Source organism: Gopherus flavomarginatus, chromosome 3 (genome assembly GCF_025201925.1).
Source record: "Gopherus flavomarginatus isolate rGopFla2 chromosome 3, rGopFla2.mat.asm, whole genome shotgun sequence".
Taxonomy (NCBI): Eukaryota; Metazoa; Chordata; order Testudines; family Testudinidae; genus Gopherus; species Gopherus flavomarginatus.
Genome location: NC_066619.1, coordinates 215,210,386 through 215,354,564, shown reverse-complemented (window position 1 = coordinate 215,354,564; position 144,179 = coordinate 215,210,386). Strand labels below are relative to the sequence as shown.

Below are 144,179 nucleotides of genomic sequence, written 5' to 3'. Positions count from 1 at the left end.
ATATGCTTTCTTACCTTTCATCATACATGTTATTTTAGGGTTGGTCTACATTAGTTAGGTCGTTGTAAAGCAGCTTACATGGACCTAATTATCAGTGTACACACTACATCTTTGTTCCAGCTCTTATAAGGGCTTATCTACACTACCGCATAGGGTCGATCTAAGATACGCAACTTCAGCTATGTGAATAACGTACCTGAAATCAATATACTTAGATCTACTTACTGCGCTGTCTTCACTGCAGTAAGTTGACAGCGGACACTTTCCCGTCGAGTCCACTTACACTCCTCGTTCTGGTGGAGTACCAAAGTTGAAGCAAGAGCATTCAGCAGTCAATTTATTGCATCTATACTAGATGCGATAAATGGATCCCCGGTGGATCGATCGCTGCCCGCCAATCCAGCGGGTATAGAATCAGAAGGTTAGAAGGGACCACAAGGGTCCTCTAATCTAACCCTTGTATGGGCAACAAAGGCCCATTCCAGCAATTCTTTGCAACTGATGACAACCTCTGCCAGATCTAAATGGTTTAAGGACTTTTACACCACTAAGGAACAGGTCAGTACTGAGCCCAACATCTCCAAGAGAATTACATGCTTTAACAGGGAACAGCATGGGAAGCTCACCAAACCAGCTCAGCTATTTTGGCTGGAGTGAAAGTAGATGGTTCTCTCCCTTTTTCTGGTTACTAGCAGTTAACATTGCCAATTCACACAGTGTTCCTTTTCTTAAAGTCCCAGCTCTTGGAGTCATGTCATTATTCAAGAATCTCAGTTTTCATTTAAAAAAAAAAAAGGCAGTTTCTAGCCCTCCCCATTTTAAAGAAAGGCTTGAAAACATGAACCCTTTAAGGCTTTAAATCAGAAGGCAATCCTTCCCCTCGCCCCTTTTTAACATTTCATCACTTGTAAGCCAATCATGATTTGGGGTGGTCGTGAGGTATGATTTTTTGAACACTTGGGTTTGGTAAAACTGTGCACCGGTACTAGTCTGTCCAGGTGCTCAAGCTACAGAAGGGCTGGGATTGTGACGAGAGTCTCCTTGCCTCCCTCTCAGTATTAGAACAATAATAAAGAGCCCTAGTAGAATAAATGAGAATCAGGCCCTACAGAGAAAAATCAGAAGAAAAATTGTAAACATAGTGTAAATAGCAAAACTACTATTTTCTTGTTGAATGGAATTTGAAAAAAGTTCAGTTAAATATAGATAGAACAATCATTGTGACCAAGAACAGCTGGTGTTCCTAATATTATCTGTGTTAGCACGAATATAGATTTGTTGTATTCATTTCCCATCATATGACCACTTCAGTTTCACTCTGCTCTGCAGCTGTCCTTAAGAGTGTCTACTGTAGGTTGTCTTTATTTCAGGTATTTGGTACACAGCAAAGTCAAAACAACTCACTAAACTTTATAACTCCCAGTGTGACAACTATACCTCTGTTTTAAGATAGAGCCACAGTAAGAGCTGCTTAACTAGTTATGCAGGCTTTACGTAGCATGTGCAGTAAGCATGTGATTTTGTGAAGGAGAACACTGTTTATTCAGAATAATACATTAAAAATAGAGAGATATTCCTGTTTTACAGAGTGGGTCAAAAATGGAATAGTTTTCACAATTTTTTTTTTATGTCTTTCCTTCAAAAGTTTGACAATTTTTTCCCCCCAAATTAGGAGTTTTTAAAATTTGAGCAGCTGTACTATATTACCTAATTTTATCAAACTCAAATACAGAGAAAGTATATACTTACAATTTCAAGGGTACAGTAAATTATTTAGTTTTTTAAATTCATTGCATCAACTGTTAAGATAGCTCTGCTTTTTAAAAATGATGATGTCCCAAACATAGTTAATACCACAGATCTGGTATGGAATAGGTCAAAATTATATATGGTTTCTTCCTTCTGTTGTAGAATTTTTAAGTCATAGTCTAATAAGGAGGTATCATGGGATGCACAGCTGGCCCCCCTTCTTCAAGGTCCGGTTGCCCTCCCAAATAAGTCCAGGGAGACTTCAGCTCTGTGCAACACCTTTGTCCGTTATTCTTTAAGCGTTTTCCCACCACCAGTATCCAACTATATACAATCCTTACAAGTTTCTCGCCTACCGCGGGCTAGGTCAATAACCAGCCAGAGAGTTTCTACCTCCCTCCCAGACTGACCTCTCTCTCTCTCTGGCTGTCTCCCTCCTTCTCAGCCTTTGTAGCTCCTGCCTATCAGGCTGGTAGGTGTTGCCAATTGCCAGGCAGACATAAGAGTTTTCAGCCAGCCCCAATCTATCTACCTTGATTGGGGCTGGCATGGTAAGGGTTGATTAGGTGTGTTTACAGCAGCACCCTGCCACAGCGCAAGTAGAGTAGGAGTGTTAGGGGATGAAAGCTGAGGAAGCACTACGCTGATGACATCTTCATCATCTGGACCCATGGAAAAGAAGCCCTGGGGAGGCAGGCCAGTCCTCGCTTACAGACAACCTGAAGCAAATACTCACCAGCAACCACACAACAAAAACAGGAACCCAGGAAACTATCCTTGCAACAAAGCCCATTGCCAACTCTGTCCACATATCTATTCAAGGGACACCATCATAGGACCTAATCACATCAGCCACACCATCAGAGGCTTGTTCACCTGCACATCTACCAATGTGATATATACCATCATGTTCCAGCAATGCCCCTCTGCCATGTACATTGGCCAACCCGAACAGTCTCTACGCAAAAAAAATAAATGGACACAAATCAGACGTCAAGAATTATAACATTCAAAAACCAGTCGGAGAACACTTCAACCACCCTGGTCACTCAGTTACAGACCTAAAAGTTGCAATTACTCAACAAAACTTCAAAAACAGACTAACAAGAAACTGAAGAAAAGACGGTTACTCACCTTTGTAACTGTTGTTCTTCGAGATGTGTTGCTCACATCCATTCCAGTTAGGTGTGCGCGCCGCGCGTGCACGTTCGTCGGAAACTTTTTACCCTAGCAACTCCAGTGGGCCGGCAGGTCGCCCCCTGGAGTGGCGCCGCCATGGCGCCCAATATATATCCCTGCCGGCCCACCCGCTCCTCGGTTCCTTCTTGCCGGCTACTCCGACAGTGGGAAAGGAGGGCGGGTGTGGAATGGATGTGAGCAACACATCTCGAAGAACAACAGTTACAAAGGTGAGTAACCGTCTTTTCTTCTTCGAGTGATTGCTCACATCCATTCCAGTTAGGTGAATCCCAAGCCATACCTAGGCGGTGGGGTCGGAGTGAGAAGTAGCGGCATGGAGCACTGCAGATCCGAAGGCCGCATCCTCTCTTAACTGCTGGACCAGGGCGTAGTGGGAAGCAAAGGTGTGGACCGATGACCAGGTCGCTGCCCGACAGATTTCCTGGATGGGCACACGGGCGAGGAAAGCCAGCGACGACGCCTGCGCCCTGGTAGAATGCGCAGTCACACGGCCCGTAGGGACATGGGCCAAGTCATAGCAGGTCCTGATGCAGGACGTTACCCAAGAGGACAACCTCTGGGAGGAGATAGGAAGCCCTTTCATGCGGTCCGCTACTGCCACGAAAAGCTGGGGGGATTTGCGGAAGGGCTTGGTCCTCTCCACGTAGAACGCGAGAGCCCTACGGACATCAAGCGAGTGGAGCTGCTGCTCTCTGCCTGAGGAGTGAGGTTTCGGGAAAAAAACCGGGAGGAATATATCTTGGTTGACGTGGAAGGCTGAGACCACCTTGGGGAGAAAAGCAGGGTGTGGTCTCAGCTGCACCTTGTCCTTGTGGAAGACCGTATATGGGGGGTCTACCACAAGAGCCCGGAGTTCCGACACCCGTCTAGCTGAGGTGATAGCTACTAGAAAGGCCGTCTTCCAAGAGAGGTAAAGCAGGGAGCAAGTAGCTAACGGCTCAAAGGGGGGCCCCATGAGCCGGGACAACACCAGGTTAAGATCCCAGGTTGGAGCAGGGGGACGGACGTTAGGGTATAAACGTTCCAGCCCCTTAAGGAATCTAGACACCGTCGGGTGAGAAAAAACAGAGCGACCATCCGCACCCGGGTGAAAGGTGGAGATAGCTGCTAGGTGGACTCGCAACGACGATATGGCCAGACCTTGCCCTTTGAGGGACCAAATGTAGTCTAAGATGTCGGCTACCGAAACTCCAATAGGGCGGAGATTTCTCTCCACGCACCAACAGAAGAAGCGCTTCCATTTGGCCAAATATGTCGCTCTTGTGGACGGCTTCCTGCTGCCCAAGAGCACCTCCCTCACCGGCGTGGAACAGCGCAGCTCAGAGCCAGTCAGCCACGCAGGAGCCACGCCACTAGGTGCAGCGACTGCAGGTCCGGGTGACAGAGGGTCCCGTGCTCCTGGGTAATCAGGTCCGGATGAAGGGGCAGGGGAACTGGGTCGGCTATGGTCAGGTCCAGCAGCATGGAGTACCAGTGCTGTCTGGGCCATGCCGGGGCTACCATGATCACGTGAGCCCTGTCCCTGCGCACCTTCAGAAGGACCCTGTGGACCAAAGGGAACGGGGGAAACGCATAGTACAGGTGGGTCGACCACTGGATGAGGAAGGCATCCGCTATCGACCCGGGCTCCCTGCCCTGAAAGGAGCAGAACGCTTGGCACTTCCTGTTTCCCTTGGACGCGAAGAGGTCCACACGGGGATAACCCCACCTCCGGAAGATGGAGAGGGCGACGTCTGGGCGAAGGGACCACTCGTGGGACAGGAAGGATCTGCTCAATCGATCCGCCAGCGTGTTCCGTACTCCGGGGAGGAAGGAAGCCATGAGGTGAATGGAGTGGGCTACACAAAAGTCCCAGAGTCGTATCGCCTCGTGGCACAGGGAGGAGGATCTGGTGCCGCCCTGCTTGTTGATATAATACATGGTCGTCGTGTTGTCGGTGAACACCGCGACACAGCGACCCTGAAGCTGATGACAGAACGTTTGACAAGCAAGACGGACCGCTCTCAACTCCCGCATGTTGATGTGTAGCCCCACCTCCTCCTGGGACCACAGGCCCTGCGTCCTCAGGGTCCCTAGGTGGGCCCCCCAGCCGAGATCTGAGGCATCCGTTGTTAGGGACACCGAGGGCTGAGATGGGTGGAAGGGGAGACCCGCACATAACACTGCCTGGTCTAGCCACCAGCCGAGAGAATCTAAGACCCTCTGGGGGATTGTGATTAACATATCTAGCGGCTGTCTTGTCGGCCTGTAATGACTGATGAGCCACAACTGGAGAGGCCTCATGCGGAGCCGAGCGTAATCGGTCACAAAAGTACAAGCCGCCATGTGGCCTAACAGGGTTAGACATGTCCTCACTGACGTTAAGGGGGCTGTCCGCAGCCGTTGCACGATCGCCGACAAGGCCTGGAACCGCTGCAATGGCAGCAAGGCCCTGCCTACAGTGGCGTCCAGGACGGCCCCGATGAATTCCACCCTTTGTGTGGGAACCAGGGTGGACTTGTCTGTGTTTACCAAGAGGCCCAGAGTGGCGAACATGTCGGTGATCACGCGGACATGGCTGCAGACTTGTTGTTCCGACGTGCCCCGAATCAACCAATCGTCCAGATACGGAAACACGTGGATACGACTGCGCCGAAGCTGCGCCACCACAACTGCCATGCATTTCGTAAACACCCTCGGGGCCGTGGACAAGCCAAATGGGAGGACTGCAAATTGATAATGAAGAGACCCCACAACGAAGCGAAGGAAACGTCTGTGACGTGGCCAGATGGCAATGTGAAAATACGCGTCCTGCATGTCGAGGGCGGCGTACCAGTCTCCCGGATCCAGGGATGGGATAATGGTCCCCAAGGATACCATGCGGAACTTCAACTTCACCAGGTACTTGTTGAGCTCTCGCAGGTCGAGGATAGGCCTGAGGCCCCCCTTGGCCTTGGGGATCAGGAAGTAGCGGGAATAAAACCCCTTGCCTTTCTCGTTCTCCGGCACCGCCTCTATAGCTCCTTTGCCGAGGAGCGTCTGCACCTCCTGCCGAAGGAATTGCTCGTGAGAGGGGTCCCTGAAGAGGGACGAGGAAGGGGGGCGGGGAGGAGGAAATGAAACAAACTGCAGGCGGTATCCCGACTGCACCGTGCGTAAGACCCAGCGGTCTGATGTTATTAGGGACCACGCTGGGAGGAAAAACGAAAGGCGGTTGGAAAACGGGGGGGAAGGATCCATTGGGGAAACTGTTACTGCGCCCTCGGGCGCACCTTCAAAATGAAGGCTTAGGTCCAGGCGGGGGCTTAGAGGAGCCTTGGTTCTGCCCCCCTTGGTTCCCCGAGTGCCTGCGCCTTCCGTTCCTGCCGCGGCGCCTGTTAAGGTCCTGCCGCTGGCGGAACTGGGAATACGGCCTGCGCTGTTGTTGTTGTTGCTGCGGCCGGAAGGGTCTGCGTTGCGTCACTGGTGTGTGCATCCCGAGTGACCGCATGATAACTCGGTTGTCTTTCAGACTCTTGAGTCTGGGGTCTGTCTTGTCCGAGAATAAGCCTTGGCCTTCGAAAGGAAGGTCCTGTATAGTGTGCTGGAGCTCTGGCGGAAGGCCAGAAACCTGCAGCCAGGAGAGGCGACGCATTGTTACTCCCGACGCGAGGGTACGGGCAGCCGAGTCCGCAGCGTCCAAAGAGGCTTGCAAGGACGTGCGTGCGACCTTCTTGCCTTCCTCCAAGATGGCCGTAAACTCTTGGCGAGCATCTTGTGGCAGCAGCTCCTTGAATTTATCTGCTGCCACCCAGGAGTTGAAGGCGTATCTGCTCAGCAGGGCCTGCTGGTTGGAGACCCTGAGCTGCAGCGCCCCAGCCGAGTACACCTTACGGCCGAGGAGGTCCATCCGCCTGGCCTCCCTGGATTTGGGGGCTGGAGCCTCCTGGCCGTGACGCTCTTTATCGTTTACCGATTGGACCACCAGGGAACACGGAGTCGGGTGCACGTGGAGGTACTCGTAGCCCTTAGAAGGGGCCATGTACTTCCTCTCGACGCCCTTCGCAGTGGGAAGAATGGAGGCCGGAGACTGCCAGATGGTGTTGGCGTTGGCCTGGATGGTTCGTACGAACGGCAGGGCGACTCTGGTGGGAGCGTCTGCTGAGAGGATGGTCACAATTGGATCCTCTATCTCCGAGACCTCCTCGGCTTGCAGACTCAGATTTTGAGCTACTCGCCTGAGGAGGTCCTGGTGCGCCCTGAGGTCCAGCGGGGGGGGGCTGTTGGAGGAGGTCCCAGCCACCGCTTCATCCGGGGAGGAGGATGAGGAGACCCCCGGCAAGAGAGTGTCTAACGGCGGGTCTCCTTCGGCCCTCGCCTCTACCTCAGGAGCCAAAGCGGAGTCTTGATGCTTGGACCCTTCCTCCCCATCCGGGGAGGGAGGGGGGCGAGACAACGAGGCTTCAGGTGCCCTGCGCTCCGCAGTCGCCGGCCTAGCAGGGAGCTGTTGGGGGCCCTGGGCCTGATGATATGCCCAGGGTGTCCAGAATCCCCATTGTTGCGGGCCTTGGTCCTGCTGTGGCGGATCGCTGAACAGCGCCGCCTGCCGGTCGGTGCCCAGCGCATACCCACTGTCCGTTAGCGAAGATACGGACGGCTGTCTAGAGGGCCATGGCGGGGCGGACCCTGGATGGTAAGGGTCTGCGCGGGCCGGCACGGACGATCTTCTCGGTGCCGGGGACCGGTGCCGGGAGTCATATCGGTGCCGGGACCGGGACCGGGTTCTGTCACGGTGCCGGGATCTGGACCGGTACCGGGCGCCGCTTCGGTGCCGGGAGGTCGACCGGTGCGGCGAATGATGTCTGGATCGGCTCCTGGAATCGCGGTGCCGGTATCGGCGGCTGGAGACCGACCGCGATCGTCTTGATGTTGACCGGCGCCGCGAGTGCGACCGGTACCGCTGAGGGGAGCGGTGCCGGGACTGCGAGTGGCGTCGGGATCTGGAGCGACCGTGGCGTCGGGACCTGGATCGAGAACGTGAGTCCCGAGACGGTGCCGACATCATAGGCTTGCCTCTGGACACGACCCGCACCGGAGGTACCGGGGGTGGCAGCTGAGTGGGCTCAGTCATGGCTATGAGGTCCCGTGCCGAGGCGAAGGTCTCTGGTGTGGATGGCACCACTATCTCAACCCCAGATGTCATGGGGGAGCTTGGCGGCACCGGACTCGACGGACCCACCGGGCCCGGAGTCGACGGTGCCGCGGCCGATGTTGTGGCCAGGCGCTCCAGTCGGGTCTGCCTGGCCGGAGTAATAGACTTCGACGGCCTAGGCTCTGTCCCCGGTGCCGGAGAAGGTCGGTGCCGGGGAGTCTTCTCGGTGCCGGTGCGATCCGGTGCCGGCGCCGAGATCACGGCCTGCGAAGCCGCCGGGTCAAGTGCCGCCTCCATAAGGAGAGTCCGGAGCCTTTGATCCCTCTCCTTCTTTGTCCTTGGCTTAAAAGCCTTGCAGATGCGGCACTTGTCGGATCTGTGCGATTCCCCCAGGCACTTCAGGCACGCGTCGTGGGGATCGCTGGTAGGCATGGGCTTCTTGCAGGCCGCACACTGCTTGAAGCCCGGCGAACCAGGCATGAGCCTGGTGCCGGGTGCCGGGAAGGGCTAAGCCCCCGGCGAAGAACTATTTACAAACTACTTAACTACTACTATCTACACTTAACAATCTAATTAACAACTACAATAGTGCTAGAGATAACGATAGAGAACAAGGAGAGCTAGGGACGTGGAGGACAGCTATGCCGCGCTCCACAGTTCCAACGACCGACACGGCGGTAAGAAGGAACTGAGGAGCGGGTGGGCCGGCAGGGATATATATTGGGCTCCATGGCGGCGCCACTCCAGGGGGCGACCTGCCGGCCCACTGGAGTTGCTAGGGTAAAAAGTTTCCGACGAACGTGCACGCGCGGCGCGCACACCTAACTGGAATGGATGTGAGCAATCACTCGAAGAAGAACTGGAATTAATTTGCAAACTGGACACCATTAAATTAGGTTTGAATAAAGACTGGGAGTGGATGGGTCATTACACAAAGTAAAAACTATTTCCCCAGGCTAATTTTTCCCCTACTGTTACTCACACCTTCTTGTCAACTGTTTGAAATGGGCCATCCTGATTATCACTACAAACGTTTTTTTTATTCCTGCTGATAATAGCCCACTTTAATTGATTAGTCTCCTTAGAGTTGGTATGGCAACACCCATTTTATCATGTTCTCTGTGTGTATAGATCTTCCTACTGTATTTTCCACTGCATGCATCCGATGAAGTGGGTTTTAGCCCACGAAAGCTTATGCCCAAATAAATGTGTTAGTCTCTAAGGCTCCACAAGTAGTATTCGTTCTTTTTACAAAAATTGTTGTTAAGAGTTAAGTTTGCTCAAGTGCATTTCCTTTCAATGCAATCAACAAAAATCAAGTTAAGGCAACATTTTTCAACTGTAACATATAACAAACCGATGAACTGCAATACACATTGAATCAATCACAATCACTCTGAAATGCATAACCTTAACTCCAACTACAGCTACATTAAGATATATTCCCTAGCGGTAAACACATAATGGTAAAGTCTATGGGGAATATGTTGGCCCCATTGAAGTATATACCAAAACTCCCATTGACTTTAACATGGCCAGCATTTCACCCTATACTGTGATATTTGAATAATTTTGAGGTCAGAGTTAAGGTCAGGCATGAGTATTTAGGATGTTTGTATGATTATTGATGTGAGCTGAGGTTGGTCTGGATTTTATTGTGGCCTTAACTGGGGATTTTGTCATTTTTTCATGATTATGCTTATAAGGAAATTCACTAGAGCAATCTTAAATCTAAGATAAACAGGGTTTTTTTGTGTGAATTTCCCTGTTTTTCCCCCACTTTTAAAACATCATCAGTACTGATCAAGAGCAGTGTTTAGATGTGGAATGAGGGAGCGGGATTGGGAAATTGATTAGCTGAGCTGGTATGGACAGTAGGGCTTGAAAAGTAGGCTTGGAAAACAGATTACTCAATCTAGAACCATTTTTTTCTGGCCCACTGTGCACCTTTCTTTAGACCAGTTCTCCAGCTCAGGCTGGCTCCTTTGTTCTACGCCCTCCCCTCTCCTCAATATTCCCTGTATTCTACTGTTTTTTCTTTTCTTCTTAATTTATATTTTACTGAAGAGTTTAGTCAACATTAGCAAAAAAAAAACGTTTAATTGTGGTGTGGATTAGGGACTAAGGGAGGGGCATGGAACTAGGGAGCCATACAATTTAAACAATAACTTCATGACCTAAATTGTACTTGATCCTCTCATGCTGTACAGTAAAAAGTATGAAGTCCTGGAATCTACACACCCTCAACTGATGTAGTCCATGTGTTGCTTGCAAGCTGAGCATGGACTGATAGACACTGATGCTAGACGTATTGCATAGGAGAAGAGTGCTATGGAGCTTCTAAGTTCTATAATTCAGCTTTAGGAAAAGCACGGACTAGATCCCTGGGACGGAATATGGATCAGAACACAAAGCTTCTTTTTTATAGTTTCCTCTGGAGAGAGGAGTAGCTGCATCGAGGAAAGGGAGGACAGTGACAGTTTAGTGGAATGTTTGGTAAAGTCCAATTTTGTAGGAGTCAAACTCACTCAGAAAATGTTTCCTTTACCTTAGCATGCTGGCAGGGAAAGATTTACACACTAGAGTTTTGAAGCAGAACATTTTCCACGCACGAATGCTCATATTGAAAATGTTTAGCATCAACACTGCCATGGAAAGTTTTCAGCATCAATATTCAGGCATAGAAAATTTTCAGTACTGGTTTCCTATGTTATGTTGGAGGATATAGTGGATGTTAGTGACTACAAATGTTTGAGTTTGAATGCTGTCTGATGCACAAGTATATAATATAGCCATCCACAAACAAATTTAAGTGTGTAAACCTATTTTGAAGTTAGAAGGGGCTGAAAAAATATTGTTCAGACTTGCAGAGGCAAATTTGTAACCAACTGTAATTTCTAAACTACCTAATGAAACTACTTGATGCTTACGCAAAACACAATTCTACTCTAATAAATAATAATAATAATAAGATGATTAAAGTTTCATTTGTTTATTATTAGAGCAGGGGTAAAAAAAAAATAAAAAATAAATAAAAGCATGTAATGGATCCTGGTTGAAATTGTAACTATGATAGAGTGCAGTGTCTCTTAACCTTTCCAGGTTCACAACCCCTTATTCAAAGTCAAATTTTTTCATGCCTTGCCTTACATTTAATATAAAATTAAAAGTAAAACAAAAGTATCAGTGCTAACGATAAGCCTATATAAAGTGTGTGTGTGTGTTTCTTGAGAAGTCAGCAAAGAATATTTGACTTTGAAGGGTAAGGGTCAGCAGGAAGTGGGGGAGGGACTTTTTCTTTGCTTTAGATTGTAATAAATTTTTCAACACCTCATGACCACCTTGGTTTCCTTTTGTAACCTCCCTTGGGGTCAACAATCCACTAGTTGAGAAACACTCATATAGCAAGCTGCCTTTATAAGCCAAATTCTGCTTTCAGTTACATCAAAGTAAAACTTGATTTCAGCGGTGTTACTCCACATTTACATTGGTGTAAACTGAGCAGAATGGGCCCCTCCAAAGTCATAATTTGAATGGCCTAGATGTGAGGCCTGCAATGCTTGTGATACCTCTAGTGACCCAGGTAACAGTCTTACAGGAGACGTACTGCTGGTTATATTATTATTGATGATCTGCAACCGGACAGCTAAAGGCTCCATCTCTAGCAAGCGTGGTAGAGAAGGAACTGAGGATAGTTAGCTTGTGTGTGCTGGATAACCTAGTGGCATAGCATGAGGAGAAACAGCACATGTGCAGGCCCAACGGATACTGCTACCGAAGTTCTCTGATCAGCAGCCCAGGGATGCAGACACACCTACAGTGGAGCACCCATGGGGACACTACTCAAAGAAGAAAACATCCTTAGGGAAACTATCACATAGGAATGTCTCATCTCATCAGTCAATCAGATTCCCAAAACAAGATAATTGTGCTTTACAAATAAATATGTATAAATAATAACAGCAAAGCAAGGTAAAATCAACTTCTAAAAATGCGTAAGGATTAAGAAAACACTCCTAACAAAATAAATTAATAGCTCCTCACAGCACTATTAAAAGTCAGAATCCTGATTTGCTAGTCAGAAGGAAATGGTTTATAATAATAAGCCTACCTTAGGGCACTATAAAATATCCACAATTTAGACTTAAAAACCGTAAACTGAGTAAGTGTGCCAACATTTTGAATAGGCACAGCCATGGAGGTTAGGTAACACAGAGGATTTTGACTACTGAGGTTTCTTTTAGGACTTGTCTGTGCAGGGCTTTCTGGAAGAACTACTGAGATTGTAAGTAGGGCAGGGACTGTCTTTTTGTCTTGTGTTTGTACAGCACCTCGCATAATGGGGAACAGATCCATGACTAGTGCTCCTAGGTGCTATGGTAATCCAAATAATAAGCCAGTATAACTCTTTGTGGACACTGTTGGGATCTAGGGTCCCTTTTTTCAGTTCAACTTACATCTGTTTGGAAGTAGCTCAAACTAAACTTAAAAAAAAGCAGTCTGAATCCTGAAAAAGTGTCCACAAGGGGATTTCACCATACAGATCTGCCAGTAAATTTCCCTGTGTAGACAAGCCCTTGGTACAGGGTCAAAGTGAAGTTGAGAGACTAGGCAGCATACTCCTTGATGGATATGTCTTTTGGGTGCTTGGAAATGTCTGGGCAGGAATGAATAGGAGGATCTCTTGTGAAAAAATTGTAGAACACCTGACCAATTATACATGTACTATCTGCCACTGACTGCAGGCCTTGTCTAAACTAGGAAAAAACATCAAGGTAGCTTAACTCAATTGAAAACTGCAATGTAGACACAGTTTAAGATCTTGTCCCTGTTGAGTTATCACTTACGTCTTGCCTATGTTATAACATAACCTGCTAAAATCCCATGAACCTAAGCAACCATCTTTGCTGTCCACCATCTCCAACAGAAGCAAGAAACCTGCCCAGCTCTGCACTATTGCCATGAGTGTTGCAGAGCTGCAAAAAGAACCAAATCAGTAGGGAACATGACAGTTTAATGTAGGACAGATTGCAGAAGGACATAAAAAACAATTGAAGGCTGTTGGGGGCATTCACAGAGCAACTGCAGCTGGTGGAATGCCACTTCTGGGCCCTAGAAATGAACGCTGACTAGTGGGATTGCATTATAATGCAGATTGGGACTACGAGCAGTGGCTACAGATCTTCTGGACGTGAAAGGCCACATTCCTTGGTCTGTGGCTCGAGTTCAACCAAGCCAGCACAGGGACACCAGAATGCTGCACTGAAAGTGGAGAAACAGAGGCCACTGCACTATGGAAACTTGCAAAACTGGATTGCTACTGGACAGTGGGAAATCATTTTAGAACTGGCAAATCCACAGTAGGAGCTATTGTCATTCAAGCATGTAGGGCTAATAATTGTCTTTTGCTGTGCAAGGCAGTGATACTCAGCAATGTGCAGAACATAGTGATTGGATTTCCAGCAATGGGGTTCCCGAACTGTGGTGGAGTGATAGATGGTAATGCATATCTGTATTTTGGCACCTTGTCCCAGAGTACTTCAACACTGGGAATGCTTCACCAACATTAATGGTGGCTGGTCAGGAAAGGAACATGATGCATACATCTTTGAGAACACAGAACTGTTCAGAAAGCTTAAAGCAGGGACTTTCCCAGCCCCCACTTACCGTTGACAATAATGCCAATAATGACCTAAGGGAACCCAGCCTGCCCTTTGCTACCCTGGCTCATGAAGCCATATCCTGGTCACCTTGACAGCAGCAAGTCAACTTCTGGTTTGGCAGGTGCAGAATGAGGACTAACTGTGATTTTGGTAAATTGAAAGTTGTTTACTCACATGACCGGATGCTGAAAGAAAAATATGACAACTGCTGTAACTGCCTCCCACGTTCTGCATAATCTGTGAGGCAAAAGTTACCATGGTGGTGGAAGCAGAGTGGCTCTCTGCTGAGCGTGAGTAGCCAGAAACAAGAGCCATTAGAAGAGTTCAATGCAGTTATGCTGCTGAGGGAGGCCTTGAGAAAGCACTGTACCTGGCCTTGCAGTTTTGGGACCGGTTTGGAATTGTGTGATGCTTGGTATACATCTATGAATATACTACTATCAATGCACCTATTGATTTTGTGGTGTTTGCTTTACATTATTGTTACACTGCATTTGTCACTGATCCTATGATTTGTCACACTGTACAGTAACAAGTAAGTGAATGCTTTCAGTACTGCTAGGCATTCTGCAGGACATAGTGGGAATTAATAAAGATGAATTATTTTCCCCAAATTATAGTTTAATTTAACAAGACTAGTGCAAAAAAAAAAAAATCAGTTAAATTTAAGAATACATTAAAAACTTAATAAATTCATGGAACAGAAATTAACAAGCGGGGGGGGGGGGACGCCTATCTGTCTATTTTGGCTACACATACAGCAACAGTGACTCTCAAGGTAAGGGTATGTGAAACTGTGATTGTCCTTACTGTCCCCTGGTGTGGAGTGGGGATAGGGCCCCAATGCCACATGGAATGTTATGGGAAGATGGTGTAGTGAAGTGCTAAAACTAAGTTCTCCAGGAACTACAAAGAGAGGTGATGTTTATCCCTATGTGCATAAACAAACTACTCTGCATAAGCCCCACCTAACTACAGGGGAATGAAAAACAGATAACTCTTCAAGATAGTTAGTGCGATGCTGTGACTAGGAAATGGGAATCTTGGATGCATAAATGGGAATATCAAGCAAGAGTAGAGAAGTTATATTACCCCTGTATTTGACACTGATGAGACCATTTCTGGTATATCATGTTGAGCTTTGGTGTACTGCTACCTCTTCTTGTACAAGTAAATTAATGAAAAGAGGATAGCCGTATCCTGCTAAGTTGTGAGTGCCATCAGTACATCCCTGTAACGGGGGACACATGTATATGTTTGAGCCAAGGTTTCTTCCCCTGCATCAGGCTTGTCCTTTCTAAACTGCCAGGACTGACTAGACTGCAGTGAAGTCTCAGACAGGTCATGGATTGCAACACAGCTGGCCCCCTAGAGGCATGTTTCCTCATCTTCCTCTTTCTCCTCACAGCAGGCCTCTGTCAACACTGCAGAGGTTTTCATGGAGATCTGTAGGGTGGCAGTGGGTCTCCACCAAGTATGGCATGCAGCTCTTTTTAAAAATAGCAGGTCAGCACTGGATCGACTGTTGGCTTCCCTGGCCTTTTGGTATACCTGCTGTAGTTCCTTTGCTTTCATGCGGTACTGCAGCTGATACCCCTTCTACAAGCAGGTTATACAGGAAAAGCAGGAAATGTCCACATTTCTATGGCTGGTCCACAGCTGTGCCTTCACAGCCTCTTCTCCCCATAGTCCCAGGAGATCCAATATCTCCTGTTTACTCCACACCGGAGTGTCTGGAGCATATAGCCAGCATGGTCAGCTGGGTATTTGCATACAACAATAGCGAGCACAAACAGCAGTTCTCTAAGCTGGACAATGAAGAAAATTAATTTCAAAAATTCAGTTTTATAAAGGTGGGGTGCAGTCTTCTAGTCTCCTTGATCCCATAGCGGTCAGCGTTGGGCATTGTGGGAAAGCTGCTTGAGAACTGTTAGGGTCAATATAGGTAACTGTCTACACATGCACTGTGTTGACCTCAGTACATCAACAATGGCTCAACACCACTGGGCAAGATGGTGTTACCGCATCGCCATAACAAGGCACTTACACTGGTGGGAGACAAATCTATGAGCATGTCTACGCCACAAAATTAAGTCAACTTAAGTCATCATACTGCCACCACAGTAACTAAGTTGATTGTCCACGTCCGCACTATGCTTCTTGCGTCAGCAGAGTGTGTCCATATTAGCAGCTTATATCAACACAGAGAGCAGCGCACCATAGGTAGCTATCCCACTGTGCGTGTCTTGGGAAGGGGTTGCAAAATGCAAAGCACAGAGGAAAAGGGAGAGGATATCATTCTGAGATCATAGCAAGAGATACATTTGCAGAGGATAGCATGCAACTCCTTGTAAAAGTAGCATATCTGCAGCTCCACACTAGAATAACTGCTTTGGGCAGCAGAGTTGAAAATGGTGACCAGCGCGGTCATAATGGGCATTATTGGACAGCTCCTGGAGGCCAGTTCAATTAACATAAGCAATGCAGCGTCTGCAATGCCACTATGTTGACCTAGCTACATCAGCAGGAGAAGTATTGTATTGCAGTATAGACATTGACATTATGTCGCTGTAAGATGCCTTACATCAACTTAACTCTTTAGAGTGTACCAGGTCTAAGTGCTGCTTTTACAGGTGTAAGTCTAGACCAGGGATAGGCAACCTATGGCACGTGCGCCAAAGGCGGCACGCGAGCTGATTTTCAGCAGCACTCACACCGGCCGGGTCCTGGCCAACGGTCTGGGGAGACTCTGCATTTTAATTTAATTTTAAAACAAGCGTCTTAAACATTTAAAAAACGTTATTTACTTTACATACAATAGTTTAGTTTAGTTATATATTATAGATTTATAGAAAGAGACCTTCTAAAAACGTTAAAATGTGTTACTGGCACGTGAAACCTTAAACTAGAGTGAATAAATAAAGACTCGGCACATCACTTCTGAAAGGCTGCCGACCCCTGGTGTAGACACACACACAACTAGGTTGATACAAGGCTGCTTATGTCAACTGTACTTTGTAGTGTAAACCAGGCCTTAGTGACAACAAAACAGACTAAGCTAATTTCAAAATAAAAATGGATCTAGAGTAGGAAGAGGAGAACAGAAATAAATAAAAGAAAGTACAAGTTTTAGCACCTAAACTCTGAGGGCAAAATTTACCCCCTGGTATAACATGATGCTCTGATAAGTACTAACTATAAAAGTTAACAGTTTGTAGAAAGAGCAGATTTACTGTTACTGAATATGGTCTCTAGGCTTTTAACTACAGCTTTCTCTACAGGGAAGAAAACCACAACATAACCAGATGACCACTCTTTTTGTTGAAACTGGCTTCTTTTATCTTTGTGCAAGAGAAAGGGGAAGCCTACCAGCCTCTTCAATCACAGACTGCTGTCTTAAACTGGGATAGTTTATATGAGGATGATGATTAAAAAAAGAGAAAAAAAAAAACACACACAAAAGTGAGAGATTGCAAATTCGTCATTGAAATATGTATTGTAAAAAGCATCCTACATTCCCAAAGGAAGGGGTTGTAAAAACTGTCTCACTTACCAAGGAAGGAGGCTCGCTCCAAATGAGAAGGAACTAGGCAGGTCAAAACTTCTAGCTACACAAGTTCCAGGCTCTGATTCCACGATGAAGAAGTTCAGCTATCACAGGAGAAGAGTTGGGAAAGCACAATAAGAAGGAAACACATCATAAAGCAAAGCTTGAAAAGTAGCATGCACAAACATCACCCATGTTACCTTTAAGGACTAGCTGATGAGGGAGACTCGCTGTATGGAACCAGACCTATACAATTCAGAAAGCCTGAGAAGCCAGAATTACTGATACAGAGCAGCTCCTGGGCATTATAACCCCAATCAATTACCTTGGGGGGCGGGAAGAAGGGGCGACTATCAGACATCACCACCCAGGAATAGCCGTTAATCCTTCCTCCTGTTCCAAAGCAGGAACTGCACCTTCCTTCTGATCTGTAAACTCTAACCCGTGCCACAGAGCAAAGCTAAGCGCATCCCGCTTTCAGCTTCATTTAACAATGAAGACAGTGAGAGGGGACTTGTGAGGGTTTGAGGAGATGTAGAAGTGAAAGTTAAAACATGGTTTTGCTATTTACCACACGTTGTTAGCTGGATCAGCAAAACATAATCGACCTCTGGCCCTGCTGCTGCCAGCCCCCACACACATACTCTGGGGAGGAGAGCAGGCTGGCTCTCGGAGCTGCTGTTTAAGGCAGTGTTTACAGTCACTCTCGCTCAGGGTGCATGCCGCGTGCATTTCAATGAGAGGTTTCCACAGTTCTCTGAAGTTTACCCGAGTCGAACTGCCCAAGCTTGACAAACAGCCCTGCAGCTCCTCGCTCCTCACCAAGCCATTGAGCCTGCTCTTCCTGCATCCCCAATCCTTCCCTGCAGCTATACCCTGACTCACACCAACCCTCAGCCAGCCCCTTCGCCACTCTTCACATCTCCCATCCCTCAAGGCAGGGCCAAACACACCCGCCATTGAAATCCGTCCCCACTGATACCATGCGCAGCGTGAAACGCTGGGGGAGAAGGGAGCCGGGTAAGCAGCCGCAGCCAGTCACTGGGAAAAGCCCTTTTCCTTTAACACTGGGAGGGAGGGAAAGGGAAGGCGAATCAGAGAGAAATATCCCAAGGGGGGAAGGAGGAGGGACAGGGGTCTCAGATTTTCCAGGTTACAAAAGCTGAGCCTGTTCCCCGCGCCACTCACTCCCAGCAACGCCTGGGTGTGAAAGAAATCCCCGGCCCTCCTAGGGGACGCTTCAAGACAGGTGCTAACTGCTGAGCACATTCTCTCAATAGAGACCTACAACTCCCAGCGCGCTCTACCCTATCTTGCACCGAGTTGCCGCCTTAGAGACGGAGCAAGGCATGCTGGGAGCAGTAGTCCCCAGGAGCCACCCCGGGCTCCACACATCCCCGACAGACTGCAGCCCCTAATGCCAGCCCGCGTTACCCATACGAGCGTGATGTGCGTTCATAAACCCCGCTGGCTTTTAACGGCCTGTAGGCTGTAAATAAGAAGTTTCGCAACAAACCCGCCCGCCCTAGTTCCTTTCCTCAAGCCACAGCCGTCTCTACTTTCAGACTGCCAATCCTGTCCGCCTCCCGCACCTTTTTCAGACTCTTCTTGTTTTCCTCACTTAACATCCCTCCCCCTCCCTTTGTATTTTTAAACCACGCTACTCCGCCCCACTCTATCCAATCGCAGCTCGAGTATTCCATTACACCCAATGGCAAACATCCCCGCGGTTTTTTAAACTATTACTCACCTCCAATCGGCGCCGTAGCTCTTAGTCCCGCCCCCGTCCTCTCCCTAACCGGTTCCAACGAGTACAGCAGCCAACGAACCCCTGAGACTCGACCTAACTTAAGCACTGCTCTTTGGATGACGTAAAGAGAGCTAGGAACCAATCAATTGTACTTGCAAGCCTAGGGGCGTGACCGTATCGGTTCAAAAGGGTGTGATAGCCAATCGGATGACGCGGTAGGCGGGACCGTAGGTGCTGTGGGTCAAGTTGCTGTGCCGGGCAGGACTGTGGAAAACAAGAGACTGTAAGTGCGTCGGAGAGAAACCATTTGGCTGTGGCAGACGGAGCAGATCCCAGCACCAGAGCCCGACACCCCGCAGCCGCCGTCTCTCACCGCACCAGGCAAGGCCCCAACAACTGTAGCCTGCCCTGAGGAGTGTCCGCGCCGCTCCGTGCTGGTGACGGTGCCAGTGGGAGTTGGGACGGGACCAGCCATAGGTTGGGGCGCGGCGGCGGCGCTTGGGCGCAGTGGGTGGACGGCCCCGCGGCGGGGGCGGTGGTTTTGTGGGGACTTCTTGGCTCTCCAGGCCGGCTGGGCAGGACCGCGTCCGCGGGTTGGGGCGCGGTGCCATCGGGAGAGCGCGAGCGCGGTGGCATTTCGGGAGGGGGGTTGGTGGCTTCGCTGGGGCCGCTGGTGTGGTGGAGGCGCCTGTTGGGCCCGGGGAGGCCGCGCCGCCCCGCCCCGTGGAAGTTTACTCGGAGTCGGAGGCCGCTTGGTTCCTCGGGAGAGGGAGGGGTCGGGCCCGGGGGATGGTTAGGCGGGAAGCCGCCGCTAGGGGATAGGCGGGAGTGGCTTCAGCCGCAGCCCCGCCCGGCAGGCGCCGCCGTCCCTTTCTCACTCCGCCTCCTCCCCAAGGGCCCCGTGACCGCTCCCGCCATGGGCAAAGGCGACCCCAACAAGCCGCGGGGCAAGATGTCCTCGTACGCGTACTTCGTGCAGACCTGCCGCGAGGAGCACAAGAAGAAGCACCCGGACTCCTCAGTCAACTTCGCTGAGTTTTCCCGGAAGTGCTCGGAGAGATGGAAGGTGAGAGAGGGCCCGGGCCCGCCCACTGGCCAGGCCGCACCTCGGGGCGGGCGGGGCTTCCCTGCTAGCTCAGTGGAGAACGGTGCGGGGTCTCGTGTCTAGGAATCGTGACTCCCCTCCCCCACCGCCTCGTCAGCCTGTTTCATGGGTTTATGGGAAAGAAAAGGATCCTCGGGTGCAGCTGCTGTTAGCTGTTAATGAGTCACCAGGCCTTTTAGCTGATCTAACGCCTCTTTTTACAATGTGTCTGCAGACAATGTCTGCAAAAGAAAAATCAAAGTTTGAAGATCTGGCGAAAGGAGATAAAGCTCGTTATGACAGAGAGATGAAAAATTATATTCCTCCTAAAGGCGAGAAGAAGGGAAAGAAAAAGGATCCCAATGCTCCTAAAAGGCCACCGTAAGTGTCTTCATCCTGGAATGAAAAGTATATTTTCAGTTTTGGTCAGTGTGACACCTTTTATTGTTCTTTTTTTCTCCCTGATCAGATCTGCGTTCTTTCTCTTTTGTTCTGAACATCGTCCAAAGATCAAAAGTGACCATCCTGGCTTGTCTATTGGGGATACTGCAAAAAAACTAGGTGAAATGTGGTCTGAGCAGTCAGCCAAAGATAAACAGCCATTTGAACAGAAGGCAGCAAAACTAAAGGAGAAATATGAAAAGGTACAGTGAAAACATCCAAGAATGTATATGTGGTCCAAAGTTTGAGCAGTTACAAATGAAATAGTGGTGGCATGCTCTATGCTTTACACAAGGGGAAAAAACCCATCGCTGCCTCACAATCCTGAATAGACTACACAATGTGACGGAAAACTGAAGAACATTCAATTTCTATAGAGATAGGATAGACAAGGCCTTACTGTGTAGGAAAACACACCAATGTAAAAATATTCAGGCCGGATATTGCAGTGATTCTCAATCTGCTCCATACCAAAGTTGCATCTTAAAATAGGACAGAAAAAGCAGGAAGGCTATAAGCCCCTGAAATCTGATCTGGGGATTCCTATGGGGTGGGTCATAAGTACCAGGTTGAGACCCTTTCTCTTAAAGCATCTAATCTGTATGTTCAGCTCAGTATAACGCAAACAATTGTTAATTTAACATTAGTCTCAGGATTTACAGGGATGTAATTCATTACTTGAAACTTAATGACATCACTCTTTCAGGATGTTGCAGCATACCGTGCCAAGGGCAAGAGTGATGCAGGAAAGAAAGGTCCTGGTAGGCCCACAGGATCTAAGAAGAAGGCAGAACCTGAAGAGGATGAAGATGAGGAAGATGAAGAGGAGGAGGAAGATGAAGAGGAGGAGGATGAAGATGAAGAGTAAATGGATATCCTGCTGTAAAGATTTGTGCTCGAAGTCCAATATTTTGCTAAGAATGTGAACTCAAGTGCAGCTCATTGTTAGCTTCAGTATAAAAAAAAAAAACTGTACAGAATTGTGTATAGGTAATGTGATTCTTTGTAGGGAGACCTATATTTTTTAATGTAAGTAGTAGCTGAGGGCCGCTACAGTTAGGTTCTTAAAAACAAAAAACGGATGTTGTGGAATGTTTTTGCATATTTAATGGTTTCTTTAAAATTCAGTGACTGATAGTCTGATGTTTTTAGCAGAGTAAAACATAGGAAGTAGCAAAATAGCTGATCTTATATTTTGTAGAATATTGCATTGTATTACTTTTTTAACAATTTTGTAATAAAATGATGTACATTACTGTGTTCTGTTACTGTCTTGGAGCATCTTCTAAAATACTCTTTATGATCATAAAGCAATAAATGGATACACTTAGGTATTTATAATTTGACACTTTAAACTTTCTTTACTTGTAAGCTCTTTTTGGGGTAGAACTGCCTAATCTAAATATATTATAATAATGGGGCCCTGATTCTAAATAGTGATTGTGGATACTTCTGAAATGCTAGTAAGTGGCATGACTAGAATTCAGATTTTTCTCACGAGTTGATTACATCTTACATCATTGCTTGCTTGAAACTGGCTTCCTATTCTGTTTCTATTTATAAGTTAACAACTTTGGCAAAGTAAAATCCCTGAATGGAGATTGGTAAATATTTTGTTTCCAAAGGATGTCTTTGCTGCCAAAATATATATTTTTTTTAAGATAAAATAAAAACCTTTTTCTGGTGAAGACATAGCTTTAACGTTAACATGCATCCTTGTAATGAGGATTTATGATTTTTTTAAATCACTTTGAAATAGGCCCTCCTTAACCAATACCATTAAATTACATTTAACAGTGAATTCTGCTAGCATAGGAGAGGTGGTGTGTTGGTTTTAAAGGAAGGATTGAGGTCAGGGCCTAAAGCTTTGTCTCAAGATGTTCTGTAGCTGCCAATAGGTACAATGATAACAGCTTTGCATTACAATTTTGCTTCTGTACACAATCTTAAATCCTCTCTCTATGCTTTCACTTATATAGGTTTGACTATACTAGTGCTTAACTGGTGATCTGATCCCTTCCCCTTAACAAAAGGGAATTTTGCAAAGTAATTCTGATGGTACTGGGAGCTGTTAGGACACTGATTCAAACAAATGGGACTCTGCTTTAAATAATCAGGTCCTTGATCCTCCTGTCTGTCTACATAGGCTTAGAAACCTTTTTAAAGCATATACCTTAATATCTGTTTTTAGGGTTCTAGTTCTCCAGTTCAGTATTCAAGAGGGCTTGTAGGTGACCCTATGCACTAGGTCAGCAGTTCTCAAACTTTGTTGCCTTGTGGCCCTCTTCTGACAACAAAAATTACACAACCCCATGAGAGAGACTGAAGACAGCCACCGGCAAGGGCCATGTAACCTTAGTCCTTGATGGTAGGGCTTGGGCTTCCAACTTGCTGGGGCACAGGGCAAACACCACCCTTGGTGACCCCATTAAAATGGGGATCATGACCCACTTTGGGGTCCCAAGCTACAGTTGGAGAACCCCACTGAAATTTGGTGCTGGCACCCCTTTATTAGACAGTGGGACAGATAGGCTAAATTTCAGTGAGTGGCAGTGTGACCAGGCACTTGTGGTTCCACTGCCACAGAAACCTAGCCTGGCTGGGAGCAGCTGGGGCAAATCTCAGTAAGTGGTAATGCAACCTGTTGCATGGGATTGCCCACTAGTGTTCAATGCTGAAATTGTGGTATATGGCCCTGAAAACTTATTTAAAACACTGATTCCAATAAATGGGATTCTGTATTAATAGACCCAGTTCCATCAAGATTACATTGGAAAGTCTCATTTTGTTAAAGGGGAGGGGTAGGAGCCACTTTTTTTTTTTTAAATGAAAATGGATGTGTGAAGGTTGAGAGCCCATGGTCTAAAGCAGGGGTGGGCAAACTATGGCCCATGGACTGCTTCTGGCCTGTCAGATGCTTTTATCTGGCCCTCAAGTTCCTGCTGGGGAGTGAAATTGGGCTCTTGCCCTACTCCAGCCACCTAGTGATCCCCAGTCCCCACCCCATCTCTCAATTTCATTGATGAGCACCATCTTTTGGCATGCAGAGCCACACTTCACTGTGCTGTTTCTGGGATTGGAACCCCATCCCTATGCAACAGGCTTGGCCTCCCTATGCAGCAGAGCACCTAATGCCCACCCAGTCTACAGCCTGACCCTCAAGAGCCTCAAAACCACCCTGAGGCTGCACCAGTCTCAGCTAGGGTATTGCTGCCCATGCCAGTGCCTGGTATGCCCCCCCCTTTGAGTCACTGCTGGCAGGGACCCTCGGAGTATCCAGTACTGCCCCTGTAGAGCTCCACAGAGTCCCTCTCCCCCACCAGGCATTCATGCCCGCCCTACAGTTTTCATACCCAGATGCTGCCATCAGGCCAAAAATGTTTGCCCACCCCTGCTCTAAAACCTTTAATTCCCCAGGCAACTAACCCACTTAAGCCCTAATCAACATAGGGGCCTAGTCACTTTATAGCATAGCTGCAGTACAGTTAACTATGGACATTCTTTTACAGTGCACTCCCATTTAGAAGAATCATTGCTGTAAGAATCAAGGGCATATAGTGATCAAAACAGACAAAAATCATTCTTATAGGCTAAATATACTCTGCTTATAAGAATCAAATCATCTAGGAGGGATGTTAGGCTTATAAAAGACATTTACTGTAGCTACAGTCCGAAATTGGTAGTGTTGGGGGGGGGGTAAAAATCACCCTTTTCCCCTAAATTGGGGCAAATTCTTTTTACTCTGTGCCCCCCCCCTCTCCATTTGACAACTTGTAAAATGCCAAGTTTGTACATGCACATCAACCTTGGTGACATTACTGTCCAAAAATGGAAATGATGGGTATTATGTTAAAAGTGGAGTAATAGCCCAGTGAGGGAACTAGTTGTCATAACCATTTTACATGGAGGCATACCGTTAGCTACTGGAAAAGATGTGTAGGTAACACCACAACTGAGCACTATAGCAGCAGTCTCATCAAGTACATACAGTAACTCCTCACTTAAAGTTGTCGTGGTTAACATTGTTTCGTTACATTTCTGATCAATTTGGGAACATGCTCATTTAAAGTTCTGCAATGCTCCCTTATAATGTCATTTGGCAGCTGCCTGCTTTATCCACTGCTTGCAGGAAGAGCAGCCAGCTGGTGGGGGCTTTGGACTGGCAGCCCCCCCATCAGCTCTTCACTCTCCTAATTTCCCTGTGCAGCAGCTGCCCACCAGGCTACCAATTGCCAGCAGTTCAGCTGTCCCTCCCCCCACTGCCATGTGTTGCTCCTGCCCTCTGCCTTGGAGCTGCTCCCCTGAGCCTCCTGCTTAATCTGTGGGGGAGGAGAGGGGCTAATGTCAGGATGTGCCCCTGTACCCCACTTACCCCATCTTCCACAGAGCATGGGGGACATATGACAGGGCTCACGATGGAGGGAGCTTCCTGGCAGCAGCTGCCACTTCAGCTTGCGGATCTACTTAACAAGGCAGTGTACGTAGAGTGGGGTCAGCGTACTTAAAGGGGCAATGTGCATCTCTCTCTCTCTCACACACAGTGCATGCCTCTTTCTGCCATGCTCTCCCCTCCCCTCCATTCGTGCTGCCTTGTAGAGTGTGAGGCTACATTAACAACGAGTTAATCCTTGAGGGCTCATCCAACTGCTAGTTCATCATTCAGCACTAAGGCAGTCCCTGGGAAATATCCTACCCTCTGACTTAATCATCTCAACCAAGCCTCACAATCAACATCGCTGTGTACCAGTATGAAATTGTTTGTTTAAAACCTATACTGTGTGTATATTAAATATGTCTTTTGTCTGATGAAAACAATTTCCTTGGAACCTAACCCCCCCTCCTATTTACATTAATTTTTATGGGGCAATTGGATTCACTTAACATGGTTTCGCTTAAAGTCATGTTTTTCAGGAACATAACTACAACATTAAGCAAGGAGTTACTGTACTTTGCTGAGGAAAAAATACTGAAGCTTTAGTATTGTGATGTGGTAAGTTTAGGACTAAATGCTGCATCCTCCTCCCCTTAAAGTCCAGTAGCTATATTCCTGCACAAACAGAAGAAGGTGAGCTTATTAAAAAAAGAACTAGCTTGGCAATGTAATGTTGTTAACACCAGGTACATTTTCATGGCTGCTGTAGATGAATACATACTACTGTTTAATTCTAGGGAACAACGTTTTACATTGTAGTTCAGAGATTCAAGTGACAGCATAGCCAACTGGGCTAAGGCAGTGGATAGAAGGGGCCAGTGATTAGGGTGCAAGTCTGGGATTTGGCCTGGCTCAGGTTGAATGCCTTGCTTATCATAGCCATTCTGTTCAATATCTTCATCAATGATTTACAGAATACACTTATAAAGTTTGTGGACGATGTCAAGCTGGGAGGGGTTGCAAGTGCTTTGGACAATAAAAGTGTAGCAAACCCACAAGTTAAAATATTTGTTTTAATTTTCCTCACCTAGAAAACACGCAATCCAGCATTAAGATGCACATCGGCTCCCCAAATATTATCCCTAATAAAACTTTTGAAGATTTATACAATTTCTACAGAAACATACAGTGTATCAAAATCTGCATAAATCAAATTTATAAAATGTGTAGAAATGCATAGTGATATCAGTTTACAAAGCAAGATATGGGACATTTCCCCCCCCCCCCCCCCCCCCCCAAGCAGGCTACAATAGGAAAAGTCATTACAGCAACAGCTTCTGATGTTCTCATGTTTTGCAGTTCGCAGTTTCAGATACAGATTCATATGCACATACAGTATCTTTTAATGAATTGCACAAAATACCCATTTAAAATACACATCTGCACAATTTATATGCCACCTTTCTTTCACTAATGCATAGTAACATGATTAATCTACCCAACACAAAAAATGGAGTCAGTTTTCATACACACAAATAATAAAGTTACCTATACTCTTATTCTCCTTTTTCCAGTTTCTCCCTCTTTATTTTCTAATTCTATTTTTCACACCTTTTAAAGGACAGCTGAGAAGTTTAAAGAAGCCAGAGGAGATCCCAAATCATTGCCAAAATATGCATAGATAGATAGCTTTATAAAGGTCAAATTCTGCCTTTAGATATGACACACAACCCTTTCTAACTTCAGTGGACGTTACATGGAACACTAATCTGCATTTGAGGGCAAAATTTGGTTCTAAAACAAATACTTTCAGGGTCTGATCCTGTGAGGTGCAAGGGCTCAACTTTTGTTGGTGAAACTTATGTAAGCCGGGGTGGGATTTTTTTTCACTCATTGGACCAACTAAAGTGCTAGTGTAGACAAAGCCTAATATAGCAGGTGCATCCAAGTGCTACTCAGCATACCTGGTTCAGCTTACTTAAAGTTCCAATGAAATTACAGCACCTAGCTGCAAAAGGGACATTTTACAATATTTTTGGAACCCCCTACAGCATTTCTGGTGTGGTCTGTACCTTTATTTGCCTTACCAGTATGTAGTAAATACAGAAGTCAGATTGGCAAAACAGACTTGTCTTCAGTAATTATGTGGGTGGTACAACTAATCCTTGTCAATATGACTTATCAACATATCCATACTGTACATTCCATCAAATGTTTTTCTTGTAAAATATATAGAGAAATGAAGGAGGCACTAATGTTGAAATCTACCTTTCCAAAAAAGCAGCATGACTGTGAAAGAAGGCCACTCTGGCTAATAACCCGTGGCAGTGCTTGGTAGGATGTAAAATAAAAAGATACAACAGGTTGATAATCACCACATTATATGAAAGTCTGGGTACTCCAACCTTTTCAAGTGTGTGTAAAAAATCTGCCTTCAGACCCCTGAGTGAAATCCCAAAGAAGACCACAGTGCCTTTAACTTTGTTCCTATAAAACATAGCTAAGAGCACATTAAACCTCCAACATCTTAAAACAAAAAGATGTAAACATCTACAAAGTTTAAGGTAAAAGCAGTTTTGTAAACATTAACTGCAGATGATAATGTTATTGTAAAATCACAGTTCATCTATGTCCTTCATCCAAGTCAGGAGATTTCAGGCTTGCAGCTGTACAAAGTTAATAGTTGCAGCAGTTTTCAGGTTATTTTCAGTCCTGTACAAATTAATGTTTCAGTAGGCCAGGTTTTTGTTTGTTTTGTCTATACACTAAGAATGTTGTTCATTTCCCATTTTTGTGTTGCTTTACTGGAGTCACATTCAGTGATGAAGACTTGGTGTAAGACCTCTGAGCGATCTAAGCACTTCCCTGAAGGAATATGGGTAAATCTATGTAGATTCTGGAAAACAAAAATAATCAGAAATAGATTTAAGATCTTCCCCATCTAATATGTGTAGCTGTCTAAAAACAAATTACCCAGGGTCCCTGTGAAAGTCTCATTTCTACATTAATAATTTTATCACTTATTAGGCCTATATTTTCACATCTTGAAATGTTACATTATAAAAATGTAAATAGAGGCACTTGGTCCGTTTGAAAAACCTACACTTATTTCTCATAGGAAACAGGCTACTTCTGCATAACTGATCCTAAACTATGTTTAATAAAAAAAAATTGTCTAGCCTAGTTATTTTTTTTTTAAAGACAAATAAATGCTTGAAAACAAGACCTTTCCTTTTTAGGATTGCCATCTAATCTGGCTGTTTATGCTTCACCTAAAGTTATAACCATAATGCTGACATTACAGCAATGCAAATATTTGGGGTGAAAGTGATGATTTGCCTCAGCTCTTCTCCCACATCTTCTTTTTCCAGTGGTAGCAGGGAGAAGTGGGGTTATGACATAGCCATTTTCCCCCAAATCAACAAGTCAGCAAAAGACAAAGGGAATATTCTGACCAGATCTGGCTATACTCTCTCTCTGGGATACCTGAGTGGCCTATAGGAGCACTGCTACTGAATCCCTATAGTCACATAACTGATTCACTAGAGTAGGCCAAATCTTGTGACTGTTTGACTGACACTGAAACACTCCTCAAAAAATGTTGCTGTTCACGACTGCACTGGGCATCACATTTCTTGTACTGGTTATAACTGTTATCTTCCCCCAGTCCACCCCCATCAGTAAGAATAATTTTTAAAATGGGTTGCACAGTAATTAAACACTGAAAATCTGTCTCACAAGTGCACCAAGTTTCCAGTGTTTGTTTGCTTACCCACCTTCAATAGTCTTTTATCATATTTATTTGGAAATAAACCAAATGTTTTGGTCCACATTCTGTGCTGTGCCTACTGGGCCATGCTCTTCTAACTTCTAGTAACAGAAACATTGAAGCAAACAATTGCGCAATTGGCACAGCTACTGTGGAAAGGGATTTAACTTGTGTAAAAACAAAACCTAATGAAATGGCAAGTAACATGCTGAGCCACATTAGAATTGGTGGAGACCAAACAAGTTGTACATATACACTACAGAACAAAGTAGACACCAAAACAGTGTGTATTGATTTTTATCTACATTGCTGAGATTTAATGGTCTTGTCTGTCTCTTCCCAGCTTTTTAGCTCCATACAAACAGCTTTTTGTTATTCAGGACTTCACAGCTGTATGCAAATATTACAAAAACTTGCGTGTCAGTGGAAGGTAAATAGACTTTCACCACATAATGCTTAACAAAGAATCTAGCTGCTTCAGGCAAATAGAATCCAGATACCAACAGACTAATGAGTGAATTGATAAATGCACAACAAGCTAGATGGTAATGATTCAGAAAACAAGTGGGTAATAGCAATCTGGCATTCAACCCTGTTAGACCACATTATGCCCTCAAATACATAATTGAGGTGTGTGTGCGCGCATATGTATTTAAAGCCAAATTTCCTTATTGGTGTATTCTATCTTTATCTCTTTTTACTGGAACAAAAGTGTAAGCTGACTCATTAAATATAATAGAGAAGTAGGATAAAAATGTTTTCAAAGTTAGTACTTATTGCAAAATACATATTTACTTAATAGCTGTTACAAGCTATGAAATCAATACTTCATTTAAAGATTCAGATCTTTCACAATAGCATCACACAGTGGCCACATGCATCATTTAGAAAACACAAGACAACATTTACCAAGAGAATAGGTAGCTAACTCAAAAAAGAACAAAACCAAATGCTGAACAAGACATAGGACAACACATATAAATTACTAAATTTAGCAGAAATAGAACTAGCATTGCTGTACTTCCCCTCCCCTCTCTCAGTACTGCTGGAAAATGTAATTTAAATGGAGCACTATTTCAGTATAGATATGCAATGTAATCAAGTTACATTATTTGAGCTGCTAAATTCACCCTAGCATCTATGCCAGCTTCTGGCAGTACAGACATTGTGGAAGACTCTTGGTGGGAAGGGCATTAGCAGGAAGGTTGCTGTGAGCAAAAGCTGTTGCAACCTTCACTGGGGTGTGCATGCCACCACAGTGCGAAAAAGGGGGCAGCGGGAATGTGCTGATTCAGCACATACCCATAGAATCATAGGACTTGAAGGGACCTTGAGGGGTCGTTTAATCCAGTCCCTTGTACTCATGGCAGGACTAAGTACTATCTAAATCATCCCTGAGAGGTGTTCGTCTAACTTGCTCTTAAAATCTGCAATGATGGAGATTCCACAACCTCCCTAGGCAATTTATTCCAGTATTTAACCAAATTAACAGTTGGGAATTTTTTCCTAATGTCTAACTGAAACCACCCTTGCTGCAATTTAAGCCCATTGCTTTTTGTCCTAGCCTCAGAGGTTAAGGAGAACAATTTTTCTCCTTCTTCCTTGGCAGCAGCTCTCCTGGTGGAATTTAAAGCTGCTTTTCTGCAGTGGAAATCCTGGGAGAGGGTGAGTAGTGCCAACAAAATCCATCTTCCCTCAGAGTGAATTCCTCCCATAAAGCAAGAGGAGAGCCTGGTACAGGAAAGTGAAATTTACATTTTGCCACACCAAGTTCACTGAATCTGGTCCTACAGCTTTACTTCCAGATGTATGCACAATAAAAAAAGTCTTAACAAAATGGGGTGTAAAAAAAAGTCTTAACAAATCATCTATCCTTGCACCATATGCTGTCACATACCTTGAAGTATTGCCATTCCTTGTATTCATTTAGATTACAGTGCGTAATCATAACTTTTGATCCATCAGGTCCTTTAGTCAAACACTGGTCATACTGCATTAGTTGATTAGCTTCATTTATTCGAAAAAGCTAAAAGAAAAATATTGAGGCACCTTTTTGTTACTGTAGACACAAAGGGTGAACTTTATAAGTTAACTGAAATTTCAGAAGCAATACTATAACAATTAATTTACATCATATGGAATATTCTTTTGAAATTATCATTACACCTACCTTTGCTTAAATAGGACTGATTTATTTTAGGTGATGCAATATATTAGCTTTTCACTATCAGACTTAGCATACGAAGTACCTTCTTTCTGAGCTCAGAAAACTAAATATATACAACTACTAAATTAAGTTAAGACACAGGGGATAAATGCAAACGATTTTAATTGGAGAGGCTCCTGAGAACAGCTGGATAAATCAATCGGTGGGTTGATGGCTATATAATCACTGTCTTTCAAAGAGCTGGAAACCAGTGAATTTTTGTCCTCACCAGTATTTTCAAATGAAGACAATAATAAATTTAAGAACTACAGAGCACTGGGTCAGAGGGAAAACTACCAAATTGAAATACAAACAGATAATTTCTGCTACTTCTTAGATCGGCATTTAATTAAGGTAAGATTTTACGACGGAAAAAGAATGATTTTTTCAGAGGCTTTCTAGAGTACTGTATGCTAAAAATGTATTTTCACAGGGTACTGCATTATATTTTAAAACTACAGTTACAACAATGACATTTTTACTTAAAAAATCGTATTCAGTTGGCTCTTAAACAGGGACACCATCCTGTATGACTGCATAAGATTAAGTCCTATATCTATCGAGAGAGAAAAGATAATTTTTTGTTAATCTCTTCATTCTGCTTTGAGCCATTTTTCAGTTTACAGATTTTCAAAACTTTAAGTATCAAATTCAAGAAGATAAAGCTACCTGACTGCCTGAAGTAGGTCTGTCTTTGTGGTGGTGAGATGGCAAAATTGTGAAGACTTGGGCCAAATTGTGCAATAGTTTTATTACAATTATCTGTTAGGAACTAAGCTTTTTCCAATTTAACTCAGCTTCACTTATGAATTAATTTGTATTTTATTCTTTGTTTCTGGTAGTGGAAAGCCATTTACTGCATCAGTGCATTGCACACCTATATCACAATTCTGAAAAGTAGTAACTAAGGCATCACAGTGAGTAAAAGGAATATTTCCTGAGTGGAAACAAATCCCAAATTCCCACCTATAAAAGCTGGCACAGTCCACAACTTTTTCCCCACATTTAATCTACTTTTTGGTAACCACAGTAGTTTTAGGGACTTTATCAGAGAACAGCTTTATGATTACTCATTGCATCAACTATCTCTTTCAAATGTCTTGCCTCAAGGTTACTTACCTGATTACCTCCCATTCTGTGGCATGGTCCAAGTTCTACAAAGCCGCCATTGGTGTGCCCCATGCTATCTATGCAGTAAGCAGTTTCAAAGCCTCTGATCTGTGGGGATAGAAGGAGAAAAGGGCTTTTTCCACTTCAGTTTAGACTTTGGGAAAATATGATCTCTAGTGCAAAGAAGTTAAGGAATATCCTACTTATCGTCTTCCAACGAATAATATACACGGATATTTGAAGCAAGACTGCAAGAAATTTGAATCAAATGAGATAAGGTTGTTAAATTCTCAGGAGAAAGTTTTATGAATCCAACTGTCCATACTAATTTGAGAGCTATTGTGAGATAACAGACATAAATATGCTAGTGAATATACTGTATGGAAGTTTGATTTCAAATTTACCATATTCATACAGAACAGGGGCTCTTTCAGATGTAGGCCTGGTTTCTTATGCAGTTAATCCCCCATGAAAGGATTCTTCACATGTTCCTGAATGGTGTGCAGCAGGGGCTTGCAATTAGGGTTGATCGGGCTTCCCACCTAGGAGAGGATCTGAGGGATGAGATAGGTGGTTGTTTTGTTCAGACTTAAAATGAAATGGAGCTTGACCTGAATGTCAGAAAATTACTATGATAAAGCTTCAACATTGTAGAATTCTGGTGTCCACATTTTAAAAAGGATTGTGAAAAGAACCACAAAAATGATTTGAGGTATGGAGAAAAAGCCTTACACACTGAGAGACTTAAAGAGCTCAATCAAAAAGAAAACTGAGAGCTTATTTGATACAGTATATAAGTACCATGGGTGGGGGTGGGGGGCGGGAAATACCGAGTACTAAATGATTACTGATTGGCAGCTAAAGTCAGACATATACAAATGGGAAATAAGGGGCGGGGGGGGGGAAAAACAAACAAACAATGAAGGTGATTAACCATTGGAAAAAAATGTCTCTCTTGATATCTTCAAATCAAGACTGGATGCCTGTCTGGAAAGTATGGTTTAGTCAAACAAGTTATTGAGCTAAATGCAAGGGTAACTGGGTGAACTGTAAGAGCCTGTCATATACATATCGTTCAGCTAGTTAATTGTCACAGGATGAATGGCCAAAAAATCCCTTTTATAGGAGTTGGGCCTAGTTTCACATATGAGCTCTGGGAGGTAGCTGAGCTGAAACATATCAGCAAAGGATCAGGTGATTATTAAAAGCCAGAAAGTGACTCAGCTGGAACAGAGCTGCCAAGAGCCTGAAGGCAGTAACAGGAAGGAGAGCCAGAGCTAACAGTAAGTAGTTGGACTCCTGTAGGAGGAAGCAGGGTATGGCTGTCAGGCAAGTGGCCTGTAGAATGGAAACCTGTAGTGAATAGATAAGCCCCTACAGAACACTCCAGGTTAGGGCAGGGAAGGAGTGCTCAATGTGCTGCACTAATTTTATGTGGAAGAAATAAAACTGAAGCCCTGAGAAGAGGGTCTGAACCAGATTCTGAATATGGTGTCACTCCTTCTGGGTTGAGGGGACTGGCCAGTAGCCTATAGTGATCTGGCCCTAAATTCTATGAATCTATGGGTATTTATCACAGCTGTCTTCCCAAATAGATACAGTTTATCACCAATCTTTACACATCATGAACAGCAGTGATTAATGAAGTTTCCAGTTAAATATTAACCCAGTTGTAGTAGAAAGAGAGAGCCTGAGTCACGAGCCCTTGTATAAAAGGCCTGAACTAAAGCAGTGGTCAAGCCTTGCTAATATAAAGCAAAGTTAGCAAAAGTCAGGCTGTGAGCAGAAGTCAGGTCCTGTTATAAAACATGCCTGCTTGTAGGTTCGCAGAGCCTGGCAAGAATAGGCCTGGTACTGCAAAAATATACACATTCTTGAGAAGTACTAGGCACAGGACACTCATGTAAACACCTTCCAGAAGGGTGATACCAGTACACCCTGATACCAAGTATGACACAAACACGCTTCCCAAAGATGATACAAGGACACACTGACCTCCCCTTAAAGATAAGGTCAGGATGACAGGGTGATGAATAGAGATGTTTTGATTGATAAGCCCAACATGTACAAGGTGAAAGGGTGGTAACTAAACATGTCACAGGGGCAATATGTAACTTTTTTGTATAAAGAGGAGTCTCAACGGGTGTGTCTTTGACTGGCCTGGGGGCAGGAAATCGAGAATCCCGCCATACACTGAGCTGGTCCATTGTTACAGGCATACATGTGCTAGCGTAACTAGACACTCCGGAGAGCTAGAACTGTGCTTCATCAACAATAAACCTGGCCGGGTGTTTTTGCTACTAAACCAAGTCTTGTGGTCTTATTGAGCAGTTCAATCGGAGCCTAATGTACAGGCTATCTAGCCAGAGCCAATGCAGCACGTAGAGAAAAAACACACACGCAGAGCCAATGACTAACTGCATCAGTGACATGGTTGTTCACCAGCATTCTATTCTAGTAATTCCACTAAGAAGCAAACAAGGAGGGAGAACCTACCAGCAAGTTAGGGTGTTTTAAACAGCTGGAAATTAGTGGAGGGTTGACATGAACACTAATCCAAGAAGCTACAATAAAAAGCAGCCATCCACTTAGTGACGGAATCCTTTAAATATGAGAAAAATAGGACTGGAAAGAACTTGGTATCCAAATAGTAGAGACAAAAAGGTTTTGGCCATCCAGAAATACAACTGAGGCAATGTTATTAAAAGTGCAACAAAGGAGCATTAAAATCCTGTAAACATTGTGTAATGACTGCTGGCCATTGTTTAAGAGAGATCAAAAACATTTCAGAGAAGCTTGAGGACATAGCACTCTGATTCATGCCACACTACTTCAAGCTTCCCTGTCACTTCATCCAAGGGGCTGCTGGCTTCAATTCCTTTTTTCAAGGATGCTCCCTGCCTTTTTTCCAGACACTATCATAGTGATTCTAACAGATCAGTCAGGAGCTAGATGTTGACATATTTTCCCCACCTTAGGTGGACTTCGGAACAGTTCTAAAGCTGATCAACTAACTTACTGCTTTGTATTAACTCTTGGGCAAGAAATCTGCCTTGATGGAGATAGTCTTGTTTCCCTAGGCTCCCAGATGCAGGACTGTTTGTCCATCTTCACATGCACTTTGTACAACCAGGTCCAAAGGCCTCATAATAGAGCCTGACAGATTCCCAACATGCCTGTTGTGCACTGGACAACTCTGTACTCCACCACTGCTCTCTGGAGGTCACATAAGTAGATCCTTCATACCTATAGAAGAGTAAGTTCTTAAAACTACTCCCTTGCACATCTAATGGATTAGCCAATTGACTAAGAAGTAGAATGGAATACAGGGCTTATTATTCTGCCAGTTAGAACACTCACTACCTCTGCCTCCAGGTTCTGCAGAAGTAGGTTCAGTACACTCATAGCGGAGATCAGGCAGAGCTTCTGGGGGACTAAAACAATCTTCATAAGCCAAGGCATTTCCCTGACTTAGCAGGGAATCCTACAAAGGAGTATGTAAAAAACCCAGCGAGGATGGTCTATGAAAGAGAATTCAGATCCTGTAAATCATGCACTGAATTTAAACCCTGCCAAGTTGTTTTTCCTGCAGTTAAATGAGAATGCTGAATCTGTGATGTCCCAGTAATTTTAACAGTCTTCAAAGTCACATTCAAATGCAAATATCTTGATTATTCTGCATAATTGTCTCCTGATATGCCTTTTCTACATACACCAGTGTTCTTCACTGCAAGGCCCGCAAGCCAATGGCAGCTCCCATCGACCCTAAGTGTGGCTCCCTAAGTTCCCTCTAAGCTGTGCAGCTGCACAGCAGGCCATTAATAGCCCTGCAGCAGCTCTAAAGGGCCACGCAGAGGAGAGGAGAGAGGTAGTGGGTGGGTGGGAACCAGGGAGGGAAGCAAGTTGGGACTTTCAGGGCTGCTCTGGGCCTCGGCCCCAGAGCTCCCTGCTGCTGGCAGGGCGGATAGAGGACCCCTTCCCTCATTGCTCCTGTACTGCTTGCCAGCACCCAGCCCTGGGGCAGCCTGCCTGTATCCCAAACTCCTCATCCCTGCACCCCCAGCCAGAGCCCTCACTCCTGCCCTGCATCCCACCCCTCCACTCCCAGCCCTGAACCCCCTCCTGAACCCCTCACCCCCGCATCCCCTCTGCCCAGGCCCCCTCCTGCACCCCTCACCCCTGCATCCCAACCCTCTGCCCAGGCCCCCTCCTGCACCTTGAACTCCTCACCCCCACATCTCAACCCTCATCCACAGCTCCGCCCTAGAGCCCTCAACCCCAGCCAGAGCCCTCACCCCCACACCCCACCCTGGATCATCTCTCGCACTCCAAACCCCTCGGCCCCACCCCATGTGGCTCTCACATTGAAGTTTTTTTTTTTTTGCCAAAGTGCCCCTCACTTCAAAAATAGTGAAGAGCACTGAACACCATATCGTGATTCCAAGTTTCTTCTCAAAATACATTTTCACTCTGAAAGGCGGACTCGGGATTATAATCATCAATGAAGAAGAGTACACACAGACAAAAGAATTCTCAACAAAAATGTGGAAGTAATAAAAAACATGTTAAAACATCATGAGTTAGTTACTTACTGTTGCATTTGATCTCCTGTCGTTACTCTATAAATACAGTATTTTCATACCTATCTGTCAAGTGTTACCCAGACCCGCTATTTAGTGTCATGGTTACTGGGTAAATTGTGCCTTACAACACTAACTCCCTCTCACATTCACCCCATGAGACAGGCTTTGCTACCTTCCTCCCCTCTTGGTGGAACCACATGGTTCTGCCACTTTTTAGACTGGATCTCTGGCCTGCAGCCTCCCTATTTACCAAATGGGTCAACCTGACAGACTCAAGTGGGTTTAGCACTTGAAAGCACATTATCTCTGGAAACCTGTGACCAGCAGCTAGTTAAAGTGACACAGAAAGTAGCTTATTCAAAACAAAGTAGTATGATTTGCCAAAAGAAACACAGCATCTAAGAAAATGGGTTAGAACAGGGGTAGGCAACCTGCGGCACGTGAGCTGATTTTTAGTGGCACTCACACTGCCTGGGTCCTGGCCACCAGTCCAGGGAGCTCTGTATTTTAATTTAATTTTAAATGAAGCTTCTTAAACATTTTAAAAACAGTTTTTACTTTACATACAACAATAGTTTAGTTATATATTACAGACTTATAGAAAGAGACCTTCTAAAAACGTTAAAATGTATTACTGGCACATGAAACCTTAAATTAGAGTGAATAAATGAAGACTTGGCACACCACATCCGAAAGGTTGCCGACCCCTGGGTTAAAACAACTACATGTTGCATACACATATTAGTCTGCCTAAGATTACTCTCTCTATTCATAGCTTGGGTAGGTTCAGTTTATTACCATCTCTGGAGAGCCAGCCTGCCTGCCGCATGTCTGTCTGCCAGAGCCTCACTATGGTTGCTGACAGCCCACTCATCCCCCTTCTTCTCTAGGACAGCATCTTGAAGGTTTAGGATCCTCTATGATTTTAGCCTTGAGAAGAGTAAAACATGCCAACTAGGCTGGAGCCCGGCAGAGACATTCCCCCAATTAATAGCTGCACCCATTGTTCACTTAAGGAGCCTTATCTTTGTCATTGTTTTGTTTGCATGCCACTTAATAGCCTCCTTGGATTTAACTCTCACACTCAGGCAGGATAATATTAACCATAAATTGAGGTGCTTGCTATACATGTAAAAAAATAATATACATATTCCCTCATTTTCCACATTTAAAAACAACAGTAACCAAAATAAATTCTTTGTTTTCTGTTTAAATATTAAAATATTTATCAGGTACAAGAAGTTACAGTGGCTTCATTGTGGACTCCCAACTTTAAAAACCTATCGCATGTGCTGATTTTAGATGCATTCACTGTACATACCTCTCCCCAGTCCACATTTTTAGATGGTAAGGGATAGTGTGAAGTTATATCATAGGCTATTTCTTCCATAAACCATTTAAAACTTTTGCAGTTGTGATCTTCACGGAACTTTTTCAGCTCAGATATATCCCCATACGGTAGTGCTTTCGTCTCTGGACGACTGGCATAGAAGTAATCTTTGTACTCATCCCACCAAACTTCCACCACTCTGACATAGTTCTGTAGGGAGGGAAAAACATCACTACTGCAAAATAAAACCAATATCTTGTATGTATGAGGAATTTAATCTCACAGATTTAAGAATTCTTAGAAACATGTTAATACGTGTTATACAGCCCTCAACTTGCCACCTTTACAGAAGATACAGCACAAAAATAGCCTTTTTATATATTTTGGGAGTAAGACTAGCATAATTAAGTGAGCTTAGTGAAGGTTGTAATTATAACTAAATCTAGGGAATTCTCTTTTTTGAAAAAAAAGTTGCCTTAGTTAGAAGTACAATGAAAACAGTGCTGTTCATTTGACTGCAATACTCTAGAAAATGTGATGTTTCATCTGGAGTTTATTTTTACCTTCTACACTTCGTAGCATTAAAATAGAGTGACACCTTTTAACCCCCAACTGGATTTCACAAGTGTAACTGATCTGGATCTTAGGGCTTTGTGTACACTACAGATGCCACTGCAGCACAGCTATGTCACTACACTGCTGTAGTGCAGACACTTGCTACAGCCAGGGCCGCCCGGAGCGGGGGGTGGGAGGCAAGTGGGGCAATTTGCCCCAGAGCCTCCATGAGAATAATATTGCAACTTTTTTTTAACGGAAGGGGCCCCCAAAATTGCTTTGCCCCAGGCCCCCTGAATCCTCTGGGCGGCCCTGGCTACAGCAACACAAGGAATTTTTCTGTCACTGTAGTTAATCCCCCCACCTAACCTCTTGGTAGCAGATAGGGTCACAGAAGAATTCTTCCATTGAATTAGTGGTTTTGATACTGGAACATAGGTTGGCTTAATGACATCTCTCAGGGGCATACATTTTTCAAACTGAGTTTTAAGTGTGGATCAGGCCTTAAACAGTTCAACGGATACAAAAGAGAGATTCTATCTCCTCTCCATGCCTGCATTGGCTCAGCAGTACTACCAGGAATTATGATTATAAACACACATATATGAAAATAAAAAGTGTAAAACGATCTTTAATTTCACACAATCTTATCACACACGGTCTTATTCCCCTCTTCCCCAGTCTTCATCTTCCTTGTAGTAAGCTGTCCAGCTCACATTTTTATCTAGATCTTTATATGGATCTCATCACTGTAGTATTTGAATGCATCTGCCACAGATGGTTCGTTCTTTCTTTCAGCATGGTACAGACAGTGTTAACAGTATGCAATTAAAATATGCTTGTCATTGAAGCAAGCAGATATGACTGAATACACAAGGGAGTAGACCTGTTTAGTAAGAAGGTACCAATTTAACTTTGTCACTTTCAGAACAAAACTGTACTTTAAACTAGAACAGAGTATTAGTATAGCACAGGAGTGCATTTACAAGTATAGTAGTGATGTATATTTTATTCAATAGGGAGAAAATGATTCCAGATGAGGAATTTTCATATAAACAAGTGCTTCAATCAGATTTATCAGACTAAGGCAGTTGGAATAAAGTACTTACTGACTATTCTTAAAGAAAAATGATGTTTCTTTAAATAAGGAGAGTACGGTTAATGTACAGTAACTTGATTTCTTCAAGATACTTTGTTTCTGCGGGTGCTCCACAGTGCCAGTGCCCTCTTGACCAGAGAATGCAAAGTGGTGTCTCCGGGCTCATGCCTATTCACAGCAGTGCCTGTGGCTTCCAAACAAGGGCATATAAGGAGCCATGGACCTACTGTCATTCAGTTCCTTCTTGACTGTGAAGCAGAGCCTCCAGAGCAGAGAGAAAGGAGGACAAGAGGTGGAGCACCCATAGGAACAAAATATCTCCAAGGATTCCAGTTACTGTAAAGTAAGTAACGTCTCCTCCTGTAAGTATATATATTCCACTTTAGGAGACTCCCAAGCAGTAACTCAACCAGGAAGTTAGTGCTGAAGAGGCAAGTCCAAAATGTTTCAGAGGACTGTCACCAAAGGCAGTATAATCCCTGGAAGCAGATAAAATGGTGTAATACTTGGTTAAGGTATGAATGGAAGGCCAAGTTGCTGTACTAAAAAAATCTGTTATAGGAATATCCTTCAACAGAGTACAGGTGTGGACTGAGCTCCAGTGGAACCAGCAGATTCATAGCAGGTTAAGATGCAACCCAAAACCCACTCTGACAGTCTGAGCGGAAACAGGCTGACCCTTCATCCCCTCTGCAAATGATACACATAGTTTAGGATTATCTTCATCCTGTCAACAGGGCTGGCTCTACAGTTTTCGCCGCACCAAATTGCCGCTGCGGACGGCGGGGGCAGTCCATGTACCCTTAGGGCGGTAGGCGTGTTTCCGCAGCGGCGGCAATTCGGCAGCAGCTTCTATGTTCAGAATTGCCGCCACTGCGGAAACACGCCTGCCACCCTAAGGGTACACGGACTGCCCCCGCCGTCCGTGCCGGCAATTCGGCGCACTGCTTGGAGGCAAAACAACAGGGACTGCCACCTCTTGCAGAATGCTGCCCCAAGCACCAGCTTGGAATGCTGGTGCCTGGAGCCATCCCTGCCTGTCAAGGTAGAAGGCGAGGATCCTTCTGACATTTAGTCTATGTTGGCTGATCTGCTTCTCTAAAGGTATGAGGTTTTTGGGTAGAACACAGGCAGGTGTATCTCTTGCTTAATGTGGTATTCCACAAAGACCTTCGAGAGGAAGCGAGGAGGGGGATGTAGTGTTACCTTATCTTTATAAAAGGTGGCAAATAGTGGGTCAGCCATAAGAGCACTGAGCTCTCCCATTCACTGCCTAAAGTGATGTCTATGAGGAATGAAGTCTTGGAGATGTGGAGAGGAAATAGGCCACCATTGGTTCAAAATGGAGGTTTCCTCAGTGCACTGAGAACCAATCTGAAGTCCTACTGGGGAGCTGGGTTCCGTAGGGGGGAAACAAATTGCATATGCCCTTGAGGGATCTAGCTGTAGTAAGGTGGGCAAAGACTGAGAAGCCTTCAACAGATGAGTGGATGGCTATTACAGCAGCCAAATGTACCCCAATTAAACTCAATGACAGACTGTGTGTCTTTAAATCCAACAGGCAGTCCGGGATTTGGAAAGCAGAAGCTCTGAGGCTCAGGAAGAACCAAGGGGAACATCAGAAGAATTTTCACTTCTGAAAGAAAGTTTTGAGAGTACTAGATTTCCTGCTTGATAAGAGAACTGACTGGAACTCATCTGAAACAGGTTAGCTCCATGCTCAAGAACCATCCAGGAACCATGCTCTCAGATTCGAGGAGGGGTTGAGATGGATCATGGTCCCTGAGTTCTACATCAGGAGATCCTTCTTGATTGGAAGACAGAGAGGTGTTGTCACAGAGATGGCACAAGATTCTGCTCTATGCAGGCAAGTGCCTGCAGATACTGTTTTGCATTCTCTGGTTTTAAGAGCGTGGGTGCATGCGCATCCTATGGTGGAGCACTCCCTAGAGACATATACTCAAAGACCTGTAATAAAGAAGAAATGCTGTATGTGTACAAGCATTGTTATTTAAGTTAAACTACTCTGCAGTTTTAAGTAAAGCCTCACCTTCAGCGTAGGAGAGGACCCAACGTACACTGGGGGCGGATTTCCTTGCCAACCCTGGAGACGATAGATGTGTCCAACACGAGAACAAGGAACAAATAAGAGCTTCCCTCCACACTGCCAGATCTATAAGTTAAAGAAAAGAGTGGTGGAAAAGTTGATAATACACATGTAAATTAAACTTAAAAAAACAAACAAAAAAAACAATTACGAACTAATTTACAATAGATTAATTGGATAACATGCTGAGATCATAAAATAAATTTATGCTTAAGCCTGAAGTAAAATTAACAATGAGAGCTTGAAATAAAAGTCCTGGGCTGTATCCAATACATTCTTCAGTTCTACAATGGACATGTTTACAAACACCATTTTATAAATCATGTTTGAGAGATCCTATTCCATGACTATTTGCAAAGACAGGAATAAATGGGTATACAGAAACTGGAGCTGGTCAGGATTTATTTTATTAAACATCAGCTCATATCTCATCATAATAGGCAGTGTTCTTGCATTTATACTCACCCCAAATATTTTTCCCAATGGAAGTTATGAGGACACAGAACCCTTGGGTAACTTACAGGACTACTCTATTCTGGATAGATTTGTTCATCCCAAAGTACAGTAGCAGTCATTGAGAGAGAATCTTAAGAAAATTGCACCAAAACTAGGAGATAATCCTAATCACACATTCATAGAATCATAAGACTGGAAGGGACCTCAAGAGGTCATCTAGTCCAGTCCTCTGCACTCATTATCTAGACGAGGGGGTGGGCAAATTTTTGGGCTTGAGGGCCGCATCTGGGTATGGAAATTGTATGGTGGGCATGAATGCCTAGTAGGGGAGGAGGGCTGTATAAGAGATGGTAGCGAGGTGGGGGGAGGGTGGCATGAGGGGATAGGGCTCCACAGGGGCAGTACCAGGGACTTCTAGGGGCCCTGCCAACAGTGACTCCAAGAGGGCTGTACCTGGCACCATCATGGGCGGAGAAACTCTTGCTGGGATGGGTGTGGCCCCTGGGTGGTTTCAAGGCTCTCAAGTGTAGGGCTGTAGGAGACTGGAAGAAGATTGGGGGCCTGCCACATAGGCGTGGGGTTCCGATCCCGGAAACAGCACAGTGAAGTCGCATCTGCGCAGTGTGGCTCTGCATGCTGGAAGATGGTGCTCATCAAGGGAACTGTGAGTCAGGGGCTGGGGAGCCCCCGACCTCCCGCCCCGGCTGCAGTGACAGAGTGGGACAAGCCCCCAACCCTCCTCCCTGGCTGGAGTGGCAGAGCAGGGCAAGCTCCCAACCCCACTCCCTGGCAGGAGCTTGAAGACTGGATAAAAATATCTGATGGTCCAGAAGCAGCCTGTGGGCCACAGTTTGCCCACCCTTGATCTAGACCATTCCTGACGGTGTCTTTTAATGGGGTTTGTTGACATCCTGAAGAGATCAAGCCTCCAGTTAATGGAAACCCATTTACCCATCAACATTACTGCTGTAACACTAAAACCAAAAAAAGAGGTGAAGAACACCAAAAGTGAAAAAGTAACGCTGAAACAACACCACACACCACTTTAGGGTCATCCATTAAATTTAAGAAAAAAGGAAGTTTAAATGTAGTCTAAATAATGCTGCTTTTAAATGTTTATAATTAAAGATGGGCCTGAACTATCACATGTGATCTGAACCCATTAAAACACTGGGGATGTTCCAAATCACATCTAATTCCAGATTAGGACTGCATGATTTGGGACCATCTATTCATAACAGATAGTAAAATATTACGAATAATACTTTCTTCACTATGGGGATCTTATTATCCTATTGGTTTTCTTTCAGCATTTTGTTTAAATGTTTACTAAAGAGGTTTTCTTCACAAATGTTGATATTACATAATACTTTTATATTTGTAAGCTTGAACACAACATCGGTTAAAGCGGTTTTCAGTTCTTCTGAAGAGTTGTGTTCAAGTTCTGGTTTTGTCCAGAAGTTAAACTAGTTTAAATGTTCATTACAGGACTATGGAATGACCTCCATCGTCATTTCAAAAATCACTACACAGAACATTGGTTACTTTCTAGACCCAAAACTAGTCCTTGCTCAAGCAAGACCCAGGATTGGAAAAAGAAAGATAGATGTTGCAAATGAGGACTGAGGCTCATTAGGAGAGATCTGATTGCAACACCTGATTACAAATGTGCTCAGTTACTTTACTAAAACTTAGCCCAAAATTTAAGGGTCATTGTTCAAGGATGTTCGATAGAAATTCTGTCTAAAACATTTGTTCCTGTTTTTGGGGACACAGCTCTTTGTTCTGCTCGTATCTGTGTCCTTTAGAGTCTAAAGGGGCATAAGAAACTAATTCTTATGATCTTAATGTCTTGCTAGATGGAAGAGCATGCATGTGTCTAGCAATCAAAACAAAATTCTGTGCCCTGGTTTTGCTGGTGATGAGTCACGTCACTGGGATTTTTCCATTTTTATAGTCCTTGTTTTGGGAAGCCTATTTTATTGTCCATAATTCTGAAGAACCATAGGGTCATTTTTCACCCAGAAGTGTGATAGGGAAGGGGGAAAAGTATCATCAGGTTAGTTTTCTTGACAGCATTCTTTAAAGTCACGTCCATCTATGTTAGTATTTCTAGAACTAAGTTAATTTTTCATTTTAAAAGGCAGATCAATTTTGCTGTTACCTTGTAAGAAATTTCAAAGTTTTCACCACCCCAGATTTGAAGACCTGGGTCATAGAGACCCAGTTCAAAGAAGAAATCACGTTCAATGGCAAATAATCCACCAGCCATTGCAGGGGACCTAAGAGAAAGAACAAACAAAGTAATTCCTTTCACCAACAGAACTTGACTCTCCTCTGGGGAAAAAAAAAAGTTACTCTTAATATAAGAAGCAATTTCTTGTTAATGCGTGAAAAAGATTAGACTGATGGCAATACATTTAGAAATTATTTGGCTTTATTATTGGTTCATTACAAGCTTTCAATGATTCTCTGAATTTGATACTTGTGTTAGTTTTAAAGAAGTCACTTATTACAATTCTGAATTACATAGAGCATTGGCCCACACTTTTCAGCCAATCTGCATCTGAAGTTACATGCCACTTATTGCCATGACAAGAACCATTGTGGAGACAAACAGAAAAGGTCTATTCATTTCGTGATGCATATGAGAGCATGTAAAGTGGACTAGACTCTACAGTACACAAATTGTGTTCTGAGAAGCTGCCACCTTGAAATCTCACTGTGCAACATTCTACTTATACAGGTTTAATCCATACTTAAAAAAAATATTTTTATTAATGTGAAACCAGTGGGAGGGCCAGGCACGGAGGATACATAATTTAGAATTCTTCTCAATAAAATTTTTTTAGAGGGGCACTGTACAGGCTTCAAAGCTAGGTTCTGTTTAATAGAACAGTTTTGTAAAACCTATATGCCAAAATTTTGATAACATTAAAAACGATTAAATGAAAAGAAGTTCTAGTTTTGATTTAAGAATTTAACTACAAAGATTGCAAACAAAATTCTTTACCAATGTGCTAGGCACATGAAAGGTGAAACTAGCTAGTCTATTTTCATTGGACTTGTACTGTATTGTCCACCTTGGGATCAAAAAGCACTACAGAAAAATTAATGAATTAAGCCTTATCCAACTCCTGTGAGGTAGGCAATTATTAAAAACAAACAAAACCCAACCCCACCAGATAAGGAAACCGGGCTATAGAGTGTCCTGGTCACCAAGATGATCTGTGGCAGAGAACATTAACAGAACCAAAGTCTCCAGCCCAACCTTGCTGAGCTAAGTAAAATACAAACAAGTAAACTAGTAACATAAAATGTGAATAGATTTTAAAAATCTGCTTTGTTTCATGGTGGTGTCATTAGTAACATTAAGGACTCCTTTCATATATTGAATTTTGAACTTGATGATTTCCCTTTTAAATATTAATGGCTATATATTCCTGTCCTGCACAGAAATGCATGGAAGGGAACCATTTAAACTAAGTTGTAGAGTTAGCACATATTCTCTGAGCAACCCAGAAGAGTGGCAGGTGTGCAGAGAGGAAGGCCAACAAAATCAATCAACACTGTGGATCTATCACTGTAAAAATCTCTGATCAGATGTATGGTGGGCTCTTTCTGCATGTTCCCCTTGACTACACTACTTACTGAAGTTGTTCTTGACATTCCCTTATTCCACATAGTTGTATTACATGGATCCTTTTCAGAGTCCAAAAAGCTGCATAATTCAGGGATGTGGAACATCATATGGAAAAAGCAAATATGCAGAAAGAACAAGCACCCCGAAACTAAAGGAGAGCACAAGCCTGAAACGTTCAATTTTCAATCTTGGCCTCTGACAAGAACACTGTAAAATCCACACAAGCTCAGCAGTTTATTTTACAAGGTCTGAGTTGGTGAGCACTAAGATTTCTGAGGATCTTTCCACATTACAAAATGTTTAAGAACTATTTTATTCTGCCTAGACTACTATTTTCAGCAAAATGATTAGCTAAATTTTAATTGTTTTAATATTACTGCAGTAAAACGTGTGTATAGCTTGGGCATAACGGGATATGGTCCTTTTTCAGAAAAAGAGCTAACGGTCAATAATTCAACTATTATAGCTGTCACCTAAACCATTTTTTAAAAATTTTGATTCTCAGAACTGTTCTGAAACAGTTTATAACGTTGTGGACAAAGAATGCGATAGCAACCTTTGAAACAGCTTAACACTAAGTAGTTTAGTGCTGATAAAATTCCAATGTGGACAGCCTTCTTCTCTACGACAGGATATTGTCTATATTACATAAACTACTGAATAGACCAAAGCTTCATAATTTCATTGAACATGTTTTGCCATTTTTGCAAAGAAGAATCACAGGGTGAGGGCTAAGTGAAGCATAACATCAGCTCCTGCAATTTGTTTAAACCACAAATAAAAAGTGATATGAAACACTATTTTCTAAATATGTGAAAGTGCTTTCAAGTAAAAGTAATTGGTTACAAGATTATAGTAGTATAAGGGAAAATACAGAGCAGAACCACAGCCTCCCAAGTCCCAAAAAAATTCCAGTAGCACTAATGTTTAAGCAAATATTTGCATGTATTTTTGATAGAAAAGAAAACGTTCCACTCACAAAGCAAAAGAAATAGGATGGAATACATGAAATTCATTAAAGCCCTCCACCAAGACAGACTGGAATTCTTTTTAGTTAAGTACATTACAGAGAGCACACTTAGAGCTAGTGGATTATCTTCCTAAGATTTCAAAGTAGTGCACTTGTATTGGTCAGATGGGACTTTCCATAAAGCAAGTGAGAATGATCTGACACGAAAAAGAGGGCTAATATTGCTCTTGATGCACTTGCATTGATCTATTAACAAGGAATTGTACACATGCATCCATGAGAGAAAACAGCCTGAACATTTTATGTATTATGAATTCTTTTGAACATCTGTAGCATGCTTATTATGGAACAGTTAAGAAAGCAATTTTTATTGTTTCCAAAACCATACCTGAAAAGAGCCCCCATTAATAGTTCCATGAATTTTGCTTGAAAACCAAATAAGAACATCTGTTTTTCCAAATGAAAATTATTATTCTGAAATACATCCTATATTTTGCTTGAAGCGTTAAGTACATAACAACAGAAATAGAGAGGCACAAGAAGTTAGTGAAGCTACATTAGCAGTGTTTGACCAAAATAATTAGTAATAGTAAGATACTTTTTCTTTTGGACAAAGTATCTTCAGTTGTTAGAGTATTAAAAATATGTGCAAGTATTTAGTAGATCAGTATCTCCTTCAGAAGAGAAATGGGTAAGTGATTTAGTGATTACCGATACGGCTCAGTTTGTGTCTTTCTCATTTCCTTCTCTCGCTTGGTCAAAGGCACCCTCTTCCATAGCATACTCCAATCCCATGCTCCTCTAGCAAACCCATCTTCGTCACCACCCCCTTGGGGTATAATAGTGTAAGTGTTGCCATCTACGACATCTATGAGCGGCACAGTGCATGTGGTTCTGCAGGGTCGTGGATGGCGGCAGTGAGGATGAGGTTAGGTACAAGGAGCCACATGTCACATTTACACGAATCGTAGTTCATGGGAAAAGAGGGGGAAAAATGAGATGATTTAGATATGCATTCAAAACAATTCACAGAATAAAAACAGCACTCTTTACCGATAAGGCTCAGTTTTATGCTTTCTTTTGGCCTTTTCCTTGTGGCTTAACGGAATTCGTTTCCACAGCAAACTCCAGTCCCAGGCCCCTCTGGCAAAACCATCTTCATCCCCACCTTGCTGCGGCTCAATGGAATAATCATTCCCATCTATGTAATCTATTAGAGGCACAGTACATGTAGTTCTGAAACATTTTGGAAGGGGAAGAAGAGAGCAAAATATAATTTAAGAAAGATATGCTGTCTAATCTAATACATCTACCATTTTATTTTTTATTGAAATGTAACTTAAAATGAAAGGTCAAATGTAAATATGTATCATCTCAAAAATTTAAAGCTCCATTCTAATGGAAGAAAAAAATACTATACTTTAACAGTCCACATGTCGATGCTAGAGCATCAAATTACACAATCCAATGGTCAGAAGTTAAAGCTAGCCAAATTCAGACAGGAAAGAAGGCATTAATTACTCTCACTGTTAAAAATTTACCACTGGAACAATTTACCAAGGGTCATGGTGGATTCTCCATTGCTGGCGATTTTTAAATAAATTGTTGTTTTTTCTAAAATATATGGTCTAAGAATTATTTTGGGGAAGTTTTCTGGCCTGTGCTATACAGGAGTTCATACTAGATGATCACAATGGTCTCTTCTGGGCTTGGAATCTATGAAATGCATAGTGAAAGCAGACAAGTCAACATTTCTGTCATAACACACCAATCTTAACACTGGCCTTCTGATAAAATATTGCCTGGAGCAATGAGGGGGAAAAATGGGAGACCTGAGAGGGTTAAAGGAAAGGGAAAGTGCAGATCTCACGATTTTATAATCTTTCCATAATTGCTGCTATTTATGTGGGATCTCAGTGGGTAAAAAAACAAAGTTTTAGCTCTTCCTGTTGCAAATGGAGCCTTTCACTATTCAAGTCTGTACAGTATACTGTTGTCCTATAAAGCCATTCTTTTGGGGTAAAAACAAACCAAACTTTACTGCTGTTGGATCAGGCATTTCTTAGCACTGGTTTTAAACACAATGGCCAAACAGTCCATCAGAAGATTCTACATTTGCTTTTTACAAATACACTGTTTGCTGCGATCCATCAGACACAATATGCAATAAAGATAAACATTCTCTTGTTTTTCTCCCAGTGTTTTCATAATAGGCTCTGCTGATGCACTGACTGAATTGAAAGTGCAAGTTTTTCCTTAACACTTTCATTTTAGAGGCAAATGCTATATACAATGAGAAAATCAAAACAAGGGGAAATGACATCATAATCTTTACCTCCAAACAGGAGGCCAGAAAAGTAGCTCTTTCATCTAACTCTTTGCAAATTTCCATTTCAGGGCTTTGTACAAGCGAGTAGCAACTATCAGCACCCCTCAATACTGTGGCCTTCAGCACCACTCTCTCTCCCTAAGTTTTGTCTTTGAAAATGTTTCTTCAATGTTCTCCACAACCTGCCTCCCCCAGGTAAAGGGATTGAACAGGAGCAAGAGAAGTGCCCCTATCCCAAACAACTGAAGCACCTGGAGACCTGGCCTATCACCAATGCAGTGGCCTTGCAGGACTTGTTTCCTGGCACTTTTTAAGCCTCTGACATACTTGTAGTTAAGACTCTTGTGGTACAATAGGCTGAGGGATTCAACAGCTTTAAAATAAAGATATGCCACACTTCCATACTCCTCCTTCAACTACTGAATAAGCCAGGGGTCAGCAACCTTTCAGAAGTGGTGTGCCGAGTCTTCATTTATTCACTTTAATTTAAGGTTTCATGTGCCAATAATACTTTTTAACCTTTTTAGAAGGTCTCTTTCTATAAGTCTAAAATATATAACTCGACTATGGTTGTATGTAAAGTAAATAAGGTTTCAGAATGTTTAAGCAGCTTCATTTAAAATTAAATTAAAATGCAGAGCCCCCTGGACTGGTGGCCAGGACCAGGCAGTGTGAGTGCCACTGAAAATCAGCTCGCGTGCCGCCTACCCCTGGAATAAGCCAACTAAAGCTAAAACAACAGCAAAGAGCAACTGCAGCAGCCAGGTGGTTCAAAGGATCGGAGGCAGGTTGGGTCCATGCCCTCTTTATAGGCTCAAATGGAGTTTCGTGGACATAGTTGCTTGTGGTTCCAACATTAACTACTAGCACAGTGTCTGGGCATGCAGATAAGGCACACACATCCCAAAGGCAAGGATTTGTTTGAAACAATTCTCTAACTTTAAAATTAATAGAAACAAATACTTTTTTGTAGTAACTACCATAATTATTGCAATCCTAAGATCACAGAGGCTTTAGTAGTCTGAAAATTTCCACTAAATCAAAGTTGAGGTCCTTCTCTCTCCCCAGTTCCTACCTCCATTTAAAATATAATATTTCTGATTAATAATAATCTTGTTTAAGCAGGCTGCTCATTCACCTAGTAAGACATTTTCACAACAGGGGGCCTAGATAAAGTCATTGAAACAGACTGGATTGTCCTTAAATGTAATCCACATTTGAGTACCTTCATTAAAATAAACTAATTAGAGATTTATTTGCATGACTGTCACTTGTTACATGACCATATCTTCCACTCTGGAGACGATACAATAGTTGTAATGTGAACAACACACTGAGTATGGTTTAAAACATGAAGATTGTTACTGTAACTATTTTTCTTCTTAGGAGGCTTTCTGAGTTATAGAAAAACAGGATAGCGTTACCTGTCCTTAGATATAGGAGCTACAAGTGGTGCATACCAGTTAACTGCCACCTCACAATGGGCATCAAGGTAAATCAAAACCTTTAAAAACAAAAACAAAAAAAGGCAGGGAGATATAATATCATTTGAGATTTCTGTATACAAATCACACATTGATTGAATTATCATGTCTTAAATTTTGACACAAATTTATACAAGTTTTTTTATTACACTATGGTGTAATACCTCACTATAGCGAGGTTTTAAGAATTTAAACCATTCTTATTTCAACAATGTTCATAATAAAATAACCATATTAAGATTTGTTAAAAATATTTTAATGTAAAGAAAATACAAATGATTTTATTTATCAAACATTTTCTACCTGTCCAAGTTTAGCCTTCTGAGCTCCAATGCTTCTAGCTTGAATTAAACCTTCTCTCCTCTCATTTCGAAATACCTTTACAAGGCCATTCCACTGCTTAATGTACTCGTCTAGTCTCTCTTTTAAATGCGCTATCAAATAATAATAAAAAAGAATTTTTTCCATGTTATAACAATTAGCGTTACACTTTTAATGCAAACTAAATATAACTGACCAGATTTACTAAAGAAACAGAGATGTTCAGAACTAAAAATTTCTCAAATACAACACTGACTGATCTTTTATTGATAAAGTGCTCATAAGTGTGATGAAAACTTGATCTGAAGTTCTCTGATTTCATAGCAAGAATTCTAGCTTTAATACAGAAAAAGTTAATAGCTGCACCATACTAAGGGATTGCAAAAGTAGATTCTGAACTACCTTTCAGCAAAGACCATAGTCAATGACACTTCACTAACATGCCTCATGATTTTGACTTGATATCAAATTATTTCGGGAAATTTGCATGATGTCTTCGTTAAGTTATCTGTTTTTGTCACCTAAAACTGCTGGGAACTTGAGGCAAAGTTCTGCCAGACCTGGATCCCTCTATCCCTTTCAACCCCCGCATCTCTGGGGTCAGTCAATGCTTCCCATCCATCTCCTCAATGAGTATGTCCTTATAGTGGCAGCTGTATTCACTAGAAGGAGAGACAAGGTAGGTGAGGTAATTTCCTTTATTGGATCAATTACTACATCTACAATTTTGCAGCGCTGGTTGTTACAGCTGTATTAGTACAGCTGTATAGGGCCAGCGCAGCAGAGTGGCCACACTTACAGCAACCAGCGCTGCAAGTGGTGTTAGATGTGGCCACACTGCAGCGCTGTTGGGCGGCTTCAAGGGGGGTTCGGGGAATGCGAGAGCAAACCGGGGAAGGAGACCAGCTTGCCCACGGTTTGCTCTCGCGTTCCCCGAACCCCCGAGCAAGCAGGTCTCCTTCCCTGCGGTTTGCAGGGGGGTTTGGGGAACGCGAGAGCAAACCGGGGAAGGAGACCAGCTTCGCCGCGGTTTGCTCTCGCGTTCCCCGAACCCCCCAGCAAACCGCAGGGAAGGAGACCTGCTTGCTCGGGGGTTCGGGGAACGCGAGAGCAAACCGGGGAAGGAGACCAGCTTCGCCGCGGTTTGCTCTCGCGTTCCCCGAACCCCCCTGCAAACCGCAGGGAAGGAGACCTGCTTGCTCGGGGTTCGGGGAACGCGAGAGCAAACCGGGGAAGGAGACCAGCTTGATTACCAGAGGCTTCCTCAGGTATGCTGGGATACCTGCTTATTCCACGAAGGTCAAGAAAAGCGCTGGTAAGTGTCTACACTTGATTACCAGCGCTGGATCACCAGCGCTGGATCCTCTACACCCGAGACAAAACGGGAGTACGGCCAGCGCTGCAAACAGGGAGTTGCAGCGCTGGTGATGCCCTGCAGATGTGTACACCTCCTAAGTTGCAGCGCTGTAACCCCCTCACCAGCGCTGCAACTTTGTGATGTAGACAAGCCCTTAGTGGAAGGTACAAGCTCTTGAGCTCTTCTTCAGGTCTGGGGAAGAAAGCAGAGCTAAATACAAGTTGGGACAGATTGTTAAGTAGAAGGGAGAACATGTTGGAGGCGCTCACTTGAAATGAAGTGGTGTTAAGATTGTTATGCATAAAGGGTTTGAAATGGGCAATTAAGGGTAGCAGATAGCATGTGTATTACAAATTGTTGTGATGAGCCATAAAACCAGCATGCCTGTAAAGTCTATGGACTTTGGTGTCTAGCAGAGTTAAGATTTTAAGTTCTCAGGCTCGTCTTTTGAAGGTGTTGGCAGGTTTCCCTTTAGGGCAAGTACTGAAATATCAAAAATGGAGTGATCACTTTGTGAAAAGTGTTCATCCGCAGGTGATATGGTGTGGCAACATTTGGTACCACTTTGAGTTGGTGTGTCCTGGTCTGTGAGGAACTTGCTTCTGATGATGAGCTTGGTGAGGCTGGGAGTTGTTTGGACGCCAGAAGAAGAGGTTTGGGAAAAATTTCTTTCAGGATGAGGTCTCAATCAAATATGGGTTGTAATTGTTTGATGATACCTTGTATGGGTTCCAGTGTGGGGTGGTAGATGACAACTAGGAGAATGCAGTCAGTAGGGAGGCCACTCATCTGGTACTAAACTGGAAAGTTCTCTTTTTGAGAGGTTTGTCCCTGATCTGGACCTGAGACAAAACCAGACATGTCTGGTTTGGTCCAATATCGGATGGGGGATACCACTCCACCCCTCCGCACTTAAAAATAACGTCCCCTGTGCAGCGTGACTTCATATGCGCCATGCCGAGAGTGACAGAGCAGGGTGCTTTAAAAAATGGCTCCCACTGTGCAGGGTGACCTCACATGAATGGTGTGTATGAGGTAATGCCAGTGGGGGTGGACCCAGGCTGTTCCTGGAAGTACTGGAATTTACAGTATTCCAGGAATATGTGAGTAGCCATGTAAGTGGTCAGTGGGTTTCCTTTTTCCTGTATTGAAGCAGGTTCTCCCAGGGCATTTGGATGGCTCTTTTCATGAAGCAATTCCAGGGAAATCTGCACACTTTGAAAAAGCAAACTTGGGAACTTATATTCATAATTCTGCTAGACACAAAAAGCCATGGATTACAGGGACATTGTTGTAATGAGCCATACAACTAATCTGCAATATACCACACTGCCTGCTATTCTTAATTGCCCACTTCAAATCCTTTATGCATAACAATGTAACCTCCAATTGCTCATTTCAAGTGACTGTCTCCAACATGTTACCTCTTTTGCTTAACAATCTGTCTCAACAGCTCTATGAAACTCAAAAGATTGTACCTTCCACTGACAGAAGAATAAAAGAAAATTATCTCATTTACATTGTCTCTCCCATATTCTGGGACCAACAGAGCTACAGCAACACCTCAATAAACAGAGCAGCTAAAGGACGATGACTGAGGGGCATGGACTGTGGTCCATCACCTGACGATCATATCACAAAGTAATACACAAAATGATAAAGATGGAGAATCACTGATATTAGGCAGAAAAACTCTGAGGCAGAGAGAAAGTTTCAGAGAGGATGGTAGGAGACAGGCTGGACCATACTTAAATGGCTCAGTTACATATTTAGCAAAAATCAATCAATCGATTCAGGTATAAATATATTCTGATGTGGAAATCACATCCCAGTTATGGAAAAAGTGCTTCATTCTTGCAGAACAACTATGCACAGATGATTCAACTCAGAAAAGTCTGAACATGCACCAGAACAGGTATGTCTTGTCTCCATGAAGTTGCATTGATTTAAATAAAGGTGTTAATTTAAGATTTCCTTAAGCCAGTGCAAATCCCATTGTGGACTCCTATTTTGATTTAAGACTAACATATTTCAATTTAGCTTAAGTCAATTAAGAACAAATTTAACCTACACCAAAATAACCCACTTAAACCAAAATAGGGGTCCACACACTAGTTTTCACCAGTTTATTTAAACCAGTACAAGTTTACATATAGAAAAGGCTTAAATTTTAGTCTCATAAATTATTACATTTTACCTCACCATTGACAAAACTACTAATAAGATGCCAACTTCAAAATATAAGTAATGAGGTTGTGCGTTAATCATTGAAATAAAAATGGATTTTTAAAAACCAAAAAAGACATCCAAATTTATTTCAGGAATCGTGCACCAAAAAACAGGAATTTTTGTTGAACCTGCTTTCTTCCAAAGCCACCTGAATACCAAATACTATTTAAACCTCCATTAAAAAAAAAACACAACACAAAACAAAATTTAAAAATATGATTGTCAAAATCAGTAGGGACAAAATCTGATCTACCCTCTTCTCCCTTCTTTACATATGCCGCAGGTTTGAAAACAATTCTTTGAGGGTTACAAATATTTCACATATACCTAAAGACTAAGTTAGAAAAAGGACAATTATTTATATACGTCTTATGCATTATATAGAGGATACATGATAGATGCAGGATAGACATTTTACAAAATGAATTTAGTGTGGATTCATAACTACAAGAAAGTTATGAAGTCATCCCACACAAATGTCAATAAAAGCTTTACACAACACCATTACTTATATGCCTCATACATTACAAGAAGACTTAGCTGTCTGTAAAACATTCCTGATTATTAAAAATTGAATATATTTCTAACACTTTCTGCCTAAAAAGGCAGGTGCTTTAGTTATTATAAATTCACCTATGCAGGGCTCAGGGAGAAGTGGGCAAACTTTTTGGCCTGAGGGCCACATCTGGGTGGGAAAATTGTATGCAGGGCTGGGGAAGGGGGTTGAGGTGCAGGAGGGAGTATAGGGTGTGTGGAGGGGTGCGGTCTGCAGGAAGGGGCTCAGGAGGAGTGCAGGGTGCTGCAGGGGCTCAGGGCAGGGGTGCAGGAGGCTCAGGGCAGGGAGTTGGGGTGTGGAAGGGGTTCGGGCTCCGGCCCGGTGCCACTTACCTGGAGTGGCTCTGGGGTGGCAGCAATATGCACCAGGGCCAGAGCAGGCTCCCTGCCTGCCTGCTTGCCCTGGCCCTTCTCCCAGAAGTGGCCAGCACCACATCCCTGCGGCCCCGGGGTGGGAGTGGGGGAACAGGATGGGACAGAGGGCTCTGCGTGCTGCCCTCGCCTGTGGGTACCTCCCCCGAAGCTCTCATTGGCCGGTTCCCAGTTCCTGCAGAGACATGGTGCTGGCCGCACTTGGAGCGGTAGGCCGGATACAAAGCCCTGACGGGCTGGATCCAGCCCGCGGGCTGTAGTTTGCCTACCCCTGGCTCAGAGGGAACTATAAAAATCTCTAAAACTGATTATGGAATATTTTTCAATGGTAAGTATTTCAGAATTTTGAAGTCTATTATCCAAGGCCCTTCCAGGCCTAGGAAGTGAGTGCCTGTTCCCATTGGGAAGCTGTGGATTTCCCACTTCCCAACATTATACAGTTCCAAGGTCTAGCCTTGCAGGGATGTGAGACAATAGAATATAAAGCCCTGATATTTTATGTTTAGAAAATCTGCCACTGGCCCAGTGCTGAATTTTGTGATATATTTTGTTTCTTTAAAAAAAAATTATATATATATATATATATATATATATATATATATATATAAATAAAAGGTGATTTGAAAGGAAAGATTTGTTTGTTTTTAAATTAATTTTAAATTAAGGGTGTATTCCTGCTATTTAAAAAAAACAAAAATCTTAGAAATATCAAGAATGGTTAGTCTGGTTTCTCTCGATTTTGCTGAAGAACCTCCTATATGTTTCTAAATAGTGAGTGCTATCAATTAATGTGATTAAATATTCCTGTGCCTCTCAACTGTTCAGATTTTACTTCTTTAGTTCCGAAGTTATCATAGGTCTTATCTACATCAGCCATTGCTGTGAGCACTCTCATGGTGATGCTACCAGTGATGCAGGTCTACTGGGGCCATCAATAGGAGTATAAGCATAGACACAGCAACAACATTAAGTGAGGTTTGTACCGCTGTTTCATCTATATATGCTCTGAGCAGGGTTAGAAAATACATTGATAAAAACAGTGGTATATGCTAGCTCTCCCTCTGCTGCTACCTCCTGTGGAGCTGCACCAGTGCCAGTAAAACAAGATTTAAAAAAATAAAAAATAAAATAAAATAAAAATGGTCAGTGTAGACAAAGCCTATGATAACTTGAGAACTAGTGAAAAGCTGAGATCAGGAGCCCTTAGCTGATGTAAATCAGCATAACTCCTTTGGATTCAAACGGAATTGTGCCAATTTATACCAGATGAGGATCTGGTCCCTTTTCTTTACGAAGGACATTAAGACCTCGGTTCAGCAAGGTATTTAAGCATTAGCCTAACTTTAGGCACAAGTGGTCCCACTAACTTCAATGGAAAGTCATAGCATTTTGCTGAGTCGAGGTCTAAATGCAAAAAACAACGTTAACGCAACATTGAAGTGTACAGTTAAAACAGAAGGATTCAGGAAATATAAAAAGTAAGGTACCTGCAGCAATATAAAGATGAGCTATACCCTCCTTATGTCTGATATTTGGCAAAATAAGAATATATATTAAAAGCTACACCTACACAAAACAAAAGGAAAGGAAATATTCTATATGTGCGCACAATGTGGCCAAGTTGACATTGATATAGAAACTTTTGCATTCTTTCATTTTTGGATTTTAAACATCCTAGTAATGCACACTTTTCCATTTAAGATATCAGAATTGTGATGATTTTACTAACTTGGCACTGAATTCCTGTCATTGCTATTCTCCTGTGCTTCTGACAAAACAAGTTAACAAAGAAAACCCACTCTGGAAATTCTCTGCAACCAAATATTGTGCACAGTAGAGAGTGGAGGGAGAGAGAGAAGTGTGCCATTTATTATAAAATATTGTTTTGAAAATATGAAAGATGCATAAACAATGCCATTTCTTTCTAGTAACTAGAAGAGAATATTATTATTAATGAATAAAAAAAAGATATGCTAATAGGTGCCCTTAATGACCTTTTAGCATTTTGAATCTGGCATTTAGGAGCACTGCCAACAGCAAAAACATCACCTTAACCTCAAGCTACTCAATCTGCTCTCATGTGGGGAATCAGAGCTCCATTCTTCACTACTAAGATGGCAGTACAGCTAATATAGCACAAAGCACCTGAGCTGAGGCTCAAGCTTTTCAGGCAACATTGTCTGGTAGTTGCATTTAACCAGTTCCAGGCACAGAAAAGGAGAAAATGCAAAATTAATTTTCATTTAACTGAACCTGTGAAAACTATACTACTGTATGCACATGCACACTAACAATGATAGCATGTGTGAAGCATGCAGCTAAGGATGGCAGAGTTGTACATATACCTGACAGTTTTGTAAGCACACTTCACAAAATGTTCATGTGCTAGGACTAGGGCCTCTCAGAAGCCTTGGCTTCACTACATGATGTATAATAGCTCCATGCACCTTGTAAGGAGCCCCATTCTGCCAGCCTGAAAGCAGGAGATTCCCAGTTTCTAAGGTTCACAGAGATGGGCCGCATAAGATGCTTGGGATACGGCACTCTGCTAGTTTCTAGCCAAATGGTGTCAGATTATGTTTTGGTTGGTTGGTTTCCTCCCACCCCTAAAAAACATAGGAAATGCCATACAAAAACTCACTATGTTAAAGTTGCATGCTTAAAAACACTGAAGAGAGTTAGGAAATATAATACCACCAAGTTCTATACAATGCTTTTCATCTGTAAACCTCAAAGTGCTTCACAAAATAAATATTGCCACCTCCTTTTTACAGATAGGGCAAATGAGGCAGAGAGAGATGAAGTGACTTGCTCAAGATCACCCAGCAGACCAGTGGCAGAGATGGGAATAGAACACAGATCATCTGAGTTCCAATCCAGCACACTATCCACTAGGATACATATTATATATGTAACAATCAGAGACTATAATTAAGAGTCTATATATTTTATATGACAATACTAATTGCATAGTTATGCTGTTTCTCAGGTAATAAAATTTACATTTTTCATTATAATCTTAGATACACATATACCAGGGGTGGCCAAACTTTCTGACCCTCCAAGCCACATACAACAATCTTCAGAAGTTGAAGAGCTGGGTGCACCTGCTCGTGCTCGGGGCTTCAGCCCTGCAGGAAGCACCTTACGGGACTTGGAGCTTCAGCCCTGTTCCTGATGAAACCCTGAGCCCCAGCAGGCATGCGCCACAGGACTAAAGCCCTAAGACCCCTCTCTCCACTGGGCAGAAGCCCCTACCCCACCACCTTGCTGTAAGGCAGAGGTCTCAAGCTCCCCCCTCACCCAGTCTGGCAGACTAGGGGGATGGGAGGACTCCGTGAGCCTGTGAACCACAGTTTGGCACCCCGACATATACTATTATATCCTGTAGTACAGGAGTTGGCAACCTTTCAGAAGTGGTGTGCCGAGTCTTCATTTATTCACTCTAACTTAAGGTTTTGCATGCCAGAAATATGTTTTTAAAAGGTCTCGCTCTATAAGTCTATATTATATAATGAAACTATTGTTGTATGTAAAGTAAACAAAGTTTTCAAAATGTTTAAGAAGCTTAATTTAAAATTAAATTAAAATGCAGATCTTATCAGTTCAGTGCAGTGGTTCTTAACCTGGGGTGCACACACCCCCTAGAGGTGCGAGACGCCCTTTCGGGGGGTGCAAGACATGTGAGATTTGTTTAGAAGATAAATCAATGAAAACACAAATTAAGCACAGGCACATAAGTACAACTACTTTGTTTCATCAAACCAATGTATTTATTAACATGATACATTTTTTAACGATTACTGTAATATACAAACCAAGTTTTTAATCTAATTGTAGTGTAATTTTTGATAAGGGGGGCGAGAACATATTCTGAGAACTCCAGACTGTCAGTGGGCTGAGCGGGGCCAGGTGTAGTGTATTAAATTGCTCCTCACAGGAATGTGCTACTTATGGTGTACTACTTAGGGCTGCCAGTCCTGATGCTCTGAGCGGCATGGTAAGGGGAAAGGGAACAGGGGTGGCTGGATAAGTGTGGGAGTCCTGGGGGGCCTGGATAGGGGTCGGGGCAGTCAGGGGACAGCGGGGCTTGGATGGGGGGGTCAGGGGACAAGGGCTCAGTCATAATTACAAATATGAACAGTCCTATGAATTCAGATTGGTAAAAGTTTGTTGGTATTTAAATAGGCTATCTAATTTTACAGTGATGTTAGCTTTTAACTGGGTCAGCAAGTCCTTGAATTGCACACGAACATAGCTGTGATGCCAGCTAAAAAGTCTAGTATATGGCTGCTGACTAAAGTATTAAACAAAAATATCCCTTAGAGAAATATTTACATATAATACAAAAGTCTAAACCAGCTTCTCAGATGGTATGATTCCATTAGGAGTCAATAGGAATATAGTGGACCATTCTTTGACAGCACTACTGGTCTAATGGATGCAGGGAAACAGTACTTGTGAAACATCCTGATTTTAGTAAGGCTTCTGACACAGGTCTACATGGCATTCTTGTAAGCAAACTAGGGAAATGTGATTCAGATGAAATTACTATAAAACTGGATGCACAACTGGTTGAAAGACTATACTCCAACAATAGTTATCAATTATTAGCCGTTAAACTGGGAAGGCATATCTAGTGGAGTCCCATAGGGGGTCAAGTCCTGAGTCCAGTACTATTCTGGTCCTTAAATTTTCCTACCTCATAGGGATGTTGTGAAAATTAATGTTTATTTATCATTTTAATAATGCTTTACATGCAAAAAGTCTAACCTGCTTTTAATACAATCATTTCAGCTTTAAAATTAAATTCTAAGATTCATTCTTTACCAATATACCCCTGTGACATGGGGACAGGCAGAGGACAAGTATACTGTGTGCCAGACTGTTTAACAATACAAAAGGAGAACCACTTCAGTGCTGGATCCCCACACAGCCAGATGCCCTCCATATCTCCAAATTAAACTATTCAAAGGGAAAAAGGAGTGTAGGGAGAAGCATATCCCAGATTCCAGGGGCAGTTCAGACTCACCTACGATCTGTCATGCCTTGTCCTTGCTATATACCAATCCAAGGACAGACAGCACATAAATGCTGTTGCGTCAAGATTTGGTAATACTAGATTTGCATAGGAACTGCCATACTAAAAGCAGACCAAAGGTAATCTTCACACACTCAGCTACCCATACCAGATGTTTCAGAGGAACATGCAAAGATGCCACAATAATCATGTATACAACAACTTGCCTATAGAGGAAACTTCTTTCTAATCTCAGGTTTATGCACCTTATAAATGTTTATCTTATCTAACTTTTCTGTCTGAGTACTTATTTTGCCCCTCATCACTGTAGCATCTCAAAGCTGACCCCCACATCCCAGTATTTCTGGATTTAGCTGCATAATAACCCCATGAGGTAGGGAAGTATTGTTATCTCCATTTTCAGATGAGGAACTGAGGCACAACGAGATTAACAATTTGCCTGAAGTCAGAACGGAAAAGGTACCGTAACTGAGCCTGGTACTCCTGAATCCAAATCCAGTGCCATAACCAAAGAATATCCTTGCTGTAGAAGCAAATATTTTTTTATTCACACAAATGTCTAATCTCTTTCTGACCCTTACTAGGAATTCTGTCTCAACAACATCTTGTGGCAGTGAGTCTTTCAGATTAATTATGCATAGTATAAAACAAAGTATTTTATTTGATTAGTTTTAAATTTAAAACAGACATCAGACTGACCCTCTCTCTATCATTCATTATCTTATTTACATGTACATTAACATGCCACCTCTTGCTATTCTCTTCTCAAATCAGCTTCACTGTATATTGCCAATGAGCATTAGACCTGAAGATTTCAATATTAGGAAAACAGTCAGAGAGAGCGAGAGTGTGTTTTATAATGCAATTACATATTTAAAATCATACATATGTACACACGGCATTAAACATTCCCATCTTGGTTCACATCTGAGGAAAGGAAGAACAGGGATGATGAGCACGGGCAGGAAAGACTATAAACATCTGGAAGTTTTGATGACATGCAGCTGGAGCCCATATGCTACCATGAAATAAAGAAAATATTTCATGTAAAAATGTGTGGGTAAAATAGTTTTTCTTCCAATGAAATATAAGCATGATAAATGCAGTACTGTGTTTTAAAGAATCATGGGTGGCTCCGAAAAACATTAAGATAGTGAAAAAAATAATATGGTTTACTGAACAGTTTTAGTCAAATTTCAACTATAGTCAGAATTAAGATAGGATTCTCCTGTGAGGGTAAGATGAAAGACACTTCTTATGTCAAATTTAGCAGTAACTCTTCAATTAAAAGAAGAGAAGCAGTGAAAATACGAAGTTAGATAAGTACTTTGCTCATGCTCACTGGTTTGGCAGTTACTGATAGGGCATAGTGCTGGGCGCTGTTTCAATTTATCTCTAACCAGATTATCCTTTTAAAAATTCCTAATGACAAAGTGTGCTAATTAACCCAGACATCCATACTAATGTGCTAACCAAACTGTGAGAAAAACCTGCCACATATTCTATGCATAGAACAGAAATGTATGCATATAGACCAGTGTTTTCTTTTCACTACTATCCATGGAGATGAAGCTTGTGTTTTACTGAAAGACGAAAATGACCATATAAATACCATTTTGTTTTTCTTGCACAGTTAAATACAATCCATATTGTATAAATAATAAAATAATAATAAATCCACAAAGCTAATTTTTAAAGTTATTTTAATACTCCCCCACCCCTTTTCTACAGATTCAGTGTTAATAGCCTGTGTATTACCTTTGTTACTGAAATCATCAATCATCACAATTTCTGCCAAGTATTTCCTTGGTGTCCTTTTTATTACACTGTGAACTGTCCTCATGAGTGTGGACCATCCTTCATTATGGAAGACAATGACAACACTGGAGGTGAGCAGGTTCTCATCATAATGCCAATACTTGCACCTGCAAAAGATTTTATTTTGTTACTGTAAATTTGCCAGCGTATCTCTTAATGTGTGTGAATGAAGTTTTACTTAATGTCTCTGCTTCACATTACAGATAAATAGCATTATCAAAAATAAAATACAGCATTACTATTTCATAAATTCATAAGATTTTAAGGTCAGGAGAGACCATTACGTGTCTGACCTCCTGCATTATACATTTATATTACTGATTTATAAAAAGCAGAAACCAGTTTGTAATGTTCCTGTAAACCACATTGTTACAAGTAAAAAGAATAGTTTATTAAATGTTTCCATTTGTGTCACATATTTAGGATACAAAACCTGCAAAATCTTGTAAATTACTACTATAAACATTAGGTGGATTGTTTCTCACTGTGTCCCAAAGCCCTGATTTATCAGTCCTTTCATATCTAAACACATTTTTAAGCACACAGATATTAAGTGATAGATGTGCAGAAGCGCACACATATGCTTATTTGCCACTGATGCATATAAAACTTTATGTGCTATATAAAATCTGACAGAAAAGCATAGCTGCTTATGGAGAAGATTTTATCTTTACAAATTTTATTAATTGGTAATCACTGATGCATAAACTTTCAGCTATGATGAATGAAGGCAAGAAGTGCCTTGACAGCCATCCTTCCCTGCCCCCCCCATAACAATAAAAGCATTGTATCCAATCTACTGAGGATATATCTTTTTGCAAAATTCTGTGTAGATATACAATTTTTTAAAACAGATAAGTCAACAATGAAGCTCAGACTGCTGACAACAAATTTCAGCCACAGCCCAACTTCAAAGGCTTCCTATTAAAAAATTTATCAAACGAGACCAAACAAGAACTGCACGCAAAATCCAAACAGCCTAAAAACGAACAGTATGAAATTTCACACTGATAGACCATCTACATTTAGGGGGAAAAAACCCCAGGAGCTGGTGGCCACTTTAGAATGTAAACTATCTACGATATTGCTACCAGGCATCACCATAATAAAAAAGTAATATTCAAAATTCTGAGCAAAGTAACCTTTAAATGGCTGCCATTCCCTCATACACGAACAGAAATTCAGCTAGGACAGTGGTTCTCAAAGTTTTGTACTGGTGACCCCTTTCACATAGCAAGCCTCCAAGTGCGACCCCCCCCCCTTATAAATTAAAAACACTTTTATATTTAACACCATTATAAATGCTGGATGCAAAGTGGAGTTTGGGGCGGAGGCTGACAGCTCACAGCCCCCATATAATAACCTCATGACCCCCTGAGGGTGCTGACCCCCAGTTTGAGAACCCCTGAGCTAGGACCACAGGAGGTGGCACATCAATAACAGTATATCCAACTGGTAGGCCATACTTCTGACATAGGTCACACAAGATGGTGCAAAGTGCAAGGAGCCCCCTAGCAGACAACTTTGGAATACCCTCTTCAGAGAAAATTTTTAATTCCCAATAAGTCCTTGTGACCTGAAGCATGCGGGTTTATATCCAATTTAATGTAATGATGGATGTTCTCATTATCCATATAAAAGGTTTAAATATTTTAAAAATACTACTAAGTTTTTGGGCTCTAACATCATGTGGCAATGAGTTCCAGATGAGGGATGCTGTGTAAAAGTATTTTCTTTTATCAGTTTGAAACGTGTTACCTTTTAACTTCATGAATGTTCCCTTTATCTTCAACGGTTAAAAAAGGAAAACAGGATTTACTACAACTTTGCCCTTTATTATTTTTAATGCTTTATGTCCCCTCACCAAACTAAACATTTCCAATCTTTTCAGACTGTCCATGTCTCTAAAACCCTTCTATTAGATCGGGGTACGCAACCTATGGAACGGGTGCCGAAGGCAGCAGGCAAGCTGATTTTCAGTAGCACTCACACTGCCTGGATCCTGGCCACCGGTTCAGGGGGCTCTGCATTTTAATTTAATTTTAAATGAAGCTTCTTAAACATTTTAAAAACCCTATTTAGTTTACATATAACAACAGTTTAGTTATATATTATAGACATATAGAAAGAGGCCTTATAAAAATCTTAAAATGTATTACTGACACGCGAAACCTTAAAGTAGAGTGAATAAATGAAGACTTGGCACACCACTTCTGAAAGGTTGCTGACCCCTGTACTAGATCATATGAGATAAAGGGTGATGCAGTACATCAAAGTGCACTACAGAACTTTTAGAGCATGGTAACAGGATCCAAACAGTCAGTCAGTGTGCTATAGAGTCACACCCTGGCTTGCTATGCACTAAATCATTGTGCAGACAAGTCATTAGAAACCAGCAATGTGTTTAAGTAGTTCAAAATATTCCTTCCAATACATATTATGTCACATTTCTCAGTAGTGAATTTCATTTGCTATTGTGCTGCCCATTTACCTAATTGCATTAGATCCCTCTGAATTTGCTTAGTCACCTTACTTGTGACCAACCTAGGCAAGTTGTGTCAGCTTCAAATTTTATCACCTTACTGCTCACTCCCTGTAAGAATCTGCAGGATTGTAATTTGGGACAATAGAGGTTCTGGGCTGATGCTTCCGCATCCCTATTGGAAATATAGGCTGGGTTTCCACTGAGGGACTGCATGAGGCTAGACACTGCAGAAAGTACTGCTCAGGCGTGCCTGAGTGGTGACCCCCCTCCCCCCGCCTACTGATTGGCTCATGCTGGTATATAAAGCAGGAAGCCATCGTGGTGAGCTGTGTGAGCAACAACATAAAACATCTGCTTGCTTCTGCTCCAGACCTTGCCTTGTTGTGGACCCTAGACTCTGGCTTCTGAGCCTGGTTTGTCCCTGACAGCTACTCGCCTGCTGTTTGTAACCTGATGCCTGATCCTGACTCTCCAGTATCTTGACCTGGCTCAAACCCGAGAGTGCTACTTATCTCCCATCTGCAACTTGGTGCCTGACCCTCACTTCCGGCTCAACTCCAACCCCACTATTTGTCTCCTGACTGCAACTGGGTAATTAACCAGTACACACAGGCCACCCACAGCCTGGCCCTGGCACTCCTTTTCCATAGAATCATAGAGTTAGAAGGGACCGCAAGTGTCATCTGGTCTAACCCTCTGCAAAGATGCAGTATTTGTTGGGTCTAAGCCATCCAAGACAGATGGCTATCCAGCCTCCTTTTCAAAACCTCCGTGAAGGAGCTTCCACAACCTACCTGATGGTATCCATACGATCAGTCCTACTACAGAAAATTGGAGGAACCTACTGTTAAGTTAATTTTCAACATGGCAATAGGTTAACTGTTAACTACAGGAATGTCTATAGAACAGGAGAGATTCTGATCTTGTTTTCCAGCATTATCTAACTTGTGTTTATTAGGTGTTAAAGAAAAACAAAGAAAGACAGAGCAAGCTCACACCATATTCCTCATTTTTATATTTCCCTATATACTGTATCAGCAGTTATCTGTAAAGAATCCTGCATCTGACTGATAAACAGAACAATTATGTTCATCATGCCATTGGATGTTTCAAAAACAAAATTTAGAAAGCAAGCAGACATGCAAATAGTTGGAGCGTTGTGGATGACTACAGACATTTGTACAAAAGGAGGGAAGAGTTTTGCTCTTTTAAGAAGGAGATGTGATTCAGTGCTATTCTATATATCATCAAAGCAAAGCTGAAATCTGGTGGACATAAATTAGTCTCACATTCCAGAAACCAGTTTAGAATGTGACTGCAAAATCTATTAAGATTGTCCCTAATGAGGCCTCTACTCTCAAATGAGTTTGAAATACCACTTCTGAAATCAGAAGAGCTCTTTAAAAATATGGATTAGAGACTGTATATTTTGTATCTTGCTATTTTTATAGCTGGAGATAGAAAGAATAAAAGATAATCACTTCTGACTATCAGCTAAGGACATGCAAGTATCTTTGGACCGATTTTCAATTAATCGTACATTCAGACACTGGTTTTTCACCCAAAGTCTGTGTCACAAAAATTTTGTCTGATTTCAAATAGGAGCAACTCCAGTCTGAAGCAGAAACCTTTTCTGGTATTCCTCCACTATGATACGAGTTGTTGGCAATATAGGTACTATACTGTGTGCAGGCTACACGCTTAGCTATTGTGTCCTTTTAAAGTTATTTATTAGAGGAAAGTTTTTCCACTACGTATTTACCCAAGTCAGGTTATGTATTTGAACTGTGTTCTGGTTTTAAATATGCATTTATCTGGATCAAGTTTGGAGTTTTAGTTACACTTATTTGGAAGTATTTCTACCACCCCATTATCATGCACTCTAATATATCATGTTCTAAGACAGAAAGGCAGCTGAAATCCATTCAAAAATTCAATTTAAAGGTCATGGAAAATATCTGTATGTTTGCCTTATGACAGAAGGCGGTATCTGATCTAGACTGTACTGCCAACTTTTGTCTTTACGAAGTTTAAGCACCATTATCACATAACTTGTGTTCTTCAAATAGGGAAAGACATTGATAATTAATAAGATATAGAGATTGCATCCTGATCCCAAAAAAGCCACATAAATCACCCAAAAAATGGGAGCGACAGCCTTATTTTAAAGCTAAAAAACAAATGTTCTGCTTGTTCCTTTCTTCCTGATGGTACAATTTTCAAGAGGAAAAAAAATCTAATAGTAAATCATGTTATGTTCCTGTAATAGCTTTAAAAAATTCTTAAAAATCTGATTACAAAAGCCGACCATCATGAAACATCTGTGAGCAATTTAACAGCATGCTGTGCTCTAGTATATTTAACAGACCTATCACATTGACATAAAACCAAGGAAGGCCTAGACTTTTTTTATTATACAAATCCAACCTAATCCCTGCAGATCTAACAGTCAGTAGACATTACACTTGTAGGTTGAAAGTCGTTTCTGGATAAATGTGCTATTTGTAAGCTATAACACTACAGCATCTATATGCCTAGTAAGAACTTACTCTTAGCCATTTCCAGAGACCTGATCTAATTTCTTGGACAGTCAGCGTGGTGACTCATCACCAACAAGTCTGTGAATGGCACTCAGAGTTTACAATAATTGATGCATTCAGTCTGCTCTCAGAATTCTGCATTTGCCAATTGGAGTTTGAAACAATGTGTGCGTCTAATGGCTTCAAATGTATGCTATGAATCGTCAACGTGAGCTATAATGTGCTAATTTTTCTGAGAAGCTTTAAATTAAACAATTTCAAATAGTTTTAAGTGCCAAATGATTCTCCCTCCTCCTTTCTCTCCCAACACTTGATAAATCCTTTTCCTAGCTGCATTTAGGTGGAACAGTGGTGACATCCAGCGGTAGACTAAACAAATACCAGGTACAAATTAATTCCAAGAAACAGCACTGAGTAAGTTTTCCCTATAGTTTAAACTGATTTTACATAATTTCACATTGAACTTAAAAATTATGACTGGCCAGACTAAAAATAAGATAATAGATTAGAATTTATTTTTATACAGCACCTTTCACACCTCAAGTATAAAGTTAACACAGACAAATACAGGAAGATCAGGCACAGCCGTTCCAATTTAAATTTGTCATCAAATTACAGATATCCCACCTGTCCCCACAGGAAAGGCAATCCTTTTGGGGTGGGGGATGGGAGGGGAAGGGACAAGGTAAAGAAAGATTTATCCTTCACAAAACAAATCTGATCAAAAGACATTTTATCCCACTGATACCACAGTGAAACTAACATGCAGCTAGTCAGTTTCTCTTTAGGTTTTCTTCACTAGTCTACCCTGAACATTTTGTCTAAAAGCAGAACAAGTAGAATCTTCCACTACTGTGGGTGATCTGTGTGAAATGAATTGATGATTTCAGTTTCTGGCAGCAGGTCTTCACATCAGACAACAACGGGTACTGCTGAGTGACCATCCTTAACACAAAAATTGAATGACTGTGGAAATAGATTTCAGAGTGGTAGCTGTGTTAGTCTGTTTCAGCAAAAACATGAGGACTCCTTGTGGCATCTTAGAGACTAACAAATTTACTTGTCTACTGTATTTTCCACTCCATGCATCTGATGAAGTGGGTTTTAGCACACAAAAGCTTATGCCCAAGGACTCCTCGTTGTTTTTTATGGAAACAGCGTTAGTTTCTCACTCTGTTAGGTGTATGCACGCATTTCCCCTCCAGAAAACAGGCATTATCCTGACAACATGGAAAAATGCATATTCCTGATGAAGTACAGTATCTGTCCTGTGAATGCAGGGCTATCGAGATGGCAACTTAATACTACCACAAATTCATAAAAATAATAAAGTTAGTATTCAGAAATGCATACCCACCACAATAGCTATTGTCCCTTCTGATGACTGCAGCTAAAAATAATCATTACAGATTTCCACAGTATGTAACATTCATGGAACCTCTACAACAATCTGAGGATTAGAACATATCATTTGAGTTAGTGCTCAAATCATTGCTCAGAAACTACAACTCACAAAGCAGTAGGGGAAAAAAATGCAGTGTAGGGAACAACCCTGAAGCGACAAAGAGACAAAACTAGATAATCTCATGGATCGTTTCCATTTTTACAACTCCTGAATACCAAAACCAGAAAGATATAGAATAGGTATTGTGGTCAAGTTGAGTTTCCCCCAATATAAGAGGGAGAGAAGCAATTATAATGGGCTATTTAATACTGGATATCTTAAGAATAAAGTTTTCATCCATATTTTAGTTTTTTTAATTCTTAAGAAATCTGGTCTCTCTTGCTTAAGATATTATGTTTTCTATTTCGACCAGAAACAGGAATGTGGCCATTTTTTCTTGCACACAACTTTATCTATTTATATTGTAGTCATTTCGACCTATATTTTCAAAAAAGTTTCTACTCATTTAGAATGTCCGATTTTCAGAGGTATTAAGCACTTATATTGACTTCTTTGGGAGCTGTGGTAGCTAAAAATTTCAGGCTCAGCAGAGAACTAAAAATTAATGAACAGTTTTGAAAATGTAGGCCTTAAAAACTTAGCATTTACATTACTGAAACATATTCCAAGTGTCATTCAGACATTAAAAAATAACTAATTTACTTCTAAAATTATATTAAAAAAAAAAGAGATCAAATCAGTATCAAACCCTTCATAAACAAATTGCATTTTTAAGCTGATTCCAATTTCAAAAGATTTGTGATTCATCATGCCACCTAGTGGTAACTATTTTGTACTGCTCACTTTTCTGATGCTTTGCTCAAAAGTGGTATGGTACTGATACAGTAACTGCAAGTGTCTTTTTTTAAAAGCACATTTTTTTCATTCACAATCATCTTTTGCAGTCAGATCGGCTCATTACCTCCCTCCAACAGCCTTTCACTGACCAGCATACTAGTATCATAGTCAAATTTTGAATTCAAGCCTGCCAAGGACATATTTTTGTTATCAAGTTTTGTTAGGAAGAATAGTTAAAACAGAACATTTATTTTTAAGAGTTGCACTGCCATTTGCAAAATATCCAACTAAAATCCCCACACAGCATTTTCAGATATTCTGCTGACAGCACTAAAATCCTAAATTTGTAACTGCAAGACTTTCTGCAAGTCAGAAAACATTGCATGGATTACTGTTGTCACCTCAAAAGAAAGGAAAAAGGTCCATGACCTTTTGGAAATAACCAACAGCCATTTAATACTGTGAAATCTTAACAGCCCACCCTCTTACCTGATATACCACGTGGACTTAAAATAATCCAGAAGTGGGCTTGAGGATTGCTACTATGATGCATCATTTTTGTTGTTAACTAGACGTGACCAAGTAAATTTAGCATTCCAATTTACATATGGAAAATATTCTATGCAGTTTATAGGCAATCCACATGTAAACGATAGTCATGTAAATATATTTTATAAAACAGGAAAATGATTGAAGATGAGGTGAACAAACAGTCCCCAAATGGATCATTTCAGTCAGTTTGGTTTACCACTTTTTCCATGACTTAATAGGGGATAGCATCCCCACAGCTATTTAGTCAAGCTAACAACTGGAGACTGCTGCAATGGCTAACACTCCACACCACATCCCAGCTTTGCCTACTTCCAGCCCTACTGTTGCCCTTCAGTTACCAAAGAACAAACTTTTTTCAAAGTAGTGGCTATATTTATTAAAGTGCATGGAAGAACGGGTATCTCAGACATATCTCTTAATCTGCCAGTACCCAGATGTGGAATACAATTTGTGCAAAAATCCCAAATATGGGATTAAATAAATAAAATAAAAAGGTTAATGCAGGAAAGTTAAAACAATGCAGAATTCATTATTTTTCATGTAAATAACTCTTGCTATAGCATCAGTTTTAAGATTCTTTATTTCTGATGTAAATAATTTTCAACAATAAAAATAAGGGGACACAAATTGTTATGAGATGGTGGTAATTTTGGGACAAAAATTGCCCTTGAAATAAGGTATTTTTCAGACTATGGTCCCAATAAATATTTTCTGTTTTACCACAAAGAGTTTCATATTTTGGATTCTGTTGCAGTCGGTAAAAATGCTGCTTTTTCACACTACGCTTTGATTTCTCTCATGCTACTCCGCTGTGATAAAAGGTGAAAATGTAATGTGCACTAGGGTGCCGGTTTTACAGGGACGTCCCGATGTTATAGGGACAGTCCCGATATTTGGAGCTTTGTCTTATATAGGCACTTATTACCCCCCATCTCCATCCCGATTTTTCATACTTGCTCTCTGGTCACCCTAATGTGCACTTACATCATGGACTTTATGCTGGAATTTTTCTGCTTTACATTGCTCTTCTATCTGTATTCCTAAAGATTTTGTAGTTAGTTTTGAAAAGGTTTTGACCTCCCAAATGCAAAAGGAGCAAAACAACCTCCCACTCTATTTGCCTGGTTGTCTGGAAAAAGAAGAAAAAATGATGTGAAAACGAGGATCATGAGACCTATATGAACTAAGGTATTTTTAATCATGGTTATTTTATTATTATATATTGTTTTGCAATGGGGTGATTTTAAAATTGTATCTGACTTTTGGAGAAGATTAATCTTAGCGTTAATATTCATTTATCTTATATGCTTTATTGCCTAAGATTAAGAGGCTATATTAATAAATTTCATGCTGACTTGATTTCTTAATCATAACAGTTCTTGTGTACACCAAATGCTAACTTGTGTTTAACATCATATTGCTAACTTGTGTTCTAACATCATATTTTTCCCTGTAACAAGCCTGCTGTGGAAATGATACTGAGCAAATAGGGTCAATGATGGTACTGAGTTTCTTGTTTGTGCTACTGAACATCTGACATGGGTGAGCAACACTCCATTTGCCCAAAAGCATTTAGAACAAAAGAAAACACATGATGAAAGTGGACAGGTGAGGACTGGGAAGTCTTGCATACAGCAGATGGAAAAAAGCTGCAAGGTCTAGTGGAGACCTTGAATGCAGAGCTCTGAAAGAGTTGTGCTATATTCCCATTTGATTTTTGGAATCTAATGTTCTGTTTACAGCTCAATCTCCCCATTTCGGACTAAGTACACGTACAAATAAATTCACTTACAAATACCTATGCCTGTGCCAATGTCTCTTTCCCCCCAGGAGGGGAATAACCCACATTTGGAGTGCATCTACAATGGGAAAATATATAATGGCAGCAGCACACAGTATTAAAGCTCACTGGCTCCATGTACACTCTTCTTCTGTTAGTGGCATTGGTAGAGATGGACTGGTACAGAAAAATGCTTTCACATTTTCCTGCTACACACAAGACCTTGGAGGTCGGATCCACCAATACACTGCTAATTAAATTTTAAAACAGCTATATTTTTCCCCCTCCTTTGGAGACTTGCCAACAAAGCAGCTGAGGACATGCGGTAAATAGTATAGCCTTCTTCTTCAAGTCTGATCGCTATAATTCACTTGATTCTCATAAACTTAAGTCTCAGGAAAACACTGTTTTAGTATGCTTTTTGCATAATAAAACCTCTTTTTTGGTAGTTCATGGCATTATTATAGTGTGCCAAATTACAAAAATTGATTTTTCCCTAGGCTTCGTGTATAATGAAAGCAAGTCCTTAATGCTTGGTTTCCAAGGAGACATATCAACTGTAATTTCTAAAAGCTTATTTAATTAAACAGTATCATATGTGTAATTAGTACAACAATGCAATTAAGCAAATCACCACCTTCGTGAAGTAAGCAAGCTTTGGCATTGAGTCCTCCTGTGGAATCTCCTTTGTTATACAGTGGAGCTGACTGAAAAATTAACAGCTGTTTAGAACAGGGGTTCTCAACCTTCTTCTCTCTTTGAGGTCCCCCTCAATATGCTATAAAAACTCCAGGGCCCCGCTGGAGGAGAGGGGTGACGGAAAGAGGGCTCAGGGTAGGGGCCTTCAGCATAGGCGAAGTCTGACTTCTATTTGGGGGGCGGAGAGCAGGGGCCAGTGCTGCCACCTGATTCACCTCAGCAGGCCACCTGCCTATCTGGCTTGGGGGTGGGGGAGGGCACAATCAAAAATTACAACTCACAGGTGGGGGGCTTAGCTCAGAAAGTTTGAAAACAGCTTAGGGCGCAGGAAGGTGGTAGCTAGGGGCTGTGTGCAAGCAGTAGGGTAGCTGAGGGAGGGTGTAGAGGGGGGTAGCTGGGGACATGTGCACACGGGGTGGCTGTGAGTGTAAGGAGGGGTGTTACTGGGGCTGTGTGTAGCTCAGGGTGCACGGAGGGGGGTAGCTGGGGCTGTATGCAGGCAGAGGACAGCTCAGGGGGCAAAGAGAGCGGCACTAGGGGCTGTGTGCAGGCAGGGGGTAGCTCAGGGTGCAGGGAGAGGGGGTACTAGGGGCTGTGTGCTGGGAAGGCTCCCCTGTAGTCCTTATTCCCGGAGCCGAGTCTCCCAACCCAGACAGCTCTTACCGGCTACCTCTGCAGGAGCAAAGGGGCCTGGGACTTGGGAGATGAGGAGCAGAGGAGGGAACACTGCAGCTGCCTGCTCTAAGGCACCAATCAGAGCATCAGCTGCACTGCAGTGCCCGGTGTAATGGCAAAAACAGCAGCCGGCACATTTCCTCACCAATAGCAGTTACCTACTGAGCCTCAGTTTGGGTGAGCATGCTCAGTACAACCTAGATAGGAAGTTCTGCCAGGGAGTTGTTTGTACCACTACACCGGCGAAGTTTCAGCCCTGCACCTCCCAGGAGTCCCGACTTGAGCCCTGTGAGGGGCGCTAGGGCTCAGGGTCTGGGTTTCAGCCGCGGAGCCCCACAGCCCCCTTGAAAGGGCTCGTGGATCCCCAGGGGGCTGTGGAACCCGCATTGACCAGCTGATTTATAACATATTAAACTCACTCTGTGTGCTCAGTTTAAATATTGTCCCTCTCTGGTTAGCAGCGGCTTCCTCACAAAATCTGGCATTGGCATTGAATGTTGATGTGATAGTTTCACATAATTATGATGACTCTGACCTAATAAAGGGCTATTTTTCACCAGATTGTTATAGGGAGGATGGATACTTCACCATACTTCTATATTCCTACCAAGACAGGTTATTTCCTACCTTTAATAATCTAGGAATAAGGAAAACCTCCCTGCCCTCCAAAAACTATAGGATTTAAGGGGAAAAAACAAAAAAGTCTTTGCTCTTCCACTTTTGAGACAACCATCAAAATGGTTGACGGTCTTGCTCTTATCAGTTCCTAAAATGTTAGGGAACAGGGAAAAGGAGAACTCCACCCTATTGCTAAACCCTTATAAATTTAGAAACAATACTTTATTCCCTACAATTTTTCATAATTCGTCAAAGTATATTTTATTGTAAAAGTGGAATTATACACAATGCTGCAAAAATATATTGAAGGAAGTATTTTCTTTACTTTGGTACACAAATAAGTTGTGTTTGGCACATGATAAGCAACTGTGACACTTCTGAAGTGCAATTTTTAATTAAGATAAACAAGATCAAAATGGATTGATTGTTCATTTATAAAAACTGATCTTGAAAAAAAATAAAACTATGTTATATTTAGGTGACCAAAAGAACAGGAGAAGAGAATCTTGTTTTTTTTTATTTCAGATTACTGAAAAGAGATTTAAAATCAGCAGAAAGTGTTTGTTTATTTAATAAATTATCCATGATGACAGTACCCCTTCATTGAAAATATACAGCTATATATAGTCAGAGGATATACCCTTTAAGGGCTATAAAGTAATTAAAGGTGGAAAAGGGAGGGGAGAAACCCTGGAAGAACTGGGAGGAAGAGCAACAATAAATTCAAAGGAGCAACATAATTAAACATCTGTGTCTTACTGGTTTAAAGATTACTGAAAACAATTCTATGATAATTTTATTTTATCTTCAACTAATAATATACACACAATTTGCTTTGATGGAAAGTCTTTTTTTTTTTAAAGTTATATTACAATGAATATTTTGTTGCCAGCAAAATAGCCTTGCTCAGTTTATAACTTTAAAATGATAACATGCTGACCAAAGTCAGATTTTAAGAAGTGTAGCACTTACACAGCAGCATCTGAGATACACAAGCCTTGGATCTATTATTATGTATGAGATGATTAACCTAATTCACCATGTTATGTCACAAACATTCACACAAATACTTTAATCTACCAGCCACCAAACTACTCAATTTTTTCTCCTATAACTGAAAAGTCATATATTGGTAAACAGTAGGGGAGAGGGAGAGAGAAAATCTAGCATAAATAAAATCCTAACAAAGCCATCACATTTGTAACCACGATTTCTATTGGTTATATAATAAAATGGCAAATAGAAGAACAATATGTTGAGTACTCATTCTTTCCTAGGGCCAACATAGTTAATTATTCCGGTTTATTATCCTGGCATATAATCTGATCAACAGTATGAACATCTCTGGCCTAAGGGCTCTAACATAAGATAAAAATTAGTAAATAGGACAGACAAGGAGTTTCTAAGTATTATTTATTCACAGAATACCCTAAGAGAAAATTTCTTGATTTAAGTTTCTAATACTAGATACACATTTTACATTGTATTTGGTTTGAATTAACTTAGCACAGTGAACTCTCTCTACCAAAAGGAGACCACATATGGATTTAGGTTATTCTATCAAATATATCTTTTTAATAGGAGAACTTTTTTTACCTCACTGACAATCACAAGAGTAAAAGTTGCAAGCGGTAAAATTACTGCTATAATTAATGCCGTGTGTACACAGCGTTCTTAAGGACATGAAATGTCGAAGTCCTGTTGTTTCGGTCTTGGATACATTTTGCTGTGTAGTTTTATATGCAGGACTGTTAGCACCACCTATTGTTAAGTTTGCCAGACATTTCCCATTATAAGATTTTGTATTCATTTGCTTATAACTTTTTCGCTGGAATTTTACATGCTGAATATATTTCTCTTTCAAATTTTTTTTTCTTGGAAAAATTTCAGCCAAAGTGGTTCAGCCATTTCAGAGAACGAGGTTAGGGAAAAATACGTTGTTTTTGCCCATATTAAAAAATTCTGGCAACTTTCTCTAAGAACTCTAGCATCCCAATGCTTGGGAGCAGGGACTTGAAATTTCACAGAGGTTGTAGTCATTGTAGGATGTGGCTGGTGTCCGTCACCATAAAAATCCACCTATATTTGGCCAAGTTATAAACTTTTTGGGAAAAAAATTGCAGTTCACATATGCTCAGTAGATATTACTTAGAATTTAACTTCTTTAATCTCTGAAGAATCCATCCTCACTAAGCATGCTTGAGCCTCTCTCAGCTCCTACATTGACAAGACTGCATACGCCATCCCCACAGAGTAACGGTGGACGCTTCCTCGAGACCAGGTAATCTTAATTCTGGGATGTCCTAACTTCTGAGCGCGTGATTTTATAAGGTTAGTAATGTTTTTAATGTAGGTTTGTGTGTGTAATTGGAAATAAAACTAGAGCATGCAGCTCCAATTTCAATTGTTTCTTGGGGATTAAGACACAGTTAAAAAAAAAAAAGTGTGCTTTATACTAAAAAAGCTAGAAAAGCCACACATTTGTTTTGCATGCGAGACACATCTGCATACTGAGTAGTTTTAGAAACAGCTCCTATTATACAGAAAATCACCATGTGAAGTAAGATGAAACACTGGTTTGCTTAACCCAGGTAATAGGAAAATTCATCCATGCTTACCTGAAATTTTTTTTCTTCAAGTACTAAGGTCCACAGATCTGTGACAATGGGTACTTCAGTCTGCTTTCAGTGTGGGGGCAGGAGAGACCTATCAGGCACTAGCAGCCCAAGAATGCCTCACCTTCAAAAGTATCCTCCAGTTGAGAAAACTTCCACCGCCAGCATAATTCAAATCTACCTTCCTAATTTACAGATTGGATTAAATATGCTTTAGGTAAAAAAGCACAACAACAATTTCTCCTACTTCGGGGCAAGGTGAATTCTATCTAATGACTGCAAACCTAAATCCTTGGATATCAGTTTCTGTAGCTATTCTGGATGATCCATTTGTTCTTAGAATGGACTGTATCTGTGGATCCTATTACTTGAAGAAAGAAATTTTGAGATAAGCACTGATAAAAATTTTCCAATTCCTCTTCATGCTAAGGTACACAGATCCATTACAATGGGATTTTCAGAGCACCGTAGCTTCAGTTTGGGAAGCAGGATCATGCTTTAACCATGGACATCCAAAATGAGGTAGATTATCTATAAATATTGTATCCATCTTCTCATGCACTAAGGCATGAAGAAGACTTTTGCCAAAAGAATGTAAATGGCATTGGTTAAGACTCGATAATCAATATGCAGAATTTGGTGAATTTATGTATTGATAGCCATCTGCTGTCTAGCAGATTTCAATACTGGAGAGATGACTACTCTGCCCTGAGATTGACAGGTCTTATAAGACCTTGAGTTTGATGCTTAATTGAAGGAAGACTATTTCTTGAATTTGCGCAGAGAACGAATGCAATGATTGTAGAAAGAACTACCTGCCAGAATTAAAAGTATAATATTGCCTTTCATTAGAGAAAGCTCCATTTCAAATACCCCTCCCCCCAACTTTGATTGGATTGGAGATAGGAGCCATCAGGAGGCCTTCATTAATGGATAGAAAGTAAAAAGAATCTTTCTGCAGGGGTTCAATCTGAGTACTGCTGCAAAGTGCAAAATTAGTTTCCAAACACTGATAGTTGAGTTTCTCTTTGGTACAGATACCAAGTTAAGTTTGATGTGTGCAAACCAGGCAACCTTCCAGCTTTATAAAATGGAGGCTGGTGAGAGAGTAGAGTAAAATGAAAGAAATGGTGAGTCAAGCAGCTGCTTACAGCCTACCAGTTCTTTCACATCTGTACTGCTGTCCCTCTGATCACTTCATAGCAATCAGCTGGGAGGAAGAAGTGGAGGTGATGGTGACACATGGCAACCTATAACTCAAGTTGGGAACAACAGCCTGGACCTTAGGGCATGTTGAACCACAGCAGCAGCTGGAGATGCAAGCCAGACACTTTCTGCATCTTCTGGGGGCAATAGGAAACCTCTATCCCTCCACTACATTTTCCCAGGGTGCATGAGGAGGGATAGCTAGCTATAGCTTGTCTAAGACAACAGTAGACTTCCTAAATGTAAGTTGCACAATATTTAATACTCTCTTGCCTGAAAGAGGCTCAATTCTTTTTTTCATATTTTAAATATACTTTACTATTTGATTCTCAAACTCTGATTTTGGCACTTAGAAGGAAGAACTGCCTCTGTGGGATTGCATGTTTGCATGCCTAAAAGAATCAGCAAATCTATAGCCTGTCTTTTCTGCACTGATCGACCATGCTGCACTCTGAGGTGAGCAGGAGAACCCAGCACTGATTCTATTACTCATTTAATTTCTCCCTTTGGGAGTTTGTCCCCATAATCCTGCTTCAGAGGGAGGATGAAGTTGGCTGCAGAGGAGAGGGAGCTTAACCAAAAGGCCCGCTTACTGCATTCTCAAGTGTTGGTAGCATCTGTGTGATATCCAGTGTCTCCATCTCCAATCCAAGGGGACTGAGGGTGGGGAAGGGATAGGAAAGTGTGTGTGTGGATGGGGGCCAACCAAACTCTACAGTCAGAGGTGTGGATGTTGGTGGGGGCTACTGGGACTCAAGTGCATTGCCATTCTGGCTTCACTCCCTTCATAGAGACGGGAGCTGCTTGCCCTGATGCCACCTTTTTTCCAGTCCCCTCAAATCCTTTCCTACCCAGAGAAGAGAGAGTCCAAGGTGACAGCACCCAACCTGGGCTGTGAAGGGAACTACACTCTTGCTCCCCAGCAAGACACTTAATGGCAAGGGTAGAGCAGTGAGATACAGACTCTTCCTTCTGCCTCTAACTTTTCTTGGTATAGCGCTTTCCCTGAAGCTTGCAGGGGGAGCAACTGCTGCAGACACCTCAGAAGGGGAAGTGAAGCTGATGGGTCAATCTCTGCATAAGTCAAAAGCAGGCTTGGGATATATCTGGGAATTAAACCAATTATTCAGCTGATCTTATAAACACTTGAAATAACAACATTTGGAAATTTCCTCAGAAAAGCTGTGTGGTAAAGAGGTCTGGCTGAGCTGCTGGCCACTGTGGAAGCAGAAAAAACTGCAGGGAACTGTCCCCAAGCTGCAAGCAGGCAGAAGTACCCATTGTACTGAATCTGTGGACCTCAGCACAAAAAAAAAAAAAAAAAAAAGAAGATAAGGGGAAAAAAATGCTGTAGTGTCTAAGCGGTTAATTCAGAATATGCTCTTTTTCTTTTTTAACAAGCATGCAGCAGGCAGTAAATTCAAATAACAGAAGATATAAAAAGTATGAGTCAGGTTAGCAGATGGCTGATTGTGTCCCAGCTCCTGGAGTGGAAAACACTCATCAGAAAATACACGGGTGGTGCTACAGTAACCAATCACTCAACCAATGATTCAAATGCCACAGCTGGAGACATACAATCTAGAGCTTGGCTTCAAGCCCTGTGGTTGGTACAGCTCCACATATGGGGATGGCAAGTGAATGAGATAGACAAGTACCATATTTCACATAGCAAACAGAAACAAAAAAAAAACAATAAATAAATAAATAAATAAATAATAGTGGCAAATGATTTAGCAGTGATCAATATATTGAACTCAGAGGAGCTTTTCTTAACACAGATATAAGAAGGACAACGTGAAGATTGAACACAATCCAGCCTTCACAAGCTGCTAGAAAGAGTATCTGTAGAGTAATTGGAAGAAATTGTTAAGAACTCTCAAGCCCCATCAAAATATACCTCCAAACCCCCACATACTAGAGTAAGAAATTTAAATCTCTAAGGCTGTTTTCTTCACTACAACATGCAAGAAGCAAAGTGGTTAGGATTATGCTGATGTCAGCTTTCAGTTCTAAACATCTCTATGGCACATAAATAGTTTTGTGGATGTAGGGAGGTAATCAGAGTTATAGGTGCATACATCAAGGGAAAGAATATATTTCTTAGTTTTGCTTTTCTGTTACAAAGAGCTCTCTTTAAAGGGCTTGCGGAGTGATGGGAAGAGGAAGTGTTGTAATGCTCTGCGCAAACTTTAAAAAGGACATAAAAAGGCTTATTCACAATATTAAAAAAATCTTGAGAGATTAAAAATAAAAAAGGATAATTAAAGAAGTGGCTGACCCAAGACATCCTAATTCAAGTGACTGGGCAGGAGAATGGACTACTTCAGAGGGGCAAGCAATTGAGATTAATAGTCAAGAAAGGATTAAGTAAAATAAGAAGACAGGAAAAAGTGTTCGATATGATGCAACAGGCAGTCTGCTAACACAAGATATCTTATTTGGCTTCATCTATTCTTTAGTTTTAAAGATGTGGTTAAAACTCGTAAAAAAATTATGCAATCTTTCAACAACAAAACAGGAACAAAAAATAAGAAGTCTGCTTACTCTTCTTGACGCAAGTCATTAATGCTCCGATCTAGTGAGATCATATCACTTGCCACCATATTAAACCCAAACTCTTTAATGCTGGCTTGAATGGATTCTTTGTAGTCTGGTCCTAATACATATGCCTTGCCTTCCTCTCCAGGACCACCAGCAACTCCATGAGGCTCAGGTTCTTTGGGCTCAAAATTACCAAGGACTGCAGGTCGTAAAACAGGATCATGGTATGTAAATGTCTGAGGCTTAAATGTGAGATATTGCCTCTCCATGATGTTCTGCTGATTGTTATCACCAACATGATGTTCTAGTTCATTTTTGGCCTTATTTTTTCTTCGAATAGATTCTAAGTCCACTTCCATGCCTTCAACATGAGGCCAGGGTACCACAGGTTTGAATTTCTCATTTCCTGGAGCTAGTCCATGGTTTCCTTTGTCTGGCACAGGATTCTTAGCTTCTTTGTCCTCCTATATGTGTATTAAAAAAAAAACAAAAAACACACACAGTAGGAAACCATTACAAGCTATGATAAATGTAGAATTCAGTTTTTTAATCCTAAACCTTATATGCTGATACTCAGTACTAAAGTAGTAAACAAACAATAGCAAGCAAGTATTGTTTACAGATTGGACTCTAGGTTCTACTGTCAACCGCCACATGCTTGGAGAGAGTGTCACTGGGGACTTCTAACAGGACTAGTACTCCTAATTCTCTTAGGCACTTCCACAAATCCCACTTATTCTCTCTGGCTGAATTTCTCCCATTTATAAAATGGTTTGGTAAAGAACACTGAGTTATTTAATAATGCCTTACGATTCTAAAGCACCTTTTAAAAGGGTCTCAATGTTTACACTAGATACGAATAGCAGGATTTTCAAGAGTGTTCATCATTGACCTAACTCAATGAATTCAATGCGAGTACAATTAGGGTAATGTTGAGTGCATCTGAAAATCCCACAAAGGCCATTAATTTAGGACCTATTGTTAAGATGTCTTCAAATTGTGAAGAAAACAGGAATAACGGTAAAGTTTAATTTTTTTTTTTTAGAACACTGATGAAAGCATTTAAGCCAAGGTGACATCTGGCAAACAAAGTAGAAATTTTGATCAAGAGTCTGTTGAACCAGGGTATTTTAACGCTTGCAGAAATTAAGAATGAACCAAGTTGCTAAAACAAGTTATTAGACTACCACATCCACACTTTCATCTATAACTGTTACTTTTTAGGAAATCTTGAAAGACCAAGAGAACAGGAAGTAGCTCAGCATGTGTTAGGGCACATTTTACGAGGAGGTAATAAGCTACCATGGAAGATAATAAAGCAAAACACAAATAGTAAACAAACAACACAGATACATACATACACCAGAGGGGACTGGTGAAAAGAGTAAGAGCTACCAGGAAAAATATCCTCTCACGACTACCACTGGAAATCAAGAGGGAGGTCCTACTGTAGACAGAAAAAAATTTCAGTGTATAACCAACCAATGAAGGACTGGTTCACAGAGTGAAGAAGCCTTCAAAAGTGACAAAACTACAAAAAAAAATTAAAAATTCCTTCGTTAGTTAACAATGGTATAAAATATCTTACTCCTTTCACTGTATTTTGATCACCTTGTAAAACAGAAGTTCTAGGTGTTGATGTAGCAGGAACCTACATGATACTCTTCATATTCACTGCATTCTAGCCATTAAAAAAAAAAAAAAAAAAAGGCTCATCATCTACCAAAGTTAATAATAATAGGAGATATACCAATCTCCTAGAACTGGAAGGGACTTTGACAGGCCATCAAGTCCAGCCCCCTGCCTTCACTAGCAGGACCAATTTCTACCCCAGACCCCTAAGTGTCCCCCTCAAGGACTGAACTCACAACCCTGGGTTTAGCAGGCCAATCCTCAAACCACTGAGCTATCCCTTCCCTTCTTTAGTGGTCATCACCTACTAAAGTTGCTATTAAATTCCCAGATTTTGAGAGCAACAATTTGAGTGGTGCTGAGCTAAAGGATAGTCAAATCTGTTGTTAGAGATTAAGTACATCAATTGTTTCTAAAGGCAGTTTCTAAACTTCCACATGATTTATTGTCAGTCTAGGACATTCTTCATCTACTTGATCTAGTCTAAGACTTGGAAGCACGTTACAACTAGGGTGCATAAAAATCAATTATTTAAAATAAATAAATAAATAAATAAATAAATAAAAATTGGATTTTTTTCTTAAATCGGATTTTGAGGGAAAAGCCTATCTAAAGATAGTTTTAATTAAGATACATTATAGCTCAAAGATATCTCATCATTGAATAGGGATTATAAATTCTAGTTCTATAGTATGAGACAATATATTCATGTAATGTTTATGAAAAGTTTTGTAAATGAGTTCCAATAGTTCATGGATTAGGGACCCAATTTTATGGGGTTCCTGGGGCTTCTGTATAGATTGTTTAGGTTAATCTTTCTATCTACCCTGTGGGACTCAGTGCTCCATCTAAAAGATAGTGAAAAATATAGTTGTTACTCTATGGTATTATCATTTTTGATGCAGTAGTGATAAAAAATAAATAGCTGAATCAGGCAGATCTTCCTTTTACAATTTCACCTTTAAAGTAGTACTGTCAGTGAATGCAATGAGTAATACTAAATGAGCAGTATGGTAATAATACTTAAATAACTGCACTGACTTATTTTGTTAGAAAATCTATCCTCAATATACAGGATTCTGAAGACTATCCACCTTCAAGAGCACCATCATTTTCTATAGTTTCAGAGTTATCTGCCAATGCTAGTGTCACATAGCCACAGTATATCATCCATAGCAAAAACAAAAACAACCAAAAAACTCCATCATCCAGAAACAACCATAGATAAGTTTGTGATGAGAACCAGAGGATTACAAAAAGAGGTAATGGATGAAAAAATTGCCCGGTTTGTTTATGCAACAAACTCTCCTTTCCGTAGGATTGAGAACCCACACTTCATTAACATGGTTCAGTCATTAAGACCAGGATATAGTCTACCCAAGTGAGCAGATGTCACAGGCAAACTGCTGGATAAAGTGTATGAAAGAGAAATTGAGCAGCATGTAAAAGGTCTGGGTGAAATTGTTAACCTAAGTCTTGATGGGTAGAGCAATGTCCACAATGATCCTGTTGTATGTGCTTGTGTGACAGAAGAAGGGACTGTCTTCCTTACAGAAACAACTGATACATCAGGAAATGCACACACAGCAGAATACTTACAAATAGCAGCAGTAAAAGCTATAACAAACTCTAGAAAAAAAATTCAAATGTCTAGTATGCAGCTTGGTCACAGATAATGCTGCAAATGTATCCAAGATGAGAAGAAATTATTTAGAAGAGAGTCCCAAGCTAATAACATACGGTTGCAGTGCTCATTTGATACACCTCCTAGTCAAAGACGTCAGTGTTCCAGAAATAAAGGCTAATGTTGTTGAAATAGCAAAATACCTCTGCAACAACCACTTTACAGCAGCTGCTCTGAAAAAAGTGGGAGGAACCAAGCTAACTCTCCCACAAGACATGTGATGGAACTCAGTAGTGGGCTGTTTTGAGCACTATATCAAGAACTGGCTTAATCTGATGACAGCTTGTGAACAAAATCATGAAAAAATAGATGGCACTGTCACAGTTAAAGTTATCAACATTGGTCTTAAGAGAAATGTTGAACACATGCTGAGTACCCTGAAGCCTATTTCTGTAGCCTTGAACACAATGTGGGGGAAATAGCTATTTTACTGCTGACGCAGTTGAAATTTGGAAGGAACTGAGTGTATATTTCTCTTCTTAAGATCTCAATGACAGAGTTAAATTACAAGCATTAGAAAAACGAATGGGACAAGCACTATCTCCTGCTCATTTTCTTGCAAATATTCTCAATACTTGGTACCAGGGTCAAACCTTAAACAGGAAACTGAAGGTGAAGGCGACTGAGTTAGCTGAGGAAGCCAATATTTTAAGTTTCTCAGGTTGACCCAGCTGACCTAGTTGATTTAATTTTTGTTTTGTTTTTAAAAAATGTTTCATTTAACTATTTTAGTTAAAAACAATTTTAACAAAAACAAACATTCAAGTTTTTTAAAATCATGTTTAACTAAATTCAAAAATTCATATGTTTGTTTTGTTAAAATATTATATGTTTGCTGGTGAAGAAAAAAATCCAGAATAAATAACGTTGTTGTTTTAGTTAAATAAAACAATTTAAATGTTTGTCTGGTGATATTCTCCTAATACAGCATAGCAAGAAAATCCTCCAAATATTAATGATTAATCTGTTGAACTGGAGATAGTTCACCTCTCAATGACTTCATAAATATCTGCTTCAATTATCTTTGGTAAATGAAATAAAGCGAAACAAACAATCAATCATTCATTTTCTGATATAGTTGTAAAACTAATCTGAAAAGTTTTCAAAATAAATCACTTAAAAATATATAGTGTGTACCTTCTAAAAATGAAACCTACATCTCTCTCGAGTTATGAAGAATATTTATTAAGGTTATAACAACCAACAAAAATTGCACTTTTACGTAGAAATCCATGATTAAATTGAGTCTTCCTGACTAATGATTTAAATCAAATCCACCCTGATTACAACTAGTTTGAACTTTCCTAAATCCATACAGCGTAGTTTTGTTAAGTTGTAAAATTAATTTAGTGATACACATATTGCTAAAATGAACCTCCAGATGTCAATGGAGTATGGTTGACTGAATAGGATACAAGTAGGGTACAGGACCAATGGAAAAACCAAGAGACAGTGTGAGTACGAGTACACAATTTGGGATTATTTAAAAAGGAATTGTTTTACAAAAGATATTTACAAGCAAGTACACAGGTTTTAGGTGGAACGCATCAGGTATCTGATGTACAATTCAACACAAGAAAATGCAAAGGTACATAGTGTGAAATTATATCACAACAATATGTTGCAATATTGTTACATTGTAAACTAAAAGGTCAACTAGTAGTTTGTATAGCATTTGCACAGTTGGCTATGCAAATATTTTGGCCATAATACAATAAAATACCAAGTATGTGCTTAACATATATGCTTAAGTCCCATTGACTTTGAGACTTAAGCACATGCTTACATGTTTTCACAAATCAGGGCCTTAATGCAGAGTTCTGTTTGGTTAGTAGATAGGTGTTACTTATTCAGAATGTACAATAAATAAGAAAAAGCTACCTTTCTAGATATAGTACAGAGCAGATACAGGTCAAAGTGATAGTGGTGTGTTTATTGTGTTTTAGAATGAGTTCACAGGCTGAAGCACAACAATCTTCAAATCAGTTCTGGTTTATCATCAGAGCTGTTCCATATCTTGTATTTCATTTAGTTATATTGTAATTGGTGGGTTCTTTCATGAGAACGTGTTGTAATGCATTTCCTTGATGCTTTTTCTAATATTCTAAATATTTTTGTACCTTTGGGGAGTACTATCTAGAATATAAATAGGCATGATTGAAATCCAAGCTTATGTTTAAAGTTTTTTCTAAGGATTTATGTATGCATGACAAAAATATATAGAATGTAAGTAGACTCAGAAGAGGTATGGAGCAAGTGTGATTTAAGAGAGGCTGGTTGTAAGGTAGCAAGCACTCTACTGGAATTATTTATGGTTATTCATATAAAAAAAGGGAATATTATCTACTGTGCATGGCACAGTCCAACCCAAATCAAGAAGTTATAGACTTGCCTTGATGCAACAGTTATGTAAGATTCCAAAATAGCAAAACACGTGTTAAATGAGTGACTACTTTTGGCTGTCATCTCAATAATTCCACCTTAGTTAGGAATCTTCAGAGTTCAATTAATCTGATCAATGAATCTGGCTTGCCTGAACCAAAGAGAAATGTACTGTCAAAGTCACTTGAACCTTTTTTAAAGTGTTCATACCAAACTTGGAAGGCACAGCTGTGAGAAAGCATCTCTCTGTTTTTGAGTTATGAGTCTCTCTTCTCTTCCACATCAAAGAAGAGAAAATTTGAGGGAAACGCCTGAGAAGAAAGGGAGGAAAGGCTACATTGTTAGCTCCCCTTCTGCAGCATCCTCTCTCCCTATTCCACAGAATTGATAAGAGGGCAGGTAAAAATCAGAACAGTCTCTGTGAACTGTAAAAACAATCGTTAGTGCTGCATTAGAACTCCATATCTGACAGCCACTCAGATGAAGAGTAGCACAGAGTTGTGGTCAAAGGGAAGCACAGCCAAAATGTGAAGTCACAGAACTCAGGCTCTTCAAATGCACGCCTCAAGAGGTGTAGGACTGGGGACCTGGATTCCTTGCTAATCCTGTGGCTCCACATGAACGCAAGCCCCTCATGTCTCTGCTGTTGTTTTCCTGATCCCCTTAAAGGGAATATGAATCAAGATTTCAGCAAGTTGAAACTGAGGAGTCTTTTTTTTTTTTTAAACTTAGTTTTTCTCCTTCACATTCTTTCCCCACAAAAGGAGACTGTTTGGCTCAAAATTAGCAAAAACGACAGCCTAATATCCTAACTGTAAACAAGACCCAAGATGCAACACAGAGCTGCTGGTATCCAACAGTAACCTGTGAAATCTACAAGTGGCTTTACTCACTACTAGAAGACTCTCTTTTACAAGCACTTTTATAAATCATCCATGGTAAAATAAACAAACAAAAAACCTGGCATGACTTTCATAAGGCTGAAAATTTAGCCAATTGGCTAAATGTGGCTTAATATGATGGCTGCAAATAAAGATATCAAAAATAGAAATGCTAACTAAGAAGCAGAGTATGTAAGTCAGTCTGAGAATACAGACTACTTAGAGACTTCTGAAATAATGTCCGAAGTACTAATTTAATCTTAAACAAAACCAGAAGCCTTTTGTTTAAAAAGAGAGGAGAGGAAAGGTTTATGATATTTAAAAGAAACCAAGGTTAATTGAAAAGAAAGTATAGCTAGATAAAATTCTTGAATGTGTAAAAATGAAAGGGAGAGCAACCTGAGAGGAAGAAATTAGAAGTGTGTCAGTTGGTACACTCAAACTCCAAGTTGTAGTGAGGCAGTGTGGTTCCCTGCCGCCCGAGAGGAGCCCTTCTAGACACCAGAGTGGGCAGAGCCATGGAGCTCTGAGCCCACCCCCCAAGAAGGTCAGGCATTGCCCCGGAATTATAAAGGCCCAACCTCAGGACTCACTGGGAAAGCAGCTGCCGGGGAGGCTAGACGCATCCGGCCTAGCTTGCAACTGGGAAAGACCAGAGGCCTGCGGAAAACCCAAGGACTGGCCCGACCTGCCCTGTGCCAGCTACCCAAAGGAGCTGCTGAGCCTGCCCTGCCCCAGCTACCTAGAGGAGTTGCTGAGCCTGCCCCTGGCCAGCTATCCTGAGGAAACCATGGTACTGGACCCCCTGAGGACACCACCCCAACCCAGGTACCTTAAGAGGGGAAGTCTGGAAGTAGTAGGGTGACCAGATGTCCCAATTGTATAGGGACAGTCCCTATTTTTGGGTCTTTTTCTTATATATGCTCCTATTACCCCCCACCCCCCTCCTGATTTTCCACACTTGCTGTCTGGTCACCCCAGGAAGTAGCCCGGGGGCAGCTGACCCTAGTCTGGCTGCAGCACTGCCAAAACCCATGTCAGTGTGTTGTGGCTAGGATCCCCACTGACTAAGCTGCGGGTCTTCTGCCTCTGCCAAGGCCCCGGGCTGGGATGCAGTGGAGAGGGAGGGCCTGTGTCGCGGGTGGCCGTCTCCCCCTCTCCCAGGTCCCTTGGAACCTAGGGCCTGGGCCTACTGTTTATATCCTGTTACTGCTCAGCCCCTGCCTGAGCACCTGACGCACCAGTGACCCTAAACCCTGCCCCAGGGCCTGGGCTCACTGTGTTTATTTGTACCTTCACTAAGGCCGTAGAGGACGACTCCCATGGCTGGACTAATTCGCTGCAAGAGCTATTCCCAAAGGTAGTGAGGTGGTGTGGTTCCTTGCCGCTCCGGAGAGAAACGAGCCCCAGCTAGCTTCTCTACACAAGTATACAAACTCACAATGTATAAAAATAGATTCACTCTTAACACACTGGTATTTATCTCAAATTGGTTAAGAGAAAATTACTAAGAGGAATATCTAGCAGATATTAAGGTTTTTGTTTTGTTTTTGTTGTGAAAACTTTGGAGGCTCCTCTGCTTTTTGTAGCTTAGTACCTGTGGAACCTATTTCTGATTTAGAGAGAGTTGGGAGCAAGGGAGTTTAACAAAATGTACTATCTTTGTCAGCCACTAATCCCTTAATTCTGGCTTCACCAGCCCATAGTGTTAAAGAACAATACACATGCTGCTTGATCTCAGTCTGTATATAGAACAGGACACATATGGAAAGGTTTTACAGTACAACTAAGCATGCACCAAGCAAACTGTAGCTCTCAAAGACCTACACACAATTCTACTACAAATTACAATATTTAAAAATAACCCCCCACACCCACCCCGGCTTGTTTATTAGTTTAGTTTATTAGTTTTTGAGGTTCTAAAAATGTGTGTCCATAAAGACCACCTCAAGATATCATCAGCTTGCTGAGTCAAGACACTTCACTACACACTTCAGCATGCATTTAACATATTAAAAGTTTAATTTTCCTACACTTGCCTATGCCACATACAGTCCAGATCTTAGTTCATGCAAAATACAATAGTAACAGATTAACTTGAAGCTGGGTGGGTGGTGTCAGGATGTAGCATATTGACAAATCTTGGGAAATGGTCAGAGATTTACTCTGTTTCCAGTGCAGGTGACTGGATAAAGTGAATTAATGTACATTATATATATACAGCCTTGTGGCTATACTTACAAGGCACACTTTGTTTTAAACTCCATTTCTTAACCATGTTTCCATTAGGATCTTGTTCTACCATCAAAAATTTTAACAATTTTCTTTTTAATTAACATATTTACATTTTATTATTCATGCAGCATGTTCTCATTTTGCATTTTTGTCTGTTTGCACAGTGAAATTGCACCAGTCTCTTACTATTTAAGTTTTACTTTCTGGTCTTTATTCACTAGTACAGAGCTATAGATCGCAGTGGAACGTTTAACCTTGAAACTATCAAAATAAGGACCTTCCATTGTGTTTGAATAGTAAAATATTAATAATTTGCTGCATAAGACTTTTTTGAATTTACATTTTGGGTCCCAGAGAGGAGACTGGTGCTGCTTGGATGAAAAATGAAATGAAATGATGCTCAAATAACCAAATCGAGCACAGGATATACACACACACACACACACACACACACACACACACTAGACCCGAACTACCAGACTGACATTCAAGAGATTAGGATTTTTTATATATTTCACTTGGCCATCAGCACACTGTACTCTGTAGAAAGTGCAACACAAGAAAAACAGCTATGACAAGAATATGGAAGACTGCTCAAGAGGTAGGCTCAAAACAGGCATAGGAGAGAACCAACATACGTAACAACTCTGATATTTGGGGATAGATTTCATTGTAGACACCTATTAATTTCAGAGAAATAAAACAAGCTCCTCAGCTACAGTGAAAGGGGGTAACCTGTGACAATCCAAAAATAACTTGTATGACTGCAGATCACTGGATTAATCATCATCATCATCATCATCATCATGAGATCCAGTATAAAAGCAGAATTTAAAGAAGTCTCCAGTATCTTCACAGAAACTTAAACCTGACAACCATTACATGCAAGCGCTTAAGAGTCAGTGGGATTGTACAGGGTGTAAATTCAAAGCAGAATTTTTAAGCAGAAATTAAGACTATTTCAACTAAAGAAGAACGTTGCCACTGCAACCTATCTAGGTTTTTATATAGTTGTCCATCACCATGGTATCTGAGCAAACCCTGTCTGCACCTTTCACTCTTCCCATGATGTACATTGATAAAAATCTGCCAACTCTAAAAGCTAGATCTGTGACCTTTCAGAATTTCCACAGAAGACAGAATATACAAGCATTTGTGTTGACTAGATTCTTCTATAGCAGGGGTAGTCAATTATTTTTTGTCAAGATCCCAATTTCTTGGTCGAGGTATTATCAAAGTCCAGACTCCAGAGAAGAAAAAAACAATAATGATAAGTAAATAAAAAGATTTCTTGGTTCATTCAAAAGCGTCTGGCAGTCTGGATATGGCCTGCAGTCCGCCTATTGACTAAATCTGTTCACAAGTTCTAAGATTTACTATAGAAGCCTCATAACTATAGTTTTAAAAAACATGTATACATAATTGCAATTTTATTCTAATCTTGCCTGATGCTACACTGTGGTTTTTGTTAGGCAGAATTTAAGTTCAAGTTTACATGCCTATCAAAAACACACAGAATGCTGTCACTGTGCTAACTTGGTTACTTTGTGATGTGTGAAGCACAAGAAGTTAAACAAACCTTACAAAGAACTTTCTGGTGCTTACCCAAGTGAGAAACCTTAGCGTAAGAATCACAGAGCAACTATTTGTGAAACAAAAATGTGTTCACATAGAATATTTCAATTATATCTTTGCTGGAGAAAGTGCTTCACAAACACTCACAAAGATAGTCATCTTAGCCATGGCAATTAAAAATCTTAAAATATTAAATCATATTAATTTCTTCACAACAACTTATACAGTTGGAGATGAATGAGATTCTTGTTGTAAAAATACAGCATACGATTCAAAAAAACCAAACCCACTAAATTTAAAGGATATAAACAATACATTACTTGTGTACACCATTGTGGAACCAAGAAAAATAGTTCTAGATCTACAGAAATGTAAATACCTTCTGTTCCTTCTAAAATATTTGCAACATGCCCCATATTCACACACAAGCATTCTAGATGGTTTACAACTGTACAGTTTCAGAAGGCAGAATGGATCCAGCCTCAGTCTCGTTCCACAGATACATTTGTAACTGCCAAACTGCAAATTGTCCTCCTATTACTATCTCAAAGTAAGCTGGCTTCATTAGTCTACTACTTTCTACACTCCACTAGGATCAACTTGGTCAGAAGCTACTTCTACATACAAACATTACTACATTCACCATAGACAACAGTGAGCCATTTCCAGACTTTTAAAAAACAGATCTGCAACAACTTGTTGATAACTGAATTCTCCCCTCTCACACTGAACAAAGAACATCTTATGAATGTCCCTCCAGTTGGGTAGAGACAGACATTGAAGCTCCAATCATGTTATAGGGTGAGGCAGACATCCAAAAAGAGTGAGTGGACTCTATAAATATACTGGTGTATAACTGGATGTCCAAGCTGGTTGCTGAAGTTCTCCACAGTACAATGCATTGGTGAGAAACTTATAAGTTTAAAAAAAGCTTTCAAAAATAAATCAAAAAAACAAAAAACACCTCCCACCCCCAAGAAGATCCAGGTCTGGGTAGGAAGCCTAATATTTCCACAATGTGCTAGACAAAAATACTCAAGTATTTTCCCTCTGCCTGCAAGACCGTCCTGCCCGGCCCCTGAGCTCCCGGCTGGGGAGCCTAGTCTCCAGCCCCTCCCCCGCAGCCACACGGGCAGTGCTCTGGCCTGCCGCGCCCACTGGGCAGCATAGGGAGTGCAGCTGGGTCTGGCTGAATGTCACGGCTGCGAGCTCCTGCTGCTGGTAAGGGGGCAGGTTGGATAAGGGAGCAGGGGGTTCTGGGGGGCAGTTGGATAGAGCCGAGGTTTCGGGGGGTGGTGGTGGTCAGGGGATGAAGAACAGGGAGGGTTGGGAGTGGAAGTCCCGGGGGTCTGTCAGGGGTCAAGATAGGGGTCGGGGCAGTTAGGAGACAGGGGGTTGGATGGGAGCGGAGGTCCCAGGAGGGGGCAGTCAGGGGATAAGGAGCAGGGGGTTGGATGGGTTGGGGGTTCTGAGGGGGGCAGTCAGGGGTGGAAAGTGAGAGGGGGTGGATAGGGGGCGGGGGCCAGGCTGTTTGGCGAGGCAGAGCCTTCCCTACCTGGCCCTCCATACAGTTGCGCAACCACGATGTGGCCCTCAGGCCAAAAAAGTTTGCCCACCCCTGTACTAGAGAGAGTCTGGCTAGCTGATCATCTAAAAGTACACCACAAACAGCTGAAAGGACCATGGGTGCAGGACCCTAGCCCAAAGATGCCAGGATTATAGTTCCCTTTGCAAGGACGTAGAGAGCCAAAGACGGCCAGAGACTGAGCAATGGAGATGGCAGACCTTTGAGGCATGTAAGCAGCTTTTTAACGAAAAATTTCCAGCTGGGGCTGATTTGGTAGACTCAGGCAAATGAGATTTCTGGGTTCCTAGAGCTGCTGTCATAGTTTATTATTGGGAAAATATTTATCTTCATTTAAGAATGGAAGTGTTGACCTCTCTCCCTGCTCTGCCAGTACCTGCCCTCTGCCATTCTGCATGCACCCTATCTCTGTAGTATGAAAAGCAGTAGTTGCTTGACAATCCATCCAGTTGAGTTCCCCCATGATTCCCCTTGACACACATGCTCACTTTGGCTTCAGAGGCCCTATTCCAAGTCAAGGCTAAAGTGCCCTGCTCAGTGTTCACAGCAGTTGTCTATGTCATCCCATGTAATAATAAGCACAATAGCTGACTAGCAAAGGAAAATAAATTCTAGAGGTCACAAAAAATAAAAATATTCTACGAAAGATTATTGGTATCGTGGGCATACAATCTACGTCACATTTTATCTGTTGCACATCGACCAGCCTGCAGTATATAAAAAGCAGGCTTATGCAATCATAGTATAGACCTGAAGAATAGCTCTGTGTAAGCTCAAAAGCTCATCTCTTACCAACAGAAGTTGGTCCAATAAGAGATATTACCTCACTCACCTTGTCTAATATGCTGGGACCAATAAGGTTACAATACTGTACAGTACAGTCTAATTTTCTATTTAAGACAAAGAAAAACAGGTAGAATCATGACTTTCTATGCAATGCATTTCAAACAACAGTATGCAAGCTGAGTTATATATCTGCAAACACATCCTGTCACACAATAAGCACAAATTTGGAAAGTAACTGGAGTGAAAGTACCACAGGCAGCCTAGTAGAATGACTTATTCTAACTGAGATTTTACATCACTACATTCAGCTACAATGCCTGAAAAATACTCTCAGGTTTGGATGCTGGCTATTAAACAAGGAAGAGGGTTGTGTTTTTTTTAATTTAAATTAGATCTGTTTCTCTCAACTCTCACAATAGCAAACAATGTCTGTCTAAATGAAAATAAATTTGTAGCATTGCTACCCAGCTTGCCTTTAACTCACTCAAATACTTTGTTTAATTCCCTGATGGATTCTATTTTCTCCAGTGTATGGTGGTTTATAATCAGTTGTATCACTATATTGGCAATAGCTACCATACAGATTTTTCCTTCTCTCCTACCCACGTCCTGTGGGCATCTTCTTTCCCCAGCCTGGGGGGTATTTTGCCGCCCCAAGCATGGCAGGCAGGCTGCCTTCAGCAGCTTGCCTGCGGGAGGTCCCCGATCCCGCAGATTCGGCAGCACACCTGCGGGAAGTCCCCGGTCCCGCGGATTCAGTGGCACGCCTGCGGGAGGTCCGCCGAAGCCGCGGGACCAGTGGACCCTCCACAGGCATGCCGCCGAAGGCAACCTGCCTACTGCCCTCGCGGCACCGGCAGAGCGCCCCCCGTGGCTTGCCGCCCCAGGCACGCACTTGATATGCTGGTGCCTGGAGCCGCCCCTGCCCCCAGCTTATCATGTAAGTAACATTCAGACTACTTCTTGGTTTTCAGGTATACATAAGTCCTATTTATAACAATGTGCCAAGTAACCTTGCTCAGTGCACATCTAATCAATGCTCAAACAAAAGGGATCCCAAAGTTGCCAGTGCTGGTAGAGCTAAACCAATACTGGAAATGATAGCAAACGTCTATTCCATTTTTGAAAGTTGATCAGGGTGGAAGGCACTCTCTCTAAAACAGAGTTGGGCAAACTATGGCCCGGGTGCCGCATCTGGCCCTCCAGATGTTTTAATTCAGTCCTTGAGCTCCCGCTAGGGAGCAGGGTCCTGGGTTTGCCCTGCTCTGTGTGGCTCCTAAAAGCAGCAGTATGTCCTCCCTCCAGCTCTTACATGTAGGGGCAGCCAGAGGCCCCTGCTCATGCAGCTCCCATTGGCTAGGAACCGTGGCCAACGGGAGCTGCAGGGCAGTGCATGTGGACAGGGCAGTGCAAAAAGCCACGTGGCCATGCCTCCATGTAGGAGCCGGAGAGGGGACATGCCACTGCTTCTGGGAGTTGCTTGAGGTAAGCGCTGCCGAGAGCCTGCGCCCCTACCCCCTGCCCCAGCCCTAATCCCTCTCCCACCTGCCAAACCCCTCAGTCCCAGCCCAGAGCACCCTCCTGTACTCATAAGCCCTCATCCACAGCCCCACCTCAGAGCCTGCACCCCCAGTCGGAACCCTCCTCCCCCCGACATCCCAACCCCCTGCCCTAGTCCGGAGCCCCCCTCCCACATCCTGAACTCCTCATTTCTTGCCCCACCCCAGAGCCTGCGCACCCAGGTGGACCCCTCACGCCATCCGACACCCAACCCTCAATTTCGTGAGCATTCATGGCCTGCCATATAATTTCCATACCCAGATGTGGCCTTTGGGCCAAAAAGTTTGCACATTCCTACCATAGATCCACTGAGAAACAAATAGCTTCTTTTGAAAATGGTCATGCCCCATGATCCCCTATTTTATTGTAAAGCAAGTTATTTTTCCTAAATACTATCTACATTTCACAATACTTGCATTATCATTTCAAATAGAGATTCATGGTTGACCAGAAGTAAAATTTTCAAGAGTACTTAAGAGATAGACTCCTAAATCGTATTTTCAGAAAGGGCTTAGGCATTTAAGGTCTCTTGAAGAAGTTACCCACACTCCTCCAAGTCTTTTATAATGACATATATAACTTGGTTCTTCAAACGTTTGAATGCTGAACATCTGACGATATGGACTGACCTGGATGCCTACAGATCAGTCATCCAGAAATCCAACTTTCCGCAAACAAGCTCTGCTTTTAACCAGCACTAGCAGTGCAACAAAGAAAATAGAGCAAAAGGATACTATAAAACTGAAAATAAAGTTGGATATTGTGTGAACAGGACTACTGTCAAAACACACTCCCATCAGGAATTCATATATTCTGTCTATTCATACGGACAGATTCTTCAGGACTTCAAGACGGGTAAGGGTTTACCCGTCTGTCTTTCATTAAAGTTTCTCTGATTCCCCAGTTTTGCAGGAAACTGGTTACTCTTTTCTACTCCAGAAGTGGCTGCATTTTAGTAGTGCGGCATGAACACATATATTATATAAAGCTCTTTGGGGGCACAAAGTGCTTTACTTTACATCTTATCAAGACCAAACCTTGTATCAGGGCCTTGTGTGGACTAGGGAAGGAATGCATGTAATTTTAAAATTGAGAAACCAGCATTATCCTCTTTAAGACTTATCTATTTCAAACATTAATATTCTGTAGAATGTTAGGTTTTGGAGGTGTAAGGGTCAAAAACAGACAGATGTTTTTGCTTGAGTGGTAGAGAGCCATACTACAAATCAGACAGAACTTATATTGTGTGTTTTTTTGTTTACTTTCAATTACAACACATGAGATCCTTATATCCATCTGCATCTCTCTGAGAAACACCTCATGAAGTTTTCAAGATGAAATGAAACACTCTTATCTGCCAATATAATCTTTTTAATTGCATGATAAGCTGGTGCAGCTGCTCTGGCCCTCCAGGCTCAGAAATCAGTTAGGAACATAGTGCTGATAAAAGTAAATGGAGGACACTGGAGGAATACGGATGAAGTCTCACAATCATCTGAAATACACGAAACTACTTAAAACCATACATCTGTACTCCAGCTATAAGAAATCAGAGCAAGGAACTAGTAGCTAGAATATACTAATTGGATCCATTGAGAGTGGTCTCAGATAGGTTTCTGGAGGGGAATGCAATTACACCTTGCATGTTTCAATATTCTTTAGATGAGCTTTTGTCTATATTTATTACTATTAGGAGCTACGTGTACTGCAGACATTTATCAAGATAAACGAAAATGCACTGCTCTGTCTTTACACAGCCCTCCATGCATATGCTACGTTTCAAGACTTTATCATCATTAAAGTTATGAAAGAGCATTGTAAGAAGCTTTGAGAAACTCTGCTTTGAAAAAAAAAAATTACAAAATTTGCAGACTGTTTCAATGGATTTACCACAGAGTGCAAAACAAATCTGGGACAGTCACTTGAGTATTTGATATTCACTTGGTCACCTCAAGAAGTTATTTATTTTGATTTGCTAAACAGAAATAATGAATTCACTCTCTCTCCCAACCACTCCTCCATGCCTTTTTCTCTCTTTTTTTGGGGGGGGAGGGGGACAGAGAGAAGGAAGAAAAGTCTTCATGATATTCAGTGAAAATACACCGAGTATCATATTATAATACTGAGGCAAACAAACTTCTCATCTGTCCCTTTTAAAAAAAAAATACTTTTTTCTTTAAAGTTAATGCAGTAAGAATATGCATTCCAAATAATACGTGAAAAAAGTGTTTAGCAACAAAAGTAAAGTGGGATTGTAGTTCCCATACTGAACATAGAAGGGACCTTAGCAACTTGCCTATTCACCTCATGACAAATAAAACAAGCCACACTTCAGCAGGCTTACTGCATTTTGCTATTAAGTATAGAAGTTGAAGCTCAGTGCATTTAATCGTTTTGTTATAGCAGAGCATGAGTTTTATTATATCCTCTACAGCAGGGGTGGGCAAACTTTTTGGCCCGAGGGCCACATCTGGGTATGAAAATTGTATGGCGGGCCCATGAATGCTCACAAAATTGGGGTTAGGGTGCAGGAAGGGGCAAGGTCTCTGGCTGGGGGTGCAGGCTCTGGGATGAGGCCAGAAACGAAGAGTTCAGGGTGCATTTGGGGGCTCCAGGTTGGGGCAGGGGGTTGGAGTGCAGTTGGGGAGGGGGTGAGGGCTCCGGCTGGAGGTGAGGACTCCGAGATAGGGCTGGGAATGAGGGGGTTGGGCATGTAGGAGGCTGCTCTGGGCTGGGATCAAGGAGTTCAGAGGGCAGGACGGGATCAGGGGTGCAGGCTCGAGGTGACATTTACCTCAAGCAGATCCCAGAAGCAGTGGCATGTCCCCCCTCCAGCTCCTACACAGAGGCACAGTCAGGTAGCTCTGTGTGCTGCCCCGTCTGCAGGCACCGCCCTGCAACTCCCATTAGCCCTGCAGTTCCCAGCCAATGGGAGCTGCAGGGGCAGTGCTTGGGGCAGGGGCAGCACGCGGAGCCCCCCTGGCAGCCCCAACACATAGCAGCCAGAGGGGGGACATTGCTGCTTCCGGGAGCCACGCGGAGCCCTGGCATGTGGAGCTGCCTCTGACCCAACTCCCCAGCTAGAGCACGGGAGCAGGGAAAGCCCCAGATCCCATTCCCCAGCAGGAGCCCAAGGGCTGGATTAAGTCGGCTGGTGGGCGTGACCTGCAGGCCACAGTTTGCTCACCCCTGCTCTATAGTTAGAGTCACCAAGCACATTACTGTCTGGTGCTCTATAGCCAATTCTACTGATGAAGTCTCTAAAAGACAATATTAACATACAAGGTTTGCAAATAACTCCCCCTCCACACATACTCTCCTCCATTCCCTGGTCCCCTCCCCTCCACCACTTCCCACATGATGATGGACTCCTTTATTGTCTTAAAAATAAAATTGAAGTTTTAAGCTTTTAGAATCTTTTCCGGCAATATCTGCAATGAGATAAAGAGGTATCCCCTTCACTATCAAGCCAGATTGCTCATAAGTCATGGAAAACAAGAACATGGATGTGCACATCAGCAAACACTGGTATATAAAGTAAAGATGTCCACAATATTTTGGAATGGTTTATTTATACAATTTGTACGATCATCAAATCTTTGAAGAAGACGTCAATAAATACAATACCAGACATTAGACATTTGGCAGGTAAAAAGCCTCTTAACCTTTGGTGAGCGTCTCATGTCTTAAAAGTGCTTAAAGGTTCTTATAGCCTTCAACAGGAGTTAGTATAAAAGTCACTTTGCTAATGCCTGCTGGAAACGCTTGCATTTAATCAGTAGTACAGAACTTTAAGTCGCTGACGCTGCTGCTTTCAAACTAATTTGAACAATAGACAAAAGCAAAGATGCATGGATTTTGCTTCAAGGAATGAATAAGAGTCAGGACTCTCAACAGCAGGTCTAACTGCATGATATACAAATTCTACAACTACATGGGAATAATTACTTGTATTAATACATATAATCTTACTAATAAAGTTTACTGCTTATAAATTTTTTTCTTAAGAACTCAAATCTTTGAAATTCAAAGCTCTTCACCTGAATAAGTGAGCTTTGAGGTTTGGTTAAAACCCATCGTCCAGAATAATTATTCAAGTCCCTTCCTGAATGGATCCATAAATTCATTAAGCCTATTTCTTCAAAGCCCACTTCTACCATGCTGCCTATTAAACATATATTTTTAAATCAGACAATTAAGTGGTTTCAGGGGCAGAGGACGACAGTGGGCACAAAGTAATTTTCAAAGTAAAAAATTGTAAATATATGTAAACAAATCAGGGCTTTGGAGCAGAGCTGGAGCGTGGAACTGCAGGTTTTTGCCCAGAGCTCGAGCGGAGTCAGAGCACAGAAAATCTTGACTGCTCCAGTTCCCCCCCTCCATTTTCAATCCAAAATGAACGCTATTTAGCAAGAAAGTCCTAAAGGTGCCAAAAAGTTTCAGATTATATAATAACTGATACTAACATCTACTTTACCACTTTATGCAATATGTCACAGTTATTCTCACTTCAGCCAAAATCAAGATTTAATGTACAGATGCAAAATTAGAAAATTTTTTGGAGACAGGTTTTATTAAAGAATCAGATAATCATCAGACATCTGGCAACAATGCGGACTGCTCCCACCCTTGTGCCAAGGTTAGGCGAGTACGTACTCGCGTAGATTAGTTAGATTAGTACATGTTGATACTACTTTTGTAAGGGTTGATCAACAAGACGTGCTGAGTGCTGCGATTCAGAAAAGTGTGACGCAAGACGCAACATTTAAGATATCACAAACAGGTATATTGCAAAAAAAATCATGTTTTTGTTTACTGATATATTAAGATATCGCAAGAGTTATTAGCCACTTAAGCTCATTTCTCACACAGGCTCCCGTTACCAGTACATTTGTATATGCGCCCGTATCACTCTGGCGGACTTATTTTATATGTCATCTGTTCAACAATCTTTTGGTAGCATTATTTGTAATTTTAAATTTACTGAAAAAGTCACATGCAGCAGACATAAATATACAGTAAACATTTTTGCATAAATTAGTAGCGATTTTTGTGATATATCCAGAGTGATTGGAAAATGTCCAACACAACTTTGGGGGTGAATCCTTCGGTCATTTTAAGAAAAAATGTTTTTTTAAACATGTGTCCTAAAATGCTTTTTAAGGGAGCTACAGACCCTTCAAGGAGGTGATGAAAAGCTAATTTCTGATTAATACCTCAAAAACGCTTTAATATAAAGTAATGAAATTATGTCTGTGTCTTAGCATTAGTATGTGCTACCATATTACATTATCCAAAATTATTTAAACCACAGGCATCCCGAACTGGCAGTTGGTCATTTTTATTTCATATTTCAAGAAAGGCTTGTCGGCAACTGCCTCTGGCTACGAGCGGTAATGTTATGTTCTATAATAAGTTAATAATTTTTGATTATTTATTACATTTAAAATTTATGGTTCCAAAGTTGAAAAATAAGTAAAACTGTTTGTATCATTCTAAGCATCTAAGCAGATTAAAATTTTTAAAGTTTTCTCAGAAACGGTTAATTATACAAAATAAATTAAGAGTACCATTTTAGTGCAGGTTTTAGCATTAAAATCATATTCCAGGGTTGTATCTGTTAATAGTCAAAAATTAAAAAAAATATTAAATAAAATTGGTCCAGTCCTCCCAGTTCATGACGCCTGTAGTTTAAATAATTTTATTTGAATGATTTTGTATGATAGAATGTTGGAAATAAACTTTAACGGGAAAGCGGATTCAAATTACAAGCACAGTCCTTTTAGTAAAGAGAACAAATTTTTGGAAATATGTTTTTGCTTCATCAGCCTGAATAGATTATACAAGATAGAGTAATAACAGCTTCTATATTGTATAATCTATTCAGGCTGATGAAGCAAAAACATATTTCCAAAAATTTGCTCTCTTTACTAAAAGGACCGTGCTTGTAATTTGAATCCGCTTTCCCATTAAAATTTATTTTCAACCTTGTAATGTGTATCTCCTTACTTCCCAAAAATTAACGTTGTAGAACAGCGACAGCACATACTAACCCTATGGCACATACCAGATTTCACTGATATATCTATATTAAAGCGTTTTTGAGATATTAACTAAAAACTTGGAAAATATTTTGAATAATTTTACCGCAAAATTTCATAAGAAAAACTTGCAATTTATACAAATTTATATTATGTACATTAAAATACTTCTTACTTCATTAGAACTGCAAGAAACATGTTAAAATATACTTTAATAATAGTTTTGTGTAAAAAGAAATTGCGATCATTTTTGTCCAGAAAGTCCAAAAAATTGGAAGTACCTTAAGTGGTTAAGATATCATAAGCAGGTACGTTAAAAAAAAATGTAATGCTTTTGTTCATTGTTTTTCAAAGATCATAACAAGAAACAACTGGATGTGGTAGCAGCACAAGAAGATTTAGCCATGGCTTCAACAAAAAAAATCTGTCCCCCATGATTGATAGCCAATTTATGGAAAAGGATCTCAATGACATCTTTACTTCTGAATTCGAAAAGCCCACATTTGGGCTTTTGGGAAAAGTAAAGAAGAAATTGTCAAGGTGGAAAAAGGAAGTGAATGGCGAGCTCAAACCATGTAGCTTCAAGACAAGTGAAGCAAGTGCCGTGAAAAGTTTCAGCCTTTGGTGACATGTAAAACGCAACCATCCTGAAAACTATGCGGCTCTGGTTACAAAAAAAGACCAGGAAAAGGAGGCAAAACAGAAAGCTGACACAGCTAAACAACATTCATCTGGCTCTTTGAAAATTCTTTGAGAAGATTTTTTGCGGAGCTTCATTTGAAAAGAAACCCAAAATTAAGCAAACAAAATTTGACTCATATTTGAAGTCTTCAAGGTTACAGTCACCGTGGATGCCAATACTTTCCGTGAAGGGCTGATGGAAATGGTTTGCTTGAGTTCAATACCGCTCACTACCTTCAGGCTAAAGAACAAAGGATTCCAAAAAATTGCAGGTGAAATGGGTCAGCAGCTTGGCGTTTTGATGGGGCACGATGCAGTTGGTCATTTAGTTGTCAGCACAGCTGAGTCTGGTCGCGAACTGCTCAAGAAAGCTTTGGGGCAAAAATTGTGCTACCTGAAAATGGATGCGGCAACCTGTGGAAACAGAAATTTCCTTGCAATCAGTGCTCAGTACTACGAAGAAGGAAAAGATAAAGCTGTGGTAAAAACCTTGGACATAATTGACACTGAAGTGTGTCACAATTCGTCATACGTGAAAAGTCAAGTAAAAGCTATTTTAGAAAAATTTGGGATCAGTGAAATGCAAGTGCTGAGCATCTGTGTTGACAATGCAGCAAACATGACATGTGCCATCAAAAATTTCAGTGAGGACAATGAAACCATTTCTACCTCTGAGAACAGGGATGTGGACAGAACTGAAGCTATTTTGCCTGATGAAGGAACTAAAGGAATGAATAAAATCGAACTCAACATGAATGATGCTGCGCAATGGGTTAATGACCCTAGCCTCATATTTCCAACATGGCTTCATGAGGACAACTCAAAAGCCCAACTGATGAGCTGTGGTATTCACACTCTTCAGTTGGCAATCTGAGATGGACTGAACGAAGAACATGCGAAGAAATTTCTGGCCAAAATTCGACAAGTCATTGTCAATCTACGAACCCCAAGTATTCAAAGTGTTCTGCTTGATCTACATGGGGTAATTCAATCATTGGATACTGTAACTCTCTGGGTTCAACATTTGCAATGATTGATCCGCTTCTCGTTTTTCCATCTTACTGTGAACAAGTGGCTGCTGCTGGAACAAGAGAACTCAGGTTAACAAAAGCTGAATGGGACAAAGTGAAGAACCTGCAAGACCTCTTGGCAAAGCCAAACCAAACCACCATGAATCTTCAAACTGTTGATGTAACCCCTGGAGTTTTAATGAAGGAATGGTGAAAACTGTCAACATTCTTGCAAGAAAATGGTGGACAAATTGCAGAAGAAATTCTATTCTTCATGCAGAAACATGAAGAGAAGCTTTTTAACAGTATTAATTTCCTTGCTGGAGTTTATGTTGACCCATGGTATCAGATTCTTCTTACCTCAAGGGAAATACCAAAGGCAAAGGAAGGGCTCCCTGATACTGTTCGACAACTCGAAAAACAATATCTATTGCTACATTTTAACTCAGCAAAAGAGGCTGAAGAAAACAAAACAACAAAAGGAGTCAACAATCAAATTTGCAGTTTTGGAACGTTCACATCCTTCAGAAATAGCAGGTTGTTCTCAAACTTCCATCTCCACTCTGAACTTGTTCGAGCGTCCATCTATGAGACAGCTTCAACCATCATGGGACAATGGAGATAATTCAAGCATCTGTTCTTCAGTAGATGACAACTTCGAAAAAGAATTGGATAAACAAGAAAAACGCCGGCGAGTTTCTGTGATTCATAATTGTAATGAAGCATTATTCGAGAGAAACTTTCGGGAAGATTGTGAGGCGATAGAGTCTACTAGTAGGCTAAAAGTTAAGTCTATTTTTGAGGCCATTCACAGCTACCCACACCGCATTCCGGCTGCCTGTAGAATTGCTTCAAGCATGCCAACAACTCAAGCTAGTGTAGAGCGACTGTTTTCAGCTTTAAAGTTAATTTTAAATGATTTGCAACAGGCTATGAAAGACTACTTGATTGCTGCAATACTTTTTTACAGAATGAATTATGAAGGATTCTAGTTTGTATCACTAATGACATTTAAATTGTTTTAAAAGTCAAAATAAAAAATGTTTTTTCAAAATTACAGTATGCACTTTTTTATTTAGTTAAAAATTAATTTGAGTCAGAGCACAGAGCAGCATCAGAGTGGAGCTGGAAAGGAGCAATTCAAAAATCTGATTACTCCAAAGCCCTGGTAAAAACAGTACATACCTGTACTAGATTGTTTCCCTCTTTCCCCATCCTTCATTTGTCACTTGCCATCTTGTACGGCAAGCTCTTCAGGGCAGAGACAGTCTCTTCACATGTTTTTGTACAGGGCTTAACAAGCACACGTGCACGCGCGCGCACACACCCACACACCAATGAAGTCAGTATACAGGAAGATTTTAACCAAAGCTTTTTGTTTCAGATCTATCAAAGTTTGTCTTATTTTGCAGGTAAAAACTGTTTTCTATCATACAAAAAGACAGGACCACACTTGGGGCTTAGTCAGGCAGCCCTGCCAAGAGAAGATGCAAGGTTCTTTAAAAACTTGCCTTACACTTGCCCGCAGCATGATATTAAAAATAAAAAAGCATACAAACTTTACTTTTACTTTTAAACTAAATAAAGCATTAGATACCCAGACAAATCAATATTTTCTCAATGTGTTGCCTGATCACACAGCTCAGACTTAGGCAAGCCTGCCAAAAAAAATCAATGGGAATTTGCCTGAATCAGGATTACAAAATCAAGACCTATGAAGGACAAGAGCAAAGCAGGTAGCAGGGAACAGTGAATTAAAGATTTTAAAAATAAAAATCACATACACACAGAGCAAACTAACCTGTTATTTCACTTTGTGCTTTCCTCCATGGCTGAAGATAATCTGTGTGTGCGCCTCCTAATCATTTATGGAAGCTGACTGACTGAAGGTATATAATGATAGGCCCAATGTTTTAGCTACCTTAAACTAAGGTTGCAATAAGACCTAAACCCAGGTGGCTCAACACACAAGAGCACCTCTCATCTCTGGAGACTATTACAGACTATTTTCTCTTAGGTCAAAAATAAAACAAATACATGTTCTTAACCTGATGCCACATGAAGCTCCACTAAAAGAAGCTTGTGGCTGGAATGTTAGGGGTGTCAGAAGTAAGTAGTATCAGAAGATCTGTGTGGGGAAGCTTACACATAGTGTTAGCTTGCTCTCCCTTAGTTCAACCGATTACTTTATTCTTGAAAGGAGAGAGTAAAGAGAAATTTACAAGATGTAATGTTTCTGTTTACAGTTTACCAACAAGCACTGAACAGAGAGATGCAGTTGGGCTTCTAATATATGCACAGGAGCATAACATTAGGTAAAAAGCTGAGGAAAAACTGGGGACTCTACACATGACAGTTCCTTTAAATTAAATTATTTACCATACCTTGCATTTATTCAGAATCATTAAAAACAAAATTAGCTAATGCACAACCTTCCATGTCTTAAGAGCTTTTAAAATAAGCAACATTGTTTATATGTTTCTGCAATAAATATTCGGATATCATATGGTGAGAAGAACCGGGACAAGCAAAAACAAAAAGATAAGGGACACAAATCTCAGTTATTGTCAGTCATAATATTTTGTTTTGGAAACAAACAATCTTCTTCTATGCTTTAGTAGTTTTCAGCATTATAGTTTCTGACTATATGACACAGTTGGATAGTCACAGATCCCAAAAGAAGTGTGGTTTTGAAAAGAAGATAGGACAAACATCCAGGATTTGAAAAAAATCCAATTGCCTACTTGTTACTGGCAAGAGAGAGGTTTTTCCCTACTAAACGAAGCAGCCAAAAACTTAATTTCCTAAGAAGTTGATTTTTTTTAAATGAAAGTTCCTGACTTCATAGTTTACAGAAAGATTTCTAAATGTGACTATAATACTGCAGTGATTTAAACTATCTTCCCAAGATGACAGAGAGACAGGTTCACTGCCACAGTGAAACTGACAAAAAATCATGTTAATTTCATGACATTGCAAGGTGAACTATGAGAAACTACCCCCAGTGCAGCATCTGGCTGTGCTAAGAACATAAGAAGGCCATACTGGGTCAGACCAAAGGTCCATCTAGCCCAGTATTCTGTCTTCTGACAGTGGCCAATGCCAGGTGCCCGAGAGGGAATGAACAGAACAGGTAATCATCAAGTGTTCCATTCCCTGTTTCCCATTCCCAGCTTCTGGCAAACAGAGGATAGGGACACTATCCCTGTCCATTGTGGCTAATAGCCATTGATGGACCTATCTTTCATGAACGTATCTATCTCTTCTTTGAACCCTGCTATAGTCTTGGCCTTCACAACATCCTCTGGCAAGGAGTTCCACAGGTTGACTGTGTGCTGTGTGAAGAAATACTTCCTTTTGTTTGTTTTAAGCCCACTGCCTATTAATTTAATTTGGTGACCCCTAGTTCTTGTGTTATGAGAAGGACTAAATAACACTTCCTTATGTACTTTCTCTACACCAGTCATGATTTTATAGTCCTCTATCATATCCTCCCTTAGTCATCTCTTTTCCAAGCTGAAAAGTCCCAGTCTTATTAATCTCTCCTCATATAGCAGCCATTCCATACCCCTACTAACTTTTGTTGCCCTTCCCTGAACCTTTTTCCAATTCCAATATTTCTTTTTTGAGATAGAACAACCACATCTGCATGCAGTATTCAAGATGTGGTTGTACCATGGATTTATACAGACGCAATGTATTTTCTGTCTTATCTATCCCTTTCTTAATGATTCCCAACATTCTGTTAGCTTTTTTGACTGCCGCTGCACACTGAATGGATGTTTTCAGAAAACTATCCCCCATGACTCCAAGATCTCTTTCTTGAGAGGTAACAGCCAATTTAGAGCCCATTATTTTATATGTATAATTGGGATTATGTTTTCCCATGTCCATTACTTTGCATTTATTTGCATCAACACTGAATTTCATCTGCCATTTTATTACCCAGACACCCAGTTTTGAGAGATCCTTTTGTATCTCTTTGCAGTCTACCTGTGACTTAACTATTTTGAGCAATTTTGTATCATCTGCAAAATGCTGCCACCACTGTTCACTCTGTGTTCCAGATCATTTATGAATATATTGAAAAAGATGGGGCCCAATACAGACCCCTGGAGGAAACCACTATTTATGTCTCTTCAGTCTGAAAATTGACCATTTATTTGTTTACTATCTTTTAACCAGTTACCAATCCATGAGAGGACCTTCCCTCTTATCCTATGACAGCTTACTTTGCTTAAGAGCCTTTGGTGAGGGATCTTGTCAAAGGCCTGCTGAAAATCTAAGTACATTATATCCACTGGATCCCCCTTGTCCACATGCTTGTTGACCCCCTAGAATTCTAGTAGATTGGTGAAGCATTATTTCCCTTTACAAAAACCATGTTGATTCTTCCCCAACAAATTACATTCATCTACGAGTCTGACAATTTTGTTCTTTACTATCGTTTCAACTAATCTGCCAGATTCTGAAGTCAGGCTTACTAGCCTGTAATTCACAGGATCACCTCTGGAGCCCTTTTTAAAAATTGGCATCACATTGGCTATCCTGTAGTCATTTGGTACAGAAGCTGATTTAAATGATAGGTTACAGACTACAGTTAGTAGTTCTGCAACTTCACATTTAAGTTCCTTCAGAAGTCCTAGGTGAATACCATCTGGTCCTGGTGACTTATTACTGTTTAGTTTATCAATTTGTTCCAAAATCTCCTTTAATGATACCTCAATCTGGGACTGTTCCTCAGATTTGTCACCTAAAAAAAATGGCTCAGGTTTGAGAATCTCCCTCCCATCCTCAGCCATGAAGACCGATGCAAAGAATTCATTTAGTTTCTCCACAATGGCTTTATCATCCTTGAGTGCTCCTTTAGCACCTCGATCGTCCAATGGCCTCACTGGTTGTTTAGCAGGCTTCCTGCTTCTGATGTACGTTAAAAAAAAATTGCGATTTCTTTGAGTCTTTGGCTAGCTGTCCTTCAAAGGGATGCTATGATCATCAGCTAAAGCAATGGAATTGTGGTCTCTACATATGCAACTTAATGACAATATTGATGTAAAAATTCATCTTTCACATTTCATGAGCTTATCCCTCATCCACATCAGACATCTATGAACACTCAACATATGCATCTCAAGCGTGTAGAGCAGGTCAGAGATAAGTTTGAGAAATGTGTAAGGTGAATTTTTACATCAATATTGTCAATAGCTTGAATGTAGAAACTGTAAAGGTTACGAAATATTTACCTAAGTTACCTTTGTTGGTGCAAAGGCATATTTAGGCTTGACAGAAGCCTATTATGGATTTTAAGAATCTGTTCTGATAAAACCTAATGGCATAAGTAAAACTGTAAGAAACTGCAGAGTAATCATGTTTGTAAGAACAAGAAAAGATAAACTAACTAACTAACTAAAAAAAAAAAAAAAAAAAACTAGAAAAGACCAGTTTGAACTAACTCTAAACCTGTACTGATGGTGAAGGGGAGTTAACATGGAAATGAGAGACTAAAAAATACATATCAGAAAAAATAGCAAAAAATTATAAATAAATTTATGCAATAAAGAAAGGTTGAAGGTGTATTGTCTGGTGCTGGAGGCAACTGTGATGAGAGTGTCCTGATAAGCTTCTAATATCACTACTTGCTGCGTGTTTTGACTTAATAAATATTTGTTTACCCACCTGCTGAGTAAGTGAATCTCAATCCAACAATCTTCACTTATTTTCACACTCCAAAATGCTCTGTGTTTTGGAGTAAGTATAGTAGAAAGGATATTAAAAATTATTGAAGTTTTTGTGGGGGCATTTCCTACACAGAGTTATTTTTTTTTTTAAATAAAGTATAAAGGAGAAGCCAGTCTCTCTTGCTATAGACCTTAAAGCTTATTGTTTGTACAAGGAAAAGTAGCTTGCTACAAATCTTAGCACTTAATGGTTTAGCTGCTTATATTTTTAAGAGTACAAGCATTTCAGCAATCCAACTACAAGTCAGTTAGCTAAAAGTTTGTAGTTCTAGAACCAATCTCATCTGAGAAATCTTATTGCTTATTCCTAACTCTGCAAGATCCCTTGGCTCCAGATTTCTCAAGTCTGCAGGTCAGAGAGAAGAAAAGAAAGGAGGGGGAAATAGACAGGCAGCTCAGAGGCCGGTAATACCACTGTTTCAGTTATTATGCAAGTACTTTCACTACTGGTCATTTTGGGGAGCCTTGGAGGCAAGAAGAAGGAAAAGACAGATCTCTCACTGAATTTTAGTAGTTTTTAGACATTTATTTCAAGCAGCATAATTTTTTTATTGCATTGATCTGACAAGCATCATGTATTTTGCGTGTGGCAACACTTTATTTAATGCAAGTAGTACAGTAAGATTCAAGAAAATAGTCCAAGTTGTTAGAAAAGACAGTTTTAGCATTTCTCACCAACATTCACAGTGGTGAGCTATTTGTAAAAATTAAGATTGCTGGGATTAAGTTACAAACCTAATACTGTATTTCGACAAGTTTCCATGCAAACTAAATTTCTATGATTATTCTCAGCTTTTCAAAACCTGTCAAGTCATTCTCCCTTTGCTGCAACACTAACTAAACCTATCACTTCGATCCCCTTTGTGTAGTATTCCAGGCTGTAAACTATATCTCATTAGTGTCCCTGAACATGAACTTGATCTGTAGAATTAAAAAAAAAAAAAAAAGTTTCTAAACATATGAAGAAAAACATAACAGCTTTAGACTAAGAAATAAAATATATTGCTTTTCCACATATTGGGCTAATAGATTTCCTAAACAAGTAAAAAAAAAAAGTAATATTAGTCTGCATCATTAATTTTTTCATTATCTACTGAGATTATTCTTCAACTATCTAGTTTAACTTCAGCGCAAGAAAACCGAAGGTCAATTGTTGAGCAGCAGGTTCGAAAGTGACTATTTTAATTAATTTTTTTAATTGCCCAACAAATATGAGCAAAGAAATCTTTAACAAAGTTATAATTAAGTACTGTATGGAATACATGAGGTGTAATGGAATATAATCGTTTTAATGGCACAAGTTTGTGATGGCTGCAATTAATCTTAAGTGGCAAATCTATATCTATGTAGGTACTCCCAAATAAGTACCAAAAACTCTTATATTCCTCAACACCATTGCAAGGTCTCTCTCTGTGTGTATATATTATATATTTACAGAAAATATTTTTTAATTTTTTAAAAAATATTCCCCCCCCAAATCAGGAAATCCCAATACCTTAGTTACATGACTATAACTGTACATGGCTCAGAAGGAAACAATGTTTTAAGTATATCATTAAATAATTATGCTACACATAACACCATGACTTTGAAGCCCAATAATTTAAGACCTGCAGGAAGGAAATGAAGTGTTGTATGCCCCATTGTGAAGCTGAGAATCATCCCCTTATAATGGTACAAAAACTCTGTTTCTATCTTTCCAGAATAAGATATTGGTTACTTAAAATCAATCATTGGTTCAGGCCTCAATCTGGCCTTTCCCTGAGCCAGAGACCAATATACTTTTCAGAGAGGATATTCCATATTTAGGAGAAACAGGAAACATTTTGAAGCAGAATGATTAAAAAGCAACAGCTGTTTGAACCTGCTCAGAGGTTTGGAATGTTAGAATAGTCCTGGGGGAGATGTATTAAAGGACAGAGGGTAGGTGAAGCAGTCAAAGGTGCATGGTAAATGCAATTCATCACAAGGCTATCACCACCACATATGTTGCATGTTACACACACACACACACACACACACCCGCTTGAAGAATTTAATTTTGAGGTCTTATCTGAAGATTTTAAACTACAATTTAAATATAAATATAGCAGGACATATTTCAAGAGTGGAAAAGGCTGAAAACAGGATCTCCTTTCTCCCTGAAGAAAACTGTAACTCAATCACCATCTTTCTTGTTATCCTTTCATCGACAGGATTAATAAAAAAAAATTATTTGTTACATCATCTTCCCAGCAGCTTTAAAAGGATTTTATTATTCCTGGTAGTTTTTCCATACTCAATTTACATATTAAAGTAAAATAAGATTTGGGATGTTTTTAGTTCAGTAAATAGAGACCTTACTTGTTTCTCACACTCAAATATTGTTAAGCATCATCAACCCACAAAAGGCAGGATTCAGTTTCATTCCTCCATTTTTTGTTATGACTTGTGTTACAGTCTGAGCTGAAGTGTCACCTTACTGATAAGGGTCATCTGGAATACCTAGTAAAACAGGTGAAGACAAGAAGAGAGTTCCTTCCAGAACACTGATTTTTAAATAGGAATAGCCAAAATGTTCAGTTCCTTAAAAGAATGTTGCCTCTGTATTGTTCTACAATATATTTTTTAATGTCTCATAATAAGAATTACTTCTGTCTTAGCCAAAAAAACAAAAAACCCTTCATACTGTGTTTCAAGGCAACAAGGTTTAAAAAAAAACAAAAACAAAACAAAACAAAAAACCACAGTATTATTTTATATTGAATAAATCAGACAAGTTCTTGCTAAATAGAAATTTTCATTGGACAAGAGTTACAAAGGGCTTAAAACACACATATTAAATATGAATTCTTTTAAAAAGGAAATTGCTATCAGCTTACACTTTACTTTCTTTAAAAGGTTTTGAGACCTTTTGAATATAAAGAAAATCTTCCAAATGTAAGCAGAGTGTAAACTGGTACACTGTTTCTTCCAAAATTTTCAGACAACTCCAGTACTTTTGCTGTTGCTCATGGCTTTTCCAAGCAGCAGTGATAACTGCACTATTTATATACCGGTGGGCAGCAGTGAAACTACTAAGCTGTCAGGCTAGTTTCACTCTACTGCAGCTTGGAAAGCCAGGCACAATACCACAGGAGCTATTAACTAGAATGGATAACTCAAAGAGCGGCTGAGAGAGAGGTAAATTAAGTGGACACAATCCTGATCCATGCAGCAACCAAAAGGCTCTGTATTGAGAGGAACAAAGATAGTTCTTCATTCATTCCAGCAGCCAAATGGTGTGTGCACACACGGAAGGGAAGAGTCTGATTCCTTCCAGCTGACAGGGACCAAAAAGGGACCAGAGATAACAATCTGGCAGAAATCTTAGCACCCTTCTCTTGCTCAGCAGTTGGAGGCATCAACCTGTTTCCAGGGAGACTCATACAAGCCCAGGAAAAATAAGAACTCTTTTCTGGAAAAATAAATTTTACTTAGGACTCAGCAAAATCAGTATTCGAGAGACCATTCTGCATTTGCGGAATCCCAAGAAAGAGCGAGCCAGCATGGAAAAAAACATTATCCATTCCACATACGAGAATGTTAGAGTTTACCTGAAAAAGTGAGAGCACACCTTTATGCTACCCCACCTGCCATGGCTGTATTGTTATAAAAACATCACAGGATGCGGGAACATTAATCCTATTGCTTAGCTAAGGAAAGCTACAACAAACTAATAAATCCTGACCTACAAGATTTTGAATTAATAAGCACTGGCTTAACCTCTGTTTGGAGTTTATTCAAATCTTTATCATGAGTTTAAAATCCTCTACTAAATCTACATTAGGAGGAGGATTGAGGGAGGAGTGGCGAGAAGAGAAACAAACCAGTAGACCAAATAGGTTGCAAGGACTTGAAGAAGCTCTTTGCTTTCATTTGATGACAATAATTTAAAATGGCTATGTGGCCAGAGGTAATACAATGAGGGGGGAGGTCACTATCCAAAATAGCTTCTAAACATAAATGCTCTCGATGCCCCAATATTTTGGGGTGTTAGATATAGTTCTAAATAAAAGGTAAGCTTTTACATTAGTCATCTTTAATTCACACTTTGATTATGGAAAACCAACAGAGGGGAGGCAGAGACCTTTTAAGCAGTATGTTTAGGTTTTTTTAAAACTAATCACGCTTAGCAGATGCTTGCATTCTATAATCATGAAGGAAATCTAGTGATAAAAAATAACTTATTAAACCAGGTGGGCGGTTAGGGGCAGGGGGTGGTTGCGGTGGTGGGTCCCGGGAGAGGGTGATAAGGGGAGAAGGAGCGGGGGGGGGGGGTTGGATGGGCTGTGGGTTCTGAGAGGGGCAGTCAGGGGGCGGGAAGTGGGAGGAGGTGGATACGGAGCAGGAGCCAGGCTGTTTGGGGAGGCACAGCCTTCTCTACCCAGCCTTCCATACAGTTTTGCAACCACAATGGGGCCCTCAGGTCAAAAGTTTGCCCATCCCTGTAATAGCCTATTTTAAATGGCCCTCGGAATCTGGAAAGAATTCAAAATTAATCAAAAAAGCACCTGATTCACCATCTTTGATGAGCGCTAAATACCACACTGCTCACTGGCCCAGACTTCCACGTTTATAAAAATAATCAAGTTTTTGATTAACTGATATTTTAAGATGTCCCATTGTCTGACCACTGAAAAGCCACTACTGCACAGAACAGTGATGTTAAACATTTTAAAAGCTTTCTAAAAATGACAGCCTAACAAACCTGGTGCAGTGACTGTACTTGAAACTTTTTGACCCGAGAGCCACATTGGTATGGAGGACCAGGTAGGAAGGCTGTGCCTCCCCAAACAGCCTGGCCTCCGCCCCCTATCCACCACTGACTGCCCACCTCAGAACCCCAGACCCATCCAACCTCCCCCCGCTCCTCATCCCCTGACAGCCCCCACAACCCTAACTGCCCCCCTAGAACCCCACCCCCATCAAACCCCCCCGCCCTTCCCTGTGACCCAGGACTCCCACGCCTATCCAACCCCCCTGCCCATTCCCCATCCCCTGTCCGCCCCCTGCCCAGAACCTCCAACCCATCCGACAGCCCCCAGGATCCCCTGCCCCTTATCTACCCCTGGCCCTCTTACCATGCAGCTCTGACAGCCACGCCAGCCAGCCGGAGCCAGACATGCTGCCGCACTGCCCTGCAGGAGCGCACAGCCCCACTGCCCAGAGAGGAGCCGGAGACTAGCCTCCCTGGACAGGAGCTCAGGGGCCGGGCAGGACAGTCCCGTGGGCCAGATGTGGCCGACGGGCTGTAGTTTGCCCGCCTCTGCAACAGACAATGTGGAATAGTAGTGACATTTTATTTGCCAAATATCTAACAGATTTTTTTAAGTTCCTCTTTAGTCACCCTGGCAAGTGTTTTAATAGCCATGAAGATTTTTTAAAAGCTTTTTCAAAAGGGTATTTAGAGGGAAGCATACATTTAAAAAAATACCTACTTTTGTCTGAAAGTATTTAATCTATTATTGTAAGGAGCAACAATAGAAATTACTGTAACTAAAATTTAAGACAAAATTCTGCCATTTACTTTCCGTGTTTGGCTGCGCTTTGGATATAGCAAGCTGTCATAAACAGATAGCTAAGGGTTAATGTTCTTTTACCTGGAAAGGAGTAACCTGAAACACCTGACCAGAGAACCAATCAGGAAACAAGACTTCTTCAAATTTGGGTGGAGGAAGTTTGTGTGTGAGTCCTTTGTTCTTGTCTTCTGCCTGTACTCTCTTGGCTATGAGAGGATTTTTCTGCCTCCTGCTTTTCTAATCTTCTGTTTCCAAGTTGTAAGTACAAAGATAGGAAGACCATAGGTTTGTTTTTTTGTATTTACATGTGTGTAGTTGATGGAATGTGTTAAATTGTATTCTTTGTGGATAAGGCTGTTTATTCATATTTCTTTTAAGCAATTGACCTTGTATTTGTCACCTTAATATAGAGAGACCATTTTTATGTATTTTTTCCTTTCTTTTTAAGACCTGTTGGAGTTTTTTCTTTAGTGGGGAACTGCAGGGAATTGAGTCTGCAGCTCACCAGGGAATTGGTGGGAGGAAGAAGTCAGGGGGAAATCTGTGTGTGTTAGATTTACTAGCCTGACTTTGCATTCCCTCTGGGTGAAGGAGGGGGGTGGGGGGGAGCTTGGCTCTCTCTCTCGGTACCTATTTCCAGGACTGGAAATAGGGAGGGTGGAATCCCTCTGTTTAGATTCACGGAGCTTGCTTCCGTGTATCTCTCCAGGAACCCAGGGAGGGAACACCTGGAAGGAGGAGGGGGAAGGGAAATGGTTTATTCCCCTTTGTTGTGAGACTCAAGGAATTTGGGTCTTGGGGTCCCCAGGGAAGGTTGCTGGGGGGACCAGAGTGCCCCAAAACACTCTAATTTTTTGGGTGGTGGCAGCTTTACCAGGTCCAAGCTGGTAACTAAGCTTGGAGGTTTTCATGCTAACCCCCATATTTTGGACGCTAAGGTCCAAATCTGGGAATAAAGGACTTGTATACAAGGAGATTCTTTCTGGTGGACACCGGGAAGAATGGCAGCCACAAAAACAGTTGGTGGTTCCAATTAAGTACCGGGGGAAGCTCTTAAGCTTAGCCCATGATCATCCCAATGGCCATGCTGGGGTGAACAGAACCAAGGACCGGTTGGGGAAGTCCTTCCACTGGGAGGGGATGGGCAAGGACGTTGCCAAGTATGTCCGGTCTTGTGAGGTATGCCAAAGAGTGGGAAAGCCCCAAGACCAGATCAAGGCCCCTCTCCAGCCACTCCTCATAATTGAGGTCCCATTTCAGCCAGTAGCTGTAGATATTCTGGGTCCTTTCCCAAAAAAGACGCCCAGAGGAAAGCAGTACGTACTGACTTTCATGGACTTTGCTACCAGATGGCCGGAAGCAGTAGCTCTAGGCAACACCAGGGCTAACACTGTGTGCCTGGCCCTAACAGACATTTTTGCCAGGGTAGGTTGGCCCTCCGACATCCTTACAGATTCAGGATCTAACTTCCTGGCAGGGACCATGCAAAAACTGTGGGAAACTCATGGGGTGAACCACGTGGTTGCCACCCCGTACCACCATCAAACCAATGGCCTGGTGGAAAGGTTTAAAGGAACTTTAGGGGCCATGATATGTAAATTTGTCAACGAACACTCCAATAATTGGGACCTAGTGTTGCAGCAGTTGCTGTTTGCCTACAGGGCTGTACCACATCCCAGTTTAGGGTTTTCACCGTTTGAACTTGTGTATGGTCACGAGGTTAAGGGGCCATTACAGCTGGTGAAGCAGTAATGGGAGGGGTTTACGCCTTCTCCAGGAACTAACATTCTGGACTTTGTAAGCAACCTACAAAGCACCCTCCGACACTCTTTAGCCCTTGCTAGAGAGAACCTAAAGGATGCTCAGGAAGAGCAAAAGGCCTGGTATGACAAACATACCAGAGAACGTTCCTTCAAGGTAGGAGACCAGGTTATGGTCTTGAAGGCGCAACAGGCCCATAAGATGGAAGCATCATGGGAAGGGCCATTCACGGTCCAAGAGTGCCTGGGAACTGTGAACTACCTCATAGCATTTCCCAATTCCTCACTAAAGCCCAGAGTGTACCATGTTAATTCTCTCAAGCCTTTCTATTCCAGAGACTTACAGGTTTGTCAGTTTACAGTCCAGGGAGATGATGCTGAGTGGCCTGACGGTGTCTACTACGAAGGGAAAAAAGACGGTGGCGTGGAAGAGGTGAACCTCTCAACCACCCTGGAACGTCTGCAGCGGCGACAAATCAAGGAGCTGTGCACTAGCTTCGCCCCATTGTTCTCAGCCACCCCAGGACGGACTGAACGGGCATACCACTCCATTGACACAGGTAATGCTCACCCCATTAGAACCCCACCTTACCGGGTGTCTCCTCATGCCCAAGCTGCTATAGAACGGGAGATCCAGAACATGCTACAGATGGGTATAATCAGCTCATCTACCAGTGCATGGGCATCTCCAGTGGTTCTGGTACCCAAACCAGATGGGGAAATACGCTTTTGTGTGGACTACCGTAAGCTAAATGCGGTAACTCGTCCGGACAACTATCCAATGCCACGCACTGATGAGCTATTGGAGAAGTTGGGACGTGCCCAGTTCATGTCTACAATAGACTTAACCAAGGGGTACTGGCAAGTACCGCTAGATGAACCTGCCAAGGAAAGGTCAGCATTCGTCACCCATGCGGGGGTGTATGAATTTAATGTCCTTCCTTTCGGGCTGCGAAATGCACCCGCCACCTTCCAGAGGCTGGTAGATGGTCTACTTGCAGGACTGGGCGAATATGCAGTTGCCTACCTCGATGATGTGGCCATTTTTTCACACTCCTGGCCCGAACACCTACTACACCTGGAAAAAGTCTTTGAGCGCATCAGGCAGGCCGGACTAACTGTTAAGGCCAAAAAGTGTCAAATAGGCCAAAACAGAGTGACTTATCTGGGGCACCAGGTGGGTCGAGGAACCATAAACCCCCTACAGGCCAAGGCGGATGCTATCCAAAAGTGGCCTGTCCCAAGGTCAAAGAAACAGGTCCAATCCTTCTTAGGCTTGGCCGGGTACTACAGGCGATTTGTACCACACTACAGCCAAATCGCTGCCCCACTGACCGACCTGACCAAAACGACCCAGCCAAATGCAGTTAAGTGAACTAATGAGTGTCAAAAGGCCTTTACCCAACTTAAGGCAACGCTCATGTCTGACCCTGTGCTCAGGGCCCCGGACTTGGACAACCCATTCCTAGTAACCACGGATGCATCTGAGCGTGGTATAGGAGCAGTTCTCATGCAAGAAGCAACGGATCACAACTTCCATCCTGTCATGTTTCTCAGCAAGAAACTGTCTGAGAGGGAAAGTCACTGGTCAGTCAGTGAAAAGGAATGCTATGCCATTGTGTACGCCCTGGAAAAGCTACGCCCGTATGTTTGGGGACGGCGGTTCCAGCTACAAACTGACCATGCTGTGCTAAAGTGGCTTCATACTGCCAAGGGGAACAACAAGAAACTTCTTCGTTGGAGTTTAGCTCTCCAAGATTTTGATTTTGAAAGTCAGCACATTTCAGGAGCTTCTAACAAAGTAGCTGATGCTCTCTCCCATGAGAGTTTCCCAGAATCCAGTAGTTAAAAAGTGTTCTTAAAATGTAAAAGTCTATTAGTTATATACTTAGTGGTATATGTAACGGTGCATGTGTTGTATTAATCTGTTTATTTTAAAGCTCTAGGAGGAAATCGCCGCCAGTGAGGTTACCCACTGTCTGCAATTTGGGGGGCGTGTCATAAACAGATAGCTAAGGCTTAATGTTCTTTTACCTGGAAAGGAGTAACCTGAAACACCTGACCAGAGGACCAATCAGGAAACAAGACTTTTTCAAATTTGGGTGGAGGGAAGTTTGTGTGTGAGTCCTTTGTTCTTGTCTTCTGCCTGTACTCTCTCGGCTATGAGAGGATTTTTCTGCCTCCTGCTTTTCTAATCTTCTGTTTCCAAGTTGTAAGTACAAAGATAGGAAGACCATAGGTTTGTTTTTTTGTATTTACATGTGTGTAGTTGCTGGAATGTGTTAAATTGTATTCTTTGTGGATAAGGCTGTTTATTCATATTTCTTTTAAGCAATTGACCCTGTATTTGTCACCTTAATATAGAGAGACCATTTTTATGTATTTTTTCCTTTCTTTTTAAGACCTGTTGGAGTTTTTTCTTTAGTGGGGAACTGCAGGGAATTGAGTCTGTAGCTCACCAGGGAATTGGTGGGAGGAAGAAGTCAGGGGGAAATCTGTGTGTGTTAGATTTACTAGCCTGACTTTGCATTCCCTCTGGGTGAAGGAGGGGGGTGGGGGAGCTTGGTTCTCTCTCTCGGTACCTATTTCCAGGACTGGAAATAGGGAGGGTCGAATCCCTCTGTTTAGATTCACGGAGCTTGCTTCCGTGTATCTCTCCAGGAACCCAGGGAGGGAACACCTGGAAGGAGGAGGGGGAAGGGAAATGGTTTATTCCCCTTTGTTGTGAGACTCAAGGAATTTGGGTCTTGGGGTCCCCAGGGAAGGTTGCTGGGGGGACCAGAGTGCCCCAAAACACTCTAATTTTTTGGGTGGTGGCAGCTTTACCAGGTCCAAGCTGGTAACTAAGCTTGGAGGTTTTCATGCTAACCCCCATATTTTGGACGCTAAGGTCCAGATCTGGGAATATGTTATGACACAAGCTCACTGTGTTTTCTCTATAGTCAGTCAGTCTTTACTTAAGATACGCAAAATTTGTGAATACTTCTGAAAATCTGGTTATAAATGTTTCCTCTTTCCTCTGTTGAGGGTCTCTAACACAATAGGTGAAAAGTAACTAAGGCCTTGATTATAAAACAAGCTTCATGCAGGTCAAATGCCTTACAGAGCCCAAATGACATCAATAAATCTGAGTGCCTGCATGGAGCTCATTGTCAATTCAGGGTCCAAGGATCTGACCTACCGTCCATCCCATTCAATGAGCAGTGGGTCAGGCTCCATGTGAGTACATGGAAACGGTGAAAATGACCATAAACAAAACACTTTCAACTACAAAACAAGTGAAAACAGATTTTGTTCTTTAATCCCCCACTGGGAACGGTGAGTCCTCAGTGCCTCTGAAGAATCAGACACAAGGTATCTATGGTTGGACACTCAAAGACTGGGGGCTTGACTACACTTGACAGTTACAGCACTGGTGGTGGCTTTACAGTGCTGTAACTTACTCCCCGTCCACACTGGCAAGGCACATACAGTGCTGTATCTCCCTGGCTACAGCGCTGGCTGTACTCCACCTCGACGTGGGGAATAACGACTATAGTGCTGCTCTTGCAGCGCTGGGGTGTCCGTGTAAACGGTGATTAATCTTATTATGCTGTAACTGACCTCTGGAAGATTCCCATAATGCTTTTTAAGAAAAGGTAACACTCTGTTCTGTTGTGAACTCGGAGCTCCCAGAGCTGCTAACCTAAAAAACAAACACAGCTACTGTTTGCTCGAGCAGAGGCAGGGAGGGGGGATCCCCTAGTGTTTGCTTGAGGAGAGAAGCAGCCCGGAGTGGGGGAGAGGCGTCTGTTTTGGAGCAGCTGCTTATCTGGCCTGAAGGTTATTTGCATTTAGTGAATGAGAGTGGGGTGGGGGAAGGGGTCGAAACTTTTAAAATGATTGAAGGTTGGTGCTGTGTGTCTTCAAGTCCTTAGAACTTGCAAGGCAGGGAGCTGACACAGTGTCAGTTCCAAAAATCCACTCTGTCTCTCCCATGCTCCTTGTCACACTCCACTCCACCCCCCTCTTTTGAAAAGCACGTTGCAGACACTTGAACACTGGGATAGCTGCCCATAATGCACCACTCCCAACACCACTGCAAATGTGGCCACACTGCAGCGCTGGTAGCTGTAAATGTGGCCACACTGCAGCGCTTTCCCTACACAGCTGTATGAAGACAGTTTTAACTCCCAGCGCTGTACAGCTGCAAGTGTAGCCAAACCCTGGGACACAAAAATCTGTGAGAAGGTTGGCCTTACATAGAAAAATGGAATTGTAAAACCACAGACTGGCAGAGGGACTCATGGGAAATACACCATTACAAACTCTTTTTAAATCATTTTAAAACTGATTCAATTTCAAGTTCACAGGGTCACTAACATTTTCTATAACAAGCAATAAATGCTAATTACAAAATAATCAACAGAAACAGTTTGAGTCTTTATCCAAAAAGAGTACTGTAATAGTAACTCATAATTTTCCTGAGTTGCACAAAAACAATGGTGTGATTTTCCCTTATATTCCCCCAAAATCAAACCACCACCCCAGTGAAAAACCAAAAGGTGTAAGAATATATATTCTTCCTCCATAAAAAGGCACATATTTTCAGAATTGGAACCTTTCCATTTTGGATTTCAACAGAAGCTCACTACAACTGAGCTCCTCCCTGATTTACTACGATATGTTAAGCTTGCCATTTTTCTTCCTTTTAAATTTCCCCTTAGACACAGATACCTCACTGAATATACTAGCTTTTTCACAACTAGACTGTTACACAGTTTTTGCCACACCCCGAAGAGAAAAAAAAAATCCTGTTCTGATTTACACTCCAAGTGGGCCCAAAGAATCTCAACTAAGGCACCCCAGCCCAGCCACCAGCACCTGCTTCCCCACAGAGCCCAGCCACGGGGCAACCCCTAGATACCAGCACCCCCCTCTCCACACAGCCCAGACACCAGCACCCCCTACCCCACAGATCCTAGCTGCAGGGAAGCCCCTAGCCCAGACACCAGCACCCCCAGAGCCTTTACCCCTCCCAATTTCTTTACTGTCCCACTGCGGTACATGGTGTGGTGTGGCCCTACCCTTCCTCATCCTTTGGCAGAGCTGGGTCTCCCAGGCCCTCTCCTGTCCTTGAGAGAATGAGGATCATATAGCATTCACCTCCAGCCCTGCCAGGCTGAACACTCCACTCCCTGTGAGCTGGGCTCTGCAGAGTCCAGTGGTCCATAGAGGCAGCCAGAAATTCTGCGGGGCAAACAGGGAATTCTGCAAAATTCTGCATTCTGCAGTGGCGCAAAATTCCCCCAGGAGTAAATTACTATGTCTTGCAAGTAGGTGTCTCATAAACACATAACTTTCTCCCCTTTCCAAACATACAACTTGCCATACTGACTCAAACCGGTGGCCCATCTAGTGCAGCAGTCTGTCTCCAGCAGCAGCCAGTACCAGCTGCTTCAGAAAAAAGTTGCAAAAATGCCACCACAGTAGAGCCTTGCAACTCAACAGGACCCAACTACAAAGTGTTGGGTGGGTCAGGTCTGATGACAACCTGACCCTCACAAGCTCAAGCTGAGCCATCTCTAATCACCTCCTCCTGCCCGTGGGGTCAGCACAGCACCACCTGTGTGCCTCCCTCCTGCCAGCTGTTGCCATCTCGCTGCGCTCATGTGTGGTGCAGAGTTAGCGTGATGACACATTGCAGTGTCTCTAACTCCCCAGCACACGCAGTGCGGTGAGATAGCAGTGGCCAGCAAGAATGGGGCATGGAGCCCCTGTTGTCATGCTGACCCCCACAGGCAGTAGGTGGCTAGAGATGGATTGGGGGCACAGGGAAGCCCCAACCAAGGTCATTCCCCAAAGACAAGGCAGCGGTGCTAGCACAGATTTGGCAGGTGGGGACATGTCAGGGTCAGTTCTGAAAACAACACCACTCTTTGGTCGAATTCAGGTCAGTGCTGCTTGCTTTGGGTTCGGGCCCAGCTTGGACTTTAAAATTAATCCAGATCTGTCCTTTACACCACAGTAGGCAGTTAAGGAATAAACTCCCCATATGGAAAGTTTCTTCCTAACCCCGCATTAGTGTAAGGGTGGCTTATGCTTTGAGCATGAGTGCTTGCATCCTTAGCCAAACTTTTGGCTTTTTAATTCTGATCTCATGATACTGGATATTCTTCTTATCCATACAAAGGGACGGTTTTTTTGTTTTTTTAAATATGCTCCATGAATTGAGAGAATATATTTTGTTTGGCTAGTCAATTCTGATTACGTTTGTTTTAGACTGCAAGCTTGTGAAACTTTTCAGAACAAGGGATTGTCTTTTATTGTCTCTGTCCAGCACCTACCACAACAAGGCCTTGATCCTGAATGAGACCTCTAGGTGTGACTAAATACAAATGTTAATAGATGTCCATTTTCTTTTTTAATTCTGCTAAACTCTTTGCCTCAATGATATCTTTTGGAAGGGAATTCCATGGGCAAATTATGTGAAAATTTGCTTCCTTTTTTCAGTTCTGAATTTGCTCCCTTTCATTCTCATTGAATGTCTCTTTCAACCTGCACCATGAGAAGGAACCAGAAAATCTCTTATCTTTTCTATACTGTTATTTTGTATACTTTTTAATGTCACCTCTAATTCACCTCCTCTTTAAAGTAAACAGTTCCAATTTTATCTCCCACCCTTTCTCCATATAGAAGCTTTCCATGCCTCTAACCATTCTCATCTGTCTTTGAAACCTTTCTATTCCAGTAATAATTTGAGACAGAGCAAGAAATGAATACAGTATTCAAGGTAAGAGAGTACCATTGATTTATAGAATGGCATTATAATATTTTCACAATTATTCACCATCCTACTCCTGGCTACTCGTGCAGGGAGTGAAGGGTGCAAGACTTTTAAAGCAGAAGGGGTCTGTGATGAAATGTAACCCTGTATTCACACGGTACACACTACTGTAACTCTTTGTACAAAATATGCCTTGTGAGGTAGTATTTGAAAATTAAGAACTCACTGATGAACAATATCATGATCAAATGTGTGTAGTAATATACGTAAAGTTATAAACATAAGGTGAAATTATGACTGAAGTGTGTTTACCAGACATATCTGGGGAGTGGCCAAACCACGTTTCTCAAAGACAAAGGACATGCTGACATGCAACTCTACTGGTGTAAAAGTTAATGGGCAATCACCTATCAAGTGGCCATTCTTTGGCAGGGAAGAGGGGAAAGAGAGGAGAGCAGGAACAAACTGATCTGCATCTTAGCAAACAGCATGGAACCTCTTTCACCACAAGACTCCATGATCCAGCCTCACAGTAGGAACAAACTTTATCTAGGAGTAACCCTCAGGAAAACACATTTCAAAAGAAGGACAGGACTATAAAGTGAGGTGCAAAAACATTCCAAGTTCTCTCTCCCCACTCCTATCTTTCATTTTCACCTAAAAAGACAAAAGAAAAAAATGTTTGGACTTTGGGAGAGATTTTGACCTGAAACTGGACCTATTGCATGGAGCATGAGGTAAGAATTTTACCTTTAACCAAGTCTAGATTGTTAAGTTTTAGCACTAGAAAGCATTTTATTTTTATTTCTCTTGTAACCATTTCTGACTTTAATGCCTTGTACTTACTTAAAATCTCTCTTTGTAGTTAAATAAAGAATAAAATGAATTTAATTAAAACCAATCCAGTATTGTCTTTAAACTGAACTGTGTGGGTAACTTCATTTATGGTAATAAATTGTTGTATACTGATCTCCTTTGAGGAGCAATGGACCTGAGAGGGCTGGACAGTCCAGAACATATATTTTGGGGGGAATCTGAGACGGAGTGTGTTGGGGTCACCCTGCAAGTGATAACCGAGGTTGGTGGACACCAGAGTGTGACTGACATGTGGCTGACAAGCTACAAGTTATGCACAAAAAACCCTCAGGGTATTACCTGCATGTTGCATGGCTGTGAGCGACCCAGACTGGAGCTACCTCAGCAAAACAATGTGAGGCACCCAAGGTTGCAAGGAACTGGTAACACAGCCCCTCACTGCTCTGGATGGCACCTCAGAATGTCATACAATTCCAAACACTTGTTTCTTGAAAGCTTATAAGCTTTATTAGAATTTTACTCCCTGCTGTGCCTACGTGTTTATAATGCTTAGTGGACAAGTGCATTATTTAGCCTTAGCAGTAAAATATTAAATTCTAGCCTATTTTTAGATTGTATGGCTTGAAAAAGGCTTTCAGCAATCTGGTCTTGATTTTTTCTTCTGTTGAAACAATAATGCAGTTTCTATATAGGAAGCACAATTTGTAGAGTAATGCCTAGTGACAGAAACAATAATCAGTATAATTGAACATAATGCAGACAAAGCCATTTCAGAAAAGTAGTAACAATTATAAAATTCCTTGCTACACTGTTTAGAAACAGAAGTCAGATAAGACTAATCTATTAATACCCACCCACAGCAATCATTAGAAATAGAATGTGTGAAATACACTTGTTAGATATGTGCTTTGCACAACATGAATACATGAGCTGTTTTTCTATTGGATAAAGCTGCCTCATAGTAGACAAGATATGTTGCTGCAACAAATACTCTAACACAGACCTGTGTTTAATCTGGAAACAACTCTGCAGAAGTGCAGTTTGAGAACTACTAGTCAAAAGCATACTAGCTTCTGAAAAGGTTAGACTGCTAATGTTCATTAAAACAGAGAGGATGTCAAAGAGTTAAGTATTGTTAATTAATTGTAAAATAGCGTATTAGTAGGAACATCACCCTCTTCATCCAAACAAATGATCCTTGATGAGTGCTCCAAACCCAAATACCAACAGCCACAGAAAAATAAGGCTCAGAGACCTATAGAGTAAGTTTTTATCGTCAACCATACTACATATACAAGATGGTAAAGTACTAGAAAATGTGTTGTGCTGAACAAAGACTGGTTTTTAAGAGAGGTGTTTAGAAGTAAGGGCATCGACCACTTTCCTTGGGAGATTATTCCAGTGTCATAATCTCCCCTTCCTGATATTTACCCTAAAATTGTACTTCTAAAAACTACATTCCATCACTTCTCACATTACTCCACTCTAATCTCTAATGATTCCTCCCATCTTTGAGGTTTACACCATTCAATCACTTGTGGACTTATGTCCTCCTTCCTCTCCCCCACCCCAAACTGTTCATTTGCTGGATTTTGTATAGTTAGTTTTTACTTTTACTTTGTAAATCCATCTCTGCTGATATACTCTAGGAGAAAGTCTTGCCTTCCCCCTAAAACAGTCAATTATGTTTTAATGTGTATGCTATTATATAGATATACCCCAGAGGCTGACGTGTTCGGTACACATTGTAAATTCCAGTTTAAATAATATAAGAACAAGAAATTTGCCATAGTTAAGATTTTAATCCCATTTATACCCCAAATACCAGTGGTGAGACAAGCAATTACTTCTTTTCCTAGAATCTTTATAATGTAAATTCCTCCGTTATTTCTAAAAGCAAATAATTTCCAATGTTGACTGCCTTTTTACAATGATGACAGCTCTCTGGGTATGGCTACACTTGAAACTTCAAAGCGCTGCTGCGGCAGCGCTTTGAAGCGAGAGTGTAGTTGCAGCATCAGCGCTGGGAGAGAGCTCTCCCAGCGCTGCACGTAAGCCACCTCCTCATCGGATGTAGCTTGCAGCGCTGGGAGCCATGCTCCCAGCGCTGTGGCACTGTTTACACTGACGCTTTACAGCGCTGTATCTTGCAGCGCTCAGGGGGGCGAGAAAATTGCAGCGCTGTAAAGCACCAGTGTAGCCAGGGCCTCAGTGTGGCCACACTGCAGTGCTTTCCCTACACAGCAGTACGAAGACAGCTGTAACTCCCAGCGCTGTACAGCTGTAAGTGTAGCCATACCCTCAGTCTTGTTATATGTGACCTGAGAGAGAACTAACAGCTTGAACTAAGCAGCAATTGTGCATGCACAGTAAACAAGCAGCTTTCTGCTAGCACAGCAGTTCTCAAACTTGCATACTGGTGACCCCTTTCATATAGCAAGCCACTGAGTATGACCCTCCCTTAAACATATAAAAAAAGTGTTTTTAATTTATAACACAATTATAAGTGCTGGAGGCAAAGCAGGGTTTGGGGTGGAGGCTGACAGCTCGTGACTCCCCATGTAATAACCCTATGACCCCCTGAGGGGTCCTGATCTCCAGTTTGAGAACCCCTGTGCTAGCGCTTAAGTTAAGGGTCTGTCAGCATTTCCAAGTTTATAAACTCTTGTTTTCAGAGCTTTATAATTGGCAGTAATCATTCATTTTATGGCTAACCAACCCCCACCTCCATCACAACTGCAGAGGTGTTAATGGGCCACTTCACTTTGAATAGCCCAGTGAAATACAGGTTAACTAGTCATGCTAAACGATCTGCTCCTCCTTGTATTCATACGTTTCCTAAAGAAGACGAGCACTGTTCTAAGCTCAAAAGCTTGTCTGTCTCACCAACAAAAGTTGGTCCAATAAAAGATATTACCTCATCCACCTTGTCTGTAATCATTCACTTGAGGCAGAAACTTGGCCACAAGGTTTCAGTTCAGAAGCAATTTTTAGTTGAGTGAATTCAGTGTTTGTGAAAGGTAGCAGTTTCATTACACTACAGTCCTTATTTTAATCAATACAGGCATACAGAGACAGTGCAAGATTCTTCACATCAGGAGTGCACCTCAAAAGTGACCAGTAGGAGCCACCTCAAACTGCAGCTGGACAGCCTGTGCCAACTGACTCCAGCTCACAGAACTCAGCCAGTGGGGCTGTTTCATTGCTGGGTAGACTTCTGGGCTCAGGCTACAGCCCAGGTTCTAGGAACCTCTGAGGCAGGAGGGTCCCAGAGCTCAGGTTCCAATGAAACAGCCCTTGCAGCCCAAGACACACAAGCCCAAGCCAGTGGGCACAGCCCAGACATGGGTTTTTCCTTGCTGTGAGGATATACACCTCTACCCCAATAAAACGTGACTCGATATAACATGAATTCAGACATAACACAGTAAAGCAGTGCTCTGGGAGGGGGGGGGTGCACACTCCAGTGGATCAAAGCAAGTTTGATATAAACGCAATTTCACCTATAACGTGGTAAGATTTTTTGGCTCCCGAGGACAGTGTTATATCGAGGTAGAGATGTACTCTACATTTCCTCTCAATAACTACTACCCATGATTTGCCTACTCTTTTAGGAGACAAGTTTCCACAGCTGTCAAGTCTAACACCCTTCATAAGCACTAAAAATAAATGATTTTAGTGAATTTAAACTGAAATGTCATAGACAAGAAAATTCACGTGCAAGTAAAATTTCTAAAGATTTTAAACATGGGTTTATTGTACAGGCAAAACACATGTTTTTGGAAGGACAGATCAGAAATTAGAAAATGAGTTTTCTAATCAACCATGAGAACTCCAAAGGAGCCATTATAATCCATCATCTCAACCATATCTGCCAAGATTCAACTAACTGTACAAGTTTCAAAAGATAGCAACATCTCTTGAAAGAGCCTATTAATTTTCACAAGTTAAGAACTATACAAACTAACTTTCTCTTGGTTATTATGCAAAGTGTTCAGCTATAAAAGCCAAACACTGCACGAGTGAAATCCAGAATGTCATTTCAGATTTTTAGTTTTAACTATGAAATTTCCTTGCTTGCTTTTGTGGTTTAAAGTAAGATCTCCAAGATTACTTTAAACTTAGCTTTTGAACCTCAGCATGATGAGCAGCACTTACAAGATATGATCTAAATAGAAATACCTACTGAGAATCCAATCAAGAGCAGGTCAGTTTATTCTCAACTGTAGTAATGCCGTGTAACAATGCTATTGGAGAACACGCACATTTGTTTCTCAGACCTCTTAAGTATAGTATTTTTACAAGCTACCGGTAAGAAATATTTTAATAACAAAATTCTATTAGAATAGCAGTCAGTTGTTCTAGATATCAAAGTCCATGCTACTGTTCCACTGTGGGGACTTGTAGCCCTGAACAAGCTCTGTTCTACTGCCTCCACACCAACTACTACCATGCCAGCAGCAAGAGCCTTTCATGTTACTCTTCCTGCTGGATCTGCTCCTCTTGTCTCCATCACAACTGCGCCTCTGTTTGTAGCAGGTGGAACACAGTGGGGGCCCGTTGAGATAAGAGATACCACATCACAGGGGAATGAAGAAAGTTTGTGAAAAGGAGGAAAAGAAGAAAGCATGTATTGTTTTTTAATACTTGGTAAAACATAAGCATTATGGGGTATCTGGACACCTTACAAAGTTTAAATTGAGACATTAATTATCTTAATATGACAAAATGTGCCTTTAATCTAGCCAGTCAGTTAGGAATTAGTTCAGTTGGGAAGGCCTAGGCAAAAATGGTGCAATCTGTAGCTTTTACTAAAAGTGGCCAGGATTGTTATGTGCATTTTCCCAGGGAGCGAATACAGAGGTGCAAGGCCTCTACTAGAAGTACCGAGGCAGAGATGCATATCAAGTGTTTGACAATTAGGAGATCATGGTTCAAGCTATTGTTTACTGCAGTGAAAGCGTATACCTGAGCCAGTGCTCTCTTATCCGGAAAAAGACTGCCTCAGACAAACTGATTAACTACAACTAGTCCTGTACACCTGTGCAGCTCCTGCTTCTGCCACTTAGTTCGCAGAAGGCAGCAGGGCATTTCCTACCACCGGCGGCCGCAGGACAACATAGCCCTTCCCCTCTCGTCCAAAGCCTGTGGGCGGTCAGTGCCGCTCTAATGACCCGGGTGAGTGCAGGATACACCCTCCGAAGCCAACCCCTCTTGGGGCTAGGCTGCCGCTGCACCGGGGGGCTGCACGGGCCGCAGCCTGGGCCCCTCCCCGGTATTGGCCGCCTGGGGGCGGCCGGGACTCCCCCTACCCGGCGCACAGGGTCAGGGCAGGCCCGGGCGCCCAGCGGGACTCGATCCCCGGGGTGGCCGCCATGGCGAAGCCCGCCCCACCCGTGCTCTGCCGCGGGGCCGGCTGGGCACGGTGCCCGGGCGCTGTGAGGAGCCCGGCTGCCCAGGCCGGCCGTCGCAGCCTCTGCCCGGGGCCGCAGCTCCCCGGTCGGGCCTTCAAACGCCACAGGCCGCAGCCTGGGCACCAGCCGCCGCCCGGCGAAAGGGGGGGGCCTGCCGGGAGCAGCCGCCTCCCACGGAGGGGGCTGGGCGGGCCGAGAGACACCCTCACCCCGTCCCCCGCACTGGAGGGAACCACCGCCCCGCCCCGCCGGAGCGCTCACTCACCCGCATCCTGCCCTGCGGGCTCGGCTCCTCGGCGCGGGGGGCCAGCGAGGACCAGAGCAGCAGCAGCCCCAGGAAGCTGCCCGCCAGCAGCACAGCGCGCAGCAGAAAGCCCAGCTTCAGCCGCATCCTCCCCCGCCGGGCCCCCGGCGCTAAGCCCTGATACTGCTTCCACTCGCGCCGCCGCCCGCCTCGGCCCCTCCTGAGCTATTCCCGCCCCAGCCCGGAGCCGGGCTCGGCTCCCCCACGCCGCTCCCTGCCCGCGCCTGGCTTTGCGCCCCCGCTGCTGCTCGCTCCAGCCCCCTTCTCCCAGCTGCTGTTGCTGCTCCTCTCTTTGCTCTACCCAGATCCCTGGCTGCTGATCCGGTGCCTTCCCTCCACCGCTGGCTGCTGCCGCCCCCTGCTCAATCCGTCACTGTGCTGCAGGCACAAACTTTTTCCTCCCCTCCTCTACCCTTTAAACTGCCCCGATTCCTCTCTTGCTCGCCTCGTCTTTTCCCTGCTGAGCTGCGCCCAACAGCTCAAATGATCTGAAGCAGGAAGTCACTGTAGCAGCTCCACGTGGCTGATTTATAGCGCTGAGGGTTTTTCATATTGACTGCAGGTTGCTTTTTCACACGTCTCCCTAAGAAGGTGGACTTATACGAGTAAATCTGGGATGTGGTGTGCAAACACCAAGCTGCCGCGCCTAGCTTGGTGAGGTGGAAGAAGGAATGAGTTCCGGGTTTACGCGTTTGCCTTGGCTTGGAAAGACAGACAGAGTCCACCGTGGTTTTGTAACTGCATTTTTTAAAACTACCATCATACCATATTTGGACCCTGATTGAACCAGACCCAGGGCTACCCCGCGGGGGGTGCACACAAGTGGAGCAATTTGTCCCAGACCTTGCAGAGGCCACCTTGAGACTATAGTATGCTATAGTATTGTAACTTTTTTTAATGGAAGGGGCCCCCAAAATTGCTTTGCGCTGAATCCTTTGGGTGGCCCTGACCAGACCTTTGTCGCAAAATACTACTTTTACTTTTTGTTTCCCCCTGCCTGTTTGTAATGTGATATAGGAGAATTCTGATATGTGCACCTGCCACCTCACAGGTGAAAACTTTCAAAGAACCAAGTCTAGGTTGTCAGGCCTTAAAAATGATTTTGCATGTGTGGCAGATCTTACTCCTTAAGTACTGAAAAGAATGAATACTTTGCAGTTATTTTTACTTTAAAGATTAAAGTATATTCCCCTACACAATGCTAGCTATTGCAGCAATAAGCAAAATAACTTCCCAATTTTCTGTATAACTAAGTTCAGGTCAATACCACTTAAAGTATATGTTTCACTTGGTTCATGTTGAGTAAACCCATTGAAATGGAGTACTGTTTTTGTCCATAGTATTAAACTAGTGTACCAGAAACAAATAGTATGCAGTCTGAGCAAATAACAATGGTATAAATTCAATATAATTCCTGAAGTCACTGACTTTTCTTAAATTTTGGCTTGTATTCCTGACAACAGTCATTCCACAGTTGCACTCTTCTGATAAAAATGAACTGCACTGAAAGTTAAACATTCTGTTTTTATCTTCTGCAACAGTTGTGAAAAATGAGCTTAGTAGTTCAAGTGCAGTTATCAGGAAAGTAGTCATGTAGAAACAGTTATTTATTTGTTTAACAGTTCTGCTTTTGTATAATTCAGTAAGAGTCAGTTTACTGAGTTTTTTTTTTTTTTTCAAATTCCTGTTCACCCTGCAGGAATCATCTAGATCCAACAATCCTGATCATTGCCTTTTGAGTGATAAGTTACTGTAGAACAAGATATTGCATATGAACAGGATTCCCCTTGGAAGATTTTTTTTTTAAAGTAGGAAATGTAGTGCTTTACACACTTGGAAACAGAAGTCTTTGTTAATGCACAAAACTAGTACAGCACTGTTAGTGGCATTAACATTTCCCCCATTCTAATAGCTTGATGCAAAAAACTAAATAAGTTAATGCTGAGTTAAAGGTACAGTTAAATACTCCAAACCTGCAATTACCTGCACAAGTGCTTAACTTTGTGTGTGTTTTCCAGTGAGAGTTATATCTAGAATTTTAAAAGTTTACTGGATATTCATTAGCCAGAGATAAATATAAAAGACAAGAGTGGAGACCCTCACTGAGGAGCTCATTCTAAATTTGAAGTTCTAGCTCTTGGAAGGGTGAAGTGGTGGGATATCTTTCTTTGCCTTTCAGAGCCCCATGGTGGCTACTGCAAAAAAAAAAAAAAAAAAAAAAAAGGTTTTCCCTACTGTCTCTCTTTGCTAATGTCCATTTTTTGGGCCCTCCTCTTCTATGACCAACTCTAATTCGTCCTCTGTTGTAACTCATAGCTTTCTCAAGGAGCAGCAGAAGAAAGAAATGATTTACAGTCTTAGTGCAGGCCACAATGTGATTGTAAAATTGACTGGAGTCTTGTAATTTCACTCTCCTGCTGCTTGCTCAGTAACTGAATCATTGAAGCTGGCTGTCAGCAGACTGAGGAAGACACTACTGTGTCAGTTCCAGGCCTCCTGACAGCAATTGCAGGGCAGAATAGTCAATGTTCCCCCATGCAAGCCCAAGCTGTGTCCACATGGACAGTCCACCTGACATTAGGGTGATGATGCACCTGTGCTGGCAGGTGCCCAGCGAGCTGCTGGGTGTGGTCTTCTGGCATGGCCAGGGCTTCCACTGTCCTTGCCAACTGTCTAATTGCACAAACCCAAAGACCCTTACCTTGCCCTGCCCCTTCCCTGAGACCATGCCCCTGTCCAGCCCCCACCCTCATTCACTAGCACCAGGCTGCAGCAGGGGGTTGGAGTGCAGGGGCTGGGAGGAAGTTTTGGTGTGGGTTCTGGGAGGGGATTTGGGTGCAGGAAGGGGTGAGGGGTGCAGACTCTGGGAGGGGGTGCAGGCTCTAGGCTGGGGCAGGGAATTGGGGTGCAGGAAGGGATCAGGGAGTTGGCATTTACCTCAGGCGGCTCCTGAAAGTGATTGGCACACCCTTCTGGCAGCAGCTTGTGGGGAGGGGCAGGGGTTCTCTGCACGCCACCGCCTGCAGGCACTGGCCCCACAGCTCCCATTGGCTGCAGTTCCCGGCCAATTGAAGCTGTGGAGTCAGCACTTAGGGCAGGGGCATCATGCAGAGACACTTCCTGGGCCTGCAGGGTCATGCGAGTCGCTTCTGGGAATGGCACAGTGCAAGGGCAGGCAGGAAGCCTGCCTTAGCGCTGCTGCACTGGGCCCTTTTAAAATCACCCAAGCACCTGGGCAATTCCTACCCCCCCAGTCAGCAGGCCTGTTCAGTTCACATTTGTAAGGTCATTGTAACAAGTAATTGTTTTAAAATGAAAGTTTAAATTCTGCAGAAACTGATGGAAAAAGGCTTCACGCTAACCCCAGGCAAACACATTTTTCAAGCCCTGCACCTGATTAGCTAGCCTACAGATTGCCTGAGGACAGCAGTCCCTATGTCAGCCAATTTGGCAGATAAATATGCTTTTTTCCCCCCTCACAAAAGAATTATGGCTTCATTAGGCTGCTATAAAGCAGATGCCCCTAGGAAGCAGTGTGGTCTAGTTGACTGGGCATTTGAGTGGGATCAGGAGACCCCAGTTCTATGTCTGGCATTGCCACTGATCTACTGTTACACCTGGGGCAAGTCACTACAATTCTCTGTGCTTCTGTTTTTCCTCCTACCTTTGTTTTTTGTGTTTGGATTGTAAGCTCTTCAGGGCAGGGAATGTCACCGTTTATTTGTACAGTGCCCAATAGAACGGGGTCTTTATCTTGATTGGATCGCCTAAGATTCTAAATAATAATGAGCTTAGAAGTGATTTCCAGGTATTTATAATTTTAACTATTTTTCCATGTTATCAAAGGCATTACTAATTTTACCTTTTTTCTACCAGTGAAGCTATGACCATACTAGGCTATGTCTACACTACAGAGCTTTTAATGACATAGCTGTGTCACCACAGCTGTGCCGCTAAAAGTGTAGCTCTCGTGCTGACAAAAAACGTCTACCTCCGATGAGCAGTATTTGCATGTCAGCAGGAGGGTGCTCCTGCTGAAAGACAAAAGTTTTGTTGTTTGCTTGCCAGTATGGATGTAGCCTAAAAAATTACAGATAGTGGCTTACACCCCTTGACATATTGCATAAACCTTAAGGGCTCAGTTCCATTGTCCTTATTCAGAGAAGAGTCCTAGTGAATTTAGTTAGGAAACTAACTTCCCTGTCAACATACCTCAGGGTAGGTAAGCCACATCCAGTATTTCTATGCAAACATTTTTAAGAAGGCAGCTAAACATTTCTTTTTTGAGCATTGATACATGTCTACTAAGCATTGTATTAAGATCACCAGTTCATTTCACATAGGCCTCCAAATAGCTGTCAGATAGTGTTATTTTTAGTCATTACTAGCCTATGCTGTACTTGAACCAATGACCTACTGTGACCTAAAGGTGAAGTATCCTATTACCAATCCTTTAAGCCACTCTGTCACCTTCCTTCTAAGGACTAGAGGGGATCGTATCTGCACCAAGGCTGCTAGAAAATGTCAGTCATGCATTTTGCTAGAATCTGACAAAACAATATTTGGATATATTTGTTAACTGTATTAGTCTTTACAGACTAACATGGCTACCACTCTGAAACTTGTTAACTGTTGTCCTGAATACATATTTTCTCTGCAGTAAAGCACTTTAGAGTTACATTACCACAATTATTGAAAAGCTATTAATGAAGTTTAATGACCATAAAAACAAAATTCCTGGTCTACTAATAGGATATAAACATAAGGTGCTTTAAAAGCTTCCCTGTATGTAAAATTGAACAGGTGCCTAACTGATCCTCTTTTCAGAGGAACTGATGGGTTGTTTTGTTTACAACCTTTCATGCTTGACTAGTACTTATGGTTGTACGAGGACTTGTTTAATCTCCTAGTAGTTTTAGGGCTGTTTTTATTTATTTAAGCTGCTGTTTTAATTTGGCACAGGTCAAAACCAAGTCCCCCCCATTCCCCTCATCAACTCCCCGCTCCCTCCAGCACATCACTTCAAAATAGCAATGAATTGTAGGAATTCATCAGAATAATTTTTATCTTGAGCAGAACATTATGCCTAGGAATTTTTTTAATTCAGCTGCCAGAATTTTCATTCAGTCTGATATTTCACTATGCAAGGTACTGGGGCTTTGGTATATGTGCAACCTTGGAGTTGATGTCTTTTTAAAAAGAAAAGTTGGCAAATGTCAACTAGTAGACACTGACTTACTTTTTAAAATATCCTGTACACTGATTCCACCCCCCATTTTATTGTTTCCTGAAATAAGATTTATAAATATTTTAGCACTTTAGTAAGTGAACTGAAAGTTTATCTAGCTTCATTTTAATTCTGATATCAATACTCCTAACTTTTGTTGAAACAACCTTCTAATTTACACTTCAATAGCACCTTCTACCGGAGGAGTTCAAAGTACTTTATACAAGTTAAATCTCCCATGTAGAAGAGTAACATGGCTATCCTCATTTTACAAATGGGGAAGCGGGGAAAGTTTGTGTCACACAAGGAGTGTATGGAACAGAATACATATCTCCTGACTCCTAGTAGTATGTTTCAATCATTTGGCTATGCCTCCCGCTAATGCTGTTTTGAATCTTATTACAAATCAGTCATCACCCTTGAAAACACAAAAACAATTTGACTTTTTTTGGTAGTGTTGGTTTTCAGTGAGTCTTATCACATATTGCTATGAGTCTTCCATCAATTAGCGAGTGGGAGTGAAACTATTTCTATAAAGAGAGCTATTTGCATTTTTAATTATTGTCCGTGAACCAGGTCTACAAAATTATTCATATACTACACTTAATCCACAGCAATGGATTTCAGTGGGAGATTAATTCATCTCCCACTGAAAATAACAGGTTTACCTGGCCAAGAGGAGATCCATATGTCAGTGCCACTAACACCAAGGAAGATTTCAGAACCTTGACAGGACGGAGGTAGAGTTGGAGGCAACCCTTGGCGAGTTTCTCAATTACACAGGTTGTGAGGTTAGATACTAGAGGCAATAGATGGAAAGATTGTTGTATCAAGGGATGATTTCTTAAATACTGGCCAAATTGTGACTTGCTTTACAGAGAATGGTGAATTGCCCTAAGGGTTGATGATCTCAGTTATTAGGGATCCTGTTGCTCTCAATTCATTTTTCCTAGCAAAAAGAAGACTGGATTGGTCAAGGTTGTAGCTCAGTTTCTCTGCAGTGCTTTTCAGACTTCCTATTGTGTAAATAGGTTTGAGTTCAGACAGGGGAGAGTATCTTGTTATCAGGCCTAGGATCATTGCATGATCTCTGCTATGCAGAAAGGCCTTCTTACATGTATGTGACTTTCTTTGAAAAACATGCTATAGTTCCTTGTAGCAGCAGATGCTGAATTCTAGAGTTATGTGAAGGCATTCCAGATTAATAAAGCAGTTCATGGTTTGGAATAACTCAGCAGACTTCATGTTGGCATATGGAATGATAGGTGAGGTAGAATGTCTGTGTTCATAAAAATAATAATAAAGTCTAAAACTAACTGAGCTACAGGCTTTTAATTTCATATTACTTTAAATGGTAGGTGGTTTCTGGAAGATACCTTGGCAATATCAGGAGCTCCAGCTCTTGACATTTCATCTAATTCACAAGCACTTCATCTTACCTACCCTGTCTTCCTGATTTAATAGTATGTAGCAGACACTAACTTAATTCTTATTTATTATTCTCATTCTAATCCATAGAATTTGCATTGCAACTCACACCAAAATTATCCATTATTTCACTACTTCTGTGAATGTTCTTGACATATAATGCATCTTGCTACCTTTCTGTCACTTCTAAAAATATATATTTTTCAGTGTCAACACTGGTCATGAAATTTAGCCCAGCATGCTCCTGTCATACCTAAATCATAATTTCCTTCCTGCAGCATCACTACTAACATCTTATATTTCAATCCATCACAACAGAAAGTGAGCTAAATATATCGTGGAGTGCCTTGCTTTATACTACAGTACAATCTTTAGAATGTACAGGAAAGAGACTTCAATTCAAGCAATTTAAGTAATTTAAAGTATCCTAATTATTGCTCATTAATTACCAAGCACTGATGGCTATTATATACTTTGTAACACCTATTACATTCCTTTCCTATAAGGAAAGTTTCTCATGCTCTAACACAGCGGTTCTCAAAAAAAATTTTGTTGGGCCCCCTCTTTGAAAATACTTTAGATTGCAGGGACCTCCCTCTCTCCCAAAAATGGCCCCTTACTACTGCTGTGATACTAGTAGCTGCACTGTCTTTAGAGCTGGGCACCTGGCCAGCAGCCATTGCTGCTCTCCAGCTGCCCAGCTCTGAAGGCAGTGCAGCTACCAGCAGTAGCACAGAAGTAGGGGTAACACCGTGAACCCCCTACAATAACCTCAAGACACCCTTTTGGGTCTGGACCCCCAGTTTGAGAAACGCTGCTTTAACACATCTATGATGTTTATAGAGTGCCAGTCAGTGTATGCTATTTCTAGGGTTTATTGTTTCACATATTAAGACTAGCTTTTGTACTTTGATAATTCATTATCCTGTTTTCCAGCCTTAGTGGCTGTTGGGTAATTGTTAGCCTTTTAATTTAAAATTACATTAACAGAATACATTATGATAAGAGGAAAATAATTTTTCAGCACTTACACTGTTATTCAGTCTTAGGATAACATTTACTTTTGTGATGCATAACTCCTTATTTTGCTGGCATAGTATTAACCTTTGAATACACTTTTACAATCAGTTAGACTTTAATTTTTGAGCTTCCACCCCCAAATGTACACTGTGTGTTCCAGGAGCAGTGGCTTCACCATCTTCATTTCATAGGGCTTGTTCTTGGCAGCACTCTTATAGGATAGGGGTACCATATTTCAGGTTGCCAGAAAGGACACTGTGTGGGAGAGGGGGAGAGAAGAGCTGGGGGTGGAAACGGATGGGAGAGATGGAGGTACCTGCAGCAGGGGCACTCATTGGAGGTGAGGGACAGTGTCACTCCCTGTCACAGTGGTAGGGTGGCTGGTGCAACCCAGGATGTGACAGTCAGTCAGCATCTTCCTGCAGGACCCTCTCCCCAGGGCTAGGAGCTGGGGTCCAGGTCAGTGGGATCTGGCAGCTGTGACTGCAAAGGAATAAACCAATTAGCTATGGATGCAGGGGAGGGACCAATCATGAAGCAGACTAGTCAGGGCTCTTTCTAAGCTATAGCATTTGCTCTGTAAATCCAGGACATTTCCTCTTTGAGAAATCTGCCAGGACAGAGGATGGAGGCTCAAAAAAACAAAACACACACAAAAAAAAGACACAAAAAAGAGAACTGGAAAACTAGGATGTAACCCTAGTGTAGTGCCATTGAGGAGTTTACGCATGGATCCAAGCCAGGACATTGCCTTAAAATGGATTATTTTCCTTTAGTTTCAGAAAGCTGAACATATTTTAAAGAAAAAAAAAGTTAAACATTTGTTGCCATGTTTCATACTAGTGATGAAACAACAACTGATTTGAAGAGTCTTACTATGCATTAGACAATCAGTAAATGATCAGTAATGACTGGTGTTTCAAACACTCTAAAGGAATGTGAAAATCTAGACAGATTTAATTGGAATTTAAAAAACCTCAAAACATTCATTAAAATTTTGTTTCTCTTAACACGTCTTAAATTCTAGATCTAAAGAAGCTAACAAAACTACCTTTAAACTTATTTGTTGATTTAGCTTTTACAGCTAAACTGCTTGTTCAGTCAAGCTTTGGAGGAGAAGCTGAAACCATATCTGAAATGCTGATGTGTTACACACCTCTTTACCTCCCTGGCATGCATAATAAATTGCTGTAACCACACCAGACATTTTGGATGCAAAAAATTCCCTCCTGTTCAATATTCTCATGCCTGATTCAGAAGAGCACTTAAGCATGTGCTTAAGTCTATCTCTGTTCTGTTCACACACTTAAGAGTTGTCCTGAACAAAGATGTTTTCCTCAATCAAAGCCTCAGTAGTGGTATAAAACAGTTAAAACTATGCACATTTTGGTCACTCTGAGGTGAGCAATTTCCAAAACAAATGCAATTTTAAAAATATCTAGTGAAGTATATTGCTACTTCATATCTTTTAAATTTCTCAATTCTACTTTGGAGAAAAGCAGAAGAGTTTTACTCTACTGTAACATGAAACTTAGGGGAGCAGGATTATTTATATATTTCCTTTCCTATATTTATATATAAACCTTTCAAGGATCATCACCAACACACATAATATAACATTACTACATTTACTGAAAAAAGTCAGAAGCTTTACATTAATAAATATTAGGCAAAAAAAATGCTCCTAGATGACTTCTTAATGATCTGCATATCTGGGGTGATTACAAAAAGTAAGAGCCTGATCCTGCCAGTAGCTGAGCACCTCCACCTGGATGCTGAGTGGCTTCCACTCCTATAGTGTTACCATAAGAAAAGAATGCTTAAACAGTGGAAGGTGTAGTTATTCCAGTTAGTATGCTTTTACACCAGAAATTTGATTAGACTTTCACTCTGTTAGACATGGGACAGTCAGTGGGAATTGCAACTGTGTAACTTGGAGCAGCAGCAGCTGAGGGAGCACAGATGGTCTGATCATGCAAGATGCTATTACTAGTTTTAGATTTGTCAGATTTTTAGGTAGTAAAGTACAAAATCAGTAATGTGGTGCTAAAACCTCCCCTTTTTGACTCTTTTTGGAGTTTCAACATATAAAACAAAGCCATCTGGATGCGAATTAACCCTGTTTTGAGAAAATTCCATGTTCCCAACACTCCCCATTTTATAACAAGTTTTATATTTGTTTTTCCAAAAGCTTTCACTTATTCTAGCCTTCATGGTTATGGAAAAAGGCTTGAAAACCTGAGCCTTAAAGACACAAAATACAAAAGGCTTTTTTTTTTTTATTCTCATGATTTTGGGTTGTGGGGCCCGACTCATGATGTTTTAGCACATTAAGTCAGTAATACTGATGGCACAATCTCACAAAGCTCAATTGTAGCCCAATCCTGCAAACCTTTGAGTAATCCTGCTCACATAATTTGTTTTCACAATGGGGCCAAAACACTGCTTTTCACAAATGCCCAAGTACAGATTGGAGGACAGAAGCCAATCTTTATTTTGTACTAATATATACACTGCATAGTACAACTCAAAGGAAAACAGTTATCAATCAACCGATGAACCTTCTTTTAGAAAAAGGGGATTTACAGTGAGTAGATATTAAGCTATAAGCCTAATTAATTTTCCCCACTTTGTAAAATCCTTGCTCTTGAAACCAATTTAATTTTTTCCCCATCTACTTGTAACATGAAAAGAACTGGGAAGGAAGTTACTTGTAGTTGCATGACTTCAAATAAGAACAGTAGCAATTAGACATTCATTCTCAAATCTGTTCTAAATACTCAAGGGGCTCCTCAATGTGAACTGCCCCAATAGAACTTGAGGCAAAAACTGATCCCCTTACTGTTTTTAAATTTCAACAACTTCAACATCATAATGGAAAATGTTTAATTGTTTGTAGAACATAAACATAATATTGATGAAATTGGTGAAAGAAAAATTTGTTTGAAAATTAGGCCCCTGGTAATAAAGAGGGCTAAGGGCAAACTGGGGGCTACAGAAAACGTGCATAATGTTAAACAGCCTCCTTCCTCCTCCGCAGATGCATTCTGAACCACTGTTCGATTCACAGCCAGGCCAAGTAAAAAATTGGTTGGCTCCATATCAGCTAATAAAATACACTAAGATAAGGTTCAGGTTTTAAATTAATTTTTTGGGGGATGGGGTGGAGGGAGGGTCTTTTATCTTCAGGACATCAAACAAGCAGGTTTATCATACAAATAAAAAGGAATGTAATAAGTTATCTTTCTCTCAGGCTTTACAAAAGCTCCGCTTCTGATTCATAGGGCTCAGCTTTGTAATAATCAATTCTGACACCCAAAGAAGGTGAGAGAGACACACTCTTCCCCCCCACTCCCTCTCTAATATTTAGGTCAGCTCTGATACTCTCCTTAAGTATATCGTGGCCACATCTTTAATTAATCCCAGAAGATTCCATCATTGCTGGGTTACTTCAGTCTGCCTCACCTACAGGAACACCTACCTTCATTCCTAACAGTAGAGATTTTACCTCAGGGAACAGACAGCTTCTTATTTTTTTTTTTTACATCATTTATGGTGGTGAGAAAGTTAAGTCTTCCCTGGAGTAATGTTTATGCAACTCTTCACGCAATCCACCTGGCACCTCTCACTGAGAACAAACTCAGGTGGTGTGGAGTGTTGTTGGAGGGACACAATAACCCTTAAGGAGCCTCCTTCTATTTGGCCATAATGTCACTGGGATCCTTGGGTCCATCATGTCCAGCTCCAGGTTGGCTGTAGCTCAGCCCTCTGACCAAGTCAAAGTTCAAACCTCTTCCAGGGTATTGCAAACATGTCCAAATTAATCTGAATAAATTTGCTGCTCCTTTGGCTGCGGAGGTCTTCTCCTTGGAACACCTTATCTCAGGGCTTCCCTTTCACTACATCTGTAGTATATAGTGCATCATTATATCTGGCTGTCATCTTAACCTCTCAACTAGAGAAACCCTGGTCTCTCTGCAATCTCTCTATCAACTGAGTTCCTTCAATCTACTTATTATGGCTGAGCTCTGCCCCCTCTGGCTGGGAGCCAATTAGTTACTCACCTCCCTTGTGCAGAACATGACTAATTGGGTGTTTGTTGCCTAGTAGGTGATGGGAATTAAGCCCCATTGCACACACACCCCTTCAAGGTAGTACCCATCAAGTTACTCTCTCCCCATCACTGTACAGGGCCCTGCAGTTGCTTCATCTCTTCCTCTAACTCATATACTTGGGTGAACTAACATTCTAGCTTAATCTAGCACATCAACATAACATTCCTTCCAGTATTCTCCATCTTGGGTATGTATTTGTAGGGCCTCCTCTACAGCAGTTAATCTCTCTCAAAACTCCCTGATTTGTGTACTCTCTTTGACTGGTCTGGCTTCCTGTGGTCAGCCTTGGAATGGCAGGTCAGGGACTACAATCAAGACATCTTCTCCTGTCTCCTCACTCAGGATATCCATTCCCTACGAACTCACACAATTAGTTTCCTCTTCCACTGGAGCCTGTTCTTGGCTTCTAGAGGTCAGGGTTCCCTTATCATGTTTCCATGGTTCGCAGTGCAGTGCACTCCCCTTCAAGTTGGCTTCTGACAATTCTTTTCATATACCAGATCTAGTCTTGTCTGAATCAGTTCTTGCTCTTCTTTTGCATCCTTCTCTGTTATTTTCTGTTGTGAGGTTTTTGCTTCCTCCAGCTCTTGGTTTGCTTCTGTAACTGTCGCCCAGGTTTATAGTTGACCTGGCTTCTCTTGTTCCACTCTCAAGTAACTTTCCCCAGTCCACTGAGTTTGTGCACATTGGTCTCACCTCTGGGCTGCCTGGCCCAACAATGCATGTCTAGGCGAGTGTCGCCTTTCAGTCAGTTTGTCCACAGAGTACTGTTTCTTGAAATAGGGCTGGGAAATTAGGCCAGTCTGTGTCTATAATTATGGGCCAGGGGAGGTTTCTTACCATCTATTTCCACAGTTCCTAGACTTCTCTCTCAAACTAGCATCTGCCCACATCAGGAGTCAATCAGTCCCCTCATTTTGCATCCAGTCATTTTAGCAATTATCTGGCAGGCTGGAGTGCGACCTCTACTGAGGGAGCATCCCAAGCCCCAGAATTGGCTGTAGTAGCAGTTCAAATATTCTTGCTCCATAAGTGGGCAGTCCTTTCTTATATGACCCAGTTGGCCAAAATGAAAGCACACTACAGTATTCTTCTGATCAGTTCCTGAGTGCCTGTCCCAGGTATCCAGTGATGAGTTAGGTGCTGCTACCTCTTCCGGTTTCTTAGGTACCAGATTGCTTAAGAATATATCTCCCTGTATGTCCCCCTGGCTATCCCAGGGTCCAGGATTCTGTATCAGGTTGCTTTCCTTTGAATAGTCCCCTTGAACTAAGCCCTCGTTTGAGTGGTCAGCATTATCAGCCTCCATATAGGCCTCCACCCTCTCCATGGACTCATCAGTAGAAGTCAGTCAAAGCCTCTGGACCCAACTTTGGGCCCCAGCAGGCAAGACCCTTAGGAATTATTCTAAGACTACAAAATCCAGTACCTTTTCTAAGGAATTTGTGTCAGGCTGCAACCATCAAGTTGCCAGATCCCATAAATGCTCACCCTCCCCCCCACAAAGGAAAGACTCTATCCTAAACCAGTGATGGTATGCTTCAGAGATCAGACCCAAACCATGAAGAATGGCTCTTTTTACAATTTTGTAAGGCTGTGCCTGCTCATCAGACAAAGCTTGATGGGCCACTTCAGCTGCTGGTAAAAGGGATGGGGCCAGTCAGGCTGCCCAAGAGGATTAGGCCCACGGTGCTCCTGTTGCGACCCTCTTGAAAGTGCGCAAAAAAACCTCTGGCTCATCACCTGGACCCAATTTTCCACGGTGGGTACTGGTCTGGCAGAATTTTCTTCTCCCGAAATTACCCAGGTGCTTGGGGTCCATTTTCTAGGCATTGCAGGAAATGTTCTTGCTGTCCTTGTAATAGATACAACAAAAGAGCATGCAGCTGCTCCTGTTGGGCTGCCAGCATGCAGACTATATCCGCCATGTTCCTCAAAGGAAAAAAAATCCTTAGTGTATCCAACTGCTCCTGCCCCTAAAGTAGTTGGTATTTTCCTTCTTCCTTGGGGTCCCCAGAATCCTACTTCTGGTATCAATATGTGGGGGCACATTCACCCTTGGACTGCCCCCTTGCATCCAGGTGCAATGTCACTGGAATCCAGTGTCTCTTGCTGGCCATCTGCCTCAGCATTCCGGTCAAGTAACAAAGTTCAAACTCCTTCCAGGGTATCACAAACTAATCCAAATGAATCTGGATAATTCTCCTGCCCCCTTGTGCTATTGAAATCTACTTCTACTTCTATCTTGAGACTTCTCTTGCAGGAGCCTATGCTGCCCTATAGTGTGCTACCCCTGTTATATCTGTCTATTACCCTTATCCTGGACTTCTCTCAGCTGGAGAGAGCTGTCTCTTCTGCTCCTTCAGTCTACTTATGAGCTATTTTGAGATCTAGACTGCTGTGGGTCCCTCTGGCTCAGAGCCAATTAGCTGCTCACCTCTCCACATGCAGAGGCTAAGTGGGTGCATTTGCTAGCTTTGCCAGTGATAAGGGTGGGGGAAAGGTTAAACACCATCACAAATCTACTTTACATCCTGAGGTCCCAGGTCATTTTACCAATGTGGGTCTCCCTGCTGAATTCATGACTCTCCGCACTGGTGATCTGGGGAAATCAAACTGCTACTCTAATGCTGGTGTCTCTTGGGGAAATAATGAGTAATCCACCCTAACAGTTGATACTGTACTCCCTTCATAAATAAGTACACAATTCTTAAATAACCAAACAATTCCAATAATATTTATTTAAACAATAGAAATTATATACACAACAAATGCAAGAACAAGTTATACTCTCTCTGCTCCCCACCCTGGAGATGAGTCATTCAAATGAATTCCTTTCGTCAGCTGAGTTTGCAGCTCAGAGCAAAAGGTGGGGGATAGGGAAATTAAAATCTGTAATAAAAATGAACAGGATCTTTATGCTGCTTGGACTCTTGAAGGGCAAGGTTTTCTAGGCACAAGCAAGAGAACCAAAGTGCTTAGCCTGGGTTTACCTTAAAGAATGTATAGCATTTGCTTATTGTAGAAACTTCTATTACCCTTTGAAACTTAAGATTGTAACTCATTTGCATACGTATGTTTACCTGCTTTAACCTTGTAAATAACTCTTGTTTTCTTTTCCTAGCTAATAAATTATTGGATAGTTTACTATAGGATTGGCTACAAGTGTTGTCTTTGGTGTGAGATTTAAAATGAAATTGACCTGGATTATGTGAATGGTCCATTGGGAGTGGGACTAACCTGAATATTGCTGTGATTTGTTGTGTAAGGGACCATTTATCACAATAATAGGCTAACCTGGATGGCAAGACACAATTGAGTAGGCAAGGAGACTGACTGTGACTCAGTGTTAAAGGTGTTATATTTGTCTGGGGAGTTTACACTTAATAAATGGTTCATGAAATCTAGAACTCACAACCCATTTAGGGTTTCTGCCCTGATTCTTAACAGTTTGTCATTAAGTTAGTATTCATGCTCTCAAGTCATGGCAGGCAGCTTTACAAATATATACAAATATGGCTAGATTTTTAAAATATATATACATGCCATAAATCTTTGTTTTGTTTTTCTGTTTTGATCACTTTACATAATCACCCATTATCTCTCTGACTTTAGTTGATCGTCAACCTTCTGACATGTCAGTCCCAAGTTCAAGTACTGGTTGGTGTTGCAGTTGTAGATGTTGCAGGCACTGTGTGGTCCAGTGTCCATCATGTCAATCTTGTCAGAGGGGCCATGAGCAGTCTAGATCTCAGAATAGCTTCTTAGTTCCAAGGGGTGGTCTGACTCCTGC

At 41.9% G+C, this 144,179-nt stretch overlaps 2 protein-coding genes across 3 annotated transcripts; one reads left to right on the top strand and one right to left on the bottom strand.

The window, feature by feature from the left end:
- Positions 1–19,876: 19,876 nt before the first annotated feature.
- HMGB2 (high mobility group box 2) lies at positions 19,877–21,799 on the top strand. The gene is made up of 4 exons (XM_050945416.1): positions 19,877–20,085; positions 20,339–20,484; positions 20,573–20,747; positions 21,251–21,799. The coding sequence occupies exons 1-4, from the start codon at positions 19,936–19,938 to the stop codon at positions 21,410–21,412; spliced, it is 633 nt and encodes a 210-aa protein (XP_050801373.1). The 5' UTR covers positions 19,877–19,935; the 3' UTR covers positions 21,413–21,799.
- Positions 21,800–25,970: 4,171 nt separating this feature from the next.
- Positions 25,971–129,109, bottom strand: GALNT7 (polypeptide N-acetylgalactosaminyltransferase 7). Of its 2 annotated transcripts, none has more exons than XM_050945336.1 (12): positions 128,558–129,109; positions 80,210–80,670; positions 62,191–62,357; positions 50,861–50,991; positions 50,498–50,577; positions 47,798–47,980; positions 44,296–44,413; positions 41,619–41,741; positions 37,906–38,124; positions 32,011–32,109; positions 30,583–30,711; positions 25,971–27,812 (listed from the first exon to the last, which is right to left on the bottom strand). In XM_050945336.1, exons 1-12 carry the CDS (start codon positions 128,681–128,683, stop codon positions 27,675–27,677), a joined length of 1,974 nt encoding a protein of 657 aa, XP_050801293.1. In that variant the 5' UTR covers positions 128,684–129,109; the 3' UTR covers positions 25,971–27,674. The 2 variants fall into 2 exon arrangements, with proteins under 2 accessions (XP_050801293.1, XP_050801292.1); XM_050945335.1 differs by lacking the exon at positions 47,798–47,980 and adding an exon at positions 47,456–47,638.
- Positions 129,110–144,179: the final 15,070 nt, after the last annotated feature.

Excerpts from the sequence above, each read along its gene's own strand:
- HMGB2 (XM_050945416.1), top strand. The coding sequence starts at position 19,936 with ATGGGCAAAGGCGACCCCAACAAGCCGCGGGGCAAGATGTCCTCGTAC. Across the intron at positions 20,086-20,338 it reads AGTGCTCGGAGAGATGGAAG|ACAATGTCTGCAAAAGAAAA; the intron begins GTGAGAGAGGGC and ends ATGTGTCTGCAG. Across the intron at positions 20,748-21,250 it reads TAAAGGAGAAATATGAAAAG|GATGTTGCAGCATACCGTGC; the intron begins GTACAGTGAAAA and ends TCACTCTTTCAG.
- GALNT7 (XM_050945336.1), bottom strand. The coding sequence starts at position 128,683 with ATGCGGCTGAAGCTGGGCTTTCTGCTGCGCGCTGTGCTGCTGGCGGGC. Across the intron at positions 41,742-44,295 it reads ACTTTGAAATTTCTTACAAG|ATCTGGCAGTGTGGAGGGAA; the intron begins GTAACAGCAAAA and ends TTTAACTTATAG. Across the intron at positions 38,125-41,618 it reads GGTCCTCTCCTACGCTGAAG|AACTATGTCAGAGTGGTGGA; the intron begins GTGAGGCTTTAC and ends CCCTCCCTACAG.